The sequence below is a fragment of the Salmo trutta genome, chromosome 34 (assembly GCF_901001165.1).
Source record: "Salmo trutta chromosome 34, fSalTru1.1, whole genome shotgun sequence".
Lineage (NCBI taxonomy): Eukaryota > Metazoa > Chordata > Actinopteri > Salmoniformes > Salmonidae > Salmo > Salmo trutta.
This window is the reverse complement of record NC_042990.1, coordinates 1128744-1261820: the sequence shown is the minus strand read 5'-3', so window position 1 is coordinate 1261820 and position 133077 is coordinate 1128744. Positions and strand designations below refer to the sequence as shown.

The 133077-nt window shown below is 42.5% G+C and overlaps 5 protein-coding genes and 1 pseudogene across 9 annotated transcripts; 2 read left to right on the top strand and 4 right to left on the bottom strand.

Moving 5' to 3' along the window:
- Positions 1 to 2934: 2934 nt before the first annotated feature.
- LOC115173284 (small conductance calcium-activated potassium channel protein 3-like) lies at positions 2935 to 4075 on the bottom strand. Its single transcript, XM_029731241.1, has 2 exons — positions 3556 to 4075; positions 2935 to 3407 (listed from the first exon to the last, which is right to left on the bottom strand). Exons 1-2 carry the CDS (start codon positions 3607 to 3609, stop codon positions 3183 to 3185), a joined length of 279 nt encoding a protein of 92 aa, XP_029587101.1. The 5' UTR covers positions 3610 to 4075; the 3' UTR covers positions 2935 to 3182.
- Positions 4076 to 30880: 26805 nt separating this feature from the next.
- LOC115173282 (neuronal acetylcholine receptor subunit alpha-7) lies at positions 30881 to 55852 on the top strand. 4 transcript variants are annotated; one of them, XM_029731236.1, is made up of 11 exons: positions 36483 to 36570; positions 37417 to 37505; positions 40944 to 41083; positions 41283 to 41327; positions 41476 to 41585; positions 41698 to 41777; positions 46015 to 46182; positions 46326 to 46520; positions 48248 to 48334; positions 49384 to 49493; positions 51864 to 55852. In XM_029731236.1, the coding sequence occupies exons 2-11, from the start codon at positions 37454 to 37456 to the stop codon at positions 52563 to 52565; spliced, it is 1689 nt and encodes a 562-aa protein (XP_029587096.1). In that variant the 5' UTR covers positions 36483 to 36570; positions 37417 to 37453; the 3' UTR covers positions 52566 to 55852. The 4 variants fall into 4 exon arrangements, with proteins under 4 accessions (XP_029587098.1, XP_029587096.1, XP_029587095.1 ...); XM_029731238.1 differs by lacking the exons at positions 36483 to 36570; positions 37417 to 37505 and adding an exon at positions 30881 to 32845; XM_029731235.1 differs by lacking the exon at positions 36483 to 36570 and having other exon boundaries at positions 36947 to 37505.
- Positions 55853 to 57179: 1327 nt separating this feature from the next.
- LOC115173283 (sorting nexin-27) lies at positions 57180 to 103578 on the bottom strand. 2 transcript variants are annotated; one of them, XM_029731240.1, is made up of 13 exons: positions 103181 to 103578; positions 88197 to 88428; positions 81644 to 81836; positions 75611 to 75675; positions 75432 to 75536; positions 72238 to 72316; positions 71746 to 71909; positions 67972 to 68061; positions 67542 to 67691; positions 67265 to 67393; positions 66957 to 67016; positions 61645 to 61693; positions 57180 to 61039 (listed from the first exon to the last, which is right to left on the bottom strand). In XM_029731240.1, the coding sequence occupies exons 1-13, from the start codon at positions 103489 to 103491 to the stop codon at positions 61020 to 61022; spliced, it is 1647 nt and encodes a 548-aa protein (XP_029587100.1). In that variant the 5' UTR covers positions 103492 to 103578; the 3' UTR covers positions 57180 to 61019. The 2 variants fall into 2 exon arrangements, with proteins under 2 accessions (XP_029587100.1, XP_029587099.1); XM_029731239.1 differs by having other exon boundaries at positions 57180 to 60979; positions 103181 to 103573.
- Positions 103579 to 113042: 9464 nt separating this feature from the next.
- LOC115173281 (ictacalcin) lies at positions 113043 to 115320 on the bottom strand. Its single transcript, XM_029731234.1, has 3 exons — positions 115214 to 115320; positions 113876 to 114018; positions 113043 to 113410 (listed from the first exon to the last, which is right to left on the bottom strand). Exons 2-3 carry the CDS (start codon positions 114011 to 114013, stop codon positions 113270 to 113272), a joined length of 279 nt encoding a protein of 92 aa, XP_029587094.1. The 5' UTR covers positions 114014 to 114018; positions 115214 to 115320; the 3' UTR covers positions 113043 to 113269.
- Positions 115321 to 124104: 8784 nt separating this feature from the next.
- LOC115173280 (protein S100-A1) lies at positions 124105 to 126392 on the bottom strand. The gene is made up of 3 exons (XM_029731232.1): positions 126245 to 126392; positions 124800 to 124950; positions 124105 to 124364 (listed from the first exon to the last, which is right to left on the bottom strand). Exons 2-3 carry the CDS (start codon positions 124938 to 124940, stop codon positions 124206 to 124208), a joined length of 300 nt encoding a protein of 99 aa, XP_029587092.1. The 5' UTR covers positions 124941 to 124950; positions 126245 to 126392; the 3' UTR covers positions 124105 to 124205.
- Positions 126393 to 133054: 6662 nt separating this feature from the next.
- LOC115173117 (uncharacterized) overlaps positions 133055 to 133077 on the top strand; it is a 24607-nt pseudogene continuing 24584 nt past the window's right edge.

Here is a 133077-nt window from a genome sequence, read left to right as displayed (position 1 = left end):
CAGTTACAATTTGGTGAGTGCTAAATTTGAAGAAAATATCGAGTATCAATTTGTCATGGGCTACTTAAAGGGCAGCTCCACCACTTTTCAATTTCATTTTCATTATCCAGCACAAGTGTCAATGTGAAAATGGCACATTTCTATGTTTTGTTTTATAGAAATAAATGCTAAGTTCTACCTGATGAAATCAAAAGTTAAGCCATTTTAAAAACTGATTTTCCAACTATGAGATTTGTGGTGAAGTGGGGAGCAAGAAAATACTCTCCCTTGGGCTAGAAACTCATTGCAGGTTTTGAAAATAACTTTTTACTTTTAAGGTGTTTAAGACACATGACGTCTGTGATCTCCAGGTCAGAAAGTCTGAGCTCTAGAAAGATGCCAGAGTTTCTGACTTGGAATTCTGAGTTTGCTGACCGTTCAAAACGATCCCCCCCAGATTTCCCAGTTCTTTTCAACATTTATCTTACCCCATTTTTTTTAAGACAATGTCTTTTTAACCACAGATCATAGAAATTTGCTGTTTTTACATATGTGGACACTGGTTTGGTGCTGGAGTTTGAATACTGGTGGAATTGCCCTTTAAGTTTAAGAATTTGACACCAAAATAAGACTTTAGTCTGACAAAGTGCATATAACCTAATTCACAGTAATGTTAGAAATAATTATAAAATGTTCAGTAAAAAGTTGATATTTGAAGATATGGCAATTTACCTTTCACTTACTGTGAAATTACAACTGAATACATTTTTCATAATTACAATTATGAAGCTCCGTAAAATATTCTATTTACAACCAATTAGTAGACACTGTGCACTTGCTGGCTAACAAAACAAAATACACTTGAATTGTTATTCAGATAATGTGGCAATCAAGAGTAGTGTTTTTTGTTGAAAGATTTCCCAAATGGGTGAAATATGCATTCTACAGTTAAATTCCATCCACTTATTGCTTTATTTAGTTTTATGAAATTGCATAAATGTTCCACCTTTTAACATGTTACACCCATAAAATGGTATGTAGCCCAGGGATGCAAACTATTCACCTTTTGGCGAAATTCGCCGTTTTGAATCTAAAATAGGTGACCTACGTGATTCGTGTAGATCCGATGAGAAAAGTTTGGGCGGGGGGGGCTTTGGATCGCTACTGGCTGTAAGCGAACTAGTGATGCGCTTTTGGAGCAATGCTGTCTGTATCCAAGGCTCAGCCAATCATTCACATTACAGAATGCAGCACGCGACTGAAGAGATTGGCTAGTTACAGCATCAGCGCGCGCCCTGGAAAGACAGCGGGAGAGTGGAAAGGCAGTTTGCGCGTTCCCTGAACTGTAACGGAGAGGTCGGTGAGAAGCCGACCACCCAGACGGGTGAGAAGGTGATGAAGCGTACTTCATGAGCTGTAACCGAAAAACAATTGGAGTTTGGAAAGTTTGAGGTGAGGGAGAAAGTGTGGTGGAACAAGTATTGTTAACATTAAGTATCTTGCTAGCTTCATGGTGTGAAAATAGCTAACGTTAGTAACCAAACCAATTCGCTATAATATTAACTGGTGACATTATACGACTCCTTGCCGTTCCTCAAGTTATAACGTGTTAGTTGCTTACTGGACCCCGACAATCTTTGTGACATGTTAACTAGCTAACTACTAACATAAACTCACCCTATTCCGTACAAATGTGCGCAACCGCGACATTCAAACGAGGCTGCAAAGAAAACAAATGGGACTCTAGCGACTTCAAAATTTGGGGTGTGAATTACGTTTCTATTCATGCGTTGATCGACATGGTAATGGCTCTATAGTATTGGAGAAAAGTTGAAAGAACGGACCCTCCGTTACATCGTGACGTGTCATGCCGTAACGTACAGCATTCGTAAAGCAACTATTTCTGTCTTACAATCTCTCCCCACCAGGTGTAGCACTTCTCTCATCGTTTACAAACAAGAAATGGGACAGTGACGGGATAAGGGGGATAAGTCATTTTTTGCGTCGTCACTGCAAGCGATCACGACTCAAAAAAACTAAACTGTTTACTTCTGAAGATCACTTTAGCACCGCACTAAAAAACAGATTCAAATTCGACACAAACCTTCAAATAGGTATGTAATCGCACATTATATAAACTCTATAGTGTTTATTTACATTTTAGAGGCGATAAGTTGGACAGATCGAGTGGAGAAAAAAAGCAGTTTTCCCCCACGACATCTGTCCTTCTCACTATCACGCATTAGTGTCGCTTTCCCACCGGAAGCCCATTGCCTTCTTGAATCATGCAGAAACGGGCGGCCTTGAGGTCATATCATTTATTTTGTTGGAAAGGGGAGAAAGTGTGCTTTACAATGGTATTGACATTACAGTTGATCTGGAAGTATTATGTTTTTGGGGCACTAAAATAAGGTAAATTGTACGGACAAAGGCGATGTACAAAAGTGAGTGAGTTTACCTTATCTGTGAACTAATGTTTTCCCTTTACAGTATGTGGTTAATTTTCAGAATGAGAGAAGTAGGTGAAAATGAGACATTGCTTGTTAAACAAGTGGAGCTGGAGCTGGGCCTGGCTTAAGCTGGATGCCACTAGGTGAAAGAAACACCACACACTTTCCCTCTTTCTCACTTTTTCAATATAATTGATCAAAAGGGGTATGCCAGGTGTACTCTCTGCCTGAAAGAGATCAGTTATGCCAACAAAGGGTATCATGCTCTGCTGGCACATTGTAGAAGAAATGTCCACAGGCAGAACGTGTACAATGCAGTGTAGCCCAAAGATATTGCTTTTGATATGTTGGATTTGATAGTAGCACGTGTGTGAGGGGGGATTATTACATGTTTTACTCAGTGAATGTTATTTTTGCACACATGTAGCCTTGTGCCTGTTTGTTCACATTAACCACTATTTTACACACAGAGACTGATCATTTAGATCATATTCTTTGTTTAATTAGTTAAAACCTGCATTTTAACAAACTTTTTTTTTTTTACGTTTCAGTGCAAAAAAAAGTGTTACCTTTTTGGGCCTTCACCAGTTTGCATCCCTGATGTAGCCTTATTTCCTGCCTAAAATTAATCTAATTTCATTTTAGCCTGACCTAAATCCCATAATTATCCTGATCCCAACTGTTCCCCATCACTCTCTACCTCTTCCCGTGATGATGCACAACCCATACCTGCCATCTGTCTTGCTATCTTACCTATCCTGCCCTCCCATTCTCCGTGTCTGCCTGCTCTTCCCTCTCCCTTAGCAGGTGGCGGATGGAAGAGTTCTGTGTGGAGAGGGTGCTGGAGAGGAGGGGTATCAGGGTCCTGAAGCCTTCTCTCAGCTCCTCCACATTCTGCTGCAGACCGTTTGTGTGTGTTTCCAGGTCCCCTCGTAATCCACTCACCTCTGACAGCATGTCATACATCAGATTCTGCATCTACATGGGAAAGAGGTGCAGAGTGGTCCAAGAATGAGGGGACAATGAGAACATTTAGGAAGTTGATTGCTACTTTCTCTAGAATATTGGTCGTATTTGGTCGTTGCAACAGTAGAGGGTGAACCTATGAGGTGACTGCCCGTCTGACCTTGCAGAGATCAACAAGCGTGTTGGCCTGGTCAGCCAACTTCCTCCTCTCCATCTTCACATCACGCAGCCTGGGGAGAAGATATTTAACATTCAGAAATAATCACAGGACAGGTACAACAAATTGAAAATATAATTCATGATGAACAGAGAATGACCATTTCTATATTACAGTTGGGGTTTCAGAAGTTCTAGAGTTGTAACACCTGGGCATGTGATGTAATGTGTGACCTTATCGATATCTCAGGGGAATATCTAAGCTGATTGGTGGGTTACTTGGGGAAGTGTGTTCTGATTTGGTGCCTTACTGGTGGATGGCGAGTAGCAGCTTCCTCTGGTGCATGCGTACTCTGCAGTGATCTCTCTTCCTGGCAAGCTTGGTGTGTTTGTAGATCATCCAAGTCTCTCTCAGTACATTTGCTGCAGCAATTTTTATCTGGAAGAGAACAATTGTTTCCTCGTCCAACACTCAGTTTTCTATGGATGCGTCCCAAATGGCTTCATATTCCCTACGTAGTGTATTACTTTAGACCGGTGCACTATTATATAGGGAACAGGGTGCCATTGACTGTATCTCACATCACATGTTAAGTCAAGGTTCCAAAGACCACTATTGAATACATTCACGTGTTAAATCAGGTGAGTTTTACCCCTTTTGTAAAGTGGGAGTCCATCATGAAGTTGTGGACATGTTTCTCTGCCCTAGTCAGCTCCAATTTCCTGGCAACCACGGCAACCACCAGCACTGTGCAACCAGCCCCCTGTGTATATGTGTTTGTGCGCGTGTGAAAGAGAAATAAACAAAGGTTAAAGGCCCAGTGTAGTCAAATATATTTCCATATTAGGAGGTTGGAATAACACTGAAATCATGATACTGCCCTCACTGGAGTAACACATTTTCTCTGGACCTCTGCATGGTCTATGCGGCTGTATGCCTATTGAATCGATGATAGGCTTTCTGTGGTGCTAGGGCATGTATAGCATTGCTTTAGTTCATTGATAAATGTTTATTGGTCGGCCTATTTGGTCATCATTTTCTCATGTTAAGCCTAACATTTCACAAAGCTATATATGGTGTCGCAATGCTGCCATTTTTAGACTGCTGGCTGGTGGCAATAATGTAATTACCCATTCAGTAATTCAAGTTGTAAATTCAATATATTTTTGATGCAACAGTATACTAATCAGTTACCAATTCATTTTTTTTGAATATACACCTACTGTCCTGTATAGGTTACCTGAACCTGCATGACATAAGCCGTCCGTGCGCTTTCTCCGAGCTTGGATATAAAGTTATTGTGCGTAAAACCAGTCTTAATGCCAAATAATAGTCAGTCCACCTTCAAAACACTAGTTTACTAGGGATTGTTTAATTCTGCAGTGTAATAGCTATACCTATATACTGTATTTAGCTTTTATTTATAAACTTTTTTACAAGAATTACACTTCAAATAGCCTAACAATGAGGAAGAAATAGCCCTGCACACAATTTAAACTTATGTCTTGGCATGCCTCATTCAAAACTATCAGTGATAAGGGACTGTTGATATTGCAATCACACAACTCAACGCCGGTTCACCAGTATAAACAAAATCGCAAAATGCTTATTTTGTTCAAGGCCTCAAAAACCGCTCAAGATGATAATCTGTTTGCATCTACCAATTTATTGGCTGTCCAGTATCCAGACGATCTGTCCCCAGAGCTTCCTATACAGTTATTCTCTTTCCGTAACGTGTTGAGGCCGGCAATTAAGGAGAATGAGAGGCTCAATTAAAGATTTTGCAGAACTGCTGTATTTGAAGCAGCACTTGCTTTCTTCCCAGTTTCCCTAATGTTGTTACGGCAATCAAGCTGTTATACCATCCCTGTAACTATCGCTTCTAAACTAGAACTCTTAAAGAACTACCTAAGAAGCATTAGGCTCTCGGTCTGATATGCGCTTTTGAATCAGAGTAAGCTCCCCTAATTGCATTGGCGCTGTCGTATCCTTGACCAAGGAATTTGTTCCCCTTATACTTTTTCAGGCCTGAGGAACTTTTTCAGTCACATTCATGAAGCCCAAGAAACAAACAAGTAGCTTCCTCCTAGTACATATGGAAATTAAAAAGGTTTATGAATAACCCTTTGGAGGGTTACTGTGAAAATTATTTATGAAATAAAAAAGACTAATGACAGAGCTGTTTGAAAAGACCGCCTGATAATTTCAGCCTGCTTTGGTGGGATGGTGTTTTGGCCTGCCTGGTGAATTAGTTAATAGACCAATAAAAAAATAGTTCCAAACTGCTCTGCCAATGACAGCTTGTTATCAGTTTTCCATTCCCCTAAAAAGCTATTTTGGTTTATTTTTGACCATTTTAATTGAAAACAATCACAGTAAGGTACTTAATTGTTACACAGAAATTATTTGATATTGAGATAAAAATGGCTGCATTGAAAAAGAAGACTGTGCTAATGACCACAATTACAGTGCTTTCAGAAAATATTCACACCCCTTGATTTTTTTCACATTTTGTTGTTACAGCCTGAATTTTAAATGAAATAAATTGACATGTTGTATCACTGGCCTACACACAATACCCCATAATGTCAAAGTGGAATTATGTTTTTAGAAATGTTTAAAAAGTAATAAAAAATGAAAAGCTTTAATGTCTCGAGTCAACTTTGTTATGGCAAACCTAAATAAGTTCAGGAGTAAAAATGTGCTCGTAGTGTTTTAATGACTACCTCATCTCTACCCCACACATACAAATATCTGTAAGGTCACTGAGTCGAGCAGTGAATTTCAAACACAGATTCAACCACAAAGACCAGGGAGGTTTTCCAGTGCTTCGCAAAGAAGGGCACCTATTAGTAGATGGGTAAGAAAGACAAAAGCAGACATTAAATATCCCTTTGAGCATGGTGAAATTATTAAATAAACTTTGGATGGTGTATCAATACACCCAGTCACTACAAAAATACTTCCTAACTCAATTGCCGGAGAGGAAGGAAACCGCTTAGGGATTTCACCATGAGGACAATGGTGACTTTAAAACAGTTACAGAGGATGGATCAACAACATTGTACTTACTCCACAATACTAACCTAAATGACAGCATTAAAAGAAGGAAGCCTGTACAGAATAAAAAATATTCCAAAACATGCATCCTGTTTGCAATAAGGCACTAAAGTAAAACAGCAAAATATGTGGCAAAGAAATGAACTTTATGTCTTGAATCCAAAGTGTTATGTTTGGGGCAAATCAAACACATCACTGAGTACCACTCTTCATATTTTCAAGCATGGTGGTGGCTGTATCATGTTATGGGTATGGTTGTCATCGGCAAGGACTAGGGAGTTTTTTTAGGATAAAAAGAAACGGAATAGAGCTAAGCAAAGGCAAAATCCTAGAGGAAAACCTGGTTCAGTCTGCTTTCCAACAGACACTGGGAGACAAATGCACCTTTCAGCAGGACAATAACCTAAAACACATGGCCAAATATACACTGGAGTTGCATACCAATACGACATTGAATGTTCCTGAGCGGCCTAATTACAGGTTTGACTAAAATCGGCTTGACAATCTATGGCAGACTTGAAAATGACATCTAGCAATGATCAACAACCAACTTGGCCAGTGGCGACCTGTCATTCAGGGTACACCTGTTTAGCTATAGGTTTGTTGCCTGTTTTGCATGTTATATTGGCATTAATTTGTGTCACATGTCAGTTTTTCAAACAATGTAAAAACATTTATTGAGTGAATAAAGTTGCATACAAACATGGTCTCTTACTTGCTTTCTTGAGTAAGGCAGTTCCAAAAGGCAGATTTTTCAGCCTAGCTCAGCGCTTTATGTGGTGGAGGGGCAGCCAGCGGAAAATACAGACCATAGGCGTTGGTAATCTTCTTTAGTTGCACCGTGATTGGCTCAATGTTTGGTAACTCATGGGGACACTACGTCACTGCAGAATCTACAGGGATAGCTTGGCAGTTCAAGCCCCCTTGGGTGCTGCCATAGAAGTGTCCATCCAAGAACGCTAAAGGTTGTTGGCCACAGATAAAATGATGCAAAATCACATTATGTCTACCGTAGCTTTGGACTGATCATGTCAATCATCATGAATCATGTCGACAATCTCCTGGCAAATCTTTTTCAATCCTTGTCATATGAAGAGAAATTATAAAACATATCAGTGCTCAACTGCCATTGGACAAACATTACACAACAATCATTATTTTGCTTCCTCTGCCTGTTATTCGGTGGAGAGGGTGTGTGGTCCAAGTCTGGGTTTAAAGATTTAAAACATCTGTCTGAAAGGGTCTCTTTTCCAAGCTTAAAAGGATAAACATTCACACGCAACACCATGGGTCAGAAAAGGTTGAATCCATTGGCCATGCTGTTAATCCAGCATGACTTCTGCCACGTTCAAAACAACTGGAAACTCGGAATTATGAAATCTCAGACTTAGTGAGTTTAAGATAACTGGGACTCAGAAAAAAACTAGCTCTGACTGGGAAAATAAATTTTCAACGGTCATCCAACTCGGAATTCCAATTCTGGATCTCGGGCCTCTTTCTAGTAAGATCACTGACGTCATGATTCAACCTTGTTTTTTTTGCAGAGTTCCCAGTTGTCTTGAAAGCACCATAAATCCAGAGAATGACAGATTTTGATGACAAAATTTGCTCAAGAAGGACCGCCGTGCCACCTTCCTGTTCAAGTGACCACACCACAACAATGGTGAGTCCAAAAATGTCTTGTATGCTGCTGCATAAACAATGTAATATGCCAGAGAGATATGTATACTGTAGCTAAGAAAGTAATACTAAGTGTGTGTTGTGTAGTAAGCTGTTAGTTGTCCATGTGCCTCACACTAATAATTTGGTCCCTTTCCACCTCAGAACTTACTTCGTGATGCACATGTAGCCTATAGCCTGTTTTAGAGAAATGTCATCATCAAATATTGCAAGAGCTTTCTTTGTCTGCTTATATGCCCCCTTTATTTATCCGACGGTTCTGACTTGGTGTACAGGGAGAATACAGTAAGAACGGCCCATGTTCAGAATTCTGTCGCTGTACATTTCATAAGTGCTGAACAAATAGTTGTATTGACTACGCTCGCTCATTAATGTCTTAGTCTAAATTACGGATTGCCTCTTATCTGCTCGTCGTTCCCTTATGCCATAGTTTGTACATCTCAATTGTTATAGGCCTATTGCCTACATAATTTTAGGCAATGTTGGAATTATTTAATTGTTTTGCTTTCTTTGTGTATTATAATTAGCTCCTGCTTTTCTTGACGAGGAGGAGATATTATCGAATGTTGTTGGGTCTGTAACCACGTTTCCCATTCAAATACTTGTTTTCAACAAAAAGTTCAGTAATAGACCCATGTAATTCCATTGCAAGGGTTGTTTTGTGCGTCGGTATATTGTATATAAAAGTGGATCCTCATGATTGTATTTTCCTTATCAACTTACACAACTCCACAAGGAGTCAGTAGTAACCACAGGCATATCATCTATGATCATCTATGATCATCTATGATTTTTTTTAAATGCAGTAAATGAGGCTGATTGAACTGTTTCGCTGCCAGACAAGGCTCCGCTGATAGCCAGGTGTAGCAGTGGTAAGGATTCACTGCATGGTGTTGAAGAAAAGCTCTGCTATTGGGGCAGCTTTATGTAGGCCCTAACAGTTTGTGGGCACCGTTTGTCACCGTTATAGTGCAATGAATGTATTGTTTAGTGTTGTGTAGTGGCTTTTCTGGCATGCATTAAAAAAAATGGGGGGGGAGTGTGCCTCACCAAGATTGACATGCTAAAATCTCAACCGAACATGACAGAGCTTGAAGAATAAAAAAATATATAATTTGCAAATGTACAATCCAAGTGTACAAAGCTCTTAAAGACTTACCCAAAGGTGATTCTATCATGTATTGACTCAGGGGTGTGAATACTTATGTAAATGAGATTTCTGTATTTCATTTTCAATAAATTAGCAAAAATTTCTAAAACTTTCACTTTTTCATTATGGGGTATTGTGTGTAGATGGGTGAGATTTAAACAAATATTTAATACATTTTGAATTCAGTCTGTAACACAACAAATGTGGAATAAGTCAATGGGTATGAATACTTTCTGAAGGCACTGTACCTGCCCATCCCCTTTTCTTCAATTTTCTTTAAAGATGTCATTGAATTATTCCCACGCACCTGCAACAAGTCGACTCAGCTATGCGAGAGCTTTTCCTATTTTGCAGAAACGGCTTACCATGATGCCAGTGAGTAGACAGATGCTGCGGCCACAGTAGGTGTGGGGAACAACATCCCCGTAACCAATGGACAAGAAGGTGACCGAGACCATCCACAGGGCCTCCATGTAGTTACTGCTCAGGTCCTTATAGTTGTGGTGTCTATAGGACAGGGGAGGGATGATGGTTCAGCTTTTCCTCTGTCTTGTCCACTCATCATATTAACATTAACATTTAACTCTAGGAGTATGATATTTGACTGTATTTGTTATATGACTGACAACTTATGATGGGCCCATCTAATGTCAGTCACAGCACAGATTGGTCCAAGTCATTATAGTCACCAAGGCCGGGATTCATTGAAAGGCGCGTTGCAGCATGGCGCACTGTACTACCGACAATGCATCTTTTAAAGGTAATTTCCCAGACGTTTGCAGAGATTGCATTCACAGTAAACGTTGCGGATGTCGACTGAAGTATAAATTACCTTTTAAAAGGTGCATTATCTGTAGTGTAGTGTGCACTGCACCTTTGAATCAGTGTACATTTTGGCACTTTTTTTAGATTTAGTCTATTTTTTACTAAAATATCATTAAGTCAAATTTTTGTCATTTGAATAATTATTAAGTGTAGTTATTGTCAAAATGACAAAAACAGTGGGCAATTTTTCAACTAAATGCCCTTTCATTTTAGTCATTAATAACCTATAGTAAACATAAATCACTGAATTCCATGTGCACAAACATACATAGCCTTGTCCTACTACTTTTTTTCCATTCCTGCATAACAACCTATTCTCCCCAACAGCAGAAATATGAAAAAACATAAGAATAATATTATATTAACCTATATAAGAATTATCTGGCCATGTAAATTCCTAATTCAGCCTACAGCACATTACATACAAAACAAACAGACACACACAAGCAGAGAGAGAATCACTAGAAGGTGCCGCAAAGTAGTATGGGTTTCACCTCCATCACTCGGTCGCGTCATTGCCATTGTTATCAACGTTCCACATGGATGTCCAAAAGTAGAATGGGTGCTAATGACTTTGAACGGGAGCTAATGACTGTTTCGCCCAGTGATGTAGTCGAGTCACTGAACCTCAGGTCCCAAGTCCGAGTCGCCAATGGTCGAGTCACGAGTCCCTATGACTAAAGTCTGTCTCCCAGTGATCGAGTCCTTGTCTAAGTGCTCAAGTCTGAGTCACTGGGTCCACATTAAAGGTGCAATATACAGAAATTGCTCTGCCATTTCCTGGTTGCAAAAATTCGAATAGTTTGCCTAATTTTTGTTTATGTGACAAAACAAGCAGTCGTTATGTGGAAAATCATTGTATCATCTAAACCGCTGTGAAATATATTTTCTAGGGATGCACAATATATCGGTGAACATATCGAAATTGGCCGATATTAGCTAAAAATGCCAACATCGGTATCGGCCCCATGTCTAGTTTAACGTGATGTTAAAAACCGATGTCAAAGCTGCCGTGCATACCTATATAACATACACTACACTTGCAACACAGCATCCCTAACCTAGCCCACAATGTCTGCTGTGTGCATCGAGCAGTCAACAAGTCGAGCAGTCATTTGAAAGAGTAAGAAAGCCAAGAAAATGGAATTCATTGCCCTTGACAATCAACCGTTCTCTGTCCTGGGTGATGTTGGCTTTCACCGACTGGTCGAGCACAGGTACACACTACCAAGTGCGCTATTTTTCAGATGTTGCCCTACCAGAGTTGCACAGTAATAGCGTCACTGCTATTAGCTTCACGGCATACATACTATGGAATGCCGTTTGGGTCTTTGTGTGTCAAAAAAGATACAGTAGCACTGTCAGAGCTGTACAAAAAAGTCTGCAAACAAGCAAACACCAGCAACGTACAATGTGTTTATAATATCACGTTGGTAATAAAGGATCATTTGTTTGACCGCAACTTCTGGGGTAGCTAGCTTTAGCTTGGTACCTAGCTAGCACCAATACAACCAGCCTGAAAACAATGACCAGTAGAAACTGCAGTCATTTTCATTATTCTTAGCAATGATTTAGGAATCTTTGTGAGTAAGTATTAGCTAGGTTGCCACTTGTTGTTCGCCTGTTGAAATTGAACTTCAGTTCATGAAAATAAATAGCTAGCCAGCTACTTAACCCTGTTGCCCAAAGCTAACGTTATAAGCAGCCTGCTAGCTTCATCTGGCTAGTGAGGCTCGACCGGACCGGGTTATGTGTTGTGAAGCTAGCCACAATAAGGATTATGCACAATAGTGGAATTTGCGGTTTGCCTGCAAAATAAAAGTATGACATTGACAGTGATGCAAATGAATATAAATAGTAGAATTATGCCATACTTTTATTTTGAAGGCTAACCTCAAAGTCCACTATTGTGGCTAATCCTTATTGTGGCTAGCTTCACATAGATGGGTCTGACCACCATTAATCAAATAAGAACTGTCTTATAAATTAGGGTTATTTTACATGATGACACCTAGCTATACAGTTAACTAGCTAACTATAGCTACTGAAACAGATCATGTCGTTTTGCTATGTTTTTGGGGAAGAACATTGTTTGCATTCATGAGCTAGCTAGCTTTTTTTTATGACCAGCACTGTAGGTGCGCGAGATAACTTTACAGCATCATAGCATACGTATCGATGAATCGTTGTCACATATGAAATACGAGTGATAGTGTAATCAATGTGTAATAACTACGTAAAAAATGTATGAATGCGTTAAATTATTATGTGACGTGCAGTCATATTCAGGTCCTGATTGGTCAACAAGCTTATTTGACACGTCAAATAGTGTTATTTGACTTGTATTGTTTTTGACACGCAAAGACCCAAATGGCCTTCCATAGAAATCCTGGTTGAGAATGAAACGACTGAAGAAATGAACAACGAAACAGCACAGTAAGTAAGTGAAAGAAATAGGTTTTGATTATGTTTTACTGGTAATGGGGACATACGTAAATGCCAACAAAAAATGTTTGGGGTCAGTGGCGTGTGTGTGTGTGTGTGTGTGTGTGTGTAACCTTTACTTAACTAGGCAAGTCAGTTAAAGAACAAATTATTATTTACAATGACGGCCTACCCCGGCCAAACCCAGGGGACGCTGGGCCAATTGTGCGCCGCCCTATGCCGGTTGTGATAGAGCCTGGATTCGAACCAGGGACTGTAGTGACGCCTCTTGCACTGAGATGCAGTGCCTTAGAATGCTTTATCCATGTCTGTGTGTGTTAACTATTTAAATGTACTAGAATGCTTAAAAGACCGCAACAATTTTAAATATCGGTTATCGGTATAGTTTTTTTTTGCAAGGAAAATATTGGATATTGGTATCGGCCAAATATGTCATATCGGTGCATCACTAATATTTTCCATAACCAAAAATATTGTATTTTCAGCTGTTTGACGCTGGTATACAAAAACAACACTGAAGAACGGGAAGCATAGAAATAGCGCACATAGAACAGATCTTCCGCTTCTTAGACTTGATTTCAATGAGAATGACAGATCTATAACTCAACATTTCTGTGTGCATTTGGTCGGGTCGCCCAAAAGTTTACATATTGCAGCTTTAACTCAAAATACATTTATTTACCAATTCAGAAATTGCTATCCCTTTTCCTTTCTTTCTGTGCCACCAAAATGTTTGCATATAGGCTACTGGTAATGTTCCAAGAGCCAGGTTCAGTTGAAAAACGTTCTTGAACATTGTAGATAGAAATTCCATGAATAGAGCCAACATAGAGTATGTCTTTCTATTGTGCTAATGCACAATAGAAAGAAAAAACCGTAGCGCCAGTATTATGAGTCATGTCTTTTCAGCAGTAGAATCAAACTGTTTTTTCTGAGTAAAAGAGGGAGACTTGGCAACATAATCTGTATATGAAATGCAGTGGGAAAAGTGGGAGGGTTGAGAGAGAGACAGACTACTTTTCTATAGCCTACTAAAGAGAAAGGAAAACATAGCTTGACTGTTATTTTACAATTAAACTCAATGCAGCTATTGCTTTTGACTTCGTAAAGCAGCTTGTGTTTCTTAACCAGGGCAAGGCTTTTAGTCACAGAGATAATTTTGTCTCGTCTCATTTTAGTCAACTGAAATGAAAAATAATTTTGTTTAGTTATTTTTTTTCTAGGTCCATTTATTCAGTCATCAATTGCCACTGAAAAATAATAGCTGTTTGACGAATATTGTAGAGTACTATTTTAGTTGACGAAATTAACACTGCTTTTAATGAATCCTGGCAAAAGTCTGATACCTATTGTCACGTGGCAGAGGGTATTTGTTTCATGTGGTTCGGGGGTTATGTATATTGTAGGGGTGTTTGATTTATTATTTCTGGGTTTTGGTTTATGTTCTATGTTTTGTATTTCTAGGTTCATTCTAGTTCTTTGTATTTCTATGTCTAGGTAATTGGGTGTTGGACTCTCAATTGGAGGCAGGTGTTTTTAGTTGCCTCTGATTGAGAGTCCTATATATAGGTATGTGATTTGTTTGTAGTTTGTGGGTAGTTGTATTTCGCACTGCTGTGAGTATTAGCCTGTGAAACTGTCGGTCTGTCGTTCTTTGTTTTCCTGTGTTCACATTTCATTAATAAAATATAATGATGAACATGCAACCCGCTGCGCCTTGGTCCTCTCTACCCAACGACAGCCGTTACAGAACTGCCCACCAAAAATGGACCAAGCAGCGGAGGAGGGAGCAACGGATGGACTATCGTGAGACATGGGCAGAACTGAGGATAAGCATTTCCAGGGCTATGGAGGCGTTAAGGGAGCCCGAGAGGCAGCCCCAATATTTTTTGGGGGGGGGGCACACGGGTAGTTTGGCTGGGCGAGGATTGAGCCCCAGGCCAAATCCCCGTACCTTTTTTGGGCAACATATGACTGGACAGGTCCCGTGCTTTGGGGTGATGGGTGCTGTGGCGAGGCCGGGTATTTTCAGGCCGGTATGCGCAGTACCAGCGCTCCGCATGTGCCAGGGGAAAGTGGGCATCCAGCCAGTAGGGGTGATGCCAGTCTTGCGCTCGAGACCGCCAGTGTGCCTCTACGGTCCAGTGTTTCCCGCTACACGCACTAACCTTGAGGTGCGTGTCTCCAGGCTGGCACGTCCAGTACCAGCACCACACATCAAGCTTCCAGTGAGTCAGCCCAGTCCAACTCAGCCTGTCCCCGCTCCCCGCACTAGCCCGGAGGTGCGTGTCCCCAGGCTGGTACCTCCTACCAGCCCCACGCATCAGGCTTCCAGTGCGTCAGGCCAGGCCCGAGTGTCCGGCAACAGTGCCTCGTCCAGAGTGTCCGGCAACAGTGCCTCGTCCAGAGTGTCCGGCAACAGTGCCTCGTCCAGAGTGTCCGGCAACAGTGCCTCGTCCAGAGTGTCCGGCAACAGTGCCTCGTCCAGAGTGTCCGGCAACAGTGCCTCGTCCAGAGTGTCCGGCACCAGTGCCTCGTCCAGAGTGTCCGGCAACAGTGCCTCGTCCAGAGTGTCCGGCAACAGTGCCTCGTCCAGAGTGTCCGGCACCGAGTGAGTCTGCCCGCGGTCTGGATCAGAATGGAGTTTAGAATAACTTTGAATTGTGTGAGTCTGCCTACGACCCGGAACTGAGTGAGTCTGCCTACGGTCCGGAGACAAGAGACTCTGCCTACAGCCTGGAGGACAGTAGGCCAGAACCTAAGCAACCTCCAGTATAGGTGGGTTGGGGAGGGGGGGTGTAGCACAGATGCCGTCGTTGACGGCAGCCACCCTCCCTTCCCTCCCTTTAGTTAGGGGTTTATTTTTTAAACATTTTTTTGAGGTGCATCCGGGGTCTGCACCTTTAGGGGGGGGTACTGTCACGTCCTGACCAGTATAGGGGTTATTTGTATTTGTAGGTTGGTCAGGACGTGGCAGAGGGTATTTGTTTCATGTGGTTTGGGGGTTATAAATATTGTAGGGCTGTTTGATTTATTATTTCCGGGTTTTGGTTTATGTTCTATGTTTTGTATTTCTAGGTTCATTCTAGTTCTTTGTATTTCTATGTCTAGGTAATTGGGTGTTGGACTCTCAATTGGAGGCAGGTGTTTTTAGTTGCCTCTGATTGATAGTCCTATATGACCTATATGATAGTCCTGTATGTGTTTTGTTTGTGGGTAGTTGTATTTCGCACTGCTGTGAGTATTAGCCTGTGAATCTGTTGTTCTTTGTTTTCTTGTTTTTCTGTGTTCACATTTATTTAATAAAATATAATGATGAACATGCAACCCGCTGCGCCTTGGTCCTCTCTACCCAACGACAGCCGTTACATCTATTTCCTTCCTTCTCTCTACTCCCTTTCCCTTCTTAGTCACTCACCTCTCACAGACATGTAGGCCCCAGGCAGCAACTAGCCACAGAGAGACGCTGAAGATCATCAACACAGTGCCAGGGTAGATGGTCATCAGGGTTTTGACCACAAAACGGCTGTTGAAGTGGATCTGGAAGTCAAAATAATAATATTAATATCCACAGTGGCAGGGTTAGGGGAAAAGAATTTAAAAAATATATACCCCAAAAAATATATTTTAAATAATATATTTATTTAAAAAAAATATATATGGGGGATTGGAAAAGATGCAGACAATTACATTGATATAAGTCACAATTTATTTGCAATATTAAAGCTGATCCACCCTTACATAAAAAAATACTTACTTAAAAAGACTACCTATGCAAGGGTTTTTCTTTATTTTTACTATTTTCTACATTGTAGAATAATAGTGGAGACAAACTATAAAATAACACATATGGAATTATGTAGTAACCAAAAAAGTGTTAAACAAATCAAAATATATTTTAGATTCTTCAAAGTAGCCACCCTTTGCCTTGATGACATCTTCGCACACTCTTGGCATTCTCTCAACCAGCTTCAACTGGAATGCTTTTCAAACAGTCTTGAAGGAGTTCCCACATATGCTGAGCACTTTTCCTTCACTCTGCAATCCAACTCATCCCAAACCATCTCAACTGGGTTGAGGTTGGGTGATTGTGGAGGCCAGGTCATCTGATGCAGCACTCCATCACTCTCGTTCTTGGTCAAAGGCCTTACACAGCCTGGAGATGTGTTGGGTCATTGTCCAGTTGAAAAACAAATGATAGTCCCACTAAGCACAAACCAGATGGGATGGTGTATAGCAATAGAATGATTGGGTAGCCATGCTGGTTTAGTGTGCCTTGAATTCTAAATAAATCACAGTGTCACTAGCAAAGCAGCCCCACACCATCACACCTCCTCCTCCATGCTTCACGGTGGGAACCACATATGCGGAGATCATCCGTTTCCCTACTCTGCGTCTCACAAAGACATGGCGGTTGGAACCAAAAATCTCAAATTTGGACTCATCAGATCAAAGGACAGATTTCCAGAAAGTGTCTTCTTCTTATTGGTGTCCTTTTAGTAGTGGTTTCTTTGCAGCAATTCGACCATGAAGGCCTGATTTCACAGTCTCCTCTGAACAGTTGATGTTGAGATGTGTCTGTTACTTGAACTCTGTGAAGCATTTGTTTGGGCTGCAATCTGAGGTGCAGTTAACTCTAACGAACTTATCCTCTCCAGCAGAGGTAACTCTGGGTCTTCCTTTCTTGTGGCGGTCCTCATGAGAGTCAGTTTTATCATTGCGCTTGATGTTTTTTTGCGACTGCACTTGAAGAAACTTTCAAAGTTCTTGAAATCAGGCCTTCATGGTTGAATTGCAGCAAAGAAACCACTACTAAAGGACACCAATAAAAAGAAGAGACTTGCTTGGGCCAAGAAACACGAGTAATGGACATTAGACCGGTGGAAATGTCCAAATTTGAGAGTTTTGGTTCCAACCGCTGTGTCTTTGTGAGACACGGTGTGAGTGAACGGATGATCTCCGCATGTGTAGTTCCCACCATGAAGCATGGAGGAGGAGGTGTGATGGTGTGGTGGTGCTTTGCTGGTGGAACTGTCTGGGATTTATTTAGAATTCAAGGCACACTTAACCAGAATGGCTACCACAGCATTCTGCAGCGATATGCCATCCCATCTAGTTTGCGCTTAGTGGGACTATTTAAGGGCTATTTGACCAAGAAGGATAGTGATCAGATGCCCTGGCCTCCACAATCACCTGACCTCAACCCAATTTAAATGGTTTGGGATGAGTTGGACTGCAGAGTGAAGGAAAAGCAGCCAACAAGTGCTCAGCATATGTGGGAACTACTTCAAGACTGTTGGAAAAGCATTCCAGTTGAAGCTGGTTGAGAGAATGCCAAGAGTGTGGAAAGCTGTCATCAAGGCAAAGGATGACTACTTTGAAGAATCTGAAATATAACATATATTTAGATTTGTTTAACACTTTTTTGGTTACTACATGATTCTATATGTGTTATTTCATAGTTTGTATGTCTTCACTATTATTCTACAATGTAGAAAATAGTAAAAATAAAAAAAACCTTTGAATGAGTAGGTGTATCCACACTTTTGACTGGTACTGTATCTACAACACAAAATCTATGTGTACATGTGTGTATAGTGCGTATGTTAACATGTTTGTGTATGCATGTGTCTGTGCCTATGTTTGTTTCTTCACAGTCCCTGCTGTTTCTTATTTGTATCTGTTTTTAAATCTGATTCTATTGCTTGTATCAGTTACCTGATGTGGAATAGAGTTCCATGTAGTCATGGCTCTCTGTAGTACTGTGTGTCTCATATAGTCTGTTCTGGACTTGGAGACTCTGGTGGCATGTCTTGTAGGGTATGCATGGGTGTCTGAGCTGTGTGCTAGACCGCTGCACCACTACTACATCTCAGTGCTTGAGGCGTCACTACAGACACCCTGGTTTGAATCCAGGCTGTATCACAACCGGCCATGACTGGGAGTCCCATAAGGCGGTGCAAAATTGGCTCAGTGTCGTCCGGGTTTGGCCGGTGTAAGCCTTCATTGTAAATAAGAATTTGTTCTTAACTGATTTGCCTAGTTAAATAAAGGTTACATTTAATAAAAAATAAAAAAATTGAAACAGACAGCTCGGTGCTTTCAACATGTCAATAACTCTAATAAATACAAGTAGTAATGAAGTCAATCTCTTCTCCACTTTGAGTCAGGAGAGATTGACATGCATATTATTAATGTTTGCTCTCTGTGTACATTCAAGAGCCAGCCATGCTGCCCTATTTGTGGCACCTGACCACACGGCTGAACAGTAGTCTAGGTGCGACAAAACTAGAGCCTGTAGAATCTGCCTTGTTTATAGTGCTGTTAAACCTCTTGAGACTCTCATCCCGTTAGCGGGATCATTTTCCAGCGAAAAACTACTAGCGACATTAGCATAACGAAATTAATTTTTTTTTTTTTCAAATATCTGACTGTCTCATATCGTTTTATAGATACACCTCTCTTGAATCGACCCTCGTTGTCCGATTTCAAAAAGGTTTTACAGGAAAAGCACAATATTAGATTATGTTAGAGGAGTACATGGTAAAAGTAGCATCATATGAATTTTCCGACCAGGCACATGCATCACATATAACCAAAAAACAGCTAAATGCAGCACTAACCTTTTACAAACTTCATCAGATGACACACCTAGGACATCATGTTACACACAGCATGCAATCTTTTGTTCAATTAAGGTCATATTTCTATATAAAAACAGCATTTTACATCGGCACCTGACGTTGACTAACTATTTTTTCATAAAATGCGTCCCGGGAAACAGTGCTACAATTTTATAAATTACTATTCGAAAATGTTTTTTTTTTTTTATATTGTCAATCTAAGATTTATAGATGAATATCTCTTGAAAACACCCGTCATAACAGATTTTAAATTAACTTTACAGGGTGATCACACTTTGAGATAAAAGGGAATGCGATACTCAGAAAATGAGCTAGAAAGCCTAGCTCGTCGCCATCTTGGAACAATCGCACATCACATCTGATCTTGTATAATATTGCCAATAATCCCTCACCTTTAGTTGTCTTCATCAGAAAGCACTTCCAGGAATCCCAGGTCCACGACAAATGTATTTTCGGTCGAAAAAGTCCATCCTTTATGTTCCATTAGCTTGCTGTTGTTAGCGCGTCCTAAGGCTGTAACCAAATGTTGATCCGTGCGCGGCACTTGGCTAACGAAAAATGACTATTTTCCCTTCGTTAGGTTCGTTCAAACATGTCAAACGTTGTATAACATTAATCTTCAGGGCCTGTTTCAACAAGAGAGCCAATCAGATTCGAGTGGGACGATTTCATTGTGTTTCAAAACGTTTCCAAAGGTGGGGGCAGACACGGTCGCCGACGTCACAATGCTGATGGCCCTCCTACTGTGACCAATTGCCACATCGTCTCCTGCACTGAGTTTCGACAGCAGAAGCTTCAAAACACTTTGTAAAGACTGGGGACATCTAGTGGATGCACTGGAAAGTGCTCAATTATCATTTTTTCACGTTGTGAATTACAGGGAAGGCTGTGAAGTTGAGTCCACAATTCAGAATCCCACTTCCTGGTTCAATCGGTCTCGGGGTTTTGACTGCCATACGAGTTCTGTTATACTCACAGACACCATTCAAACAGTTTCAGAAACTTTAGGGTGTTTTCTATCCATATAAAATAAGTATATGCATGTCCTAGCTTCTGAGTTTGATTAGTAGGCCGTTGAAAATGGGAACGAATTTTTTCCAAAATGCGCTGTGGCGCCCCCAGTGGTAGGATATACGCAAGAGGTTAAGAAGATACAGAAGTGCTTTATTATGAACAGACATCTCCCCATCTTAGCTACTACTGTATCAATATGTTTTGACCATGACAGTTTACAATCCAGGCTTACTCCAAGCAGTTTAGTCACCTCAACTTGCTCAGTTTCCACATTATTTATTAGAATATTTAGTTGAGGTTTAGGGTTTAGTGAAGGATTTGTCCCAAATACAATGCTTTTAGTTTTTAAAATATTTAGGACTAACTCATTCCTTGCCACCCATTATGAAACTAACTGCAGCTCTTTGTTAAGTGTTGCAGTCATTTCAGTCGCTATAGTATAGTGTTGAGTCATCCGCCAGTGGCATGTTGTTAGTAAAGATTTAAAAAAGCAAGGGGCCTAGACAGCTGCCCTGGGGAATTCCTGATTCTATCTGGATTATGTTGGAGAGGCTTCCATTAAAGAACACCCTCTGTGTTCTGTTAGACAGGTGACTCTTTATCCACAATATAGCAGGGGGTGTAAAGCCATAACACATACGTTATTCCAGCAACAGACTATGATCGATCATGTCAAAAGCCTCACTGAAGTCTAACAAAACAGCCCCTACAATCTTTTTTGTCATAAATTTCTCTCAGCCAATCCTCAGTCATTTGTATAAGTGCTGTGCTTGTTGAATGTCCTTCCCTATAAGCGTGCTGAAAGTCTGTTGTCAATTTCTTTACTGTAAAATAGCATTGTATTTGGTCAACACAATTTTTTCCATAACTTTACTCAGGGTTGGTAATAGGCTGATTGGTCGGCTATTTGAGCCAGTAAAGGGGGCTTTACTATTCTTAGGTAGCTGAATGACTTTTGCATCCCTCCAGGCCTGAGGGCACACACTTTCTATTAGGCTTAAAGTGAAGATATGGCAAATAGGAATGGCAATATCATCCACTATTATCCTCAGTAATTTTCTATCCAAGTTGTCAGTGGCTTGTCATTCTTGATAGACAGCAATAATTTTTTCCCAAAATGTAATTGAAGGTGCTCCAAAGCTTTTTACTATAATTCTTTATGTAATTTATCTTTGTTTCATAGTGTAGTTTATTCTTCTTTTTATTCAGTTTAGTCACATGATTTGTCATTTGCAGTACGTTTGACAGTCGGTTGTGCAGCCAGACTTATTGCCATTCCTTTTTGCCTCATCACTCTCAACCATACAATTGTTAAATTCCTCATCAATCCGCAGGGATTTAACAGTTTTTACAGTCATTTTCTTAATGGGTGCATGCTTATTAGTAACTGGGACAAGCAATGTGTCAAGTGCAGCGTCTGTTTGCTCCTCATTACTCACCACGGACCAACAAATATTCTTTACATCAACAAAATAGGAATCACTACAAAACTTATTGTATGACCTCTTATACAGGCCCAGCCTTTGGAACTTTGATTTTCCTAGATATGGCTACTATATTGTGATCACTACAGCCGATCTGGATACTGGATACTGCTTTCAAGCACATTTCTGCAGCATTAGTAAACAGGTGATCAATACATGTTGATGATTTAATTCCTATGCTGTTTGTAACTACCCTGGTAGGTTGACTGATAACCTGAACCAGGTTGCAGGCACTGGTTGCAGTTTTACGCTTTTTCTTGAGTGGGCAGCTTGATGAAAGCCAGTCAATATTTAAATCACCCAGAAAATATACAAGTGTATCAAGCATTTCACACATGTTATCCAGATACTGACTGTTAGCACTTGGTGGTCTATAGCAGCTTCTCACACGAATGGGCTTTACGTGAGGCAGATGAACCTGTAGCCATATTACTTCAACAGTATTTCACATTAGATCCTCTCTAATCTTTACAGGAATGTGGTTATGAATATAAACAGCAACACCTCCGCCACTGGCATTTATGTATTTTCTGTAAATATTATAACCATGTATTGCTACCACTGTATCATCAAAGGTATTGTTTAAATGAGTTTCAGAGATAGTCAGAACATGAATGTCATCTGTTACTACCAAGTTATTAATTTCATGAACTTTGTTTCTTGAGCTACGTATGTTAACGTGGGCTATTTTGAGCACTTTTCTGGGATGCTTGCTTGTTTTCATTACTTTATTGGGTAGCTTAGCAGAAGTAGATATTCTCATGTTATTTATGTTAGTGCAGGGTGAGCTGCACATAGTGGACTTCCTACTAGGGCACACCGCCTCAGTGCTAACAGAATAAATCTGGTTCATAGGCACATGACTGCTGCATACAATAGCTGTATGATCAGCAGAGGCATTCAGGGCAGTTAGAGGGACATAAATTAGGTTAATTACATTGTGTCTATCAATACCCCTGGTGTAATGTACATTTGCTAAAGCATTATGATGACTCAGCGACACAATGGTAGCGATTAACTGAACTGGGCTTGGGTCATTGATAAGTCATTGTCTCAATGCAGCCTTATAATGCTGTGAAAGGATCCAGAAAAACAAAACACGTTTTATAAGGAGAATGGGATCCACCCAAATCAAGGAGCACAGCTTAGTAATGTAATTTACTCGAGCTCAGGGATAGGACATTGTTTTTGCACTGAGAACAGTCACATTTCTTACCATGGAGCTTCCCAAAATCACGGCTGGCAAGAAGGACGGGGAAATCCGCCCTCTCCCACGCTTCACAGGATGGTGCAGGCTTCCGACAGGTCGAGAAGACCTGCTCGATCCAGAGCTGGGATGGAAGGTTGCCAACATCAACTTCAAAATCATAGGGGAAGGAGTAGGAGAAGGCACAGCGGCCATAGACACATGTACCCCCAACAACAAAGGTGCAGGAAGATCAGGTTCCAGGGCGGCGAAACTATTCGTTGTTTGCATCTGCTCCGGGCCTCTCGTTGGGAGTGTAGACTGCTTTGCAGGAGGCTGCTGTCTTTGGCTTCCACGGCTCGTGACATGCGACCATCCTTGATTGCCATGCTCCTCTTGCTGTGCTCCTTCAACTGCTATCAGATGGGGGAGGAGAGGCAGGAGATGGCTGCCCTGGCGAATGTTCTCTGGGCAACACCGGCTAGTCGGATAACGACAAACGACAAGACTGAGATGCATCCAAAATGCACGAACGCTGTCCAGCCACCGGCATAGAAAAGATAAACATTCCACTCTGCTTTTCCCCCAGTTTCTCACGTAGGCTGGCAACCTGCGTGATCAAGGAAGCCACCTCAAGCCTATAATCCTCGGCAAGCAAACAATTGCCGCATTGGAACTCTAAGTGATCCAGTTTGTCCCGAAACAAAGCGTTGTAGATACAGCGCTGGAACCATTAATTTACTTCTCCAGACAGAGGGCTCCACTGGAAAACTCATCTGGGACTAACTTCGTTAGCTTGATGGCTAATGTTAGCAGCTTAGCTAGGTTAGTGTGTCTTTCAAGCAGATTTTAACCTGTCAGTTAAGCAGAATTCTGGGACAAGAAATAGCGATCCTAGCTGTTAAACGCTAACCACGTCACAGAATCCATGGAAAAACAAGTTTGGTATTTATGTTTAACAAAGATTGGTTTTGATTTAGTTAATATAAACTGAATGTTTCCAGCATACAGTGGCTTGGCCACTCAAGGACATTCAGAGACTTGGCCCCAAGCCAGTTCTGTGTTGTCTTGTCTTGGCTGTGTGCTTAGGGTCATTGTCCTGATGGAAGGTGAACCTTCACCCCAGTCTGAGGTCCTGAGTGCTCTGGAGCAGGTTTTCATCAAAGATCTCTCTGTTCTTTGCTTCGTTCATCTTTCCCTCGATCCTGACTAGACTTTTCTGCTGAAAAACATCCCCACAGCATGATGCTGCCACCACCATGCTTCACCGTAGGGATTGTACCAGGTTTCCTCCAGACGTGCCGCTTGGCATTCAGGCCAAAGTGTTCAATCTTGGTTTCATCAGACCGGAGAATCTTGTTTCTCATGGTCTGAGAGTCCTTTAGGAAAACTCCAAGTTGGCAGTCATGTGCCTTTTACTGAGGAGTGGCTTCTGTCTGGCCATTCTACATGAAGGCATGATTGGTGGAGTGCTGCAAAGATGGTTGTCCTTCTGGAAGGTTCTCCCATCTCCACAGAGGAACTCTGGAGCTCTGTAAGAGTTACCATCGGGTTCTTGGTCACCTCCTTGGCCCTTCTTCCCCGATTGCTCAGTTTGGCCGAGCAGCCAGCTCTAGAAAGAGTCTTGGTGGTTCCAAACTTCTTCCATTTAAGACCTTCAATGCTGCAGAAATGTTTTGGTACCCTTCCCCAGATCTGTGCCTCAACACAATCCTGTCTCAGAGCTCTACGTACAAATTCCTCACAAGTCCTCAACTGGCAGCTTTATTAAATAGTACCCGCAAAACACCAGTCTCAACGTCAACAGTGAAGAGGCGATTCCGGGATGCTGGCCTTCTAGGCAGAGTTCCTCTGTCCAGTGTCTGTGTTCTTTTGCCCATCTTAATCTTTTCCTTTTATTGGCCAGTCTGAGATATGGCATTTTCTTTGCAACTCTGCCAAGATGGCCAGCATCCCGGAGTCGCCTCTTCACTGTTGACGTTGAGACGGGTGTTTTGCGGGTACTATTTAATGAAGCTGCCAGTTGAGGACTTGTGAGCGTCTGTTTCTCAAACTTGACACTAATGTACTTGTCCTCTTGCTCAGTTGTGCACCGGGGCCCCCCACTCTTTCTATTCTGGTTAGAGCCTGTTTGCGCTGTTCTGTGAAGGGAGTAGTACACAGCGTTGTACGAGATTTCTCGCATGGAATAGCCTTCATTTCTCAGAACAAGAATAGACTGACGAGTTTCAGAAGAAAATTATTTGTTTCTGGCCATTTTGAGCCTGTAATCAAACCCACAAATGCTGATGCTCCAGATACTCAACTAGTCTAAAGAAGGACAGTTTTATTGCTTCTTTAATCAGTACAACAGTTTTCAGCTGTGCTAACATAATTGCAAAAGGGTTTTCTAATGATCAATTAGCCTTTTAAAATGATAAACTTGGATTAGCTAACACAATGTGCCATTGGAACACAGGAGTGATGGTTGCTGATAATGGGCCTATGTAGATATTCCATAAAAAATTGGCCATTTCCAGCTACAATAGTCACTTACAACATTAACAATGTCTACACTGTATTTCTGATTAATTTGATGTTATTTTAATAGACAAAAAAATGAGCTTTTCTTTCAAAAACAAGGGCATTTCTAAGTGACCCCAAACTTTTGAACGGTAGTGTTGTCACACCCTGATCAGTTTCACCTGTCCTCGTTATTGTCTCCACCCCCTCCAGGTGTTGCTTGTTTTCCCCAGTGTATTTATCCCTGTGTTTCCTGTCTCTCTGTGCCAGTTTGTCTTGTATGTTTCCAAGTCAATCAGTGGTTTTCCCATTCTCCTGCATTTTGCTATTCTCCTTTTTCTAGTCCTCCCAGTTTTGACCCTTGCCTGTTTCTGGACTTTGTACCCGCATGCCTGACCATTCTGCCTGCCTTGACCATGAGTCTGTCTGCCACTCTGTACCTCCTGGACTCTGATTTGGTTTTGACCATTCTCTTGCCTACCTCTTTGGATTAATAAACATTCTAAGACGCCAACCATCTGCCTCCTGTGTCTGTATTTGGGTCTCGCCTTGATAAGTGTATATGCCAATTATCTGATGGTCCGACCGCATTCTATCCCCTATCAACACTTTTTTCACTTTTGGTGCCAACGAGAATGGCATAAGAAAGAAGTCAAGACGACTAGCTTGATTGAGCCTCTTCCATGTATATCTCACTAGGTCAGGATATTTAAGCCTCCATATATCCATTAGTTCCAATATGAAGGTTAATGAGCCATATCTGTTTATGGTCCATTAACATATTTAAAATCATCCATCTACCTTGCAGATCTGTTTGGACAATTTGCACATTCGGATCAAAATTACTGTTAATTAATGTCATGCCCCCTTTTGAGTTTCTTTGCCCATGAGAGAAGTATAGTTTGCCCCCCCAAGTCCATTTTCCACTCACCTTCATCTAAAATTGTTGAATGAGTTTCCTATAAACAATAGATATTATATTCCTTCTCTTTGAGCCAGGTAAATATTGTTCTTTTCTTATCTTATCTGCTAAGCCATTACAATTATAACTGGCTATATTTATTTCCCCATTTACCATAATGAGATACAAGTTTCAAATCCATTCATCATATGTTTGTAAATTTACCATTAAAAAGTACCATAGTGATTGAGTGTCCAAATAGCTGTACCATGATATTTGCATTGCTAATAAGTAACCCTCCAATTGTTCTCCACTACTCCACCCGCCAAAGCCCCTCCCAAGTTGGGTTGTCATCCCAGTGACCGGCAGACCACCCCCGTCCCCTGGATCCCTATGTCCCCCGAAAGGCCAGGACCCATCCTTTGAAAAGAGCACACAGTGCCACCCACAGAACAGAAGCAGATCAACCGTTAAAAGTATTTCCAATGCTCTCACCTCAATTTGCTTTATATATAGCTATTAAAATATATATATATATATATATATATATATATATATATATATATATATTAAAATATATTGCGTATCTTAATTTCCATCATTTACAATTAATATGCGTAATAAGGTCGGCAGTTTGTGCAAAGGATTGTTACCTGTAACCAGGATTGCCCTTGCATCACATTACATTTTTGTCAAGCAATTATTATTTCAGCAAACAATTATTGTGATTCATCCTATATTTCCCCAAACATCCTTACCCCCTTGCAACAGATGTGGGATACACACACGCACGGGCACACACACACACACACACACACACACACACACACACACACACACACACACACACACACACACACTCAACCCCTTTCCCCCACACTCAACCATAAGCTCAGATGCTCAACGGTTGTTACATCCCAGAGCCCAACTCAAGAAAGGACTACTAGTTTTTATTAAACTTCTTTTTTCGTCAGCATGCTCGGCTAGCCAATGCTAAAGCAGCACATTGGATTCCATGAAAATGCAACACCTAGCGTTGGTGTGAGTATCTGCTGGCAGTGTTGTGGAATCCAATGGGCTGCTTTAGCATCGTTTCAGCTTGATGGAGAAGGTACTTACTACTGAACTTCAAGTCAAAACCATTCTGGCTGTTGTACAACCTGAGTATGTACAGGTCCATTAACCTGTCTGGGCAAGGGGGCAGTATTTTCACGGCCGGATGAAAAACGTACCCAATTTAAACAGGTTACTACTCTGGCCCAGAAACTAGAATATGCATATTATTAGTATATTTGGATAGAAAACACTCTGAAGTTTCTAAAACTGTTTGAATGGTGTCTGTGAGTATAACAGAACTCATATGGCAGGCAAAAACCTGAGAAAAAGTCAACCAGGAAGTGGAGGATCTGAGAATTGTAGTTCTTCTTTCTAGTCCCTTTCGAAACTACAATATCTGTGGGGTTACGTTGCACTTCCTAAGGCTTCCATTGGCTGTCAAAAGCATTCAGAAAGTTGTTTCAGCCTTCTCCTGTTACTGGGCAGATAATAGGAGCTCAGTTACTGAGTGGACTGCCTGTGGACAAAGGGATTGGAGATGCGTGGACACGCGAGCGCGCCGTTCCTTCTTTTTCTCCTTGAATGAATACGCTATTGTCCGGTTAGAATATTATTGCAATTTTACGTTAAAAATACCATAAAGATTGATTTTAAACAGCGTTTGACATGCTTCTAAGTACGGTAATGGAACATTTTGACTTTTCTTCTCTGGTACCTCGCTCACACGTTATGCCTTTGGATAGTGCTCTGAACGCACAAACAAAACGGAGGTATTTGGACATAAATATGTATTATTTCGAACAAAAACAACATTTCTTGTGGAAGTAGCAGTCCTGGGAGTGCATTCTGACAAAGATCAGCAAAGGTACGAGAATATTTCTAATACTAATTCTGACTTTAGGTTGCCCCAAACTTGGCGGGTGTCTGTATAGCTCGCTGTGATGGCTGAGCTATGTACTCAGAATATTGAAAAATGTGCTTTCTCCGTAAAGCTATTTTAAAATCTGACAAAGCGGTTGCATCCAGGAGTAGTCTATCTATAATTCTTTAAATAATTGTTATATATTTTGTCAACGTTTATGATGAGTATTTTTGTAAATTGATGTGCACATTCACCGGATGTTTTGGTGGGAATACATTTTCTGAACATCAAGCGCCAATGTAAAATGCTGTTTTTGGATATAAATATGAACTTTATCGAACAAAACATACATGTATTGTGTAACATAATGTCCTAGGAGTGTCATCTGATGAAGATCGTCAAAGGTTAGTGCTTCATTTAGCTGTGTTTTGGGTTTTATTGACACATGTCCTTGCTTGGAAAATGGCTGGGTGATTATTTTTTGTCTATGTACTCTCCTAACATAATCTAATGTTTTGCTTTCGCTGTAAAGCCTTTTTGAAATCGGACAATGTGGTTACATCAAGGAGAAGTGTCTCTTTAAAATGGTGTAAAATAGTTGTATGTTTGAGAAAGTTGAATTATGACATTTTGTTGTTTTTGAATTTGCCGCCCTGACATTTCACTGGCTGTGTCCCACAGGTGGGACGCTAGCGTCCCACGTAGCCCATAGAAGTTAAAGCAAGTAACTAAGATTTGAGGGAGAGGTTGCATCACTTGCATGGTGACAGATGTTGACCTCTGACCTTGTTGAGGGCGCCAATGCTGCGCGAGGCGGTGTCTGTGTATAGTCGGCTGTGCAGCATCAAGGCACGGCCCAGGAGATAGAGTCGCAGGAACATGGGTAGAGCCAGTACGATTTCCAGCTCCGTCTCTGACAGCGTGGGGGACATGGCTTGCCATGACAATGGGAGACCCACTGGGAATGGGTGCACCGCCGCAACAAACAGCTCAAGGGCGATCAGGCTCACCCGCTCCGTTGTCATGGCAATTTGCCAGTCCTCTGATCCGTTATCATGGATGTAGAGCTAACAGTGATGGGAGTATGGGTACACAGCCATGTCAGAGTTAGTGCATAGAGGAAGTACAGTTCACTGAGAGTGAAGTCAAAGTGTAATAAATTATATAATAAGAAGCACAAGACAAGGTTGCCCTCTGTCACCATCTGCTTTCCCCATTAGCAATAGACCTCTACTATACTATAGTCTGGTATATAACAAAAACTATTGTAGAGTAGAATGACTTCAAAGAATCTAAGCTGAGGGATCACATAAGCTAGTTTAAGATAGTGAGAATATGGACAGTGTAGTAAGTAGTCAGAGAGGTGAAGTTACCTGCACCTCACAGATGTGGTAGGCAATGACCAGACCCAGCAGGATGAGAGAGGACAGGCTGATAACAGACTTCATAGCCATAGAGTATATGGAGCTCTGTAGGGGAAACATGTAGTGGACACACTTATCTTAACGTACAGTAAGCTTCATTGTGGAAAATATGCCTTCTTTTAACATACATTTGGGATTCAATTCAAGGCACATTATAGCGCGCTTGACATTTAAAGGTAATTTCCGATTTATACGATCTCCGCGAACACAGGAACATTTCCTTTAAAAGGCGCATTGTCCACAGCGCTCTACAATGTGCCTCTGATTGATTCCTGGTCACAGTAACCTTAAGTCAGCAACAAATACTGAAGGCCTTCAAATAATGTTCTGTAAGTTTGAACTCACTAATCACCCAGGTGTCCCCAGCAGACCTGGGTTTCAAATACTTGAAAAAGCATTTCAAATACTTGATCTGTGCCTGGTTGAACTTGCCTGGCTTATTAAAGCTATAGAAAAGTCCCAAAACTGCAAACCCTGCCAATTTGGCACTCCAGGCAGACTCAGGCAAACACTCAAAGTATATATTTGAAAAAATGTCAAGCATTTGAACCCAGGTCTAGTCCCCAGTGCTGACCTTACTGTAGACGCTCCAGGAGAGCTCTATCTCGGTGATCATGACCACCACTCCAAATATCCCCACAGCGAGTGCACAGTCATTCAGCCTCTGCCTCCTCTCAAACAGCGCCCTTCGGCGGACCAGCCTATGACCGATGCTCTGGGTCTTCTTGTGATGCGCACCACTGGTCTCCTCACCTCCACCATAGGCACCCTTGGCCTCAGACTTCGGGTGATTCTTGTCAGAGCTGGGTGTTTGGTTGGGGGAATGTGGCTGGTAGTCATCTTTGGTTGTAATGATGATCTCAGGTAGACTCTGGCGGTCCTGCATCTCCATTGATGGGGCCTCTAGCCTTCGACCTCCTTCACTGGGTGGCCCACTTTCTGTCTCCCTTAAGTCCATTTGAGACATGCGGAGTGCTTTGTAGGGTGACTGAGTGGATGCCATGTCCTGCTGGTGCCTCTGTGGGCTTGCCTTTTTGGTTTTACTCCCCCAAATCCGATCCTTGTGCCCTGCATTCTGATCATTCCCTGCTGGCTTCTTGCCTCTCTTTTCCTTATGGACCTCCTTCCCCCTAACCTTTTCCTCATTGTCTCTCCTTCGGGGTGAGGAGCGGGGTGAGGGTGACACATATTGGCAGCCGTTGTAATATGAGAGGGTGGGTGATGACTGGGTTCCATCGAGCCACACTGAGTGATCTCCCCCTTTTTGACATGAGTAGTTTCTTCCGCACTGGTTGCCAAAAGCAGGAGGGGGAGGGACCACTTTTGATGGAAGGAGGGGATGTTGCTCCTCCTCATCCCCATGCTGCATTGTCAAGTTCATAGAGGGAGAGGGCTCCATCTAGAGATTGTTACAGGTGTTGAGTTATTATGTTTGAACGATTTTATGGGGTTTGGAAAGAGACAACTGTGCAGCCAGTTTATGGAGTGAAAACAATGAAAATGTATGAGAGGGAAGCATATAAAAACACAAACTCTATTGCAAAAGAGGGGATGTTGATATGCCTGTGGAATGCTGAGAGTTCACAGAAGACATTCATACTATTCACAGTTCACAGTAAACATGAACACAAACCCACTGGGCAAAAACTGGTTGAATCAATGTTGTTTCGATGTAATTTCAACCCCCAAAAACTATGTGATGACATTGAATCAATGTGGAAAACTGATTGGATTTGCAAAAAGTCGTCAAAGGCATTTAGTATTTTTTCCACCCAACTATTAACCTAAATGCAATGACATAGACGTTGAACTGACGTCTGTGCCCAGTGGGAATGTTCCTCTGTGATAATGGTTGACATTATATAGACATTTCCCTATGGGTTTTCCATCCAAGATAATATGATAAGACAATGGAAACCTGTTGGAAAAAAACAATGACATTCTTTCAGAAACATTGATCTAGAAACATTGTAAAATTAGCGTATAAAACCCTCATTTAAGTTATTGCAGCACCTGGTAATCTTACAGTCATAAATATTCTTGCCAAATTTGCCAAATTACTGTTAAAACCGAATTGATTCTGCTCAGTCTTACCTCTCCACGTATTTCAGTTACTTCCAATTAAGTTTTCAATTCCACTGTTGTTGGTTAAGAACTCTCAAATGCCCCTGTTCCTTTTAACTTCCTCAGATTGTCCTTTAGTCCATCTCCTTAAAGTCAACACAAATTAAATGAAGCATCAGTTAAATAGATAATGGTTATTACCTTAGGATAATTAGGTGACAAAACTACTTGTATTCAGATCAAAATATATTCAGTCTCTCTAGTCTCTCAGAAATAACTTTATAACAATCCAGCTCCCTTCCAGCAGACATAAGTAAGGGTTATGAACTATAATTCACATAGCAGCATATAAACCATATGTCCATGGATATCAATTGTATTATGAATCCTTTATTTAATTATTTTCCAGTATTAAGTTGTCCATCATGACGTCTTTGTTTAAGCTGGGTTTATTACTGTAAGATCCACAGTTTCAGTTGTCACTGGTTACATGGCAAAGTTTCATCTGACATAATTTTTCATCAAGTTGGACAGCTCTTTTGCCTCTCTCTCCTTTTGCATGTGTGTGTGTGTGTGTTGAAGAAGGGAAGAATAGTTGACATTTTGTTTTATTGTTTTATTGAGGGATAGGCATTACTATTTTATTGGGTTTTATTTTTATCCAAGGGAGCTCTCCAAGCTGGCAATTTGGATCTTTTCCCATTTAATCTAAGAGAGTGAGTGATGGTCCTGCATATCAATGCAGGGGAGGAGATTATAGAAATATGGCAGATTAATCAAGTTGGTTTGAGAATCAGATATCTGATACTTAGGGGCTTATGAAATATTAAATATGTCACCCTTTAGCCTGACAATGTGGAGAGGGAAATGGTTTTGGAATTAAAGTCATAACAATGACATTCACCAACATTAATCTCTATCTATTAATATTTGACAGATGGGGCTCCAGTTAACAGAGGAAGTCAAGGAGGAGTGGAGAGAGGAGGATAAAGACAGGTATTGTGTAATCAAAATACAACACATACTCAGAGAGAGAGAGAGAGATGTACACAGAGGTCGAATCATCTTACCCGTATTACAGTTACACAGCTGGGTGTAAAATAGATTAATTAGGGTAAGTACTCTGTTCAAGGGTACACTGCCAGGGTATGCAATCTGGGACTGGGAGCTGAACACCAAAACACTACAGTTCACTTCCCATCGCTCCATGCTATGCTGTGACTATAGAACAGGAATCCAACAGCCACACCAAAGCGAAAGACTCAAACTCACTTATTATAGGCATCCTTTAGTGAAGAAGATAAGAAACATTAGAACAGGAACCTCTCAAATTCAGATAGTAGCATACCAGAAGAATGCAATGGGACAGGTGAAAGGCATTCATCGAGAGATAATCCATCGGGAAAAGGCTACTTTGAAGTGAGAAGTCAAGGCCACAGATATATGATAATATACTTGTTGTCGATAATACCCTATTAGGTGGGGGAGTTGTTACCGTAGTATAACGCCCTAATCCAATCAAGAGAGTAATTAAAAACCCAAAGCACAGCGCAATGACTAATGCTGTGGCGCGGGAAGTAGGGGTGCTGAGGGTACTGCAGCATCCCCTGAAAAATCTGAATAGAGAAAAAAGTTATTTAAGTAAATGTCTCACAAAAGCAGTGCACTGGGCCTTTACTAGTCCTGTATTAGCAGACCGATATGTTTTTCTTAGCCCCCCCTAAACCTCTTCCCATGGCTATGCCCTATTCCTTATAGTGCACTACTTTTGACCAGAGCCTCCTCTCCTTTACCCTCACCTCATCACAGGTTGGTCAGAAATAGTTATCTTGAATGTAGCTTTTGTACAAACCACCAGATGTCAGCCACACCCCTGTGGCTGCCATGCATATTTTTATAGCTAAGGTGTTATGGTTTTGATTTTGGCACAATATAATAGTACGTAATAGGACAGACACCATATTTTAATCAGACTTTAGTTAATTTTGTACACATTCAAATGATGGAGGTATGTAGTTTCAACAGGATTCATCTAACATTATCTATTACAGGTAACCATACAGGTAACTTGAGTAAATTAGGGATTTAAAGTACATTGAATGAAGGTGCTTCCACACAGATGTGGTTCCCGAGTTAATTAAGCTATTTCAATTAAAACATCCCCATCATGCTTAGGGTCATGTATAAAATGCAGGTCTCAAAGAAGCATAGGGGGTTTAAAGTAGAGGTTGACCGATTAATCGGAATGGCTGATTAATTAGGGCAAATTTCAAGTTTTCATAACAATCGGAAATCGGTATTTTTGGACGCCGATTTGGCCGATTTCTTTTTTTTTTTCCCACCTTTATTTAACTAGGCAAGTCAGTTAAGAACACATTCTTATTTTCAATGACGGCCTAGGAATGGTGGGTTAACTGCCTTGTTCAGGGGCAGAACGACAGATTTTTACCTTGTCAGCTCGGGGATTCAATCTTGCAACCTTACGGTTAACTAATCCAACGCTCTAACCACCTGCTTTACATTGCACTCCACGAGGAGCCTGCCTGTTACGCGAATGCAGTAAGAAGCCAAGGTAAGTTGCTAGCTAGCATTAAACTTATCTTATAAAAAACAATCAGTCAATCATAATCATTAGTTAACTACACATGGTTGATGATATTACTAGTTTATCTAGCCTGTCCTGCGTTGCATATAATCGCTTAGGTACACGTTGCTCCAACGTGTACCTAACCATAAACATCAATGCCTTTCTTAAAATCAATACACAAGTATATATTTTTAAACCTGCATATTTAGTTAATATTGCCTGCTAACATGAATTTCTTTTAGCTATGGAAAATGTGTCACTTCTCTTGCAACAGAGTCAGGGTATATGCAGCAGTTTGGGCCGCCTGGCTTGTTGCGAACTGTGAAGACTATTTCTTCCTAACAAAGACAGCCGACTTCACCAAACGGGGGATGATTTAACAAAAGCACATTTGCGAAAAAAGCACAATCTTGCACGACTGTACCTAACCATAAACATCAATGCCTTTCTTAAAATCAATACACAGAAGTATATATTTTTAAATCTGCATATTTAGCTAAAAGAAATCCAGGTTAGCAGGCAATATTAACCAGGTGAAATTGTGTCACTTCTCTTGTGTTCATTGCACGCAGAGTCAGGGTATATGCAACAGTTTGGGCCGACTGGCTCGTTGCGAACTAATTTGCCAGAATTTTACATAATTATGACATAACATTGAAGGTTGTGCAATGTAACAGGAATATTTAGACTTAGGGATGCCACCCGTTAGATAAAATACGGAACGGTTCCGTATTTCACTGAAAGGAAAAACGTTTTGTTTTCGAGATGATAGTTTCCGGATTCGACCATATTAATGAACTAAGGCTCGTATTTCTGTGTGTTTATTATATTATAATTAAGTCTATGATTTGATACAGCAGTCTGACTGAGCGGTGGTAGGCAGCAGCAGGCTCGTAAGCATTCATTCAAACAGCACTTTCGTGCGTTTTGCCAGCAGCTCTTCGCTGTGCTTCAAGCATTGCGCTGTTTATGACTTCAAGCCTATCAACTCCCAAGATTAGGCTTGTGTAACCGATGTGAAATGGCTAGTTAGTTAGCGGGTGCGCGCTAATAGCGTTTCAAACGTCACTCGCTCTGAGACTTGGAGTAGTTGTTCCCCTTGCGCTACATGGGTAACGCTGTTTCGAGGATGGCTGTTGTCGATGTGTTCCTGGTTCGAGCCCAGGTAGGAGCGAGGAGAGGGACGGAAGCAATACTGTTACACTGGCAATACTAAAGTGCCTATAAGAACATCCAATAGTCAAAGGTATATGAAATACAAATCATATAGAGAGAAATAGTCCTATAATTCCTATAATAACTACGACCTAAAACTTCTTACCTGGGAATATTGAAGACTCATGTTAAAAGGAACCACCAGCTTTCATATGTTCTCATGTTCTGAGCAAGGAACTTAAACGTTAGCTTTCTTACATGGCACATATTGCACTTTTACCTTCTTCTCCAACACTTTGTTTTTGCATTATTTAAACCAAATTGAACATGTTTCATTATTTATTTGAGGCTAAATTGATTTTATTGATGTATTATATTAAGTTAAAATAAGTGTTCAATCAGTATTGTTGTAATTGTCATGATTACAAAAAATAAAATAAAAAATCGTTCGATTAATCGGTATCGGCTTTTTTTGGGGCTCTCCTCCAATAATCGGCATCGGCGTTGAAAAATCATAATCGGTCGACCTCTAGTTTAAAGGGTGTGTGTGTGCGTCTCAGCCACCAGATCTCAACCCAGTTGAACACTTATGGGAGATTCTGAAGGAGCGCCCTAGACAGCGTTTTCCACCGCCGTCAACAAAACCCGTGGAAGAATGCTGTTGCATCCCTCCAATAGAGTTCTAGACACTTGTAGAATCTATGGCAAGGCGCATTGAAGCTGTTCTGGCAGCTCGTCGTGGCCCAACGGCCTATTAAGAAACTTTATGTTGGTGTTTCCTTTATTTTGGCAGTTACCTGTATATCCTTGTTGTTTCATGCTTGGTGCAGTTTTCTTTACTTCACCGATACCGATGCTTTCTCCCCCCATTCTACAGGCCATTCTTCATTGTGTGCACCCATGAGTGAATCTGTGCCTCTAGGGCACACGGGATGTCTGACAACCCCCCATGAGCCGTGGATAGCAAAGGGCAGCAGAAGTAATAGTGTAATCTATTATACGGTCCCTCTCTTTCTTTCCTTGTCTCAGTTTCTCTCCTCTCCCCTTCCCTGCATCAGCACTTCATGAGAACGAATGAGGAGTGGAGTTTAACTATGCACATTCCTGGGCCCCCATGCAGAGCCCAGCACTTTCTCAATTAGACGAGAGTCCATCTGTCCTGCTGATTCAACCCCCCCCCCCCACTGAGCTACTTCCCCACCACACACATCCCAGCCAAAACCACCTCACCTATCTATCACCTCACTCGCTCGCTTGCACGCTCACTCACACACAGACTAGTTCTCCCCTCCATCAACTCTCTGCTCCAGTAGACTGTGTATATCACTGTGCAGCACAGACAAATCCGGAGATTGGACCCAAGAGGCATATTTTTATGCACGCACACACACTTTGTCAATTAAGATGTTTACACAAATCAATCAGGTGGGACTATTTTTCTTAAAAAGGTCCCCATCCCTTTTTGTCCTCTCATGCTCTCCTCCTTGGCTCCACCTCCCAGGGAAGCAGAGGGACACGATTAGGGAGGGGGATAAGGAGAGAGAGAGAGCAAGAGAGTAGGGGGAGAGCTGACTTGTGTCTGGAATCAATCAGTTGTTTTTTTCTTCCACTCACTCACTGCATTTTTCCAGACGGCATGTGCGATCTTAGGCTCTGGACCTCATTTCCTACCCCCTATCTCTCTGTCCTGCTCTCTCTCCATACCCTTCTTTCTGACTAACTCATTCATTCCTTCTCATGCTTTGTGGATGCGAATCAGGGGAATTACTGCCTCTGAATCCAACCTTTCTGTTTGTGCCGCCTCTCCTCTTATCCCTATATCCAGGACCCTCCAAAGCCGGTCTGTCTCAGCTCCATTAGAAATGTGGTGCTCTGTGGCACTGGTTGTCTGTGGATTCTCTGCTTTGGTCCAGGGTAGGTCTGCCTCTCTATTTACTCTCTCTGACTACATTGCAAGATTAGAGTTACAAAGCCAGAGGGAAAGACTAGGAAAGGATCACTGGAAAGGAGGAGAGGAGGATTGAGAAGTGTCTGTGTATGGGTGTGTGAGTATTTTTGTGTTCTCTCAGTGTTTGTGCTCTTGTTTTATGTTGGTCTGTGTGTACATGCCTACCTGTGTGCCTAGTGAATACAGAAGTCTACAGTTATTCAGAACCTGATGTGATGTGGTCCTCAACGTAAAATACATGTTGTCTGTTGCAGGGACGGACAGAAAAAGAAAGAGAGAGAGTTGGTATATAAAGCGAGAGAGATGGGGAGACATGCTTTATTAGGGAAAACGCTGCAATCATAAATTTCACAACCTCCCTCACTCTTTCACCCTCTATTTTCTCCAAAATCTCTGTGGACAGAGTGCCGTATCAATGGGATTGAACCAGCAGGGAACAGACAATTATCAATGGTGGCACGTCAATTGAACACCATTATAGATCTGGTTCGACCTTGCTTCCTTGTTATGTTGTTATGTATGGACATGTTGCTGCAACAGAGAGAGAGCAGAGTAGCTGTAAGCAGCAGAATAGATAGGTTGCTAAGGGAGAGGAGAGTTATTACTACGTTATATCAGAGGCTGCCTGCCCTGCAACTATGTAAAGAGCTACTGAACTTTCCTCAACGCAAAATCGTGAATCATTTCCTGACCATAACCTTTTGTAGAGATTATTTCCCGGTGAAAAATGGTTAAAGGCCTTGGGACTATTGACACACAGTGGTAAAGGAAAATAAAACAGCTAGAAGTACACAGACCACTGACAGAGTGCTTAATATCTGTTTGTACACCAAATGGATCTGAAATGACACGCAACAACTGAACACATATAGGGCAAAATAGTAGGACTAAAGTTATGGGCTAGGAGGTTAAAAGACAAAAGCAAATACAGCAGACAAGACAATACCCGAGTGGCGCAGCGGTCTAAGGCACTGCATCTCAGTGCTAGTAGGCGTCACTACAGACCCTGGTTCGATTCCAGGCTGTATCACAACTAGCCGTCATTGGGAGTCCCACAGGACGGCGCACAATTGGCCCAGCGTTGTCTGGGTTAGGGTTTGGCTGGGGTAGGCTGTCATTGTAAATACAAATGTGTTCTTAACTGACTTGCCTAGTTAAAAAAAAAAAATATATATATATATATATATATATATATATATATATATATAAAAGATGCTGACAAGAATATGCTAATTCACATCTAAAATATTTAAAATCCACTGACTTTATAGCTGACTCACCAGATTGTCAAACGTTTGCCTGCCGACAGTACTTACTTAGCACCTCTGAACTGTGTCGACAGTCAATCTCTTTTGTGTTCACACAGCATAGACTTTGACGTCGTCAGCCACTCAGCCTCGTTAAAATACTCCAAACCAGAAGGTGCTGCTTAGTTTATGGTCTAGATTTCAATGTTAGCTAGCTAGCTGCACTAATGTTACTATTTTGTAGAAAGCCCTTGTTGATACTAGCCATATGGTCACAGCTAGGTAACTACCTAGCAAGATGACGAAGAAACTATTTAATTCACTCTCCATAATCCCATACTGCCAGTGCTAACCCATAGCCAAATGTTTAACTAGCTAGCTAAGGACACTGCTCTAACTCGGAAGCCAACACAGGCAGCTGTTTCATGGAAACTAACCCATTGGGATTTAATTATAATGTCAATACTAGCTACAGTTGGATATTGGAGAACACATTGGGAGGGATTTTAGACCATTCCTCCATACAGAATATTTCCAGATCCTTGATATCCTTCATTTGCATTTATGGACTGCCACCTTCAATTCAAACCACAGGTTTGTTCGGAGACTGTTGATTTTGTGGCCAATTAATACTTTTTTTTGTGGGTTTTGATGTTTGTTTGGTGTCAGTGTGTTGCTGGCAGAAGCAACCAGGGTTTTGACAAAAATATCCTGGTAATGTGTATGACGCTGTTGACCTTAACAAGGGCCCCAGGACCAGTGGATGCAAAATAGCTGCATAACATTAAAGATCCATCACATTTGACAGTAGTTATAGGGTTAGTTTCTGCATATTAACCTTTCTTTGGACGCAAAACCTACCACTGGTGTGTGTGGCTAAAGAGCTCTATTTTCATGTCATCCAACAAATGTAAATTCCTGGAGTTTGCTAAATGGCATTGGAACTTGGATTGTAACCGGTGCTGTGGTCAGATGACATGAAAATAGAGCTCTTTGGAAAGATTTTGTATGGAGGAATGGTCTAAGATCTCTCTAAGATGTGTTCTCCAATCTAATATTTTTTTTTTGAAAAAGGCTCATTGCCGATATCTTCGCAAGTTGAGGTATTGAAAGGTATTGAAAACAGGGGTGTTAATAACTATGACCCCTATCTTTTTGAGAATTGTTTTTATTACTTGTTAAACAAAATGTCCCAATTTTTTGGAGCATACAATATAGCTCAATATTTGTATTATTTATTTTATACATTATTTTTTGTTCATTTTTTTATCAAGGGTGCCAATAATTTGACCTGACTGTATCTAAATGAGTCTCCACAACACTATTATGAAGCAAATCCTTTGAACATTATGCCTTATTTAATGATTCACCCACGCTTACTTAAATTTGTAGTGCTTCACGGGTTTTACACTTACGAAACTGCTTGATTATTCATTCATTAAGCATTGATAAGGTGTGCCTACAACTTTCGCTGAGGTTCCTCTCATCCTCCACTAATTTCCCCCTGATTCCTCCTCCGCTATTCTTCTTCATCGTTACTTATCCCACATACTTTCCTCTCCTGTTCATTCCCCTTTTGTGTATATCACCTCGCTTCTGAAATCTTCTACTCTCCTTCTCCCTCTTTCCTTCCATCTCTCTCTGCTCCATTCTTCTCTGTCCAATTTCCTTTCTCTTCCCACTGGGCAAAAACTGGTTGCATAAACGTTGTTTTCACATAACTTCAACAAAAACATTTAATGTGATGACGTTGAATCAATTTGGAGAACTGATTGGATTTGCAAAAAGTCATCAACGTAAGGGGATTTCGCATTTTTTTCACCCAACTTTTAACCTAAATTCAATCAATGACATGGTGACATTTTTTGTTGATTTCACGTTGCATTCACATTAGTTGATAACTCAACCAAATGTAAATTAAAACTAGACGTTGAAATTACGTCTGTGCCCAGTGGGCGGTCCTCTTCATGCACCCTTTCTTTTCTATATCGCCTTTTCTGAAATCTTTTCTTAAATCTTCTCTCTCTGCTCCCTTCTTCTCCGTACATTTTCCCCTTTCCATGGCCCCTCTTTTGTCTTCATCACCTCTATTCTGAAATCTTCTACTCTCCTTTTCTCTCTTTCCTTCCATCTCCCTCTCCTCCCTTCCTCTCTCAGTGTCGGTTCAGGGCCCTCACCAGAGGACCTTGTTGAAGAACCTTCTGAAGGACTACAATCGAATGGAGAGGCCGGTGGGCAATGATTCACACTCCCTCACAGTCTTCTTCTCTGTCAGTCTGATGCAGATCATGGATGTGGTAGGGATCAATGTTCATATTACATTTATGTTATTTTATCCGTCTGCTTGTCAGTACGTCGACCTGTCTTTTGGTGTCTTCGTCTATACCTGTGCAAACTCTGCTCTGTTAAAGTAAATATTACACAATTCTTTGAGGCATGTCTCTCAATATAGCTCCTTGGAATAAGAATTGACTCAAAATGATTTACATATTATAGGATGAGAAGAATCAGGTCCTCACCACTAACATCTGGCTTCGGATGGTAAGCACAGCACAGCTTCAAGTGAACAGCTGTCGGACTGAGAGTGAATGTATTGTATCCTTCTCAGTGGACCTTCTTAGTTATATATTCAGTTGAAGTTTAATTAAATTGCCATGTCCAATATATCCAGTCTGAGTCTATCTTCCAGAGCTGGTTTGATCATTATCTTCAGTGGAACCAGACTGAATACCCTGGAGTGAAAAACCTTCGGTTCACAACTGACCAGGTGTGGACGCCAGACATCCTCCTCTACAACAGGTAATACACCTATGGTCCTATTCATATTGTCATACATCACATGCATGTGTTTTATGGTTTTAAAACACTACTGTCCAGAGTTTGATCCACCCTTTCCTTTCTCTTTCCTCAGTGCAGACGATGACTTTGACTCCACCTTCAAGACCAACGTGTTGGTCAACTCCAGTGGCTTCGCAGAGTATCTCCCTCCAGGTGAGTCCCTTTCTATCTTTCCTACTCTGTTGATTTTACATTCAGTATCAGTCAAAAGTTTGGACAAACCTACTCATTCAAGGGATTTTCTTTATTTTTACTATTTTCTACATTGTAGAATAATAGTGAAGACATCAAAGCTATGAAACAACACATATGGAATCATGTAGTAGCCATAAAAGTGTTAAACAAATAAATATATTTTACATTCTTCAAAGTAGCCACCCTTTGTCTTGATGACAGCTTTGAACACTCTTGGGATTCTCTCAACCAGCTTCATGAAGAATGCTTTTCCAACATTCTTGAAGGAGTTCCCACATATGCTGAGCACATGTTGGCTGCTTTTTTTCACTCTGCGGTCCAACTCATCCCAAACCATCTAAAATGGGTTGAGGTCGGGTGATTGTGAAGGCCAGGTCATCTGATGCAGCACCATCACTCTCCTTCTTTGTCAAACAGCCTTGAAGTGTGTTTTGGATCATTGTCCTGTTGAAAAACAAATGATAGTACCACTAAGCGCAAACCAGATGCAGAATTCTGTGGTAGCCATGCTGGTTAAGTGTGCCTGGAATTCTAAATACATCACCAACAGTGTCACCAGCAAAGCAGCCCCACACCATCACACCTCTTCCTCAATACTTCACAATGGGAACCACACATGTGGAGATCATCTGTTCACCTACTCTACGTCTCACAAAGACACGGCAGTTGGAACCAAAAATCTCAAATTTGGACTCATCAGACCAAAGGACGGATTTCCCCTGGTCAAATGTCCATTGCTCGTGTTTCTTGGCCCAAGCAAGTCTCTTCTTATTATTGGTGTCCTTTAGTAGTGGTTTCTTTACAGCAATTCAACCATGAAGGCCTGATTCATGCAGTCTCCTCTGAACAGTTGATGTTGATATGTGTCTGTTACTTGAACTCTGTGAAGCATTTATTTTGGCTGCAATCTGAGGTGCATTTAACTCTAATGAACTGATCCTCTGCAGGAGAGGTAACTCTGGGTCTTCCTTTCCTGTGGCGGTCCTCATGAGAGCCAGTTTCATCATAGCACTTGATGGTTTTTGCGACTGCACTTGAAGAAATTTTCAAAGTTATTGAAATTTTCCTGATTGACTGACCTTCATGTCTTAAAGTAATGATGGACTGTCGTTTCCCTTTGCTTATTTGAGCTGTTCTTTCCATAATATGGACTTGGTCTTTTACCAAATAGGGCTATCTTCTGTATTCAACCCCTAACTAGTCACAACACAACTGATTGTCTCAAACGCACTAAGGAAAGAAATTCCACAAATTAACTTAAGGCACACCTGTTAATTGAAATACATTCCAGGTGACAACCTCATGAAGCTGGTTGAGAGAATGCCAAGAGTGTGCAAAGCTGTCATCAAGGCAAAGGGTGGCTACTTTGAAGAATCTCAAATATAAAATATATTTGTTTAACACTTCTTTGGATACTACATGATTCCATATGTGTTATTTCATAGTTGTGATGTCTTCACTATTATTCTACACTGTAGAAAATAGCAAAAATAAAGTAGGTGTGTCCAAACTTTTGTTACTGCTACTGTAGCAACAAATCCCAATGTGCAGTGTTTCTTCTATATGGGAGATATTTACCCCTTCATATTTTAAGACCAAATTGGTTGAATCCTCTCAGACTTCTCCCCCAACCCCACAATAAAGACTTCTGGGATCCAGTCCCTTGTGCCAGACTAAACCGAAATGGCCTTTTTGAAGTCAAGTCAAGGAATGGGTGCAAAGAAATTCCATAATTCCTTATTCAGTGGATATGTTTATTTATAAGATGTTGAATGTAAACACAGTTAGCTAATTAAATGTTGTCAGAAGGGGTGATATGAGCTGTGTCCCAAATTGCACCCTATTCCCTATATAGTGCGCACATTTTAACCAGGTCCCATAGGGCGCTGGTCGAAGTAGCGCACTACGTAGGGAATAGGGTGCCATTTGGGATGAAATCATGATGATGCTGTGCATGGAGAATTGGGACTGCGACACACACAAGAATGCTATACTATACAGAATATCAAATATCTGATCTGGCCTCTCATCATAAAAGCCTGTGTAATTACTGGGGTCCATTTGGCCTCCATTTGGTCTGGAGATAAAAGACTATGGGCTCTGTATGCCAGGGAGGGTTTGGGAGCTTGACTCCTGGGTAAATAATTAAAAAGCAGCAACCCTCTGGAGCTCTCGTGGTTTTTAAATGTTTAGGAATAGTTTTTATAGCTCAGATGAGATATATGATATAGAACTTTAGGTGGATGGTAATGTTTGGAAATAGTTTTCATATATAGCTCAGATATGATGCATGGTGTATTGGCGGGATGGTGTCTTAGGCTGGTTCCCAAATGGCACCCTATATAGGGAATACGGTGCCGTTTGGGACAAACACTAAGGGAACGAAAGGAAATAGATTTTGAATGCTGGGGTGATCCATCTTGTTTCCTGTGCAGAGGTTGTTTTTCAGGGAATTCTCCAGAGATTTAAGATGTACTGTATTTTTTGAAGTAAAGAATCTTGAGATATTGGTTGCAGTTTTAGAGGACATTTTGGTCAAGGATTGTTGCTTGTCGGATCAGCTTTTAGAGTAACCTAATTATTAGCTTAGAGGATCTGTTACAGAGCTGCAGGAGAGCAGTGAATTGCAAATGGAAGTAAATGTAGCTTTTAGCTAATCAGTTTAGTTTTAGGTTTAATGAATCTAGAGAAAACAATAAGTTATTACAGAGCCCTTACAACAGCACAAAGAGGTGAATTGTATATTGTATTTTGGACTGTTCATTGTTGACAATTTCACGGCTCAGAGACTATAAAGCAATGCCATTATGAGCGTGAAAAAAACAACTATTGAATGAAACTACATTTTAAATCTTGCATTGGGAATTTGATGTTTATGTGAAGTGACTAAGTTTTATAATTAATGCTGGATTTAATTTGGTTTGATTGTCAACTTCTAAACCATTAAAAGTACTTTTCAGACTTCTCTGTTTTTCTAAAGCTTAATTTGCATGTCTTGTGACTCATAATGAATATTTTTGAGTGCTGTTTGGAAGACTACTTTGGCATTTTGGTTGTGTACTACTGGAAAACTCAACAGGCTTGATTTGCTCATTTCAGTTTTTACTTTGCTAGCGATCTCTGTGTGCATCGATTGTGTAGTACTTTGTGTGTCTGTGTGTGTGTGTGGTTCTGTATAATGAAAAGGTTGATCTGATTATAGTCTGGATAAGCTGTCTGCAGAGTAGAGATCAGTGTCACTTTCTATATGGCACTCTCTGGGTGCGTCCCACCAATATATCTCCTTTCTCCTGAAGTGTAGACTCATTCACTACTTCCCACAAATCTAAAAGCATTGGGGCCAGGCTAGAGGGAATTTACACAAGTAATTTCCTTTAAAACCAGTGAAGGGAAGTGAACAAGTGCAATATGGTAAGAGGGAGAGATAATTGGGACGTAGTCATTCACTCTTGTACTGTTGTAATGTTTAACTGTGGTTAAGTACTGATCCCTCCTCCAGAGTGCTTAAAAATAGGTGCCAGAATAAGAAGATACAGTATGTTCAAAGTAACATTTTTAAAAGTGTAAGTGAACAACAAGTAAAATGTCTATAATTTGCTCTCACAATCTCCCACTGTATGGATGTCTACACAGTGTACGAAACATTAGGAACACCTTCCTAATATTGAGTTGCACCCCCTTTTGCCCTCTGAACAGCCTCAATTTGTTGGGGCATGTACTCTTTCAAGGTGTCGAAAGCGTTCCGTAGGGACGCTTCCCACAGTTGTGTCAAGTTGGCTGGATGTCCTGTCCGGGTGGTGGACCATTCTTGATACACACGGGAAACTGTTGAGCGTGAAAAACCCATCAGCGTTACAGTTCTTGACACACTCAAACCGGTACTACCATAACCCGTTCAAAGGCACTTCAATCTTTTGTCTTGCCTATTCACCCTCTGAATGACACGCATACACAATCTGTATCTCAATTGTCTCAAACCTTAAAAATCCTTCTTTAACCTGTTTCCTCCGCTTCATCTACACTGATTGTAGTGGATTTAACAAGTGACATCAATAAGGGATCATAGCTTTCACCTGGATTCACCTGGTCAGTCTATGTCATTGAAAGAGCTTCTTAATGTTTTGTACACTCAGTGTATATCGCCTATATGTCACTCTTTGCATCCCTTTTATCAATCTCTTTCCCTGTATGTCAGGGATTTTCATGAGCACATGTAACGTGGACGTACGTTGGTTCCCCTTCGACATCCAAAAGTGTGAGATGAAGTTTGGCTCATGGACGTACGATGGCTGGCTGATGGACCTACAAATGAACGAGGCCGACATCTCCGGGTACATGTCCAACGGGGAATGGGACCTAGTGGGTGAGTGGGATTGGACTGCCCTCCTAAATTTCTGTTATCAATTGCTCAACTTAATTGTCAACTTAGCTAGAACTTGTATGAAAATTCCCACTTTATTCTGTCCCTTACTTTTTCTCTTTTTTTTCTCACCTCACTCACTCAAGGAGTGCCAGGCACTCGTAGCGAGGTGTTCTATGACTGCTGTAAGGAGCCCTACCCCGATGTGACGTTCGTTGTGACCATCCGCCGGCGCACTCTCTACTACGCTCTAAACTTGCTCATCCCCTGTGTGCTGCTGTCCTCCATGACCCTGCTTATCTTCCTACTGCCTGCCGACTCTGGGGAGAAGATCTCTCTGGGTGAGCAGAGAGGAGAGGGTGGACAATCCAAGAGTGATTTTTTCGAAAGAAACAGACATGAGAGGATGGAGGACAGCAGCATAGAGAGGAGGAGAAGGGGAAAGGCATTGGAGAGTGAAGGGGAATAAGAAGATGGGAGGGGAATAATGGTGATGGTGAAGAAAGGATGACAGGGGAGGGAGAGTAGATTGATTCTAGTAAAGGGTGAAAACTAAAGAGGAGGAAAACAAAGAAGACCTAGAAGAGTTTTGGGGATGTGTAAAACATTTAACCTGATTTGAGGATGCATTACAGTGCATTGTATTACTGGAAAAGATGCATAATCCCTCACACACCACAGCCAATTAACCTATTGATGTAATTAAGCCCAGGAATTGATTAGGGAGAGAGAGCCTTCCAGGAATTCAGCTTGACACCATGCTTGATGAACAGGTTTTAAGGAATTTGGTGCCAAGATACAGCCTGGCTGATACCCGGTTATGTTGTACAGCACAAGCTATGTACCCAATACCCACCGTGGTGTGGAGAGGCAGTTTTCTTTTAAACTCTCATCGAGTCTCATGTTAAGGGTAGAAATGCTCCCAGTTTTGCCTTGGCGCTGATTGATTATCACCCCCAAAAATATTCCCCCAGGGAAGTTGAGACCTCTTTCTGTTTAGATTTGAAAACGAACAGTTGTAAAGCAAGGGGGCAGCACTCACAGGCTATTTGTATGTGTGGGTGTTTCAGCCAGACAGACGTAGAGGGGAACCAACCAGTGTAAAAGCACAGCCCCCTTCATTATTATTGAGGGACTATCTGCGGCCCAAATGACACCTTATTCCCTTTATAGTCTACTACTTTTGACAAGGGCTCTGGTCAAAAGTAGTGTACTACATGGGGAATAGGGTGCCAACATCAAAGGAGCCTCTCCAGATGCTGAAGTCAGGAGGACTTGGAGTTTAGTATCAACCAGGCTTGCCAAGATAAGCATATGCCCTTAAATGAGAGCCACTGTCCATCTCTTCTGTGACATTCTTTAAAGTTAAATTCTACATTTCCTCTCGACCCTTGAAGTGACACTTGTTTAATCTATTGAGCGAACAGGGCCAGCTCACTTGAAAGATGTTTGTTTTATCGGCTTGCTTCTGCACGGTACCAGTTATGCCAAGAAAGCACTTTGAAAATGTGGGGGGGAAAAATAGAAAGTGGGACAGAGGTAATGGGAGGAGATGAAGATTAGATCTTGTGAATGAAGAGTGAGATGGGGAAGAGAGAGGGAGCAGAGACAGCCAGGGTAGATGGATTGCTAATATAGGGTAAGCATATGTGTGGGTTAGAAGTAAGGCTCTACTAAGGGCAATTGAAGAAGAGGAATGGTCCAAAAGTAATTCACTTTGAGTATATTACTCTGTCACACTTTGCATCAGATCAAACCAAATCTAATCATATGACGTTGAAATCAATTACGTTGGCTTGACTGGCAAAGAACATAAAATATTTGCCAAACGAGATGCCTATAAGAAGGTTTATCTTTACAAATGTGGATTTCTGGAGGCTCGCCCGGGATCAAACCTGATTAAGCCACAGATGTTAATAAATGTGGGATAAGTGTGAGGAGTGGTGTGTGTTATGGTTGTACCGAGGAGCACACACCTTTTATTACCCCTAGTCAGTTAAAATGGAGATCGTGCTCAGCAGCCACTCACGGTTTTATACATTTTCAATATCTTCCTTTGTCTGTTCAGGTATCACTGTGCTGCTCTCGCTCACGGTCTTCATGTTGCTGGTCGCAGAGATCATGCCAGCCACTTCAGATTCCATCCCTCTCATAGGTGTGTTCTCATACACTTTTTTGTTTTGGCTCTGTACTCCAGCACTTTGGATTTGAAATGATACAATGACTGAGGTTAAAGTGCAGACTGTCAGCTTTAATTTGAGTGTGTTTTCATCTATTTCGAAATTACAGCACTTTTTGTGCATAGTCCGCCCATTTTAAGTGGATCAATACACTTATATATGTATTAAATAAGAAAATAATTAAGTATTTGGTCCCATATTGATAGCACGCAATGTCTACATCAAGCTTGTGAGTCCACAAATTTGTTGGATGCATTTGTGGTTTGTTTCAGATTATTTTGTGCCTAATAGAAATTCATTCTAAATAATGTATTGTGTCATTTTGGAGTCACTTTTATTGTCAATAACAATAGAATATGTTTCTAAATACTTCTACATTAATGTGAATGCTACCATGATTACAGATAATCGTGAATTAATCATGATGAGTGAGAATGTTACAGGCATAAATATCTTATCCCCAAGACATGCTAACCTCTGACCCTTACAATAACATGGGAGGTTAGCATTTTATGGGGGTATGATATTTGTGCGTCTGTAACTTTCTCACATCATTATTCCCGATTCATTCAGGATTATCCGTAATCATGGTAGCATCCACATTAATGTAGAAGTAAATCCAAAGTGCTGGAGTATATAGCCAAAACAACATGTAGCTGTCATAATACTTTTGGAGCTCACTGTATGTGTGTTAGAGTGTAGTGTGTGTGTTTGAAATAAGTGTCCCAAATGTTGGTTAGGCACTGGTGATCTAACCATCTGTTTGTCCTTAATTGTAATTGACTAAATAAATCGTAAAGATTCAATGCTGGAAATGATGTACGGTGAGCTCACTGCACGGTGAGCTCACTGCAGCCAGACAGATGAGTTGCCCCCCTTTGGCTACTAAAACACAAATCCAGCCCATTAAAGCCCAAGAAAAATGTCATGATCAGCAAGAAAACCACTGTTAGCATTATTGTTATTACAAATGGCTTCCTCTCTCTACTCTAATTGTTTTCTCTCTTTCCTGCCCCCCTTTCAGGACAGTACTTTGCCAGTACTATGATCATTGTTGGGATGTCAGTCATAGCTACAACGGTGGTGCTGCAGTATCATCACCACGACCCAAACGGAGGCCAGATGCCCAAATGGGTAAGGCCAGACCTCATGCTGTCCAAAGACAGTTACATTTGACATTTTAGTCATTAAGCAGACGCTCTTATCCAGAACGACTTACGGAGCAATTAGGGTTAAGTTCCTTACTCAAGGGCACAAACAGATTTTTCACTTAGGAGGCTCGGGATTCAAACCAGCGACCTTTCGGTTACTGGCCCAATGCTCTTAACCGCTAGCCTACCTGCCGCCAGTCATTACTAACTATGAGCATTTCCCATAGGAAAACACGGCAGTCTTAGCGCCATGCGCTCACCCACCAAGCCTTCCATGGCTGGTCTCCTGGTATACCACATTGAAACAGTTTTTACCTCATTATGGCTAATGCTAACAAGATAACTCTTGGTTTGCCATACTCCTTTAGTATAGCCATTTCCCCGTTGTTGCAACTGGCCAAACACTTGTGGGTCGTTATTGAATTGTAGTGGCATTTGGGCATGGAATTTTTAGTTAATTTAAAATGTATTTGGGTCTATCTTCCACTTCTAAATCAACTAATATGGTAGCTTAATTACTTTAAATCCTTTGTACCATTATGATAACATTGCACCACAAGTAGGAGTAGTGACGGTAATACCAATGACAAAGTAGGTAATTGAGAATTTTCTTAAATCGAGGCAAAATATGCTCAAATCTAAGGTCATTAACCCTTTAAAAATGATTTACTAAAGTGATATGATTAATCATTTTGGCAGGGCGGGGCTTTACCTAGCAAAGACTTATAGATGACCTGGAGCCAGTGGGTTTGGCGACGAATATGTAGTGAGGGCCAGCCAACGAGAGCATACAGGTCGTAGTGGTGGGTAGTATATGGGGCTTTGGTGACAAAACGGATGGCACTGAGTCTGGAAGGAGAGTTTACAGTCTAACCAGACACCTAGGTATTTGTAGTTGTCCACATATTCTAAGTCAGAACCGTCCAGAGTAGTGATGCTAGTCGGGCGGGAGGGTGTGGGCAACAATCGGTTGAAGAGCATGCATTTAGTTTTACTAGCATTGAAAAGTGATGAGTGATGAGGGGTGCGTTTGACAGTGATGAGGGGTGGTCGTTTGACCACGGAGCCATCATGCATGCAGGCAATGAGGCAGTGATCGCTGAGATCCTGGTTGAAGACAGCAGAGGTGTATTTAGAGGGAAAGTTGGTCAGGATGATAGGATGACAGAGGGTGCCCATGGTTACGGATTCTGGGTTGTACCTGGTAGGTTCCTTAATAATTTGTGTGAGATTGAGGGCATCAAGCTTAGATTGTAGGACGGCTGGGGTGTTAAGCATATCCCAGTTTAGGTCACCTAACAGCACGAACTCTGAAGATAGATGGGGGGCAATCAATTCACATATGGTATCCAGGGCACAGCTGGGGGCTGAAGGGGGTCTATAACAAGCGGCAACGGTGAGAGACTTGAATTGTTTGGGCACAGACCTGGATAGTATGACAGAACTCTGCAGTAGATTGCAACTCCGCCCCCTTTGGCAGTTCTATCTTGTCGGAAGATGTTATAGTTAGGGATGGAAATTTCAGGATTTTTGGTGGCCTTCCTAAGCCATGATTCAGACACGGCTAGGACATCATGGTTGGCGGATAAATGGACAGTTAATTGGATAATCACAGCTGAGTGAAATAGCACAGAATTGCAAACATTGTTAATCTCCAATCAACATTAAATAACCCTAAACTGAGGAACTGTCTCTCTCGCCGTCTCTCTAATAGGAGTACAATCTCCATAACTTCACCTACTCAGTGTATAAATTCCTGCGGCATAACCCTCTAATTCAATTAGGTACACCCATTTAGTAATGGGTCGGACCCCCCCCCCCCCCTAGGGTTTTCACAGAGCCATAGGCAGAATTTAAGAAAATACCGCAGCAATGGCTAGTTCTCGAGGCGGGTTTTAATGTACCACGTTTTTTACCCCATAGCCCTTTCAGATATAAAAAGAAAAGACGGTATGTAAAACTGGTTTTGGTCTAGATATAAAAAGGGATAAAAGATATGTAAGGAGGAGACAGATGCCGGTGTCTAACTTTAATTCTGTGGTTAGAATTTAAATAAACCTTTATGTCCCCCAAAAGGTCATTGTAAAATTCCTGCCTTAGGCAATTTTCTCATTCTTGTGCTCATGAAAGTAGCGTTGAATACTAAAGGTCAAGTTGAATATACCAGCATCCGCACACACCACCCACTGTGTCAAGCTTTAACTGGCTGAAAGGTTTTCCCCCAAGTGTATTCCCAAGTGCACTACCCTTTGTACGTGTAGGTGTATTCCTCACTAGATGCGTTTTCCTTCCTTGCTATATATCTATATTATAACATCCTTCTCTGATTGATTCTCCCTTTTCTTCCTTTCAGGTTAATGTGGTCCTACTGCAGTGGGTAGCATGGTTCCTACGTATGAAGCGCCCAGGGGAGAGTGATGACCCAGAGCGACCACCCTGCGCCCCCCACCTACGGCGCTGCTCTTCAAGCTCCCAGAGCGGTAGCATCCCTAACCCTCCAGACCCCACGCTCAACCCACTGCACCCCCAGAACCTGGCCCCTCTCCAGGCTGGCCCCCTGCACACGGGTCAACCCCACCTTCACGTCCAGTCCAGTGCCAACAACAACGGAAACCTGCTCTACATCGGCTTCCAGAACCTGGACGACCCCCCACTGCTCCCAGACCACATCCAGAGTTACAGCATCTCGGCCGGGCCTCCTCGAGTAGCAGGCAGCCCCCCTCCACCACCCCCCACCCCGAACGAGGACACTGTGGGCTGTCCTAGCACCATTTCCAGTGGCGGGGGCTTTGGAATAGGGGTTGGAGGACAGTACTCGGCAGGGGGTATGGGTGATCCCCAGCTCCAGGCTATTCTGGAGGAGGTGCGTTACATGGCGGACCGCTTCCGTGAACAGGATGAGACAGAGAGCGTGGCCGACCAGTGGAAGTTTGCGGCAGCTGTCATCGACCGGCTCTGCCTGGTGGCCTTCAGTATGTTCAACATCATCTGCACCATTGCCATCCTCATGTCCGCTCCCAACTTTGTCGAGGCTGCCTCCAAGGACTTCTTCTGAGGAAGAAGAGGATGGGGCAGAGGAGGAGAGAAAGAATGAGGGAGAAGAGATGTAGGGGAGAAAGAGCAGGATGTGGAATGATTTGGGGCTTATTCCAAGAGGGCTATTGTCAGGGACCCTCCTGTCAAGATGAGGGGGGTTCTTTGGAGATGCCTATAGAACATCTCAAGATGTTCTCTTGAAGTCTATCAATGACCTCTGATGAAATGGAACAGGATGGGGTGCGATGAGTTTATGGGTGAAGAATCCAAAAAGGCATGGTTCAACGACTTTACAGGGTGAAGTAAATTGTACTGAATTATGAGGCTTTTTCAAAGACCTTTAAGAAGTGAAGGTGAACAGGAAGGGCAATAAGAAAAGTGGAGCATGGGATAATTCAACCTGAGATTGGGAAGATTGCAGTACTTACAGAAAGAGAGAGAGGGAAATAGACAGATGGATAGGGCTGTTTTATTTGATGTCAAATCCCAGAAAAGAAAAAAGGCAAAGAAAGACTGCATCATTTACTGAAACAGGGGACCAGGAGGGAGGGGGAGAGACTGACTTTTACAAGGAAAGACAAGGAATGAGTGTGTGAACAGACAGAGGTTTTCCCTGATGACAGTGAAGGCGGGAGGGTCAAACAAACTGAACTTGGCCTTGTCTCTGAGATAGACAGAAGAACAAAGCGGATTAGAGGAATGAAAATAATCTCAAATCTTTCATTCTGTCATTTGTTTCATGGGCATCAAATTGAAAGGCCTTCAATAACATGCAGCCGATTTCCGATCAGTTGAGGCACTAAATGAATTCCCATTTAACAGCCCCATTTCCTTCCCCAGGCCTTACTGGGTTGCCAGTGTATACCAATCTACACTTTTTGTCCTACGGTGTAGCGCTACTTGTGATTGGGTAACTGCATTAGTGTGTAATCAGTGTAATTGCCAGTAATTGTGTTACAGTGGAGGGTCGATCCAATAATGACCCATCAAACAGTCACCTAATAGAATTTGGCAGGTCCTAATAGAGAAGGCTGATCTCATTGGGCTCCAAAGTGAAATCTTAATATACAGTATGTGAGGTCAGCAACTTTAAGAGGAATGTGAAGGAAAGTGATCTTCAAACCTCAAGATGAACACACAAATGACTTGATTGGAATGACACTCATTTTTGTATTGCACAATATGGTTGACAATTGATGGGAGTTTTATTTTTCGATATTTTCATATTTTCCAAATTCAACATATACTTACTAAAATATATTTCCTATCGTTATTTTAAAGACCAGAGACAGCTCCTGGAAGATCTCACATCTCTCGCTCGCTCTATAAACTGACGCATCTCCTCCCTTAAGTGGAAACCTCAAGCTGGGAGTAGGACTGACTCTCTGGCACACACATGTATCGAAACATTTCCCATCCCGAAATAAAGTATTATTTTTTTACCATCCTTGCCTTCCTCAACGGACACTGGTGCTGATATACGCAAGAGAAAAATGACAGAGGGGCAGAGAAAGTGCTGACACGCAGCGCGCGCCGGACAGGGTTTTAATTGATTACTCCTTCAGGAAGAGAGGAGGGAGGAAGGAAGGAGGGGGTAGACAGGCCATGCTCGGTAATTCAATGGATTTATAAGAGAGGACCAGGGAAATAGCCGCTCGACAAAGCATAACTCAGTCACACAATAATGCAAAATATGTAGTATATTAATAGTACATTTTGGTAAATGCACATTTTCAATGTCAAATGGGTTAGCATCTATTGACTGGGATGCTCATTATGTGTCTCTGACATTGTGTAAGTTTCAGGCATATGTGGTTCTCTCTCCAGTCCATACAGTATCTGTTTTTTCTGTCAGTATAATCAACACTCTTGTTCTCTTTCACTCGCTCTCTTCATCTCTTTCCCCCTCCCATACATCTCTATTTTTCTTTCTTTATCTCTCCCTCTGTGTGTGTAGTCAGTGTTTGAGTTTTAGCATGTTACTCAGTGTCAGACGGATGGAGAGGCTATATTTATAGAGGCTGTTCTCCTACTGCAGGTTGTCTGACTGGGTAATTCTCTCTTTCTATCCTCTTTCCGAGGCACTGGGGTCGGCAAATGTGCAGCGTTGGCACTCTGAGCGCTCAGATTTACTGGGTTCACTCAGATGGAAAAAGAAGAGAGTAGATGAGGGGAGAATGTGTGTGTGTGTGTCCGTGCTGTTTGTGTGTAGAGGAATGTGTGCTTGCATGTGTAAGCTTCGAATCAGTTGTTTTTTCTGTCTCAGTTAATGAGCAGTTGGAGCCAGAGATTTTTCTCAAGACGGCCAATAGAAGTGTACACGCCTGGAAAGATTGTTTTGAGTATGTGTGAATGGGCGCTGCAATTTCACATTAAAAAGGCACATTATTGCAGTGCATGGGCGGAATGAAAACCTACAGCTTGAATAGAGACCTAAAACACATGCCTGTGGCAGGCACACTTAGATAAACACCAGTCACACACAACTGTTAATACGGCACACACTACACAAACACATCCATTACACACACACATCCATTACACACACACACACACACACACACCCACACACACAGGGCTTGTAGGTCAACAACCTTATAAATTGCACCCTCTCAGCACCCCCCACTGTTTGCTCAGTTTCCCTAAGACGGTTCTGTATAATACGACCATATTCCCAATGTTGTGCGGCTGATCAATGCCTTTTCATTACCGGCCGGACGGAAGCGCTGACGTGAGGTAGTGAGCGGCAGACCTGCTCAGGACCGTGATTAATGCTTGTACCAGCCCAGTCCCACCTGGGGATGCATCGTTAGCCTTGATTAAATATGCGTCCCAATTTTCAGCCTACACCGTCTTTGGGCCCATATGGCTCTGGTCAAAAGTGGTGACCCATATAAGGAAAAGGGTGCCATTTGGAATACAACCTAAGCCTGCCAAGCCACATTCACTCACTGAGCTGACTGTCATTCAGCTGTCCCAGACCTCTGCGGTCACAAGGTTAAGTGGCCAGCTGGTCGCGGGCGATTAGTTAGCCAACGAAGAGACTGTAGTCTGGCCGTAAGTCAAAATTGTGCAGTTTCCGAGGTGGACTGAAACATGGGTCAGTTGATTTTTATACTGTGTCTTTGTTGATGAAGTCCGGAACATTATTCTTTAGGTAGAAATGGACTTGCAGATGGAGAGAATCTCACCTGGAACAGCTAGGTTGGTCAGGGTTCAAAGTGTACGTGGGTTGAATTCAATTGCAGCTCAGACTTCCATGATCAATGGGAAATAAATAAAACAGATCAAGAGAATAAATAAAAATTGTTCATGAACTAATTAATGTTGAACTCCAACTGAAGACAAAAGTACCTGCTTTATCACCGATAACCTAAAATGTACTGTCAGGTAAAAACATAATTCCCTATATAGTGTTCTACTTTTGACCAGGGCCCATTGGCCTAAAAAGTAGTGCAAAATGGTTGCGTTTAGACAGGCAGCCCAATTCTGATATTTTGCCCAATTATTGGCAAAAGACCAGAATTGGCCTGCCTGTGAGAATGCAGCTTTTGTAGTGAATAGAGTGCCATTTGGGACTCTGTCGGGGACTTCATTGGTGCACATTACCACTGGGGTGCCAGGTTTGACATACAGCTGCAGCCTCTCGATTAGAGCCACACTGATGACTGTTGTAATCTCCTAAATAATGTCCCGAGCCCTAAATAAATCTACCCGAACAAACCAAATTCCTCTACCATAATGAGAAATTCAAATAAGCCATTTGTTAAGGCTAAAGGGGAGCGATCAAGGATAAATTCCAGATCATTTATGTAACCTTTTATTTTGCTCAGGTAAGAGTCCATTTCACCTTTACTTGTGCTAGCAAGCTGCCTTAAGTCAGTGCCATCACAGACCGACTGACAGCGCAATAAAGACCTTTGCATGGAGTGCCCATTGGACCTTTATTATTTGTCAGTGCTCTTTAACTACAAGTCTTTTTGCCTCTTCAGTCCAGGGTGCATTGCATGGTGCCGTTGCGAATGTCAGGCTCATCGATCTGCAGGTTGAACATGGTGAGATTGTAGACTCCTAAATTGATAATTCAGTTTTAGGGAGATATTACAGTTAACTTGTTCCTTCACATGGTGATATTGACTTTGGTATTATTGTGTGTAGCTAGATTTGCTAGGTATCTAGCTAGCCCATAAAGAGAGCATTGCATTGTGGGTTTTGTAGTGGACTTGAGCTGCAACCGATTTTCACATTGCTACCAACCTTATAAACAACAAATTTAAACATTTGTTCACAAATATTGTTCTCACATAAAGTTATAGGAATTGGTTATTTTGGGTGGATTTTTCCTTTAATATTCAGTGGACATGTTTAACCATACTTGTGGGGACCACAAGTACCCACAAGAATAGTAAACTAACAAAAATTAGACCAATTGGGAAAAGGCTATTTCTAGGGGGTTTAGGGTTAGAATTTCGGTTAAGTTTAGGAAAAATAGGATTTTGAATGTGAATCAATTGTATGTTCCCACAAGGTTAGTAAAACAAGACAGTGTGTGTGTGACCACAATCAATTAGTCTTTGCCCTAGGGATGAACAGGAATAAAAGTATAGTAAACAAAACATTTGGAACACTTTTCTTCAATATATAATTTTATTTAAAATAACGTTACAATTTATTACTCTACATTACATTTTCAAACCAGTTTTTCCTTTTTACATTGGTTAGTAAACCTTCATATATTGTAAGATATAAAAAAACTTCCCATTTGAGTTTCAGTATCAGTTGTTAATTCATGTCTTTATTTTGAGTAAATGCAACACTGCTTTACTTCCAGAACTTGACTTAATGTATATTTAAGTTAGCGCTTGCTTCGCCAAATACCCTACACAAAATAACTGACCAACAGTGGTGCTAGCACACAACACTATGATTTCCCACAACTTTAATAATTTGCTGAAATAAATTATACGTTTTCAATCGAGAGAAAGTGCATTTTTATCCAAATGACAATTTTGCAATAATTTACAAGTTATGCTGAAGAAGAAACAAGTCTAGGTTTTAATGTGCCTATACTTGCCATCGAACAAAAGCTCTGCTCACCTGAAGCGTAAGGTACAGAAATAAAATGTTTTAACTACACAAAGGCCTACCATGTTATTCTTTTAGAACGTCTAGCTCATATGGGAAGAAGTGTGTGATGTCCTTCATCGCTGGGGTGCGTTCAGCAGGGCAGAACATTTTAGAACGTTCAGATAGAAATACAGCATGTAGAACAAACACCCCTCTCTGACATGCAGAATAAGGAGTCATACCAGCTCAATTCATGACATTTCTATCTGCAAAGGTCGACAATGTTTGGCTACTGAAAGCAGCCCTGGAGTGGCGTTGTTCCGTTCAGAAGGGGGGTGTAACTGGACTACAACAGTGTCAAGCTGCTATCAGAGGAGGACACTGACCTTTTAATAATACCACAACAAAAAAGGTACAGGGGTGACTGACCTTTGAAATCCATTCGATAGGGGAGACATGATACTTCTCTTAAAACGGACATTATAGAGATAAAGCAAAGTATGCGCAGGTGACTTGCGCTATTGTCGCTCGGAGCAAATTAGCCAAAGACTTCTCCTTAGTATCGCTGGCATCTTGCCGGCTCCTGTTCCCTGTTACCATGACGATGGACCACTGATGACAAGGACACCCCACTCTACATACAAGTGTGCACCTGTGTATTTGTATGCGTGTCTGTGCCTCTGTATTCCCAGGGTATAAAAGCTAAGAGAGCACCTGCTACAGCCTAGGGACGTACACCGAAGTCTTGTCAAATGCTTTATCTCAAGGACACATACCATTATGATGACAAACATTAAAGAACGTTAACATGAATATGTTATACGTGTGAGTGAGTCAGTTACGTGGTCTGGGGCGATGTTAGACTAGGCATGCTCAGACAGCGTAGTGCTGCCAAGGCAACCACATCTAGTCTGATGGCAGACCAACCTGGAGTGGAGGAACGGAACACTGGCACCCTGAAAGGAGGCGCGCTCATGCGCACACGCTAGTTGTCGCTCTCCCCTCTCTCAAAGCCACACACACGTTCTGGTAGAGCATCTGCTATCTTTATGTCATCCATCTCTAAATTGGCTATTACTCTGGCTGTCTAAACAAATAGGCAGCACCTCAATTGCACATCTTCAGCACTTCTTTCAGAATGCAGCAGTGGCATTTATAACGGACATGCTAGTGTATCGTTTTGTCATTGCCAATTCTCCTTTCGGGAGGCAAGAGTGCAGAACCATGCAATTAAGAATGGTACACCTGTCAAACTTCAGTAATAGCCTTCATTTCAACATAGTTGAGGCATGGAAGGGATGTGGGCTAACCTTATACAGCCTGAAAAGGCTGCAAGGCATAGCTCGCTAGGGGAGGGGAAATACCACCCATCCATCTCTATCTGCACAGCTGTCACCCAGCAAAACCCTCTCTGGGTTGCATCCCAAATGGCATCCTATTACCTATGTAGCCCTATGGGCCCCGGTCAAGAGAAGTGCACTACCTCGGGAATAGGGTGCCATTTGGGATGCTGCCTTGAGTCTTTATCTGCTGCCTCAAAACCTAAACCCCCATGGCCACGCCCCAATCAGGCCTACCGCCTTAACAATACTGAGGAAAGACTGGAGACGCATGCTCACACCAGCCTAATACTATAACCATTTGGTTAGGCAAGGTGCAATGAGGGGCAACAGAGAGACAACCTGCATCATAACTGGACCTGCTCGGTCTGCTGTGGCCACGGTCCCACTTGTTAATGCACGCACTTCTACGCAGGTCACACACACCATTTGTCCTCCTGACACAGTTAAACAAACTGCAGAGCAGTACTCAGTGGTGAGTTACAGAGCCCAGGGAAGCAATGTCTACGGAAGGTCCTGAAAGACCTTTCCCTCGCTTGGTCCGCTCAACACTGACTCAGTAGTACCGAGTGGTACTTTAGTAGTACTCTACTGCCCTCTGCTGGTTGCGCTAAGCACTGCACCCGAATACACACACACAACACACAACTTCCATCCCTTTCTCCCAGTCTGTATACGTCGATCAATACTCAGAGTGGGGGAAATATTCACTTTGTTTCTAGTTTCTCTGAACGTTTAGTTCAAGGTTAAGCCTTGACTTCATTGAGTAGATGCAAACACCACTGATGAAAAACCTAATTTTATCTCTGAACTTGGAGATTCTAATGAATTACCAGAACAATTTTAAGGGGATAAATGTTCACACTTTCAGTGGTGGTGAGCTGCCAACAGACATTCTAAACAAGAGTGTGTTAGATAGGTTAGAAAATGTGAAAAATAGAGCAAGGATGAGAAGCCAAGGAGGAAGCTCCATTGTCAACTTTCTACACGGTTAGAATAAGAAAGTAATTTCTTGAGCTCTTACATTAATCAATCACTAAAGTAGGTTTTCCTAAAACATGAGTGTACAGTTTTTATGAACATAACCCCTTGCATCAGTTACTTTTGTCTCCTATTCTTCTGAAAAGCATGAGCTGGCGCACACCCAAAAAAGTTTGAGGTGCTGACTAATGCCGAGTAAACTGTAGACTATAAAAATAGAGTTGCACACACACACTCTCAGTAATTGGTTGGGTAAACCACCCAATGAATTACTGGGAGCTTATATACAGATTGTGTGACTATTTTTGTAGCCTACAGCCTCTTAGGCTTTTGACAGATAACCTTTTGTTTCTTACCACCCTTGTCCAAAAAAACATAATCTGATAATGTCCTGCATCAGTGGAAACAATGCTATATCCCGTTTAGAATTGCCAGTGACAATGGTGTCCCGCCCACCCTCGATCATGTTTCCCAGCATATCATCTTGCAGACCAGAGGCACGTTGAAAGCATTGGCCCGGACCAAACGTGTTGCAGATCTCTGGCCTTCACAATCACTTCGCAGATGCCGGCTGGCTTCCTCGCTGGCGTGTCATCTGTTGATCGCGTCAAGATGTTCCCTTCGTCCAATGGTGTAGCAGGCTGCTGTGAACATTGACCAATCGCACAGTACTGTTCGGTTTCCTCAACCAGTGGGGTGGAAGAACTCAGCTAGTGTCCCGCCCCATGTCAGGGGTGATGCACGGAGGAAAAAATATATGCTGTTCTATGAACATCTAGTAATGACATGTTTTTTTTTTCCTTCATTGCTCGTCGTCTATCTGCGAATTCCTGGGTTTGTGTGATACATTAAAAAACAAAAAATAAATAAATTGGTTTCCGGTTTCTGGAGTGAATCGCCTCAGTTCTTTTTTTGTTTCTTTTGCAGATGGCATTCTCGGTTGTGATGGCGTGAGTGGACCGATTCTGGTGGAGTATTTAGGATGTGGCGATCTCGCCCCCTAGATGGCGCCATCCCTTCTGTGTCTCCAGAGCAGGGAGATATTCTAGAATAGAGAGAAGGTTCAAGAAACCAAACTCAACTGCTCACTTCCTGACCAGTAAAGCTGCAGATAGAAATGTAACAATCAGAGCAGACAGTGTCCAATGTTCACTCTACACTTCTGCCTTTGCTGTTCATTTGCCTTTGATGTGCTTTACCTTTCCTGTTCATTTGCTGTCCACTTTCCTTTGCCATTAATATTACTTTGCTGTTCACTCATCTCCCCTGTTAATTTGCCTTTACTGGTCACTTTGCATCTGGCTTTAATATTCCTTTGCTGTTAATTTGCCTTTGCTGTATCAGACTCTCCCACAGGGTAAATACCTATCAGTCTGTGTCTATTCATCTTTGTGAAGTGACCTTGATGTGGATCACATGGCTGCTGTTCTTTTATGCCCATAAGCATACACCTGTATTTGTGTTCCTGTACACCTCACCTCAGAAGATGATTAACTTTGTTCTGTTCTCACTCCTTCTTACCTACTGGGAGTGTTGGACTTGGGTGCTTTAAGCTTTTATGTCACTGAGTATAGTGGACTGTTAAAACTCGTAAAATCTTTATCTCTCTCACATCCACCATGTACTTACTGGAAACAGTAGCATTGTGAAGGGTTCATGTGGTTTATGTTGGACACCAAGGCTGACAGGATCTTCCCAGACCACACTTACCATTGTTACTGCAGTTCTGGTTGTCTTTGTCAGAGGCCTCTTTTTCAACCTAAAATGTGGATAGGGAAAGGAGAAAAGTGTGAGACAAGAACCATCGGCAGAGAGAGGTGAAAATTGACATTTAGACTGCCTAATGTTGTCAAATCCATTGTCTAAAACTCTTGGGCCAGTAACTGAAAGGTCGCTGGTTTGAATACCTGAACCAACGAGGTGAAAAATCTGTGCCCTAAAGCACTTAACCCCAATTTTCTCCAGGGGTGCCGTACTACTATGGCTGACCCTGTAACACATTTCACTGCACCTATCCAGTGTATGTGACAATAAAACATGTATTTTTATATAACATTGTAAGACAATGGCTGTGTCCCAAATGGCTTCCTGTTCGGGGATTTTGCATAATTTAGTGGGTTTAATTGGTCCATGGGTATCCGTTAGTTGTTATGTATCGTATTTATCACACGCACAGCATACAGAGCCTAATTCGAGAAGCGGGAAATAGCCTATCACCTGTCAGACAACGTGAGAGCGCCTAAAAAAAACAGTACTGGAGTGAAACGTGCTTTTATAAGCCCAACAATTTTAAATGCAATCGCGTGTTAAAAACTTTGATGGCCACGATTAAAAAGGACTACCATTTTTATTTCTAAATCTCAACTCATAATTCGAGTGCTCCTTCCATTCGCCATTTGAGTGCATAGGCTATAGTCAACGATAGGCACCACTTTGAAATGTGAGCTTGAGGCAGTATAATAATTTAAACCCTGAAAGTTTTACTTTCTTAAAGAGGTACAGTGGGGGGGAAAAGTATTTGATCCCCTGCTGATTTTGTACGTTTGCCCACTGACAAAGAAAGGATCAGTCTATAATTTTAATGGTAGGTTTATTTGAACAGTGAGAGACAGAATAACAACAAAAATATGCAGATAAACGCATGTCAGAAATGTTATAAATTGATTTGCATTTTAATGAGGGAAATAAGTATTTGACCCCCTCTCAATCAGAAAGATTTCTGGCTCCCAGGTGTCTTTTATACAGGTAACGAGCTGATTAGGAGCACACTCTTAAAGGGAGTGATCCTAACCGCAGCTTGTTACCTGTATACAAGACACCTGTCCACAGAAGCAATCAATCAATCAGATTCCAAACTCTCCACCATGGCCAAGACCAAAGAGCTCTCCAAGGATGTCAGGGACAAGATTGCAGACCTACACAAGGCTGGAATGGGCTACAAGACCATCGCCAAGCAGCTTGGTGAGAAGGTGACAACATTTGGTGTGATTATTCGCAAATGGAAGAAACACAAAAGAACTGTCAATATCCCTCGGCCTGGGGCTCCATGCAAGATCTCACCTTGTGGAGTTGCAATAATCATGAGAACGGTGAGGAATCAGCCCAGAACTACACGGGAGGATCTTGTCAATGATCTCAAGGCAGCTGGGACCATAGTCACCAAGAAAACAATTGGTAACACACTACGCCGTGAAGGACTGAAATCCTGCAGCGCCCGCAAGGTCCCCCTGCTCAAGATACATATACATGCCCATCTGAAGTTTGCTAATGAACATCTGAATGACTCAGAGGACAACTGGTGAAAGTGTTGTGGTCAGATGAGACCAAAATGGAGCTCTTTGACATCAACTCAACTTGCCGTGTTTGGAGGAGGAGGAATGCTGCCTATGACCCCAAGAACACCATCTCCACCGTCAAACATGGCGGTGGAAACATTATGCTTTGGGGGTGTTTTTCTGCTAAGGGGACAGGACAACTTCACCACATCAAAGGGACAATGGACGGGGCCATGTACCGTCAAATCTTGGGTGAGAACCTCCTTCCCTCAGCCAGGGCATTGAAAATGGGTCGTGGATGGGTATTCCAGCATGACAATGACACAAAACACACGGCCAAGGCAACAAAGGAGTGGCTCAAGAAGAAGCACATTAAGGTCCTGGAGTGACCTAGCGAAGTCTCCAGACCTTAATTAATCCCATAGAAAATCTGTGGATGGAGCTGAAGGTTCGAGTTGCCAAACATCAACCTCGAAACCTTAATGACTTGGAGAAGATCTGCAAAGAGGAGTGGGACAAAATCCCTCCTGAGATGTGTGCAAACCTGGTGGCCAACTACAAGAAACGTCTGACCTCTGTGATTGCCAACAAGGGTTTTGCCACCAAGTACTAAGTCATGTTTTGCAGAGGGGTCAAATACTTATTTCCCTCATTAAAATCCAAATCATTTTATAACATTTTTGACATGCGTTTTTCTGGATTTTTTTGTTGTTATTCTGTCTCTCACTGTTCAAATAAACCTACCATTAAAATTATAGACTGATCATTTCTTTGTAAGTGGGCAAACGTACAAAATCAGCAGGGGATCAAATACTCCCCCCCCACTGTATGTCTTACCTTGCTTCAAAGTAGCCTAGCAAAAACATGGAGGCAATTATTTTATAAAGACTTCCTAATGCCAATAACCATAATTTGTTTACTGTTCTATTGGTTTTCATATCAACTTTCTCTCGTTGTCCTGGCACCAAAGGCACAATCCTAGTCATATTAGCAACCGATCCTAGTTGTTGCATATTTAGATTCCCCCTTTTTCTGAGTTAAACAGATTTTTATCTGTCACATTTTTTAAATTGACTTATTTACACATATGGAACCGCTCGCATTTGGTGCGCTGATTAAAACTGAGCTGTCCCACAAATCGCATTTTGGCAAATGACGTTTCATTAGCTGCTTCATTACAGGAGTTGCATGTTCAACAATGTTACCTCTAAGCTGCGTGCGGTTCCACCTCGGACTGCCACGCAGAAGAAATATGAGCCAGCGCGAGAAGCACGAGATTGAACTTCACTCAACTTTCTACAGTTTTCCCCTTTAGTTAACACTCAACGTTTCGCTCTTCTGTGGCAATTGTGATCGAATCAACGCAATATTAGCCAGTTTCAATGTAACGTACCGAAACAAAACGAACTACGCAAGATTTAGTATGCAAAACTAACTGCAAGAGATTTTCTTGTAGGCAGAGCACATTGGAGTAGGATTCTATTGCATTGACAGGCACGACTCAGGGCCCATACTCTACACAGACCGGTGCGCCATAACCAATCAGAGCTGCAGTAGGCCTCTATATGCAAATAGCCATTGCCATATATGGATCTGTGCCATTCACATTGAACTGGACTGTGTTTAGGCTACAGTATGAGTGATTGCGAGTAGATGCCTTGTTTCGAGATCAAAGTGAAAGCTGCATGTAGCCACGTCTGCACATTTGTTCATATTCTTTGCTAGTTAGTGAGTTATAAGCTCAGTTATAGTTCATTTCTAGTCAACAATGGTGGAGTAGTTGCTTCCAACAAGAGCACAAAATGTGTGCATTTCTAGCCATCTTAGAAAGGCAAGTCAAGTAAAGACCTTTTTTATGTCTTAAAAGGGAAACAGCCAACAGGCAGAGGGTAGCATAATTTGATTTTCTGTAATAATGGTATGGGAATAACAATAAATTGTATTTTGTAAATTGGTTTCTTGCATCAAACAACATTTTCAGTCACCTTGTCTGAAGGACAAGTGGATAAACAAGTTAATGTGAAGCCCTGCATGGTGTTTTTCTCCAAAAGTCCCATGGAATGTAGGCACTGAACACCACATATTAGCTGTTCTTTCATTCAGCCTACAGTTAGCAGCCATTTCCATGTTAAAATGTAATGGGATGCATTTCCGCCATTGTTTTTTATGGTACGCCACTCTGGTAGGCCGACATCATGATCAAATAGCTACATTAGCATAGTTGGCCACTGTTAAAACTAACTTAAACAATATACGCAAGCCGGAAGTGGCACAGAATTTTCACACCGTTCAAGTTTTCGCTCAGCGGACGTGAAATTTCCTGTGTGAGTTAACATTTATGTTCAATAATAGGCTATAGCCTTTTGACTGTAAGACTTGCTATTGTTGCATGTTTCCATTAAGCTCGTAATGAAAAATGGCCATTCCTTGTATGCATGCATAGAATTTTCCAACTGTGCTCATTGCCACACCCCCTGCCATGCCCTCTGCCTAAACCCCTTTTTGATTCCGTAAAAAAACCTGTTATTCCCTATATTAGTGCACTACTTTTGACCAGGGGCCTCACTTATAAACCGTGCATACATACAAAATAAACCCCAAAATGTGCATGCGCCAGTTCACACAAAAGTTGGAATTTTAACTTTACGTATGTGCTCACCTCCCTGCAAACTTTAGACCATGCGTACGCACATCTACTAGTGGTTGAAATATTGTATTGCAAGCTAGCAAGTCAGTATTTTGTGCAAATGGAGGATATGATGAAAAGGTTATCCATAAAAAAACTAGAATATTAACAAGAATGCAACCATTTGCCATTTGTGAGAAGAGCAAAAATCTGTGTTTTATATTTAGAATCTACAGAAGATCTCGATATATTTTGATTTGTTTAAGATGTGATTCCATATGTGCTATTTCATGTCTTCACTATTCTACAATGCAGGAAATAGTATAAATGAAGACCCTGGAATGAGTAGGCGTGTTCAAACCTTTGACTGGAATCTTTTCCTATTTTATAATCCATCTTTTCTGGCCGTAACGGGTTCATATTCCCGAAATTACCATGCACATCTCATTTAATTGTAGATAGATAGAGTAAATAGATATATATATAGCCTATATCAAGTTTTGCGTGGTTTATAATACCAGTATACATTCGAATTTAACAGCTGATCTTTCACATTGAAGTAGGCCTATGTATCAAGTTTTTAAATTGTTCCAGATAGAGCATAAATTACTGCTAAAGATTAGAACTTTCTGCCAACACAGTCAATAGACCAGTATCTTATGTAAAATATTTGACAGTACTGGTAGGCAGTATTGCTGTTCGATAGGAGCGCGACATCATTGCCCAATTAATCTCAGAGCCTAGACCAAGGCAGGACATATCAACCCGATAATAATCTATTGATAAACTAAATATTGAACCACAATTAGTTTTTTGTTGTTGCATACAGCAAATAAAGGGCGTTATTGTCACCATAAAAGGTGAATGTAGGCGTTTTCCAGGCGGAGTTTTAATGCTTGTTCACAGTTTTACGACAACGCTGATTTAAAACGGGAACCATGCGCATGTATGGCATGCAGCAAGTTTCTAAATGTAAATTGTGAAATTCACGCAACAGTTATGAGGCCCTATAGCCCTACGGGCCCTTGTCAAATGTAGTGCACTATAAAGAGAATAGGGTGCCATTTGGGATACATACAATTAGTTGTGTATTGGAGGAGAAGGAAGGGTGTGACTCTTACCTGTTTCCTCCACTTGAGCTCACAGAAGACCCTCTCGAAGCACTCGTGCATATAGTTGAACTGGGGAGAGACGACACTCACTTCGTTAGAAGAAACTGCTCCAAATCAATTTTTTCCTCAACAATGTCTATGTCCCAAAAATTGCACCCTATTCCCAGAGCCCTTGTCAAAAGTAGTATGCCATTTGGGACAGACTCCACTCTCAATTTCTATATCCTGTTGTATTCCATTAATGGCTGGCTATCTTGACCCAGCGTTTTATGTGGGCTGTCCAAGTGTGTTTTGTCTGTTGTGTATTGTAGACTCACGTATGGTGTGAAGATCTTGACCCAGCGAGGTTTCTTCTCCCCCCTGGCGTACTCAAAGCAGAACGCCATGCCTTCCTCGTCAGTGTCCCAGCGCTGCATCTCCGCCCACTCAAACGATATCACCTGGTTCTGATGAAGCAGAAGAGAGAATGGTAAGTACCCACACAGTATGAGCCAGTGTGTACACACTCAAATGTTTTTCCTTTTGTTGCGTGTGTGATAGAAGCGCCGCACACACACCATAAAGTCAGTGTACTCGTACTCCAATCTCACTCACCTCAAGCGTGCCGTCCTCTGTGCAGGCGTGCAGCTTGAAGTGGTGCATGCTGATGGCCGTGATGACGTGGCCCTTCCTCCGGGAGTCACAGGAGCAGTGGGGGAACATGACCTCGTTGTATCCCTCACAGGAGCGCAGCAGACTCAGATACTGACAGACACAAGACAACAGACCGCCATCAACCACACAGGTAGACACCAAACAGGAACGTACACATACAATATACACATTAATACATCTAAACATTATGTCAGCAATGGACAGATAACAGCGACACTATACACACTCACACTGTATGTTATGAGATGCTTTTATCGAAAGTGACTTAGTCATCCGTGCATACAAGCGCCATGCTCTACCAACTAAGCTACAGAGGACCACTTGCAATGGGAAGAGAATAGAAACAAGAGACTAGAAAAAAGGGACTAACCATGGCCATCTTGCGCTGTTCTGCCAGTTTTGTCAGCTGGTAAGACTTGTCTTCTGTTTTGATGAATCCCTTCTTCACGTCATCCAATGCCTTAGCAGACAGAGAAAGGGACTTTTGTTAGAGACCACGTTTCATCTAAACTAGCAACGAGCAGTGGCACGCAGGTGTAATCTCATTCAAACTGACCACGGATCAGTATTGACACAGTAGGCTACCACTGACTCAGGACCAGTAAGAGTCACCCAGAAATGTTTCCGCTACAGACAGAATCTCAAAGCTCTTGAAAAGCAAAACAAACAAAATAAAACGTATAGCTAGCTATATGACAGAGTAGGTCTGGAACAATGTTACCTCCATTTTTTTGGGCACTGAGCAAATTTCAGGTCTGCTGAGTGCAAACCTGAACTATGTGAAAATTCCGTGCAACTTCTGGCACGCGTTCACTGTGAACACAGAGGATGTACCCGCTTTAAGTTACAGTTAAGTTGGCTACTGTGGCTATTTAATCAATGTAGATCTACCAGTGGCCTACCATCAAAAACAATGGAGAAAAATGCATCCCATAACATTATAACATGGAAATAGCTGTTCTATCATTCTGCCTACAGTAGCACCAAATGTGTGGTGTTCAATGTAGGCCTACATTACATGAGACTTTCGAAAAAAATGACCATGCACATCTCATTTAATTGGACCTAGTAAATATATATATTTTAGTTTTGCAATATCATAGACAGCGTGGTTTATAATACCGGTATAAATTCGAATTTAACAGCTGAGCTTTTACATTGAATTAGGCCTATGTGTCAAATGTTTTATTGTCATGTGCACAAGTAACCTACAGTGAAATGACTTTGCTTGCCCTATCCCAACAATGCAGTAATGAATATCAGTAGTACTATAAAAAAATGCATACAAATGTCAAGTAGAACAAAAACACAAGAAATAGAACTGTAACTAATACATATAAACTCAGCAAAAAAAGAAATGTCCTCACTATCAACTGCATTTATTTTCAGCAAACTTAACATGTGTAAATATTTGTATGAACATAATAAGATTCAACAACTGAGACATAAACTGAACAAGTTCCACAGACATGTGACTAACAGAAATGGAATAATGTGTCCCTGAGCAAAGGTGGGGTCAAAATCAAAAGTAACAGTCAGTATCTGGTGTGGCCACCAGCTGCATTAAGTACGGCAGCATCTCCTCCTCATGGACTGCACCAGATTTGCCAGCTCTTGCTGTGAGATGTTACCCTACTCTTGCACCTGCAAGTTCCCGGACATTTCTGGTGGGAATGGCCCTGGCCCTCACCCTCCGATCCAACAGGTCCCAGACGTGCTCAATGGGATTGAGGTTCCGGGCTCTTCGCTGGCCATGGCAGAACACTGACATTCCTGTCTTGCAGGAAATCATGCACACAACGTGCTGTATGGCTGGTGGCATTGTCATGCTGGAGGGTCATGTCAGGATGAGCCTGCAGGAAGGGTACCACATGAGGGAGGAGGATGTCTTCCCTGTAACACAGTGTTGAGATTGCTTGCAATGACAACAAGCTCAGTCCGATGATGCTGTGACACATCGCCCCAGACCATGACGGACCCTCCACCTCCAAATCGCTCCCGCTCCAGAGTACAGGCCTTGGTGTATCGCTCATTCCTTCGACGATAAACACAAATCCGGCCATCACCCCTGCTGAGACAAAACTGCGACTCGTCAGTGAAGAGCACTTTTTGCCAGTCCTGTCTGGTCCAGCGACGGTGGGTTTGTGCCCATAGGCGACGTTGTAGCCGGTGATGTCTGGTGAGGACCTGCCTTACAACGGGCCTACAAGCCCTCAGTCTAGCCTCTCTCAGCCTATTGCGGACAGTCTGAGCACTGATGGAGGGATTGCGCATTCCTGGTGTAACTCAGGCAGTTGTTGTTGCCATCCTGTACCTGTTCCGCAGGTGTGATGTTCGGATGTACCGATCCTGTGCAGGTGTTGTTACACATGGTCTGCCACTGCGAGGACGATCAGCTGTTCGTCCTGTCTCCCTGCAGCGCTGTCTTAGGTGTCTCACAGTACGGACATTGCAATTTATTGCCCTGGCCACATCTGCAGTCCTCATGCCTCCTTGCAGCATGCCTAAGACACATTCACGCAGATGAGCAGGGACCCTGGGCATCTTTCTTTTGGTGTTTTTCAGAGTCAGTAGAAAGGCCTCTTTAGTGTCCTACGTTTTCATAACTGTGTCCTTAATTGCCTACCGTCTGTAAGCTGTTAGTGTCTTAACGATCGTTCCACAGGTGCATGTTCATTAATTGTTTATGGTTCATTGAACAAGCAGTGTTTAAACCCTTTACAATGAAGATCTGTGAAGTTATATGGATTTTTACTAATTATCTTTGAAAAACAGGGTCCTAAAAAAGGGACGTTTCATTTTTTGCTGAGTTATATATATATATATATATATATATATATTCACCTTTATTTAACTAGGCAAGTCACTTAAGAACAAAGTTGGAAGTTTACATAGACCTTAGCCAAGTACATTTAAACTCAGTGTTTAACAATTCCTGACATTTAATCCTAGTGAAAAGTCCCTGTCTTTGGTCAGTTAGGATCACCACTTTATTTTAAAGAATGTGAAATGTCAGAAGAATAGTAGAGAGAATGATTTATTTCAGCTTTTATTTATTTCATCACATTCCCAGTGGGTCAAAAGTTTACATACACTCAATTAGTATTTGGTAGCATTGCCTTTAAAAACTGTTGAACTTGGGTCAAACATTTCAGGTAGCCTTCCACAAGCTTCCCACAATAAGTTGAATTTTGGCCCATTCCTCCTGACAGAGCTGGTGTAACCGAGTCAGGTTTGTAGGCCTCCTTGCTCGCACACGCCTTTTCAGTTCTGCCCACAAATTTTCTATAGGATTGAGGTTAGAGCTTTGTGATGGCCACTCCAATACATTGACTTTATTGTCCTTAAGCCATTTTCATTGTTGGAAAAATGACTTGTGTCATGCACAAAGTAAATGTCCTAACAGACTTGGAAAAACTCTAGTTTGTTAACAAGAAATTTGTGGAGTGGTTGAAAAATGAGTTTTAATGACTCCAACCTAAGTGTATGTAAACTTCCAACTTCAACTGTACAATGACGGCCTTCTCCAGCCAATCCCGGACAATGCTGGGCCAATTTTGCACCACCCTATGGGACTCCCAATCACAACCGGATGTGATACAGCCTGGATTCGAACCAGGGACTGTAGTGATGCTTCTTGCACTGAAATGCAGCGACTTAGACCGCTGCGCCACTCAAACAGGCCTACTGCAGCTCTGATTGGTTATGGCGCACCGGTCTGTGTAGAGTACGGGCCTGAGTCGTGCCTGTCAATGCAATAGAATTTTACCCTAATGAGCTCTGCCGACAAGAAAATCTCTTGCAGTTAGTTTTGCATACTAAGGCTTGCATACTTCGTTTTGTTTCGGTATGTTACATTGAGAGTGGCTAATATTGCATTGATTTGAGCACAATTCCCACAGTAGAGCAAAATGTTGATAGTGTTAACTAAAGGAGAAAACTCTAGAAAGTTGAGTGAAGTTCAATCTCATGCTTCTCTGAACGGGCTCATATTTCTTCTGCACGGCAGTCCGAAGGGGAGCTGCGCGAAAGCTTAGAGGGAACATTGGTCTGGACTACAAAAATTGTCAGCCAGATTTGAAAGTTTAAAGTATTTTAAGCCTCCAACAGATAGTTGGAACGACAGTCAAGAGAGAGCTCTTACCTGGTGGAAGCAGTAGTGAACGGCCAGAGGTTTGTCCCTGAGCAGCTCCTCCTCCTGAGAGGTGAAGAGCCACTTGCGGAGGGCCAGACAGGTACCCGGCACGGCCGATGTGTAGTTCTGCACGTACAACTTGTGGGGGAACTCGTTGGGGGCCAGTTTTCTCACTAGGGAAAGGGGGAAAGGAGGTTAAGGGCACGTCTCAATAGACTAGAGGTTTCACCTTCCTGTCATCAGCACAGATCTGGAGAAACACAGGCTGTGAGGAGACGGCATGGCGGAAACACGTTTTGGTGACTACTTTCATTTCAATTTCTCTGTGTTTGAAGATCAATGCAGTTGAAGGGATAGAGACATGGAGAGGAAGCCACTTTAGACTACTGAGATGCAACTGTACTGATCAGAAGAGTAAAGGTGAAAGGGTGAAGGTGGTCGGTACATGGACTAGCTATGGACTCCAGAGGAATTAATGAATAAACAGATGAATGGTCTTACCAAAGGAGTGGTTGATGACTTCAAAGAGGGCAAAGTAGCTGGCCATGATGCTGTCCATACCAACCTTCATCACTAAAGCCTGGGGGGTGGAGAGAGGGAAAGTACAGTGGCGGCCCATCAGTTATTGATAGTCAAGCACCATTCAGTCACATAAGAGCTATGCATGCATTGATATTGATCTAGTGTTATACACTCTGGTCCTATGAGTGCAAACTTTGTCCCAGCATTAACCCATCAGATGATTCAACTAACCAGGGTCTTGATGATTTCATTAATATTTCCATTGTTCGTCTGTCCTTATGTTTAGTGTACTTTTATGTACACTTATTTTAATGTGAGATTTTATTATTTTTATCCTGCAGATTTTCTTGTGCATGTAAAGTGACTTTGGGTGTCTTGAAAAGCGCTTAAAATAAAATGTATTATTAATATAGAAGTTGATTGGTTGAATCAGGGGTGTATTTAGTGGTGTACTGACTGTTAGAAATAGAATGAAGAGCTGACGAGTCCCCATCATATCTGACACAGCAATCATATCAACATTTCTATCTGAAAGTTCTGTAATGTTACGGTCTCTCGAACACGGCCCACGTGTCTCAGAGTAGGATCGCTGATCACGGATCAGTTATGACTTTCATATCATAATAAGACCGGTAGGACGTGACCCTAGATCAGCACACCTACTTTGAGATGCTTTGTGAACACAGGCCACGCAGGTCCCAGGTATCGCAGCGCTGGGTTGTAAAAGAAAGCCAGTACACACTGTTGCCCTCTAGGCAGGACTTTCCATTTTTGTTCTCCAATGTCATTGGTAGCACTGGTGCTCCCGACTTAAAAAGAAAAGCTAGGAGCACAACAAAATGTACAAGCACCAGAAAATATATATTTTTCATTGACGTCAAAGCCTATATGAATTCTAAATACTTTTGAAGCACGCTGTACACTAGAAACTAATACGTAACATGTGAAGACATTTGATTATTATAAAAAGCTCAAATGTTGATACAAAAACCTGTCATTGAAATTACAAAGTCATTGGTGCAATACTAGTTTCTACATTGTGTAAAAGCACTATTTAACTACCGAGTTGCATCACTTTGAAAATTATACACTCTTTAAAAGGGTGTATATATAAACGGTTTGTAAAGTACTGCAACATATTACTATAGCAGAGGCCATAGAAATAGCCAAGAAAATGATAAATATTTCGTATGAAACCCATAGCCCATTGCCTAATACCAGATTTAAGATGGACCTGCTTATTCATTAATATAGGTATCTGCTACAAAAATAAAAAATGTATTTGAGCATCCACATGTGATAGGCCTGTATGATCAATGGCTTGTGCTTCACATTTCCATGCACAGTGGGGGCTAAATTGGTGGCTAAAACCTTACCTACTTTGTTGGATAATAATCCCAGTTGAAAAAAGCAATCATAAACTCATTTAATGGAACATGACAGCCAGCCAAAGGTAGGCTACCTCATTTTAAACTACTTATTACTAGTTATTGATTAATTTAAATGACTGTAGCATTTCTGTTGTCAACACTGCCGACCACAATAGTCTAGCCCAGTAGTTGAAGTTTGGCTGTGGCACTGAAAATGCGGAGATGAGGGCTCACACGTCTATTACAAGCGGCACCAGCCCATCAATCAAGAGAATGGCGTATAACATCGCAGTTTCTGTAATCGTCATAATTGCATCTACAGTGCCTTCAGAAAGTATTCGTACCCCTCAACTTATTCCACATTGTTAGCCTGAATTCAATTGGATTAAATAAATGTTTTTCCCCTCACCCATCTACACAAAAGACCCCATAATGACAAAGTGAAACGTTTTGAAATGTATGAAACATTTTCAGAAAGAAATCTACATTTATATAAGCGTCACACCTCTTTGTTTTGACATGACACATTTTGCTCAGGTGCATCCAATTTCATTTGATCATACTTGAGATGTCACTACAACTTCATTGGAGTCCACCTGTGGCCAATTCAGTTAGACATGATTTAGAAAGAAACACCCGTCTAGATAAGGTCCCACAGTTGACAGTGCATGTCAGAAGAGAAACTATGAAGTCCAAATAACTGTATAAAACTTTTTCTAAAAAGTCTTGAAAGTTTCCAGAAGCGCAGTGGTCTCCATCATTGGGATATTGAAAAAAATATGGAGCTACCCAGACTGCCAGTCTGACCAAACTGAGCAACCAGGCAAGAAGGACCTTGGTCAGGGAGGTGACCAAGAACCCAATGACCACTGACAGAACTACAGAGTTCATTGGCTGAGATGGGAGAATATGCCAGAAGGACAACAGTCTCTACAACACTTCACCAATCTGGGCTTTATGGGAGTGGCCAGACGGAAGCCACTCCTGAGAAAAAGGCAAATAACAGCACGCCTGTAGTTTGCAAAAAGGCACGTGAAAAACTCTTCGGCCTGGAGAAAACCAGGCACAGCTCATCACCCGTCTAACACCATCCCTACTGTGACGAATGGTGGTGGCAGCATCATGCTATGGGAATGCTATTCTACAGCAGGGACTGGGAGACTGGTAAGGATAGAGGAACAACGAATGGAGCCAAATACTGGAAAATCCTTGATGAGAACCTGCTTCAGACTGCACTCCAGACTTGAATCCCATTGAAAATCTGTGTAAGACTGCTGTTCACCGCTGCTCCCCATCTAACGTAATAGAGCTCGAGAAAATCTGTACAGAGCTGATAGACATACTCAAGAAAACTCAAAGCTGGAATCGCCACCAACGATGCATCTACAAAGTACTGACTCGGGTGTGAATTACGTAAATGAGATATTGCTGTATTTCATTTGCCCCCAAAAAATCTAATGTTTTCACCTTGTCATTATAGGGTATTGTGTGTAGATGTGAAATCAATGTAATACATTTTGAATTCAAGCTGTAACAAAATGTGTCAAAATAAGTCAAGGGGTATGAACACTTTCTGAAGGCACTGTAGCTATTCATTACAGTAGCTAGCTAGCTAAACTAGCGAGTGCTTTGTTAACTTTATTAGCACCATGTTTTGAGAGGTGGAAAATGCACACACCATAGCCCAGTCCTATCTGGGGCTGCCAAATCCTCTCCCTCTCTGCATTATTCGTGCTTTGTGCTGTCACACTTTAGAGCCCTGCCTCTAGGACTAGAAGTGAGGAACACAGCACTGCTCTATACCTGGTAGACTTGGTCGGTCGTGCTGTTCTTGCGCACCCTGACCGAGATGGTGGTCTTGTCTGGCAGGGCTATCCGCAGCTCCACGTCTGACACGCCATTGTAATTCTGACAAACAGAGAAAGGAAGGGTGAGCATCAGTGTGTCACACACAGCTATGGAAACGGCCTGCACAAACGTACCTCATCTGATTCAGACAGGAATTCCTGCATGATGTCACTCTCCCCAATCACCCGCACAGAACAAACTACAGAAGGAGAAGAGAGCAAAAGGTAATGTTAACATATTGCATTCACATGCACACTTTGAACATACACATACACATTCATACAGTTGAAGTAGGAAGTTTACATACACCTTAGCCAAATACATTTAAACTCAGTTTTTCACAATTCCTGACATTTAATCCTAGTAAAAAATCCCTGTCTTAGGTCAGTTAGGATCACCATTTTATTTTAAGAATGTGAAATGTCAGAATAATAGTAGAGAGAATGATTTATTTCAGCTTTTCTTTCTTTCATCATATTCCCAGTGGGTCAGAAGTTTACATACACTCAATTAGTATTTTGTAGCATTGCCTTTAAATTGTTTAACTTGAGTCAAACGTTTTGGGTAGACTTCCCACAATAAGTTGGGTGATTTTTGGCCCATTCCCCGCATAGGATTGAGGTCAGGGCTTTGTGATGGCCACTCCAATACCTTGACTTTGTTGTCCTTAAGCCATTTTGCCACAACTTTGGAAGTATGCTTGGTGTCATTGTCCATTTGGAATACCCATTTGCGACCAAGCTTTAACTTCTTGGCTGATGTCTTGAGATGTTGCTTCAATATATCCACATAATTGTCCTTCCTCATGATGCCATCTATTTTGTGAAGCGCACCAGTCCCTCCTGCAGCAAAGCACCCCCACAACATGATACTGCCACCCCCATGATTTATGGTTGGGATGTTGTTCCTCGGCTTGCAAGCCTCCCCCTTTTTCCTCCAAACATAACAATGGTCATTATGGCCAAACAGTTCTAATTTTGTTTCATCAGACCAGAGGACATTTCTCCAAAAAGTACGATTTTTGTCCCCATGTGCAGTTGCAAACCGTAGTCTGGCTTTTTTATGGCGGTTTTGGAGCAGTGGCTTCTTCATGAGCGGCCTTTCAGGTTATGTCGGTATAGGACTCGTTTTACTGTGGATATACATACTTTTGTACCCGTTTCCTCCAGCATCTTCACAAGGTCCTTTGCTGTTGTTCTGGGATTGATTCGCACTTTTCGCACCTAAGTACGTTCATCTCTAGGAGACAGAATGCGTCTCCTTCCTGAGCGGTATGACGGCTGCGTGGTTCCATGGTGTTTATACTTGCGTACTATTGTTTGTACAGATGAACTAGGTACCATCAGGCTTTTGGAAATTGCTCCCAAGGATGAACCATACTTGTGGAGGTCTACAATTTATTTTCTGAGGTCTTGGCTGATTTCTTCTGATTTCCCCATGATGTCAAGCAAAGAGGCACTGAGTTTGAAGGTAGGCCTTGAAATACATCCACAGGTACACCTCCAATTTACTCAAATGATGTCAATTAGCCTATCAGAAGCTTCTAAAGCCATGACATCATTTTCTGGAATTTCCAAGCTGTTTAAAGGCACAGTCAACTTAGTGAATGTAAAATGTTGACCCACTGGAATTGTGATACAGTGAATTATAAGTTAAATAATCTGTCTGTAAACAATTGTTGGAAAAATGACTTAGTAGATGTCCTAACCGACTTGCCAAAATTTTAGTTTGTTATCAAGAAATTTGTGGAGTGGTTGAAAAACAAGTTAATGACTCCAACCTAAGTGTATGTATGTACACTCCCGACTTCAACTGTACACGTTACAGGTCGACCGATTAATCGGAACGGCCGATTAATTAGGGCCGATTTCAAGTTTTCATAACAATCGGAAAATCGGTATTTTTGGATGCCGATTTGGCCGATTATTATTTTTTTAGACCTTTATTTAACTAGGCAAGTCAGTTAAGAACACATTCTTATTTTCAATGACGGCCTAGGAACAGTGGGTTAATTGCCTTGTTCAGGGGCAGAACGACAGATTTTTACCTTGTCAGCTTGGGGATTCAATCTTGCAACCTTACGGTTAACTAGTCCAACGCTCTAACCACCTGCTTTACATTGCACTCCACGAGGAGCCTGCCTGTTACGCGAATGCAGTAAGAAGCCAAGGTGAGTTGCTAGCTAGCATTAAACTTATCTTATAAAAAACAATCAATCAATCATAATCACTAGTTAACTACACATGGTTGATGATATTACTAGTTTATCTAGCCTGTCCTGCGTTGCATATAATCGCTTAGGTACATGTTGCTCCAACCATAAACATCAATGCCTTTCTTAAAATCAATACACAAGTATATATTTTTAAACCTGCATATTTAGTTAATATTGCCTGCTAACATTAATTTATTTTAACTAGGGAAAATGTGTCACTCTTGCAAACAGAGTCAGGGTATATGCAGCAGTTTAGGCCGCCTGGCTCGTTGCGAACTGTACTGTACTGTACCTAACCATAAACATCAATGCCTTTCTTAAAATCAATACACAGAAGTATATATTTTTAAACCTGCATATTTAGCTAAAAGAAATCCAGGTTAGCAGGCAATATTAACCAGGTGAAATTGTGTAATTTTGCTTTCATTGCACGCAGTCAGGGTATATGCAACAGTTTGGGCCGCCTGGCTCGTTGCGAACTAATTTGCCAGAATTTTACATAATTATGACATAACATTGAAGGTTTAGACTTAGGGATGCCACCCGTTAGATAAAATACGGAACGGTTCTGTATTTTACTGACAGGAAAAACGTGTTGTTTTCGAGATAATAGTTTCCGGATTTGCCCATATTAATGACCTAAGGCTCGTATTTCTGTGTTTATTATAATTAAGTCTATGATTTGATAGAGCAGTCTGACTGAGCGGTGGTAGGCAGCAGCAGGCTCGTAAGCATTCATTCAAAACAGCACTTTCGTGCGTTTTGCCAGCAGCTCTTCGCAACGCATTGCGCTGTTTATGACTTCAAGCCTGTCAACTCCCAAGATTAGGCTGGTGTAACCGATGTGAAATGGCTAGCTAGTTAGCCGGGTGCGCGCTAATAGCGTTTCAAACGCCACTCGCTCTGAGACTTGGAGTAGTTGTTCCCCTTCCTCTACATGGGTAACGCTGCTTCGAGGGTGGCTGTTGTGTTCCTGGTTCGAGCCCAGGTAGGAGCGAGGAGAGGGACGGAAGCTATACTGTTACACTGGCAATACTAAAGTGCCTATAAGAACATCCAATAGTCAAAGGTATATGAAATACAAATCGTATAGAGAGAAATAGTCCTATAATTCCTATAATAACTACAACCTAAAACTTCTTACCTGGGAATGTTGAAGACTCATGTTAAAAGGAACCACCAGATTTCATATGTTCTCATGTTCTGAGCAAGGAACTTAAACGTTAGCTTTTTTACATGGCACATATTGCACTTTTACTTTCTTCTCCAACACTTTGTTTTTGTATTATTTAAACCAAATTGAACATGTTTCATTATTTATTTGAGGCTAAATTGATTTTATTGATGTATTATATTAAGTTAAAATAAGTGTTCATTCAGTATTGTTGTAATTGTCATTATTACAAATAAAATAAAAAAATAATTTGTAAAAATTAAAAAACGGCCGATTAATCGGTATCTGCTTTTTGTGGTCATCCAATAATCGGTACCGGTGTTCAAAAATCATAATCGGTCGACCTCTAGTACACGTACATACACATTCAAGGGCATTCAACAAGTATTGCAATGATTAGCGATACGTCTGCAGGAGATAGAGAGCTATGTCAAAGTTCAACACACTGCATTACAACATACTTGGTTTCTCACTTCTCGAAACACTCGGCAGGTAGCCTAGTGATTAGAGCGTTGGGCCAGTAACCGAAAGATTGCTGGATCGAATCCCCGAGCTGACAAGGTAAAAATCTGTCGTTCTGCCCCTGAGCAAGGCAGTTAACCTACTGTTTCCCGGGCGCCGAAGACATGGATGTCAATTACGGCAGCCCCCCGCACCTCTCTGATTCAGAAGACACATTTCTGTTGAATGCATTCAGTCGTACAACTGACTAGGTATCCCTACTTGAACTCACACAGGCATTCCAAAAATAAAACATGTGCTAAATGTTTTCTAATCTCTCCTCAACTGACTTTTCATCTCCAGCACTGACAGATGGAAGGGGTGTAATAACACATAATTAAATAGAAAATAATAATAATAGCCACCGAATATACAAAATATTAAGAACACCTGCTCTTTCCATGACAGACTGACCAGGTGAAAGCTATGATCCCTTGTTGATGTCACTTGTTAAATCCATTTCAAATCAGTGCAGATGAAGGGGAGGATACAGGTTAACTATGGGCTAGGTGGGACGCTAGCCAGTGAAATATCAGGGCGAAAAATTCAAAAACAACAAAATGTTATAATTCAACTTTCTCAAACATACAACTATTTTACACCATTTTAAAAATACACTTCTCCTTGATGTAACCACATTGTCCGATTTCAAAAAGGCTTTACAGCGAAATCAAAACATTAGATAATGTTAGGAGAGTACATAGACAAAAATAATCACACAGCCATTTTCCAAGCAAGGACATGTGTCAATAAAACCCAAAACACAGCTAAATGAAGCACTAACCTTTGACGATCTTCATCAGATGACCCTCCTAGGACATTATGTTACACAATACATGTATGTTTTGTTCGATAAAGTTCATATTTATATCCAAAAACAGCATTTTACATTGGCCTCCGACCGCAAGGCACTACAGAGGGTAGTGTGTACGGCCCAGTACATCACTGGGGCCAAGCTTCCTGCCATCCAGGACCTCTATGCCAGGCGGTGTCAGAGGAAGGCCCAAAAAATTGACAGGGACTCCAGCCACCCTATTCATAGACCGTTCCTCTCTGCTACCGCACGGCAAGCGGTACCGGAGCACCAAGTCTAGGTCAAAAAGGCTTCTTAACAGCTTATGGCTTAACAAGCCATAACTCTTGAAAAAATAATCAAATTGCTACCCGGACTACTTGCATTGTCCCCACCCCAGATTGTCATGCTGCTGCTACTCAGTTTATTATTCATGCATTGTCACTTTACCTTTTTCTACATGTACACTACCGTTCAAAAGTTTGGGGTCACTTACCATATGTCCTTGTTTTTGAAAGAAAAGCAAATTTTTGGTCCATTAAAATATCAAACTAATCAGAAATACAGTGTACACATTGTTAACGTTATAAATGACTATTGTAGCCGGAAACGGCTGATTTTTTATGGAATATCTACATAGGCGTACAGAGGCCCATTATCAGCAACCATCAGCTCCTGTGTTCCAATGGCACATTGTGTTAGCTAATCAAAGTTTATCATTTTAAAAGGCTAATTGATCATTAGAAAACTCTTTTGCAATTATGTTAGCACTGCTGAAAACTGTTGTACTGATTAAAGAAGCAATAAAACTGGCCTTCTTTAGACTAGTTGAGTACCTGGGGCTTCAGCATTTGTGGGTTCAATTACAGGCTCAAAATGGCCAGAAACAAAGAACTTTCTTCTGAAACTCGTCAGTCTATTCTAGTTCTGAGAAATGAAGGCTATTCCATGCGAGAAATTGCCAAGAAACTGAAGATCTCGTACAACACTGTGTACTACTCCCTTCACAGAACAGTGCAAACAGGCTCTAACCAGAATAGAAAGAGGTGTGGGAGGCCCCGATGCACAACTGAGCAAGAGGACAAGTACATGAGAGTGTCTAGATTGAGAAACAGACGCCTCACAAGTCCTCAACTGGCAGCTGCATTAAATAGTACCCGCAAAACACCAGTCTCAACGTCAACAGTGGCGAGGCGACTCCGGGATGCTGGCCTTCTGTTCTGAGGGCAAAATTGGGGGGTGCAACTCAATATTAGGAAGGTGTTCTTAATGTTTGGTATACTCAGTATATATGTGAAATATACGTCTGCGTAATATGATGCCTGTGGTGCTGGATCTATAGGCACTATCCGCATGTCAGCGTTACAACATTATTGAATGGAATTAAGTTGCCATCCTGAACCTTTTCCTTATTTACCTCTCCTCAATTCTCTACAATACCTCCTTCACTACCATTGCTCCCTTATTCTCCTCGAACACCTCACCTCTCTCCAGATACTCCTCCAGGCCCCTGCGGCGTGCGTCCAGCTGCTGCTCAGACAGGGAGAAGGGCCACTTCCCGGGGATCTTGGGGAAGGTGTAGCTGGCAAACTCCCTCTTCAGGTTCTGGTTCAGGATAGCAAACTCTCGGTAACGCTTGGAGCACAGCTGCCTGCCCGACATGTACACGTTGTACACCTGTAGGGGACAGACCGAGGTGAGCGGGAAGGCATCATATGACAGAACACTGGGGAAAAGATGTACCGTATTCCCTTGTAAAAGATTTGGCATGTACACAGGACTCTTAAGTGCGACCATTTTGGTTACATATGCGCCTACATTTTTTGCCGTGCGACATGAGCTGTGTTCGAATACTCATACTAACCGCACTAATCATACTATTTGTGTCGTAAATTGAGTATATATATTATGCTTATTTGTCATAGTATGGATATAGTTAGTATGCCAAAAGATGTCGTACTACATTCGTCAAAATACGAAGTATACAAGCAGTGGGCATTATTTCCATGCTTTTAGGGCCAATAATGCAATTCTTCAAAAAGTGGGCGTGGCTTCACATCGTTTTCAGATTTTAATAAAATCCAACGAGAGCGGATACAAATGCAATGCTTTAACTAATTATGACAATGTTAAGAAAATGTTGAGCAATGTAATAAAGTAATTACTTTTCAAATAAGTTACCTTACACGTTATGTTGGCTGACAATTTGTTAGCTACGCTGTCCTTACAAACCACATAGCATATCATTACAGCAGTATGTACCGGTTTGTAAGCTAGCTACCCAACGTTAGTTGCCTACTAATACATTGAACTTGCCAGTATATTAACTATATGCTATCTAACTGCCCAACGTTTATTGACTTGATTATTCCCGCCATTCTTAGATTAGCTCTATAGTTGTGCGTTCTCAATGGTCATTTGGGTGCTTTCTTAAATTTGCTCTGGCTATCTACACCGATTTCAGAGCACTCTTGTCTGAGTGTAGCAGAGCGGAGAATAACTGCTGAATTTACAAACGCTCAACACCCCTTGAAAATGGTGTAATGAAATTGTTTCCAGCAGCACAGTTGCAGTCACCAACACTCTGGATAACATGAAAACAGCCTAACCAGCTCTGTTAGGGTGAGTAAAATGGTCAGAGTGAGGTGTTCTCTCATTTGTGTCTGGAAGTAGCTAGCTAGCTAGCTAATGTTAGCCAGTTTGCTTGATGACGCAATCACAATTGCACTGCTCACTGCCCTCACCCACCTGGACAAAAATAATGAATATGTGAGGATGCTATTCATCAACGACGGCTCGGCCTTCAACGGGCCGCCCCCCTGGTGGTGAAGGTAGGCAACATTACCTCCACACTGATTCTCAACACGGGGTCCCACAAGGGTGCGTCCTCAGTCCCCTCCTGTACACCCACGACTGCGTGGCCTCACAGTTCCAACGCTATCATCAAGTTCATCTGACGACGCTTAAGTAGTAGGCCTGATTACAAACAACGATGAGACGGCCTATAGGGAGGAGGTAGGCACTGACGGCGGTGGCAGGTAAACAACCTCTCCCTCAACAAAACAAAGGAGCCGATTGTGGACTTCAGGAGGAACCAGGCTGGGCACGCCCCCATCCTCATCAACGGGGCCGACATGGAGGCGGTCCAAAATTTTAAGCTCCTTGGCGTGCACATCTCCGAGAAGCTGAAATGGTCAAACCACATGGACACCGTGATGAAGAAAGCACGTCAGCGACTCTTCAACCTCAGGATGCTGAAAGAATTCGGCCTGTCCTACAGGGCCCTCAGAGTTCTACAGGAGCACTATAGAGACCATACTGTCAGGCTGCATCACTGTCCTGCCCATCAGGACACTTACAACACCAGATGTCGAAGGTCGGCCAAGAAGATAAATCAGGGACCCCAGCCACCCGAGCCATGGCCTGTTCGCCCATCTTCCTTCACTCAGACGTGGGCAGTACAGGAGCATGTGGGCTGCTACAAGCAAAAACTAAAGCAGGAAGTACCAGTGACTCGCTCAATATGGAAGTGGTCTGATGATTCGGATGCTACACTACAGGACTGTTTTGCAAGCACAGACTGGAATATGTCCTGGGATTCATCCAATGGCATTGAGGAGTACAACACCTCAGTCATCAGCTTCATCAATAAGTGCATCGATGACGTCGTCCCCACAGTGACCGTACTTACATAATCTAACCAGAAGCCACAGATTACAGGCAACATCTGCATCAAACTGAAGGCTAGAGCTGCCCCTTTCAAGGAGTGGGAGACTAATCTGGACGCTTACAAGAAATCGCGCTATGCCCTCAGATAAAAACCACCAAACAAGCAAAGCGTGAATACTGAATTAAGATTGAATCGTCCGATGTGGCAGGGCTTGAAAACTACACTGCTCAAAAAAATAAAGGGAACACTTAAACAACACAATGTAACTCCAAGTCAATCACACTTCTGTGAAATCAAACTGTCCACTTAGGAAGCAACACTGATTGACAATACATTTCACATGCTGTTGCGCAAATGGAATAGACAACAGGTGGAAATTATAGGCAATTAGCAAGACACCCCCAATAAAGGAGTGGTTCTGCAGGTGGGGACCACAGACCACTTCTCAGTTCCTATGCTTCCTGGCTGATGTTTTGGTCACTTTTGAATGCTGGCGGTGCTTTCACTCTAGTGGTAGCATGAGACGGAGTCTATAACCCACACAAGTGGCTCAGGTAGTGCAGCTCATCCAGGATGGCACATCAATGCGAGCTGTGGCAAGAAGGTTTGCTGTGTCTGTCAGCGTAGTGTCCAGAGCATGGAGGCGCTACCAGGAGACAGGCCAGTACACCAGGAGACGTGGAGGAGGCCGTAGGAGGGCAACAACCCAGCAGCAGGACCGCTACCTCCGCCTTTGTGCAAGGAGGAGCAGGAGAAGCACTGCCAGAGCCCTGCAAAATGACCTCCGGCAGGCCACAAATGTGCATGTGTCTGCTCAAAGGGTCAGAAACAGACTCCATGAGGGTGGTATGAGGGCCCGACGTCCACAGGTGGGGGTTGTGCTTACAGCCCAACACCGTGCAGGACGTTTGGCATTTGCCAGAGAACACCAAGATTGGCAAATTCGCCACTGACTGCCATTAGGTACCGAGATGAGATCCTCAGACCCCTTGTGAGACCATATGCTGGTGCGGTTGGCCCTGGGTTCCTCCTAATGCAAGACAATGCTAGACCTCATGTGGCTGGAGTGTGTCAGCAGTTCCTGCAAGAGGAAGGCATGGATGCTATGGACTGGCCCGCCCGTTCCCAAGACCTGAATCCAATTGAGCACATCTGGGACATCGTGTCTCGCTCTATCCACCAACGCCACGTTGCACCACAGACTGTCCAGGAGTCCGCCACCTCATCAGGAGCATGCCCAGGCATTGTAGGGAGGTCATACAGGCACGTGGAGGCCACACACACTACTGAGCCTCATTTTGACTTGTTTTAAGGACATTACATCAAAGTTGGATCAGCCTGTAGTGTGGTTTTCCACTTTAATTTTGAGTGTGACTCCAAATCCAGACCTCCATGGGTTGATAAATTGGATTTCCATTGATTATTTTTGTGTGATTTTGTTGTCAGCACATTCAACTATGTAAAGAAAAAAGTATTTAATAAGATTATTTCTTTCATTCAGATCTAGGATGTGTTGTTTAAGTGTTCCCTTTATTTTTTTGAGCAGTATATTACGGACTACAAAAGGGAAACCCACACGCGAGCTGCCCAGTGACGCGAGCCTACCAGATGAGCTAAATGCCTTTTATGCTCGCATCGAGGCAAGCAACACTGAAGCATGCACGTGAGCACCAGATGTTCTGGAGCACTGTGATAACGCTCTCGGTAGCCGATGTGAACAAAACCTTTAAACAGGTCAACATTAACAAAGCTGCTGGGCTAGATGGATTACCAGGACGTGTAATCAAAGCATGCACGGACCAACTGTCGTGTCTTCACTGACATTTTCAACCTCTCCTTGACCGAGTCTGTAATACCTACATGTTTCAAGCAGACCACCATAGGAAGCGAAGGTAACCTGCCTAAATTATTACCTTCCCGTGGCACCCACGTCAGTAGCCATGGAGTGCTTTGAAAGGCTGGTCATAGCTCACATCAACAGCATCCTCCCAGACCCCCTAGACGCAGTCCAACTCACATACCGTCCCAACAGATCCACAGATGATGCAATCTCCATTGCACTCAGCACTGCCCTTTCCCACCTGGACAAAAGGAACACCTATGTGAGAATGATGTTTATTGACTACAGCTCAGCGTTCAACACAATAGTGCCCACAAAGCTCATCACTAAGCTAAGGACTCTGGGGCTAAACACCTCCCTCTGCAACTGGATCCTGGACTTCCTGACAGGCCACCCCCAGGTAGTAAGAGTAGAAAATAACACATCTGTCAAGCTGATCCATAACACTGGGGCCGCTCAGGGTTGTGTACTTAGTCCCCTCCTGTACTCCCTGTTCACCCACAACTGCGTGGCCAAACACGACTCCAACACCATCATTAAGTTTGCTGACGACACAACAGTGGTAGGCCTGATCACCGACAATGATGAGACGGCCAATAGGGAGAAGGTCAGAGAACTGGCAGTGTGGTGCCAGGATAACAACCTCTCCCTCAATGTGAGCAAGACAAAGGAGCTGACTGTGGACTACAGGAAAAGGCAGGCCGAACAGGCCCCCATTAACATCGACGGGGCTGTACTGGAGCGGTCGAGTTTCAAGTTCCTTGGTGTCCACATCACCAACGAACTATCATGGTCCAAATATACCAAGACAGTCATGAAGAGGGCATGACAAAACCCGAGATCCTCAAAAGGTTCGACAGCTGCACCATCGAGAGCATCTTGACTGGTTGCATCACCGCCTGGTATGGCAACTGCTCAGCATCTGACCATAAGGCGCTACAGAGGGAAGTGCATACAGCCCAGTACATCACTGGGACCAAGCTTCCTGCCATCCAGGACCTATATAAAATAGGCGGTGTCAGAGGAAAGCCCATAAAATTGCCAGAGACTCCAGCCATTATAGACTGTTTTCTCTGCAACCGCACGGCAAGCAGTACCGGAGCGCCAAGTCTAGAACCAAAAGCCTCCTCAACAGCTTCTACTCCCAAGCCATAAGACTGCTGAACAATTAATAAAATCGCCACCGGACTAGTTACATTGACCCCCCCCCCTCTCCCTTTTGTACACTGCTGCTACTTGCTGTTTATTATCTATGCAGTCACTTCACCCCCACCCTACATGTACAAATTACCTCAACTAACCTGTACCCCCGCACACTGACTCGGTACCGGTACCCCCTGTATATAGCCTCGTTATTGTTATGTTATTGTGTTACTTTTTATTATTATTTTTTACTTTAGTCTATTTGGTAAATATTTTATTAAATCTTCTTGAACTGAGCTGTTGGTCAAGGGTAAGCAAGCATTTCACGGTAAGGTCTACACTTGTATTCGGCGCATGTGAAAAATAAGGTTTGATTTGATCTCTACCAGAAGGTTATCATTAGCATAATCGCTAACTGCTACACAAAGTGTAGATCTACACGCACCGCATACTCAAACAGGGGCATGCCTCTGCAGTTTCAGAAATTTGCGCGAAAATACAAATCACGGATGGATTTTGTTCATGTCTTAACATGAACTTGGTTCAATACATTTTAGTCGACTCCATACTAAATTCAATACATTCAGTTTTAATGTCTGGAGTCCGTGATTATACCGCGTTCTCCGAAACACAGATTTTATAGTTCCCCATTTTAGCTTTGTAATTCTGTTAACTGTATGTCTCAACTCCCAGTATTAAAGGAATAACATCCTCTTAAAACATGAGTAAATGGTGAACATTGAGAAAGACACACCTGTTTTCAGTAGCGCGAGTGGTGGCACAAGTTGCTCTTGATGTCCTTCATTTAGCAAATCCCCACGCAACTCAAGTTTTGATTTAGTTGTCTAGTGTGTTAGCTAGCCAATGTGTTTACAGATTCATTATGAACGTGCCATGAGAAAAAGGTTTGTGAAAAAAGCAAGTGTACAATTTATGTAATGCATCGCTTTTACATAATGTTGAAACCTAATATTCTACAAATGACTAATTTCAATGATTAGGTATTTGTATCAACATTTTAAAACAAAATATGTATTTATAGGGTTACATATTTGTTTGTAGGGCACAACATGTGTTTCAGAAGTAGGCAGAAGCATATTTCCTAGTATTCCTATATATTATATTGTGCTCCTACATTTTTAAGTTAGGAGCAGCAGTGCCACCAATTAATGTATTTAATTTAGAGCCCTGCACGTACACATTCTTTAATTGGGAAGGGATAAATATAGGTGGAATTGTACATGTGTTAACTGACAGTGGCCTACACATTTTGGCTTGGCCGAAATCTGCACCGGAAAAGACACTGACTAAACTCTTCTAAAAGCCCTCATCTGTAGTAAACAAGGCCGTCCAGAAACCTCACTGTAATCAATTTTTTACTCACCACAAACCTCTCGGCATGCTGCTCCACGTGCTTGAAGGTGGGGATGGAGATGGGTACGGCCTGCTTGTCGCTGTAGTCGTAGCTGAGCTGGGCCGCGCTCTCGTCCCCAGCCTCCAGGCAGTCTGCCTCCTGGGGAGGCACAGACAGCACGGACAGCACCAGCTCCCTCTCTCCGGCCCGGATCAGATCCACCACCTGCTTGTGGGTGGCCCCCTCCACACTCACTCCATTACTGTGGGACGCATAGAGCGAGAGATGGCGGAATGGAATCAGTTGTGCTCATGTTATGCCTATTCATGGTGGTAGTTTTTGGTGAAGTTTGAGGCGGCTTATGGTAGAGAAATTAACATTATATTCTCTGGCAACATCTCTGGTGGACATTCCTGCATTCAGCATGCCAATTGTGTGCTCCCTCAAACCTTGAGACATCTGTGGCATTGTGTTGTGACAAAACTGCATATTTTAGAGTGGTCTTTTATTGTACCCAGCACAAGGTGCACCTGTGTAATGATCATGCTGTTTAATCAGCTTCTTGATATGCCACACCTGTCAGGTGGATGGATTATCTTGGCAAATGAAAAATGCTCACTAACAGGGATGTAAACAAACATGTGCACAACAAAGAAAAAAGCTTTGTGTGTAAATGTAAATTCTGGGCTATTTAATTTCATCTCATGAAACATGGGACCAACACTTTACATGTTGCATTTATATTTTGGTTCAGTGTACATTGTGAAATGACGTGCAATTGTATGATTTGTTTTGTTTGAATGGAAACCCGATTTAAAAAGCAAAATTGTCAATTTTTCACATCCCTACCATATACCGCCCAAGCCTAACTAACAGTACTGAGGCCAGATGGCAGCAGCATCAGGTGTATTGGCTAATCTGCTTATCAGAACCAAGAGGGTGGAGGGAGGGAGGGCAGGGGAGCACCTGCTTGCCATACACACTGTTTCCATCATTACTTATTCATTTCAGTAATACCAAATAAAAGAGTGAGAGAGACAGAGGCTGAGAGGTAGGGGGAGATGGAAGAGAAAAGAGTTTAATATGAAAGAGAAAGCAAAAAGCAACAAGACTAGAGGGGAAATTGGATCTTTCCTCAAGCTTATTCAGGGGTACTCAAAAGAATGGGAGACTAAAAGGGCTAGAGGGTGTAGGCCAGGGATGGGCAACTGATGGGGGTGGGTGCCACAAAATCTGAACTCATGAGGGGCTGATGCACAAACTAATTTTGAATTGATCTGAGGGCCACCAGTTGCCCATCCCTGGTGTAGGATAACCCCTCTCCGCAACACAGCTTTGATGTAGCCTTGATCCTTCTATCAAATCTGAAATACAATTCAGTGAAGCACCAAATTCATCTCATGAATACCCTAAATAGAACCGAGAAGGTAGGGAACTGAATAGGGATGAAGTCAAAATAAACAGGAAAAGTACCAAGAAAGAGTTGCCCAACTTCTTGATACTAGGCTACTTCATAAGACATTTTTCACTCATTGACAAGGGTGGATCTAAATGAATTGAAATCGCGAATTAAAACGTTGCCTACATTTTAGGTTTTGCACAATCAATAGTGGCGATTGACATCAGCCTAAAGCCATCTGGTAAAACAGAGAATGTGCATGCGCAAATAAAACCAACTTTGGTCAACCTATTGGCCTGATCCACTGACATGTGAGCTATAGGTGGTGTCAGCACCGGGGGAATAACTTGATGACTACACACAGTTTATTTCCAATCGTTGGGAAAGCAGTAGAAGCTGGTTAATGTGTCACATGAACACTACCGATCATATGACACAGGCAGAGTGGCAAGTTGCACTAGTTGATGATAAAAATATAGCCTAGCGTTAGGAAGGCAATCCCAACGGCACCTCATTTTCTATATATTGACCAGGGCCCGTAGTGCACTACGTAGGGAATAGGGTGCCATTTGGGACGCAACCAATCTGTTGACTCAAGTTGGGTCTACCATGTTCCTCATTCTTTCTCTCGCTTTTTCATTGAGAGAGAAAAGTTTGGTATCAATTCCATTTTCCACTCATGTTCTTCAAGAGTAAGGGAAACTAATATTTCATATAAAAGCAGAAAAATATGTGCCCTGAAGAGACTGCACTACTTCTGCAATGACATAAATGGAGTAATGTGGTACAGAAAGACCATATCCTTTGCAGCCTTTACTTTTTTAAAGGATGGTATGAAAAGTTTATTCTCTCCTCTGAGGTTGATTAAAATAGTCTATTTATGACTTAAGGTGTTGGCCTTGCCAAAAAAACATTGCTGTTGTATAGTGTCTCAAGGGTCCAGCCTTGCCCGTTTCAATTCCACCCAGATACACCGACTTGCACACAAATACACTCAGAAATATGGCAGGTGAAAACACACGGACTTACAATACAAACAACCCATAGGCCGGACACACACACACACACACACACACACACACACACACACACACACACACACACACACACACACACACACACACACACACACACACACACACACACACACACACACACACACACACACACACACTTCAAAGCATGATTTACTGGCTACATAAATAGACTGGGGTAATTAGAATGGTTATGGTAGACCGTCAGACAGTTAAAAAAAAAACAATTGAGTTGAACTGTCTACAGATGGTTGAGTAACATGTTGAACAACTGTTCTCACTGTCATTATCCCGAGGACACTGGAGTGAGAGAGCGCCCTGACTTTATAATCTCACACCATCCTTTTATTATACTGATGTTATCAAGAAACCAATGACAAATGACACTCAGCTCATGATCATAGGATTAAGATCACCTACCAACTGCGCAAACGTAGCTCTCTACCTCTGCCAAATTAGCTAGCTCAAGATGTAACGCTACGGATAGCTAGCAAAGACATTGTTAGGGTGGAGCGAACACTACTCACAAATTTGTGCGAATGACTGCCAGTCTGGATTTCTTTAATAAAAATGCTTGCTAGCTAATTAGCAAGGCTACTTGCTAGCTGAGGTTAGCTAACTAGTTACAGACGACATATCGGCCAACTGCTGTAGTGTGGTTAACTAGCTAGTTAGCCAATTTGCTAGCTAAGCGTTAGTTGTGGGGAGTCGATTCCAAAATAATGGATTCCTCGCCCGGTGACTCCCCCCATTTCTGGTGTGAAGCTTTGATTAATCTAGGAATCGACTCCTAAGATTTAGTATTTTTGCAAGAAAAAAAACAGTTGCTGTAAACTACTTCCAGGAACAAACTCACGCAAGTTCACTCAAGTAGGGGCTATCAATGAGCAGGCCGAGCTATTCTACACGCAACAAACCGAAGACCAAACACACACTAGCATTTTTCAAAGCAAAGATAAAAGAGCAGGGGGGCCGGCGAGGGAGAGTGCGCATAGCCTATATCTTGACAATCTTTATCTCACAATGTATGGTAATGCCTTGTAAATTCACTAAAAGTTGATATGTATGTATGTATGTATGTATGAGTGACACACACACAGTTGGTCAGAAGTTGGGCGTATATATATATTTGGTAGCATTGCCTTTAAATTGTTTAACTTCTGTCAAACGTTTCGGGTAGCCTTCTACAAGCTTCCCACAATAAGTTGGGTGAATTTTGGCCCATTCCTCCTGACAGAGCTGGTGTAACTGAGTCAGGTTTGTAGGCCTCTTTGCTCGCAATGCTTCTTCAGTTCTGCCCACAAATTTTCTATAGGATTGAGGTCAGGGCTTTGTGATGGCCACTCCAATACCTTGACTTTGTTGTCCTTAAGCCAATTTGCCACAACTTTGGAAGTATGCTTGGGGTCATTGTCCATTTGGAAGACCCATTTGCGACCAAGCTTTAACTTCCTGACTGATGTCTTGAGATGTTGCTTCAATATATCCTCATACTATTCGTTCCTCATGATGCCATCTATTTTGTGAAGTGCACTAGTCCCTCCTGCAGCAAAGCACCCCCACAACATGATGCTGCCCCCCCGTACTTCACAGTTGGGATGGTGTTCTTCAGCTTGCAAGCCTCCCCCTTTTTCCTCCAAACATAACGATGGTCATTATGGCCAAACAGTTCTATTTTTGTTTCATCAGACCAGAGGACATTTCTCCGGAAAGTACCATCTTTGTCCCCATGTGCATTTGCAAACCGTGGTCTGGCTTTTTTATGGCGGTTTTGGAGCAGTGGCTTCTTCCTTCCTGAGTGGCCTTTCAGGTTATGTCGATATAGGACTCGTTTTTACTGTGGATATAGATACTTTTGTACTGCTTTCCTCCAGCATCTTCACAAGGTCCTTTGCTGTTGTTCTGGGATTGATTTGCACTTTTCGCACCTAAGTATGTTCATCTCTAGGAGACAGAACACGTCTCCTTCCTGAGTGGAATGATGGCTGCTTGGTCCCGTGGTGTTTATACTTGAGTACTACCTTCAGGCGTTTGGAAATTGCTCCCAAGGATGCACCAGACTTGTGGTCTAAATTTTCTTTTCTGATGTGTTGGCTGATTTCTTTTGATTTTCCCATGATGTCAAGCAAAGAGGCACTGAGTTTGAAGGTAGGCCTTGAAATACATCCACAGGTACACCTCCAATTGACTCAAATTATGTCAATTAGCCTATCAGAAGCTTCTAAAGCCATGACATAATTTTCTGGAATTTTCCAAGATGTTTAAAGGCACAGTCAACTTAGTGCATGTAAACTTCTGACCCACTGAAATTGTGATACAGTGAATTATAAGTGAAATAATCTGTCTGTAAACAACTGTTGGAAAAATTACTTGTGTCATGCACAAAGTAGATGTCCTAACCGACTTGCCAAAACTATAGTTTGTTAACAAGAAATTTGTGAAGTGATTTAAAAACGAGTTTCAATCACTCCAACCTGTGTACGTAAACTTCCAACTTCAACTGTATGTACGCACACACACACACACACACACACACACACACACACACACACACACACACACACACACACACACACACACACACACACACACACCTATTTATTCCAGGGTTTCTTTATTTTTACTATTTTCTACATTGCAGAATAATAGTGAAGACATCAAAACTATGAAATAACACATATGGAATCATGTAGTAACCAAAAAATGTGTTAAATATAAAATATATTTTCATTTGTTTGAGATCGCCACCCTTTGCCTTGATGACAGCTTTGCACACTCTTGGCATTCTCTCAAACAGCTTCATGAGGTAGTCACCTGGAATGCATTTCAATTAACAGGTATGCCTTGTTAAAAGTACATTTGTGGAATTTCTTTCCTTCTTAATGCATTTGAGTCAGTTGTGTTGTGACAAGGTAGGGCTGGTATACATAAGATTGTCTTTTACCAAATAGGGCTAAGTCCATATTATGGCAAGAACCACTCAAATAAGCAAAGAGAAATGACAGTCCATCATTACTTTAAGACATGGTCAGTCAATGTGGAAAATGTCAAGAACTTTGCTGCACTACTAAAGGACACCAATAATAATAAGAGACTTGCTTGGGCCAAGAAACACAAGCAATGACTGGTGGAAATCTGTCCTTTGGTCTGATTTTTGGTTCCAACCGCCGTATCTTTGTGAGACGCAGAGTAGGTGAACGGATGATCTCCACGTGTGGTTCCCACCGTGTTGCACGGAGGTGGTAAAATGGTGCTTTGCTCCTGACACTGTGATTTATTTAGAATTCAAGGCACACTTAACCAGCATGGCTACCACAGCATTCAGAAGCGATACGCCATCCCATCATTTGCTTTTCAACAGGTCAATGACCCAATAAACCTCCAAGCCGTGTAAGGGCTATTTGACCAAGAAAGAGAGTGATGGAGTGCTGCATCAGATGACCTAGCCTCCACAATAACCCGACCTCAACCCAATAGAGATGGTTTGTGATGAGTTGGACCGCAGAGGGAAGGAAAAGCTGTCAACAAGTGCTCAACATATATGGGAACTCCTTCAAGACTGTTGGAAAAGCATTCCAGGTGAAGCAGGTTGAGAGAATGCCAAGAGTGTGCAAAGTTGTCATCAAGGCAAAGGGTGGCTACTTTGAAGAATGTCAAATATATTTTGATTTGTTTAACACTTTTTTGCTTACTACATGATTCCATATGTGTTATTTCATAGTTTGTCTTCATTATTATTCTACAACGTAGAAAATAGTTTTTAAAAAAAGAAAAGAAAAACCCTTGAATGAGTATGTGTGTCCAAACTTTTGACTGGTACTGTATGCATGTGTGTGCCATATTTGGCTATTAATTAATATGGCTAAGCTATTCTTCATAGTGCCAGTGAATTGAAGTTGAATGTCACCAAATGCATCAGTTTAATTAGGTCTAAAATGTGCAATAAAAAGTATTGTGGCTATAGCTTATTTAAAGAAACCCTGGCTGGCTGTTGATATCCTAGGGCAGGGCTCTCCAACCCTGTTCCTGGATGGCTACCTTCCTGTAGGGTTTCCCTCCAACCCCAGTTGTAACTAATCTGATTCTTATCATCCAGCTAATTATTGAATTAGATGGGCTAGATTAGGGTTGGAGTGAAAACCTACAGGATGGTAGCTCTCCACGAACAGGGTTTGAGAGCACCGTCCTATGCAATAGATTGCAAAGCTGGACATCCCCACTAAACTTTTTAGTTCACTTTCTCATTCATAAACGCATCTCAAGTGAAAATACAGTTCAGAAGCTCAAATCAGCAAGATTGGGGGGGATTTTTATAAGGAAGGATGTCTACCATGGATCGCTAAAATAATGATTATGATCACACTTCAATTGAAATATTATGGATGGGGACACCTACACATGGCAGCCAAGCACGAGTTGGTGTAGCCTATTAACTTCTAGAATGACTGAAATATCTTCATGTCTAGAAAGAAAACTCCACGATTCCATCATGGGTCAATTCAATTTGAAAAAATTAAGAATTACAGGGGGGCAGTTTGAAAAAATGAAGTGTGTATTGTCCCCTTAAACAATGTGCATGCTTGGATAATAATTACATAACCAATGTCTCTAGTAATACCGGTCCGAATAGGGCTATAAAGTGGCAAAGAATAGGCTTAGAGTAGAGTGCGCCACATGTGTGTGTGCTCATCCATTTCTGCATGGTCGGAGTTGACTCCAAAAATCCTGTTGTGCACCACGAGCTAACGTTAGCTAGCTAGATTTGATTTTAATGCTGAAGGGTATTGACACACCCGTGCATCAATCTAAGTAATATTGGTGCTAACCGTGTGTTATTGGATGCTAGCATGCTAGTTAGCTACGGCGTCATAAGACACGGTGCACTGGGTGGGTTTCACGGAAGAATACTGTACCAAGTTATCTAGCTGAATAAACTAAGTTTGAGCCTATTCCCTGAAACATTGAACCACTGTACTTTACATCAATTATAATTTCTAAGTGGAAGTTGGAATAGTTATATTTGAGTGTTTCAGCGAATGGTTAGTGAGGTTAGTGAGTTGTTTAGTTAATTTCCATTCCAATCTCCAATCTCCTATAGCCTGTCAACTATGTGTCTGTCTATCCCTGTTCTCTCCTCTCTGCACAGGCCACACAAACGCTTCACACCACTTTAACCTGGTGGTCCCAGCGCGCACGACCCACGTGGTCTGCGGCCAACAAGGCAGAGTTCATCTCAGCCTATGCTACCCTCCAGTCCCTCGACTTCTTGGCGTTGACGGAAACATGGATTACCACAGAAAACACTGCTACTCCTACTGCTCTCTCCTCGTCTGACCACGTGTTCACGCATACCCCGTGAGCATCTGGTCAGCGGGGTGGCAGGACTAGTATCCTCATCTCTCCCAAGTGGACATTCTCTCTTTCTCCCCTGACCCATCTGTCTATCTCCTCCTTTGAATTCCATGCTGTCACAATCACTAGCCCATTCAAGCTTAACATCCTTATCATTTATCGCCCACCAGGTTCCCTTGGAGAGTTCATCAATGAGCTTGACGCCTTGATACGTTCCTTTCCTGAGGATGGCTCACCCCTCACAATTCTGGGTGACTTTAACCTCCCTACGTCTACCTTTGACTAATTTCTCTCTGCCTCCTCCTTTCCACTCCTCTCCTCTTTTGGCCTCATCTCACCGTCCCCCCCTACTCACAAGGCAGGCAATACGCTTGACCTCATCTTTACTAGATGCTGTTCTTCTACCAATCTCACTGCAACTCCCCTCCAAGTCTCCTTGTATCCTTTTCCCTCTCGCTCTCCTCCAACACTACTCACTCTGCCCCTACTCAGATGGTATTGCGCCGTCGCAACCTTCGCTCTCTCTCTCCCGCTACTCTCTCCTCTTCCATTCTATCATCTCTTCCCTCTGCTCAATCCCTCTCCAACCAATCTCCTGATTCTGCCTCCTCAACCCTCCTCTCCTCCCTTTCTGCATCCTTTGACTCTTTTTGTCCCCTATCCTCCCGGCCGGCTCGGTCCTCCCCTCCTGCACCGTGGCTTGACGACTCATTGCGAGCTCACAGAACAGGGCTCCGGGCAGCCGAGCGGAAATGGAGGAAAACTAGCCTCCCTGCGGACCTGGCATCTTTTCACTCCCTCCTCTCCACATTTTCTTCCTCTGTTTCTGCTGCTAAAGCCACTTTCTACCACTCTAAATTCCAAGCATCTGCCGCTAACCCTAGGAAGCTCTTTGCCACCTTCTCCTCCCTCCTAAATCCTCCTCCCCCCCTCTCTGCGGACGACTTTGTCAACCATTTTGAAAAGAAGGTTGACGACATCCGATCCTCGTTTGTTAAGTCAAACGACACCGCTGGTCCTGCTCACATTGCCCTACCCTATGCTTTGACCTCTTTCTCCCCTCTCTCCAGATGAAATCTTGACGACTTGTGACGGCCGGCCGCCCAACAACCTGCCCGCTTGACCCTATCCCCTCCTCTCCAGACCATTTCCGGAGACCTTCTCCCTTACCTCACCTCGCTCATCAACTCATCCTTGACCGCTGGCTACGTCCCTCCCGTCTTCAAGAGAGTGAGAGTTGAACCCCTTCTCAAAAAACCTATACTCGATCCCTCCGATGTCAACAACTACAGACCAGTATCCCTTCTTTCTTTCCTCTCCAAAACTCTTGAGCGTGCCGTCCTTGGCCAGCTCTCTTGCTATCTCTCTCAGAATGACCTTCTTGATCCAAATCAGTCAGGTTTCAAGACTGGTCATTCAACGGAGACTGCTCTTCTCTGTGTCATGGAGGCTCTCCGCACTGCTAAAGGTAACTCTCTCTCCTCTGCTCTCATCCTTCTAGACCTATCTGCTGCCTTTGATACTGTGAACCATCAGATCCTCCTCTCCACCCTCTCCGAGTTGGGCATCTCCGGCGCGGCTCACTCTTGGATTGCGTCCTACCTGAAAGGTCGCTCCTACCAGGTGACATGGCGAGAATCCGTCTCCGCACCACGTGCTCTCACCACTGGTGTCCCCCAGGGCTCAGTTCTAGGCCCTCTCCTATTCTCGCTATACACCAAGTCACTTGGCTCTGTCATATCCTCACATGGTCTCTCCTATCATTGCTACGCAGACGACACACAATTAATCTTCTCCTTTCCCCCTTCTGATAAACAGGTTGCGAATCGCATCTCTGCATGTCTGGCAGACATATCAGTGTGGATGACGGATCACCACCTCAAGCTGAACCTCGGCAAGACGGAGCTGCTCTTCCTCCCGGGGAAGGACTGCCCGTTTCATGATCTCGCCATCACGTTTGACAACTCCATTGTGTCCTCCTCCCAGAGTGCTAAGAGCCTTGGCGTGACCCTGGACAACACCCTGTCATTCTCCGCTAACATCAAGGCGGTGACCCAATCCTGTAGGTTCATGCTCTTCAACATTCGCAGAGTACGACCCTGCCTCACACAGGAAGCGGTGCAGGTCACTCCACTGGCTTCCAGTTGAAGCTCGCATCTGCTACAAGACCATGGTGCTTGCCTACGTAGCTGTGAGGGGAACGGCACCTCTGTACCTTCAGGCTCTGATCAGTCCTTACACCCAAAGAAGGGCACTGCGTTCATCCACCTCTGGCCTGCTGGCTCCCCTACCTCTGCAGAACCACAGTTCCCGCTCAGCCCAGTCAAAACTGTTCGCTGCTCTGGCACCCCAATGGTGGAACAAGCTCCCTCACGACGCCAGGACAGCGGAGTCAATCACCAACTTCCGGAGACACCTGAAACCCCACCTCTTTAAGGAATACCTGGGATAGGATTAAGTAATCCTTCTAACCCACCCCCTACCCTCCCCCCCAAAAAAAGATATAGATGTACTATTGTAAAGTGGTTGTTCCACTGGATATCATAAGGTGAATGCACCAATTTGTAAGTCGCTCTGGATAAGAGCGTCTGCTAAATGATGTAAATGTAAATGTAAATATATACACTACTGTTCAAAAGTTTGGGGTCACTTAGAAAGGTCCTTGTTTTCCATGAAAATACACATGAAAGGAGTTGCAAAATGAATAGGAAATATAGTCAAGATGTTGACAAGGTTATAAAGAATGATTTTTAATTGAAATAATAATTGTGTCCTTAACTTTGCTTTCATCAAAGAATCCTCCATTTGCAACAATTACAGCCTTACAGACCTTTGGCATTCTAGTTGTCAATTTGTTCAGGTAATTTGAAGAGATTTCACCCCATGCTTTCTGAAGCACCTCCCACAAGTTGAATTGGCTTGATGGGCACTTCTTACAGGTCAAGCTGCTCCCACAACAGCTCAATAGGGTTGAGATCCGGTGACTGTGCTGGCCACTCCATTATAGACAGAATACCAGCTGATTGCTTCTTCCCTAAATAGTTATTGCATAGTTTGGAGTTGTGCTTTGGGTCATTGTCCTGTTGTAGAAGGAAATTGGCTCCAATTAAGCGCCGTCCACAGGGTATGGCATGGCGTTGCAAAACGGAGAGATAGTCTTCCTTCTTCAAAATGTATTTTACCCTGTTCAAATCTCCCACTTTACCACCACCAAAGCACCCCCAGACCATCACATTGCCTCCACCGTGCTTGACATATTGCGTCAAGCACTCCTCCGGCATCTTTTCATTTTTTCTTCATCTCACAAAGGTTCTTTGTGTTACGAACACATCAAACTTAGGAAAAAAGTGTTATGGACACACAAATCTATCTTCCTCTGTCCAGTGTCTGTGTTCTTTTTCCCATCTTAATATTTTCTTTTTATTAGCCAGTCTGAGATTTGGCTTTTTCTTTGCAACTCTGCCTAGAAGGCCAGCATCCCGGAGTCGCCTCTTCACTGTTGACGTTGAGACTGGTGTTTTGCGGGTACTATTTAATGAAGCTGCCAGTTGAGGACTTGAGGCGTATGTTTCTCAAACTAGACACTTTAATGTACTTGTCCTCTTGCTCAGTTGTGCACCGGGGCCTCCCACACCTCTTTCTATTCTGGTTAGGAGCCAGTTTGCGCTGTTCTATGTTGGGAGTAGTACATAGCGTTGTACGAGATCTTCAGTTTTTTGGCAATTTCTCACATGGAATAGCCTTCATTTCTCAGAACAGGAATAGACTGACGAGTTTCAGAAGAAAGTCCTTTGTTTCTGGCCATTTTGAGCCTGTAATTGAACCCACAAATGCTGATGCTCCAGATACTCAACTAGTCTAAAGGCCCGTTTTATTGCTTCTTTAAATCAGCACAACAGTTTTCAGCTGTGCTAACATAATTGAAAAAAGGTTCTAATGATCAATTAGCATTTTAAAATAATAAAACTTTGATTAGCTAACACCACGTGCCATTGGAACACAGGAGTGATGGTTGCTGATAAATGGGCCTCTGTACACCTATGTAGATATTCCATTTAAAAAATCAGCCGTTTCCAACTACAATAGTCATTTACAACACTAACAATGTCTACACTGTATTTCTTATCAATTTGATGTTATTTTAAAATGGACACAAAATGTGCTTTCTTTGAAAAATAAGGATACTTCTAAGTGACCCCAAATTTTGAGTAGTAGAATATATATTTTTTAAATAGCCATCAAAATCTGTCCGTTTAAGCTAGAGTTTTTTTGGCATGGGCTGCATCTCAATCCGTATCCGGCAATGTGGGCCTTCCGCATCTGCAGTGGAAGATGGCTGAGCTACAACTATGTTTGTCAGACCATGAGATATACCAGATATCGGTCTTCTCACAAAAAGGTCTAGTGTCCAAGCCCCACGGGACTCATCTGAAGTCAGCAACGTGTATCTCACAATGTATTGTAATGCCTCATAAATGCACTAAAAGTTTATATATTACACACACACAGATCTTTATTTTTACTATCTTCTACATTGTCGAATAATATTGAAGACATCAAAACTATGAAATAACACATATGGGATCATGTAGTTACCAAAAAAAGTGTTAAATCAAAATATATTTTATATTTGACATTCTTCAAAGTAACCACCCTTTGCCTTGATGACAGCTTTGCACACTCTTGGCATTCTCTCAACCAGTTTCATGTGGTATGCATTTCAATATACAGGTGTGCCTGTTAAAAGTGAATTTGTGTAATTTCTTTCCTTCTTAATGCATTTGAGCCAATCAGTTGGTGTTGTGACAAGGTAGGGGTGGAATACAGAAGATAGCCCTATTTGGTAAAAGACCAAGTCCTTATTATGGCAAGAACAGCTCAAATAAGCAAAGAAAAACGACAGTCCATCATTACTACGACATGAAGGTCAGTCAATCTGGAAAATTAAGAACTTTATTCTTAAAGTTTCTTCAAGTACAGTTGCAAAAACCATCAAGCGCTATGATGAAACTGGCTCTCATGAGGACCGCTATAGGAAAATAAGACCCAGAGTTACCTCTCCTGCAGAGGATAAGTTCATTAGAGTTAAATGCACCTCAGCTTGCAGCCAAAATAAATGCTTCACAGAGTTAAAGTAACAGACACATCTCAACAACTGTTCAGAGGGAACTGCGTGAATCAGGCCTTCATGGTCGAATTGCTGCAAAGAAACCACTACTAAAGGACACCAATAATAAGAAGAGACTTGCTTGTGCCAAGAAACATGAGCAACGGAAATCTGTCCTTTGGTCTGAAGAGTCGAAATGTGCGATTTTTGGTTACAACCGTTGTGTCTTTGTGAGACGCAGAGTAGGTGAACGGATGATCTCTGCATGTGTGGTGTGATGGTGCTTTGCTGGACCGCAGAGTGAAGTAAAAGCAGCCAACAAGTGCTCAGCATATGTGGGAACTCCTTCAAGACTGTTGGAAAAGCATTCCTCATGAAGCTGGTTGAGAAAATGCCAAGCTGTCAAGGGAAAGGGTGGCTACTTTGAAGAATCTCAAATATAAAATATATTTAGATTTGTTTAGAACTTTGTTACTACATGATTCCTTGTGTGTTATTTCATAGTTTGTCATCCCTATTATTCTACAATGTAGAAAATAGTAAAAAGAAAAACCCTTGAATGAGTCGGTGCGTCCAAACTTTTGACTGGTACTGTACATATTTACAGCAAGTAACAATGATAATTGTCCATTGAGAAATGTCCTCCCCAGATACATACACTACATGGCTAAAAGTATGTGGACACATGCTCATCGAACATCTCATTCCAAAATCATGGGCATTACTATGGAGCTGCTATAACAGCCTCCACTCTTCAGGGAAGACTTCCACTAGTTGTTGGAACATTGCTGGGGGGACTTGCTTCCATTCAGCCACAAGAGCATTAGTGAGGTCGGGCACTGATGTTGGGCGATTAGGCATGCCTTGCAGTCAGCGTTCCAATTCATCCCAAAGGTGTTCGATGGGGTTGAGGTCAGGGCTCAATGCAGGCCAGTCAAGTTCTTCCACACCAATTTCAACAAACCATTTCTGTATGGGCCTCGCTTTGTGCTTGAGGGCATTGTCATTCTGAAACAGGAAAGGACCTTCCCCAAACTGCTGCCAAAGTTGGAAGCACAGAATCATCTACAATTGTGGTAAGTAACCCTTTTCCTCAAGTGCCTCAGGACTGTTCCAACTAGGCACCACACCTGACCAACCGAGCTAATTGATCATTTCAGTGACTGACTAAATTCCACACACCTGGTCCAGGTTGGTTAAATCAAAAACCATTAACTAGCTGTGGCACTCCAGGACCAGGGATGCCTACCCCTATTCTATAATGTTATTGTATGCTGTAGCGTTAAGATCTCCCTTCACTGGAACTGAGGGGCCTAGCCCGAACCATAAAAAACAGCCCCAGACGTAATCCTCCTCCACCAAACTGTACAGTTGGCACTATGCAATGGGGCAGGTAGCATTCTCCTGGCACCCGACAAACCCAGATTCGTCCGTCGGACTGCGATGGTGAAGCGTGATTCATCACTCCAGAGAACCAGTTTCCACTGCTCCAGAGTCCAGTGGCGGTGACCTTTACGCCCCTCCAGCCGACATTTGGCATTATACATGGTGATCTTAGGCTTGTGTGTGGCTGCTCGGCCATGGAAGCCCATTTCATGAAGCTACCGAGGAACGGTTCTTGTGCTGAAGTTGCGTCCAGAGGCAGTTTGGATCGGTGGTCCCGTTCTGCAAGCTTGTGTGGCCTACTACGTTGTTGTTAGACATTTCCACTTCACAATAACAGCTGACATGGTAAGTTCTAGAAGGTCAGACATTTGAAAAACTGACTTGTTGGAAAGGTGGCATCCTATGACGGTGCCACTAGTTACTGCCAATGTATGTGTATGGAGATTGCATGGCTGTGCGCTCGATTTTATACACCTGTCTGCACCTGGTGTGGCTGAAATAGCCGAAACCACTCATTTGAAAGAGTGTCCACATACTTGCGTATATATAGTATATATTAACTCTGGACAACATGCTAGCTAGTTTTAAAAATCAGAGGTAGAGTCGACAATTAACCTAGCTAGCTAGGTTAGACGTAGCTAGATAGCTAGCTTGCTAACGTTAACTAGCCAGTCTTGTTGGACATGCCAGCTAGGTAGCTAACGACCGCTATTATGGGTAAAGAAAGCCGACTTACACCTCAAGAATCCTATCACCCTTTGATATGCCAGCTCGGTCCGCCGCCCCTCCAGGCAAAACAGCACTGACATGCTGAAGAGGGGCGTACAATTCCCCATTAATGCTTCGCAGTTGTCCTCCTTCGCTAACTTGTCCACGAACGTTGAATCCATATCCTGATTCCGACTTTACAATTCTAACCATCCGTGGACCTGACGTCACCTGGGTAGCATTTTGGCCTCCGGTACCGACTACCGAACCTGCAGCGGGTCCATTACTGGAAGCCGAAAGGAGAGCCGACCGAATTTCATCGACTTCAACATCCGCCATCTTCTACTCAAAGCCGTACCCCCTCCAGACTGTGTCTAGCGGATTCAAAACAACAGAGAGTTCGATTCATCTCGCCTGTGTACGCGTGTTTTGCACCGGCTGAAAGATTACTTTCGATTTGGAATCGGGGACGGGCCACCTCCTAGGCGTGAACCAAGTGCTCCCCACTGTCATATGGCAAAGTTGGCTCAGAACCAAAGTGACGTAGAAGCATTATGTTTTCCCCTGGTTTTAATGCCCCTGGTTTTCCTATGCAAACGTGATTACAATTCAACCCGGCCAGCGTAAAATAACTCCCTCAGAAATACACTGACTAGCTCCTTGTTATTAACCCGCCCCTCGATCGCATCACGAGACCCCATACGGAGATAGAGTACAACTCACAAATGTGTACCATAAACAAAGCAATGCACCAGTATAATTTACTATCGACACACAACCTCTTGAATTGCATTTTTTATTTTTTTTAATGAATGCAAAATTATTTGTAAATATGGATAAAGGTGTAAGTAAATGCTCTCACATTACTACTAAATTCAATTTCAAGCCAGTTAGTGAACATCCTCTAGATGTGCTTTATTTTGATAGTCATAGTCCAGACAGAGACCAATTCTGATGAAAAATGTTCACTAAATTGGCATTTTGACCAATCAGCTCAGCTCTGAAAAAGATCTGATGTGAAAAGACTTGATGTGATTGGTCAAAAGACCAATTAGTATAAAAAATATCAGAATTGGGCTGCCTGTCTAAACCCAGCTATAGTGCAGCATCCTCTTCTAAATTAGAAGATTAGATGGTATTTACCCTCTGATGTACTCCCATCTGCGCACAACAGTGACCCTCCCCTCCCCAGTCTGAGTGTAGACTGCTACTGCCCGATCCCACACCTGGGGAGTAGAAGTACTACTGAGGCATGGCTGGAAAAGAGAAACACAAGACAATGGTTACTCTACTGTTACCCCTTAGAGAACAGGGCCATAGCACCTCCTATAAACTACATTTAGCTTGCAGTGTTTGGGAGTAGTGAACTACATGCAAAATATGCATATACTATTTACTTATCTCCAACATAATAAATGGGCACTTTCTCACACCACACAAAAAGAGAGGAAGGAAAAGGGCCACCCGTGAGGTCACCAAGGATGAACTAGTGCTCTTCTTCGGTATTATGGCGGTATGCAAACAAATTGTTACAGGTGCATGTGCCACCTAATGTATTGAATGTGTATCAGCCTACTATTCTTTAGTAGGAATTCATTACACTCTGAAAAAACAACAACAACTACACATACATACCCCAACCAGAAGCCATGGATTACATGCAACATCCACACTGAGCTAAAGGGTAGAGCTGCCGCTTTCAAGGAGCGGGACTCTAACCTGGAAGCTTATAAGAAATCCCGCTATGACCTCCGACAAACCATCAAACAGGCAAAGCGTCAATACAGGACTAAGATTGAATCGCACTACACCGGCTCCGATGCTCGTCGGATGTGGCAGGGCTTGCAAACTATTACAGACTACAAAGGGAAGCACAGCTGAGAGCTGTCCAGTGACACCAGCCTACCAGACGAGCTAAATAACTTCTATGCTCGCTTCGAGGCAAATAACACTGAAACGTGCATGAGAGCACAGCTGTTCCAGACGACTGTGTGATCACGCTCTCCGCAGCGTGATCACACAGGTCAACATTAACAAGGCCGCAGGGCCAGATGGATTACCAGGACGTGTACTCCGAGCATGTGCTGACCAACTGGCAAGTTTCTTCACTGACATTTTCAACCTCTCTCTGTCTGAGTCTGTAATACCAACATGTTTCAAGCAGACTACCATAGTCCTTGTGCCCAACAACACTAAGGTAACCTGCCTAAATGACTAACGACCCGTAGCCCTCATGTCTGTAGCCATGAAGTGCTTTGAAAGGCTGGTCATGGCTCACATCAACACCATTATTACAGAAACCCTATACCCACTCCAATTTGCATACCGCCCCAACAGATCTACAGATTATGTAATCTACACTGCTCAAAAAATAAAGGGAACACTTAAACAACACAATGTAACTCCAAGTCAATCACACTTCTGTGAAATCAAACTGTCCACTTACGAAGCAACACTGATTGACAATAAATTTCACATGCTGTTGTGCAAATGGAATAGACAACAGGTGGAAATTATAGGCAATTAGCAAGACACCCCCAATAAAGGAGTGGTTCTGCAGGTGGTGACCACAGACCACTTCTCAGTTCCTATGCTTCCTGGCTGATGTTTTGGTCACTTTTGAATGCTGGCGGTGCTTTCACTCTAGTGGTAGCATGAGATGGAGTCTACAACCCACACAAGTGGCTCAGGTAGTGCAGCTCATCCAGGATGGCACATCAATGCGAGCTGTGGCAAGAAGGTTTGCTGTGTCTGTAGTGTCCAGAGCATGGAGGCGCTACCAGGAGACAGGCCAGTACATCAGGAGACGTGGAGGAGGCCGTAGGAGGGCAACAACCCAGCAGCAGGACCGCTACCTCCGCCTTTGTGCAAGGAGGAGCAGGAGGAGCACTGCCAGAGCCCTGCAAAATGACCTCCAGCAGGCCACAAATGTGCATGTGTCTGCTCAAACGTGCAGAAACAGACTCCATGAGGGTGGTATGAGGGCCCGACGTCCACAGGTGGGGGTTGTGCTTACAGCACAACACCGTGCAGGACGTTTGGCATTTGCCAGAGAACACCAAGATTGGCAAATTCGCCACTGGCACCCTGTGCTCTTCACAGATGAAAGCAGGTTCACACTGAGCACATGTGACAGACGTGACAAAGTCTGGAGACGCCGTGGAGAACGTTCTGCTGCCTGCAACATCCTCCAGCATGACCGGTTTGGCGGTGGGTCAGTCATGGTGTGGGGTGGCATTTCTTTGGGGGGCCGCACAGCCCTCCATGTGCTCGCCAGAGGTAGCCTGACTGCCATTAGGTACCGAGATGAGATCCTCAGACCCCTTGTGAGACCATATGCTGGTGCGGTTGGCCCTGGGTTCCTCCTAATGCAAGACAATGCTAGACCTCATGTGGCTGGAGTGTGTCAGCAGTTCCTGCAAGAGGAAGGCATTGATGCTATGGACTGGCCCGCCCGTTCCCCAGACCTGAATCCAATTGAGCACATCTGGGACATCATGTCTCGCTCCATCCACCAACGCCACGTTGCACCACAGACTGTCCAGGAGTTGGCAGATGCTTTAGTCCAGGTCTGGGAGGAGATCCCTCAGGAGACCATCCGCCACCTCATCAGGAGCATGCCCAGGCGTTGTAGGGAGGTCATACAGGCACGTGGAGGCCACACACACTACTGAGCCTCATTTTGACTTGTTTTAAGGACATTACATCAAAGTTGGATCAGCCTGTAGTGTGGTTTTCCACTTTAATTTTGAGTGTGACTCCAAATCCAGACCTCCATGGGTTGATCAATTAGATTTCCATTGATTATTTTTGTGTGATTTTGTTGTCAGCACATTCAACTATGTAAAGAAAAAAGTATTTCATAAGATTATTTCATTCATTCAGATCTAGGATGTGTTATTTTAGTGTTCCCTTTATTTTTTTGAGCAGTGTATATTGCACTCCACACTGCCCTTTCACACCTGGACAAAAGGAGCACCTATGTGAGAATGCTATTCATTGACTACAGCTCAGCGTTCAACACCATGGTGCCCTCAAAGCTCATCACTAAGCTAAGGACTCTGGGACTAAACACCTCCCTCTGCGACTGGATCCTGGACTTCCTGATGGGCCGCCCCCAGATGGTAAGGGTAAGTAACAACACATACACCACGCTGATCCTCACTCAACACAGGGGCCCCTCAGGTGTGCGTGCTCCGTCCCCTCCTGTACTCCCTGTTCATTCATGACCGCACGGCCAAGCACAACTCCCACACCATCATAAAGTTTGCCGATGATACAACAGCGGTAGGCCTGATCACCGACAATGATGAGACAGCCTATAGGGAGGAGGTCAGAGACCTGACCATGTGGTGTAAGGACAACAACCTCTCACTCAATGTATTGTGGACTACTGGAAAAGGAGGACCGAGCACGCCCCCATTCTCATCAACGGGGCTGTAGTGGAGCAGGTTGAGCGCTACAAGTTCCTTGGTGTCCACATCACCAACAAACTAACATGGTCCAAGCACACCAAGACAGTCGTGAAGAGGGCATGACAAAACCTATTCCCATCAGGAGACTAAAAAGATTTGGCATGGGTCCTCAGATCCTCAAGAAGTTCTACAGCTGCACAATCGAGAGCATCCTGACTGGTTGCATCACAGCCTGGTAATGCAACTGCTCAGCCTCCGACCTCAAGGCACTACAGAGGGTAGTGCGTACGGCCCAGTACATCACTGGGGCCAAGATTCCTGCCATCCAGGACCTCTATACCAGGCGGTGTCAGAGGAAGGCCCTAAAAATTGTCAAAGACTACAGCCACCCTAGTCATAGACTGTTCTCTCTGCTACCGCTTCTACCTCCATGCCATAAGACTCCTGAACAGCTAATCACATGGCTACCCAGACTACTTGCATTGCCCCCCCCCCCACACACACACATTTCACGCTGCTGCTATTCTCTGTTTATTGTCTTTACATAGTCACTTTAACTTTACCTGCATGTACATATTACCTCAATTACTTCGACTAACCGGTGCCCCTTCACATTGACTCTGTACCGGTACCCCCTGTATATAGCCTCGCTATTGTTATTTGACTGCTGCTCTTTAATTATTTGTTACTTTTATTTCTTATTTTTTACTTATCTATTTTTTACTTAACATGTATTTTTCTTAAAACTGAATTGTTGGTTAAGGGCTTGTATGTAAGAATTTCACTGTAAGGTCACCTGTTGTATTCGGGCGCATGTGACAAATAACATTTTATTTTATTTTATTTTATTTGATATAGACAGGTGTGTGCCTTTCCAAATCATGTCCAATCTGTTTTTGCTTTGTCATTATGGGTTATTGTATGTAGATTGATGAGAAAAAAACATTTATGTAATCCATTTTAGAATAAGGTTGTAACGTAACAAAATGTAGAAAAAGTGAAGGGGTCTGAATACTTTCCAAATGCACTGTATATGTCAATTCCTAGGGTGCAAGGCCACCTGTCTAGGTCGGAATATAAAGTTGCAATTTCTTTCAAAGTTACTCAAGTCAAGTGATTAGTCTCAAAATGTGTTGTTTTGACTGAGAATTCTGAACTAAAACATTAAAAGTAAAAGTAGGCTATAGCTTGACGAATATATGCTTACCTCCAAAAGACCTATCCAGTCATGAGTGAAGATGCCGTTGGGCAGATAAAAGCGCGTGACCGTTTAGGCTACCTGAAACACACTCGGTAAAGTGAATCTGTCACACTGATATCAAAGCAAACTCTAATTTCGAATTTACACTCTAGATTGCCCTTTAAGCCAATCCAAATAGAGTATTCAACAATACCGGGGGTTCCATAAAACATCACAGTCATTTTAGACCACTTTGCATCACAAATTACAGTTAACCGGTAATGAACCTGCATTTTAGGGTGTGTTCGTAAGTTCAATCTGGAGTGCCCTCTGGGCGTTTGTAAATTCAGAGCATTGTCAGATTGTCCATTCGTAAATTCAGAGTTTCTGGCCTTCTAACGGCAGTCAAGCATCAAGCTAACTGGCTAACGTTGGCTAGCTTGCTAGCTATTTCCAGACACAAATGAGAGAACACCTCACTCTGACCATTTTACCCCCCTAGCAGAGCTGGTTAGGCTGTTTTCATGTTATCTAGAGCGTTGGTGACGGTACTGTGCTGCTGGCAACAATTTAATTCAGCTTTTTTGCCAATGTTTACTGACACCGTCCATATTCAACGGGTGTTGAGCATTCGTAAATTCATAAATTATTCTGCGTTCTGGCACATCGGAGTAGATCGCCAGAGTGGATTTACGAACGCACCCTTAATGTTAAATGTCTTTAGGCTGCTATTATAAATACAGTATCAGTCAAAAGTTTGGACACACCTACTCATTCAAGGGTTTTTCTTTATTTTTACTATTTTCTACATTGTAGAATAATAGTGAAGACATCAACACTATGAAATAACACATATGGAATCATGTAGTAACCAAAAAAGTGTTAAACAAATCAAAACATATTTGAGATTCTTCAAAGTAGCCACCCTTTGCCTTGATGACAGCTTTGCACACTCTTGGTTGAGGTTTTGCTATATGTTGGGAATGTCACATATGGGTCTGGATTCGATGAGGTTAAGACCTGGGCTCCCAAGTGGCGCAGTGGTCTAAGGCACTGCATCTCAGTGCTCAAGGTGTCACTACAGACCCTGGTTCAATTCCAGGCTGTATCACAATTGGATGTGATTGGGAGTCCCATAGGGTGGTGCACAACTGTCCCAGTGTTGTCTGGGCTGGGGTAGGCTGACTTGCATAGTTAAAAAATAAAAGGTTCAGATTATCCACAAAGGTACAGGAGTTAGACAGGGTGCCCTCTGATGCACCATGATGTGAGCCACAATACAATTGGACCAAGCTGTGTGCCCTGGGGGAGGCCACAAGAGAGTGCTTGGGATAGAGTCCTATGGTATCTTGTCACCTGGTTTTGGAAAAGGAAGTAAAAGGTCTCTGGTCGGACAGATAATTGCAAAAGGTTTCATTGCAATGGTGTGATCCACAAGATCAAAGGCCTTATCAGGACCCAAGTGCTTCTGGTGTCAGCTGGTCTGCCATGCTTACAAGGCTTGTATTGTTGAGCTACCCTTGAAGCAGCTGCTGTTGGTTGAAGATGTTCTTTTGGATATCCTGTGTTACCCATTCAGCAACAAAACCTTCACAAGCCTGATGAATCTGCCACTGATGAGGCCAGGACCTGGGGCTTTTCTGAACAGAGAGTTGTCTCATGTGTATTTCCCATGGTTCACCAGTAAGGAGTGGCATAGCTGGTAAGAATGCATGTTGTAGTAATGATGTGGTGACAGATTAAAACTTGTAATTTATACACTCTTAGAAAAAAAAGGTGCTATCTAGTACCTAAAAGGGTTCTGTCCCATGGGAGAACCCTTTAAAAAAAGTGTTGGTTCCAGATAGAGGGCGATACGTAAAGCTTAATAAAGAGCAGTGATACTAGCAAGAGCAGTGTGTGGGTTCCTTATTTTTTCTCATCTTGTTCAACTGTTACCATGTACCTGCAACAAAGATAGCTCAGATGTGAGTGCCTTTTGAATTTTGGTTCCAGGTAGAACCTTTTTGAGTTCCACAGAGGGTTCTACATAGAACCCAAAAGGGTTCTAGCTGGAACCAAAAGAGTGTAGCATGGGCAATAGCATAATGGTTTTCTGGGTCGAGCGCGTCAACTTTGATGGAAATTGTCTTTTTACTGCTGGTCAGAGATTCAATTTGATGGTACCATGTTGCTGGGTTCTCCCTCTTGTTTTTCTGGATTTCGGTGTGGTAGAATGTTGATCTTGCTGCCTTGATCTCTCTCTGGGTTTTGTTCCTCAGAGCGTGCCATGAAGGCCAGTCTTTTTCACTGAAGGCTTTCTGTCTGCTTTTTATCAGCTCTTTGATTCTAGGTGAAATCCACTCCTTATCCTGTGCATGCATCCATCCACCTGTTTTGGGAAGTAAGCTGCAATGGCTTGATTTAGGGTGTTGTAGAAGTTGTCTGTTTTCTGCTGTGTGCTCTCCACATGTGTTACTTCCGGCCATTTAAGAAGGGAAAGCAGTGGAGGATGCTGAGTGGAGGACGGCTCATAATAATGTCTGGAACAGAGTAAATGGAATGGCATCAAACACATGGAAACCATGTGTTTGTTTGATGTATTTGATACCATTTCACGTATTACGCTCCAGCTACTACCACGAGCCCGTCCTCCCCAATTAAGGTGCCACCAACCTCCTATGAGGGAAAACCACTAGCCACATCCTCTGATGCTTAACTCTTTCATTGGTTGAATTACTTTCTTGATGATTGTGTTAGTGACAGAACTACAATATTATGATCACTGAGACCCAAAGGTGACATTGTTGTAGGGGGTACTATAAAAGTCCGCAAAGTTGGTAATGACAAAGTATATGATGGAATTCTGTCTAGTTGGAATGTTAACAAATTGTTGTAATCCATTTTCTGAGAATAGTCCAGACACACCTTAACATGGTCAACATCTCCCATAATAAGGATCCCAGCACCAACATACTTTGCTCTGATATCATCAAGGCTAGGAGTGGAACCCGGTGTGGTTGTCTGCTGCAAAAGCCTATCAGTAAAAAGGACCGACGAGTTGTGCGTTCCGAGATGCCGTTCTGCCCACCTGTTTGCCATTCTCCTCTGACCTCTCTCATCAACAAGCTGTTTTCGTCCACAGGACTGCTGCTGACTGGATGTGTTTTTGTTTGTAGCACCATTCTCGGTAAACCATAGAATCTGTCCTGCGTGCCGAGGAGGCCGGACTTTTCTGAGAAACTGGAACCGGCGCGATCATACCATCATACCACTTAGGTCACTCATTTTGCCCATTCTAACATTCAATCAAACAATAACTGAATGCCTGCTTGCTTATCTGCCTGCTTTATATAGCAAGCCACAGCCACACTGTATCTCCCCCCTGTTGGAGTGAACCATTTTGACCAACTTTTATTGCTTTGAAAGTCATGCCACTGCAGTAGGCCTATGTTGATGAGGTTCCAAGTATTTTTTATTTTACCAGGCAAGTCAGTTAAGGACAAATTCTTATTTACAATAACAGCCTAGGAACAAATCCAGACGGAAAGTATTTACACAAGAAGCAACCTAATATTACACAGTCATTTAGTAAGTTCGCCATTCTGCTTGTTCAAGGGCATAACAACATCAGCTCGGGGATTTGATCTAACTGCCTTGTTCAGGGGCAGAACGACAGATTTTGAAGTTGTCAGCTCGGGGATTTGAACTAGCAACCTCGCGGTTACTGACCCAATGCTCTAACCACTAGGCTACCTGCCGCCATATACTAAACCTGTCCTCCATTGTCTTTTCGTGTCGGACTGAACAGAGTCATTTACCTGTGATATCCATTAAATAATAGTACGGCCTCTTGTGCCTTATTGCTTATTACAACATCCATTTTCCAATACGAGTTGGATTAAGTTGCCCATGAGAAACATGCCTACCTAGACCCCACTCTTCTCAGTGAAGACAGAGAAGGAGAGGTTTGAGGACACATGCCCTGATTCTTGAGGGGTCTAACAAGTTACACATGTGCTATACCAAACCCTTCGGTGGTGATTAAACAGATCCACTGATCTCTTGTTTAGCTTAATAGTTATACCATTCACCAGAGGCAGATGTCTCATATCATATGTACCCAATAGCATGTTGGCCTAAGCCACTGCATATGCGTAGAATGAACCCAACTATTTCCCTTTGTGTGAAACGGATGCACATTTTCATACAAGAAAGACTTTAAACGTAATCTTAGTAAGAAAAACCTCAGTAAGAAACATGTGATATGAAGAAGTGACAGCAGCACAAAAAAAATGACACCACATCAGACCAGGTAGAACATACTCATCGAATTCCTTTATCGATGGACTTTGCATTACAAGGACAACTTCCCAGATTCAACCTGACTATTATATATTACTGTAATATTACTACTCTAGACTGCTTCACTGTGTTTGCATGTCATTGTCCTCCAAATGTATCTCCCTCTGTTTAATCTCTGTTCATTTGAGTGGTCTCCTCCTGCAGTTTTGTATTATGGCCACTAGGTGGTGTTTGTGCTCTACTTGTTTACGAAGAACTCATTGCACATCACTGTGAGGCAGGACACGAGGGTGACATACTCCTTGAAGTCAACAGTGTTGTCTTTGTTAGAGTCCAGGTCCTTGAAGATTCTGTCAACTGCTGACTTGTCACTGGCTTTCTGAAAACAGACAGAATGCAGAAGAAAGTAGGGGGAGCTTAACAAGAAAACTGTCATGATTGCTCTATCTGTTTATTTTGATCATGGAGACACTTTGCTGTATTTCTGGCCAAAGGTGATATACATCTTAGTTAATCGAAATATTTTGGGATGCCATTGCTGGAGTTAGCAAGCATTGTTTATTTGAGCTGTATTCAGAAATGGACCCAATCTTTCCGGCATTCCTATTTTTCCCGACCCAACGGATCTCGGAAGAGAGAGCACTGACCCAGCCTCTAGAGCAGGGGGTGTCAAACTCACTTCCTGGAGGGCCCTCACCTGGATCTCTCAGTCTTAATTTAAGGAAATAACAAAAATCTACAAACACATGGCCCTCCAGGAATTCAGTTTGACACCTCTGCTGTAGTGCAACAACAAAAAATCTCTTCCCAGATCATTAGGAATTGTATGCTCAGTCTCACTCACCCCCAGCATCTCCCCTAGTTCAGCCTGGAGCAGCTCTTTCAGCTCGGCCTTGCTGAGGGTCAACTTGTCCCCCTCCTTCCCAGAGTACTTGTGGAAGGAGGTGATGAGGAGAGACATGGCCTGCTGGATCCCAGACATGGTGACTATAGTTGAAGGGGAAAACAGAGAGGGACACAGAACCTAGTGAAGCACTAAATAAAAAAGATTTCTGGACATTATTGTTCTTGCTCACTATAGGTAAGAATATTATTTGTCCGTTCTTTCACTCTCAAAGTATGAAAACTCAATTCGGTGGTGCATTAAACCATTTCAATGAATTCACTGAAAGCATATGGTTGTTGCATTGCATGATACTGTAGCTTCGTCATCATAGCTTTTGTCTCTTGTGTATTTTCCAATTAAAGGAATCAAAATAAAACCTGGTTTCCTCTGAGCCCATGGTAGCACCCTATTCCCTACATAGTTCACTACTTTTAACCAGAGCCCTACATAGTGAACAGGGTGCCATTTGGGAGGCAACCATGGTCTCTACCACAGGTTCTATGGTGAAAAACACAAGCACTGTTATGGAAACGCCATGCTCTCCTGGTAATTAACATGGCTCCAGTGGAGGAAACATGTAAAGGTCTGGGCAAATCCCGTCGGTGGATTACTCTTCTACTGAATAACACCCCACCATATTTTTCCATATGCTGTGTGTTTTCCCCAAGTGTCACTTCTTTAATCTTCTTGTCTTCCTCTCTCTCTCTGTGTGTGTGTGTGTGTGTGTGTGTGTGTGTGTGTGTGTGTGTGTGTGTGTGTGTGTGTGTGTGTGTGTGTGTGTGTGTGTGTGTGTGTGTGTGTGTGTGTGTGTGTGTGTGGCTGAGGGAGAAAAGGGTAGAGTCAAGGGAATGTTAGCCAGATGAGACCGAGAGAGAAGGAAATAATGAAAGAAGGGAAAGTAAGGAAAAGGGAATGAGAATAGGAGAACCACAAACTGCTGCGATATTACAACTACTGACTAGTACACACAGCGATAAGTTAAACCCAACCTGTCCTCTGCAATGCAAAACACATTGGTACAGAATGACTGGTTTGCAAGCCTCAGTTACAGAATCAATTCATCACAATAAAATCAACCACATTAGGAACCAAAGAAGGACATTTTGTTTAAAATTGCAAAACTCTGAAACAGAAGTCAAGTGAGCGAAGGGTTAAATCCAAAAATCAAGAGAAAAATGTAAGTGCACAAAACAAAACATACTAAACAGGGATAACATTTAAAACCACTACAGTAACATTGAAGTTTAAACATTAGGGAGCACAATTAAGAAAACCAAGATTGAAGTTACTACTCACCGAGATGTAGAAAGAACTGTAGGGAATGAGAAAGCAAAGGAAAAAGTGAGTGTATGGAGAGAGAGTGAGAGAGTGGTGGAGGTCGGGATGTAAGGGGTGTTTTATGCATCACCACACCCTCCATCCCTCCCTCTTTTGTTCCTTACATTCTCTTCCCCCTCGCTCTTTCTCTGGTACATGAACTATTTTACTCTTCAACTATTCTCTTCATTCATTTATCATATCCAACCATTCATTACCCTTGACTTTAGATGCAATACATTTAGAATTCACTGCCCTTCTCACAATACAGGCGAAACAATGCATTTAGATTAAGCTTACTTTGAGCTTATGACCAGTATTCTTTAGTTGTATTGTACGTTTACAGAGAATGGATTTGTTTAAGAAATAATTTGATTGCAAAGTATTAAAGCCCATAATGGCTTCCAAATAGGCCTACTGTTTTAACTTGTTTATAATGAATTAGATGATGCTAACATTGAATCTGCCTACTCATATGTCTTAATGCACTGCATTACGTACAATACGTTATTGATACTGTGCACTGGTGGTTTGGTAAGCATACAGTGTAATGTCCTGCAGACTTGTATTACATTGTACTTATGGATAAGATAAACACACTCATAAATATACTGTTGTTTACATGTAATATGAGTGCCATCCAAAAAGTAAAGGTAGCACATTGCAAAGTAAGACTTTATGAGAAAACATTTCACTTATTTAAGTGTAGTATGGCAGCCGATCTTGAATTTAATTTCACCACGGGTCTCCGTCCCAAATGGCACCCTATTCCCTACATAGGATATGTGTTTGACAGAGGGAAATGAACATAGCTTCACACCCCTGCTTGTTTGTGTGAGTCATGCAGTATCATTTATATAATAACATGTCCCAAAAGCCTGCGGTTTCCTTGGTCACCATGAACTTCAGTCACAAGGTAGATTCTTAGATGCACTTATAGGAATTGCTTCACAACTTGGCCAACATCTTTTACAAAGCTTTTAACTGGGAGGCATGGGCTGTATTGACTGGAGGAGAATAGTCTCTGTATCAATAATGTAATTGATTGTGATTTGTATCAAATGTAAGGGCATAAACATAAACCCTGTAAAGCATAGACTTGTTTAGTGCCATTTTCATCACGTGTGTGTGTGTGTGTGTGTGTGTGTGTGTGTGTGTGTGTGTGTGTGTGTGTGTGTGTGTGTGTGTGTGTGCCTTATTACAATTATGTGATGAGGTAAACTGTAATAAACCTAATACTACTGTATTTACAGAGCAGAAAATAGTATTTACTCGCCAACACATACTACGTCATTTCTGTACTGTAGCACTTTTTGCAACCTTTCGTTTATCTCTGCTGTTAATTATACAAAGATATGCCACACATACACACACAGTCAGTCCTAGGCAGTGTCCCTGTCCCGTGCTCTTTCTTTGTTGCTTTGAGCAATTTATCATCAACTTCATCTTGTGATACCCTTCTTAAGCTTGCAAGAAGAATAGACACCCTGACTCAAACACTATAAAAGATTATAACAGATTATTGAGTTCAGCATTTCGAGTCAGACGTCTTCGTCAGGCTCTTTTACTGTAAATCTTGACTTGGAGACAGAGAAAGATGGTGCATGCTTTGCGTACCACTCCCATAACTCCCTGCCTTTATACCTAAAAATCTGTATCTAGATTACTGTGTGAGGGGCTGGTTCCCCTTAAAATGAGTTCTGAATGTGTATGTCTGTGACTCAGTCAGGAAGCTTAATGTGCATGTATAGTAGTTCCAGTCAAGCTCTGCAAATGGAGTTCCTCCTGACCCACTGGATAAACCTGGGAGTGTTATGGTATTGAGTGGGTCCACTCTTCCTCCACAGCGAATTAATTCCACATTTCTGAGGTTGGGATTGTGACTCACTGACATGGCCATGAGCAGATGAGTCAGACAGGAGCCTGACTGAACATAATGATAAACATCTCGGGACCAGGGTCTTCTCCGCCATAGCAACCAATGCAGTCTTGGTGCTCGTGTGTGTGTGAGTGTGTGTGGTCTATGGTTTAATAAGGATCGGACCCTTTTTTTCCACTTTCGCCTAAAATGACATACGCTAATCTAACTCAGGACCTGAAGCAAGGATATGCATATTCTTGATAACATTTGAAAGGAAACACTTTGAAGTTTATGTAATTGTGAAGTTAATGTAGGAGAATATAACACATTAGATCTGGTAAAAGATAATACAAAGAAAAAAATCGTTTTTTTCCCCATATTTTTTTCAGCATCTTTCAAATGCAAGAGAAAGGCCAAAATGTAATATTCCAGGTTAGGCACAATTTAGACTTTGACCACTAGATGGCAGCAGTGTATGTGCAACGTTTTAGACTGATTCAATGAACCATTGCATTTCTGTTCAAAATGTTGTGTCAAGACTGCCCAAATGTGCCTAATTGGTTTATTAATACATTTTCAAGTTCATAACTGTTGTCACGTTGGTATAAAGGGTCAGGAGACAGGCGCAGGAATGCGTAATAGGGTTTTTATTGACCCAAATTACAGCGTGCCATGTAAAGGCACGGAGACGAAGACCAAACAAACACGTATACAAAACACAGGGTTGAAACCCAAACAAAAAGAGCGAGGAGTACCTCGAAGTTGCGTCATCATCGTACGGGCCAGTTGCAGCTGCTGAAGTTGCAGCGGCACCGGACAGACCAGTCGCAGCTTTGTCGGACAGGCCCTTCCCGCAGTCTCCCTTAATGGTTGATTACTGTCAAGTTGGTATAAATGGTCGGGAGACAGGCGCAGGAATGCGTACTAGAGGTTTTTATGGATCCAAATTACAGCGTGCCATGGCACGGGAACGAAGACCAAACAAACACGTATACAAAACACAGGGTTGAAACCCAAACAAAAAGAGCGAGGAGTACCTCGAATAAATAACACGGGATGAGACCCGAAAACACAAGCGCACAATGATACACCACGGATGATACACCACGCGATGAGACCCGTAATCATCTGCGCAATACAAGCGGCATGAAAGCCAGAACAACAAAGCACAGGTACTCACATGACCAATGGACATTGGAACAATAATCGACAGCCCAATGGAAACCAAAGGGCACATTTAAACAATTACAATCAGTGGGAATGGGGACCAGTGTCACCACTCCTACCGAAGGTGGCTCCCCCTCCTGCTCGGGTGGCGCTCGGCGGTCGTCGTCACCGGCTTACTAGCTGCCACTGATTCCCTTTTTTCCCCCTTTTCATTTATTGTTTGCACCTGTTTTGTGTTGGGCTGATTAGCTGGGCTATTTTAGCCAGTAGGCCCGCCTGCTCTGTGTGTGGGATTGTTGATCTGTGTTTTGCTTGTGTACACGCTCATGTGTTTAGGTGCTAGTGTGTGGTTTGCGCCGACTATTTTCTGTCCCCTGTGTTTGGGGCACTTTGGTTTTGTGTGCGCTCTGGATCGCTGTGGGGTGGCTTGTGTTTCGCCGTTGTGTTCATTAAAAACACTACCCTGTATTCTCTGCTTCCTGCGCCTGACTCCTCGCCCACTACGCCCAAGCCTTACAACCAGGTGTGCGCAATGACACAGTTCCAGAGGGATCCGTGACAACTGTGCACTCTCCTCAAACAATAGCATGCTATTATTTCACTGTGATAGCTACTGTAAATTGGACAGTGCAGTTAGATTAACAAGAATTTAAGTTTTCTGCCCATATCAGACATGTCTATGTCCTGGGAAATGTTCTTGTTACTTACAACCTCATGCTAATCACATTAGCTTATGTTAGCTCAACCACCCCGCGGGGGGACACCGTTCCTGTAGAGGTATCAAGTATACATGCATTATGTGTACTTACTTGTGTTTCTGCGTTTGTCTGTATGTGTATATGTCTGAGTTTTGTGTTTGGCCTGGTCCTTGCTCTCCTTATCCATTTGTTAGAAGTGCTACATTGTTGTTGAGCTGAACAACCACATTCCTCTCTTTCTGTCTGCTCTTTGGAATTCGTCCTTAATTCAACCTTAATTCAATATGTCTTCAAGTTAGCATTAGCCTTCAATACAATAGGATCACATGTAAGGATCAGAATTTCAACTATGTTAAGTATCTATACGATAACCATTGAATATCCCCTTGGCCTTAGGATGTTGCAATATGCAGGTGTATGCTATATCTCAACATGGTGACACAAATATATTATCATTGTCTGTGAAGATGATTGTGTTCTCATATGATGTGTTGGTAATATATATATGCATGTGGATGTGTGCCTGATGTTTATTTAACTATTGCTCTTATATGTGAACACTGGATAATAAAGGCCTGGGTTTTGTGTGTGTGTGTGTGTGTGTGTGTGTGTGTGTGTGTGCATGCTCCCCTGTGGAACTCCTCTCAGTTTTTTTCTTCCTTTTCTACTGACCCTTGACTCCGGTTTCACATACACAAACAACTATACCCACCTCTGCTTACATTAACCTCCACTGTGTGTGCTTTAACAATATCTTTTCTCTCCTTCAAAGATAATAATGTTTAAATTGAGAGTGTTGTGGAGTGTGCTGATAACAGTATGGCTTCCTACACTGTCCCTGTCCCCATACTGGGCTCGAACTAGTGGTCAGAACTAGTGGTCCTCTGCTCGCAAACACATGTGACCGTCCTCCTTGACAACATACCAACCAATTGAGGTGTGAAAAAAGGATCCAATTCCATAGCTCCATTGGCGACATTTCCACCTAGCTGTGAAGGGACCTTATGGCACGTTCTTATCTCTGTTACATAAACTCAGCAAAAAAAGAAACAGCCCTTTTTCAGGACCCTGTCTTTCAAAGATAATTCGTAAAAATCCAAATAACTTCACAGATCTTCATTGTAAAGGGTTTAAACACTGTTTCCCATGCTTGTTCAATGAACCATAAACAATTAATGAACATGCACCTGTGAAACGGTCGTTAAGACACTAACAGCTTACAGACGGTAGGCAATCAAGGTCACAGTTATGAAAACGTAGGACACTAAAGAGGCCTTTCTACTGACTCTGAAAACCAAAAGAAAGATGCCCAGGGTCCCTGCTCATCTGCGTGAACGTGCCTTTAAGCATGCAGCAAGGAGGCATGAGGACTGCAGATGTGGCCAGGGCAATAAATTGCAATGTCCGTACTGTGAGACGCCTAAGACAGCACTACAGGGAGACAGGATGGACAGCTGATCTTCCTCGCAGTGGCAGACCACGTGTAACAACACCTGCACAGGATTGGTACATCCGAACATCACACCTGCGGGACAGGTACAGGATGGCAACAACAACTGCCCGAGTTACACCAGGAACGCACAATCCCTCCATCAGTGCTCAGACTGTCCGCAATAGGCTGAGAGAGGCTGGACTGAGGGATTGTAGGCCTGTTGTAAGGCAGGTCCTCACCAGACATCACCGGCTACAACGTTGCCTATGGGCACAAACCCACCGTCGCTGGACCAAACATGACTGATAAACAGTGCTCTTCACTGACGAGTCGCGGTTTTGTCTCAGCAGGGGTGATGGTCGGATTCGCGTTTATCATCCAAGGAATGAGCGTTACACCGATGCCTGTACTCTGGAGTGGGATCGATGTGGAGGTGGAGGGTCCGTCATGGTCTGGGGCGGTGTGTCACAGCATCATCGGACTGAGCTTGTTGTCATTGCAGGCAATCTCAATGCTTTGCGTTACAGGGAAGACATCCTCCTCCCTCATGTGGCACCCTTCCTGCAGGCTCATCCTGACATGACCCTACAGCATGACAATGCCACCAGCCATACTGTTCGTTCTGTGCGTGATTTCCTGCAAGACAGAAATGTCAGTGTTCTGCCATGGCCAGCATAGAGCCCGGATCTTAATCCTATTGAGCACGTCTGGGACCTGTTGGATCGGAGGGTGAGGGCTAGGGCCATTCCCCCCAGAAACTTGCAGGTGCCTTCGTGGAAGAGTTGGGTAACATCTCACAGCAAGAACTGGCAAATCTGGTGCAGTCCATGAGGAGGAGATGCACTGCAGTACTTAATACAGCTGGTGGCCACACCAGATACTGACTGTTACTTTTGATTTTGACCCCCGCTTTGTTCAGGGACACATTATTCCATTTCTGTTAGTCACATGTCTGTGGAACTTGTTCATGTCTCAGTTGTTGAATCTTGTTATGTTCATACAAATATTTACACATGTCAAGTTTGCTGAAAATAAACGCAGTTGACAGTGAGAGAACGTTTCTTTTTTTTTGCTGTGTTTATGTGAGGGTTAACACAATAAGTAGATCTGGGTTGTATTCATTAGGACAATAGAGTATCAAAAGGTTTTGCAACAGAAAACAGAAACTAGGGTTAGTCATTGGACACCGGTTTTGGTAGTGCCTCCATGTTCCTTCCGTTTGGTGCCTAATGGATACGACCATGAGATGCCATAGCATAGCTTGATTTGTTGTCCATTTTTTGTCAAGCTTAGAGTTCAACAGTAGAATTATTGTACTCTCCTGAGATCTAGTGGTCAAAGATGGAACTGTGGACTAATCACAGTGATCCCAGAATGCAAAGGACAAGAGGACCTGTCCAGAGCAAGCCAGACCTTGTTCTTGTTTTTAAATAATTAGATGGACATACTTTGAGACAGGCATTGTAAATGGAACTACATTTGTTATTTTTAGGGCTTTTATCTAAATATTTGGAATTGAAATTCTCTGACCATTCTTCTTCTGAGAATGACTCTCAAACCAATGATCAATGACTTCCACCCCAGAGAGCAGAACTGGTTGGAAATATGTCTTTTTTTCAACCAGTTTTGCTCACTGGGTATGTATTTAATGTTGTCCCTGCGGGAGGGCAGCTCCCGCTCAGCCCATTCAAAGCTCTTCTCTGTCCTGGTGCCCCATCTTCCGAAAACATCTGAAACTCTACCCCTTCAAAGAGTATCTTAAATAATCCTACAGCACCCCTCCCTCTCGCAAAAAAAAAGAACACTTGCATTTCGTGAACTAACACTCGCACTTGACTTTTTTCCTGCTAGCACTTGCTACTTTATGGAGGAAAAATGTACTTACTACGACCTAGATATATGCTTTTCCCAACTAGCTATCTTAAAGGTCCAATGCAGCTGTTTTTTATTTTCAATCTCAATATCAATTAAAATGGTCAAAAAGGAACAAAAATACCTTCTAGAAATAGAGCAATTTCTCAAGCAAGAATTTTCACAATTTCACTGTAATGGTCCTGTGTGTAGCTGGTGTAGAGAGTCAGGCTCAGGACAGCAGATATGATTAATCAATGTACTTTACTCAAAATACACATATACAAAGCAATATAGCGAGCCCACAATAACGGACCGATTTACAACAAACAATTACTCACAAACAAACATGGGGGAACAGAGGGTTAAATAATGAACAAGTAATTGGGGAATTGAAACCAGGTGTGTAAGACAAAGACAAAACAAATGGAAAATGATAAGTGGATCGGCGATGGCTAGAAGGCCGGTGACGTCGACTGCCGAACGCCGCCCGAACAAGGAGAGGGACCGACTTTGGCGGAAGTCGTGACATTCACAGTATTATTCCAACCTCATAATGTGGAAATATAAATTAACCACAAGGAAATCACATTTTTGACTGCAGTGGGCCTTTAAGATGAATACACTAAATATAATGTAAAAATGAAGAATATGTAAATGTCTGTGGATTTTTGTTGTCTCATTTAACACAGTGCACTATAGAGCAGTACAGTATTCTGTAAAATGCACATAGCACAAAGTGAGTAGAAATTATGTTATGAGATGATAGAGGGAAGTTTCCAAAACCTTTCTATGTGTCATTACCTAACAACTCCCCTGTTGATCTCGTAGCCAATAACATTGGTTGGCCGCAGAGTAGGCCCTGCCCAAGTACACTCAGAGAGAGATAGAGATAGAGAGAGAAATAACAGCTTACCCAGCCGCAGCTTTTGTTACCCAACATGCACCAGACCATGACACACAATGAGAAAGGCCTTGTGGGGAAAATAATGATATGACAATACAGTATGTGTCCTATTTATTCAACCACCCTATAGTTATTTTTGATGGCCTCTGTTATATACAATCAAATTAAGACAAAATCAAGAATTTTTCAACTGTACTGTGTTTCGCAGTCAAAATGTTACACCATTTTGAATCATAAAGATAAGATGTAGATAGATGTCTGACCAAAGATCATGAGGACCGAGGGTGTGTACTGTACTGTAGAACATTCTGAGCATTCCTCTCGGTGGTGCTAAGTGAATCTGTATCAGCCTCACAGGATAGTTACCTCTGCCCTCTATGACAAATCCAGGTATGCTTTATGTATTTTGTATAAGACTGAAATCACAGGTAAAGCTGTGAAATGACATGGTATATGCTTGTTGACATTCTTCTGAGGGCAGCTGTCTCAGAATAGGAATCATCCCAACAGATGTCAACATGCATTTTTTTCTTTCTTACTTTTTCTCCTTTAATAAAGGACTAATTTAGGCCTGGGATATCAGGTAGGTGCATTTATTAATGATCAGGTATGACAGTAATCCAGCAGGCTGCAGATCTCGTAGGGTAAGACTTGAATGGGGTCTTCAAGACTGTCATGCATTTGTCTTGTGAGCATGTAGACAAAGTTATCAACACACGTATACGATACTTTTACTCTGATAGAACTCCAATAGATTGGTTATAACACATATAAAACCATATAAAAACATTTTAAAGTCTCTCTCTCCTCGTCTCTCTCACACACACATGCACGCACGCATACACACACACATGCTAAACAAGTAGCGTGAAGTACTTTACACAAAGGACTTCACGCTGCTTGCTTAGCACACACACACACACACAAACACACACACAAAATAATGACAACACCTTCTTGGTCTTTGTGTTTAATGGACAGTGTGACAATTACAAAAGTGAAAATTAGAACCCTTCTCAACTCTGCGCCCCTTCCTCCTCTCCTCGTTTCATCCCTCACTTCCCCATCTTCTTCTTGTGCATCTGGTAGCACTGTTCACACGCGATGGACAGACCCACGACTAGAGAAACAAACTCCTCAAAGTTCACCTCTCCGTCACCATTAGAGTCCAGATCCTTCATTATCTTGTCTACTGTGGTTGGGTCCTTCTGAGACTGAAAGGAAGACAGGGACATTTTAATAATACTAAATATTAATACTGTAATTTCACTGATATTAATATGGGACAACAGTGAAAGTTGCTACTCTTTATTGGGCAGGTAAAGTACATGACAAGTAGGGACAAGTTGTTTTGCTGACCACTTAAATCAGGGAAAACTCGAGTTTTTCCTGGTTACCTCACGTAATCAGGAAAAACTCCTGTTCCTAATCATAAAGTGTGCATGTTTGCTGTATCAAACTAACGCGGAGTGCTACTACAGCTAGTAGTAGATAGTAATACAGATAAGATACTGTGCATCCCAAATGGCACCCTATTGCCTATATAGTGCACTACTTTTGAGCAGGGCCCATAGGGTAGTGCACTCTATAGGGAATAGGGTACCATTTGGGACGCAGACCTTAGTGGAGAAAGTATTAGAGATGGCCACCTTGAGGAAGCCAGAGAGCTCGTTCTCCATCAGGTCCTTGAGCTCACGGCGGCTCAGAGTGTTGCCACTGCCCTCCTTAGCAGCATACTTGTGGAACACGGTGATCATGGACTCCATGGCACGTTCCAGTTCTGACGGCATGGCTGCAGGTCTGAGTGAGGTCAGAGAGAGAGAGAGACAGAGAGAGAGAGAGAGAGAAAGAGAGAGAGAGAGTGAGAGAGAGCGAGAGAGAGAGAGAGAGATTACATTTGAATGACAGCAAATTCAGAGTAAGAGATAGATGTCGGCTAAAGGAACTATATTTCATGAGTGAATTTCGTAATCTCTGTGTGTGTGTGTGTGTGTGTGTGTATGTATTTGAGCATTAGAACGTGTTGAAGAAAATCAGTACCCTGTGCCATATGCCCAGCCTATTCCGATGAGAAATGCTCTGATGAGTAATCTAGCAAACTTCCACTAACAAAAGTTGATTACAAATACATTCCCATACATCCTGTACCAGTCAGATACACAAAGAAAACACAGATACTTTGACCTAACTTGACCTGGACGGCGGTACGGACGGCGGTACGTCCACGCTGCGTACAGCCCGATCCATCTCATACCGAAGATGATCTCATACTACATCATTTTTTACTACCTCTTTTTATAAGCCATTTCTCTGAGATAAGAGAGAAAATGACTGACTGTGTGGAAAATGTCGTCCAAAACTGGGTAGAAGGAAAGACAAACTGGACAAGAGAAAGAGAGGCTGCACCAACACTGAGGAAACACGTGTGTGTGTGTGTACATGTCGACAGTCAGCTCTAAATCCATTCATTCAAAGTGAGCCACACCCTGGTGTAGTCTCTCTGGACTCCACTGAGTTAATATTAGACAATACTACATGATGGTTATTATCATTAGGGCTAAAAGGAAATGGCTCGAATGAGTCAGAGCAGCAGATGGGGACTTGACTGGAAATTGAATGAAAGGAAACATTTATTTCAGTCAATTTCCTTAATGTTAAATAATATAAAAAAACGAATTATATTTTAGGCAAAACAATTATAACACACACAATTATAATGCTAGAATTGTTAAGCAAACATGACAGGTTATATTCCTATATGTTGACCATGCTCTATTGCTCTTTTGACAAGTGTAATTATTTTAGTTATAAAAATGATGAAGTTTTAAAATCCTTAATCAATGCAGAACACATAAAAATGTAAGTCTGGACTGTAAAAAAGTTACTTATGTTCACTTTTATATTTACAGATGAAAAGTATGGACACCCACTCCATAGAAAACTGCACTTCAAAGTCAACCGCACAAGACGAGGAATGCAAATATTTTAAGTCTGCATACTAGTTTCTGAGTTGAAGGAGGAGATCAGATAGGATTAACAAAACGATTTAGCTTGAATCGACTTTTTACATTCGCGTTAGAGGCTGAATTCTTACCGTTCACGAGTGTTGAGTTGGCGATTGAGAAGAGGTTGAATTGTGCAGAGTTGAGAAATATCACGCCTGAGAATTTATAGACAGGCGACGCCCTGTATGCGCTGCCTTCAGTGAAGGAAGTAATGATACCGTGGATATTGAGCAAGACAGTAAGACCATGATAGTAGGTTACCATGGTAAACCTATCAAACATAGTCAAGCTAATATTTTGCTCTGTGTAATAAAAACGATTAAAATGACTAACTCAACGTATATTTTTTTCTCTAAATGATTAATAGCCCTACATTTTATTAATCTCCCACTTATACACAGAATAAACGAGGTGGGCTAAACAATGAACATTTAGAGTGAGGTACAGAAAAATAGACATAGCCTACTGTAAATGATCAATTAGTATTGATTGTAATGACAAACAACTTGTTTGAGCAAGCACTATCATTACAGTTGATCGGAGTGTTAATAATTAGCCAAGCAGTTATAGACAGAATTTATGATGGTGACCGTCCCTGCTACTACATGTAGTGAGACTTTTACCTGTGTGATTTGTATCACTCTGGGAGTGGTTATAATGACGTGAGAGGCCAGACCTATAGGTGTGTCCCAATTGGCACCCTACTCTCTATATTGTGCATTCATTTTCACATGGTTAAAAGTAGTGCACTATATGGAATAGCACATAGCATTTAGGTGTTTTTTTAATAGGACGAGCGCCAACCTCCTGCTCCAATAAGAAAGCTATAGTAAATCCAGTTATGTTCTCAGCAATATAATAATTATTATTATGTTTTCTGTACATTTCGATACATTCCGATTGAGAAAGCAGTGGTGTATATCTGTCTACACCACATATCAAAACTGCATCGTTAAATAGCCAGAAAACAAAAATATGTCTCTGCAACCGCCATGTAAAGTGGTCCTATAAATAATGGAGGGGTGCTGCAGTTTTATTGTGCAACATTGAAACTTTTGGATGGGCATGTTTTTATGCCCTCTAGTGGAATAGCCTTGTGATGGTCTAGTCCTCTACTAATCAAATGAAATTGTACTCCTCACTTGCATCGTAAACAACAGGTGTAGACTAAAAGTGAAATTCTTAATATAAGCGAAAGATTTAAAAGAACGTTTTACATGTAGTTGTTTGGGACTGTAGCAATGAGGGGAAGTTGATGCAATGGCAGAGTTCTCTTCGTCTCTCCCATTCTATTCCTTCATGTTTTCTCTGGTCTGCTTCTCTGCCCTAACCCTTTGTGTGTGTGTGTGTGTGCTTGCGTTTGTGTGTGTGTGTGTGTGTGGTGTGGGCATACGTTGTGAAGAGGTATGACATAATTTGCTGAGAAAAAAGACATGGGCATCCAGGGAGGGTCACCTAGCGACAACACCCAGCTTTATAAAAAAAATACAATATTTTCGGCCTACACCCTTTTCCCTCTCAATCGTCTATACTCTTTCCAGGGGTGGAAAAAGTACCCAATTGTCATACTTGAGTAAAAGTAAAAAATATCTTAATAGAAAATGACACAAGTAAAAGTGAAAGTCACCCAGTAAAATACTACTTGAGTAAAAGTCTAAAAGTATTTGGTTTTAAATGTAAGTATCAAAAGTAAATGTAATTGCTAAAATGTACTTAAGTATCAAAAGGAAAAATACAAGTATAAATAATATCTAATTCCTTACATTAAGCAAAGCAGACAACCACATTTTCTAGTTATTTTTTTAATTTACTGATAGCCAGGGGCACACTCCAACTCTCAGACATAATTTAAAAACGAAGCATGTGTTTAGCGAGTTCACCAGATCAGAAGCAGTAGGGATGACCAGAGATGTTCTCTTGATAAGTGTGTGAATTAAACCATTTTCCTGTCCTGCTAAGCATTCAAAATGTAACAAGTATTTTTCGGTGTCAGGAAAAATGTATGGAGTAAAAAGTACATTATTTTCTTTAGGAATGCAGTGAAGTAAAAGTAAAAGTTGTTAAAATAATGTATAGTACAGATACCACAAAAATCTACTTAAGTAGTACTTCCAAGTATTTTTACTTCAGTTCTTTACACCACTGCTCTTTCCCATTCTTTATTTCCCAACGCATAACTCACATGTGACATTCAATGGCTCGTTGAGCCTCATTGTGCTCCACTACCCATGGCTTATCCTTAGAAAGAGATAGTTTGTGCTGCCTGTCATGCTTGAGGGTTCTCTATTTGTATAACTCCTATGATAGTAAACTGAACTGCACAACCAAACAAGTTCTTTAATATCTTGAACTTGAATATCTACAGGGTCAGTGAGAGAAACAGCCAAACCAAACTGCCCACACCTAAGATGAATATTTGATATACAAATACCTGAAGAAGACACTATGTTTCCGAAACGTTGGTCGTTAGGTTTACCCAATTGTTGGAAGCATACACAGAATATGCGACTTTCTTTCTTTTTACACTACGAGAACCTTCTGCAAATGTCATCATTTTCCTATTATTTTGAGCCTTGCAAAAATGTTTAACTTGCTGTGTAATGGCATATTTGCAGGGTTATCATGTCACTCTAGTCTCTTCGTCTCTTCAGATGACTTATATCAAAATCATCAAATCAAATGATATTTGTCACATGTGCCGAATACAACTGCTATAGACTTTACCGTGAAATGCTTGCTTACGAACCCTTCCCAACAATGCAGAGTTTAGAAATAGAAATAGTAACACGAGGAATAAAATAAAATACACAAGAATGGAGCTATATACAGGGAGTACCAGTACCAGATCAATGTGGAGCTATATACAGGAAGTGTCACGTTCTGACCTAGGAGAGCTGTGTTTTCTCTGTTTAGCTAGGCCATGGTGTGATAGGTGGGTGGGCATTCTATGTTTTGTGTTCTATGTTTTGGCCGGGTATGGTTTCCAATCAGAGGCAGGTGTCTATCGTTGTCTCTGATTGGAAGCCATACTTAGGCAGCCTGTTTTTCCTTTGTTTTTTTGTGGGTAGTTGTTTTCCGTTTAGTTGTAAGTACCTGACGGAACTGTCGGCTGTCATTTTTGTTTAATTTGTAAAGTGTTCATTTCTTCATTAAACTCAAGATGAACATATTCCACGCTGCACCCTGGTCTACTCATTCTGACGCTTGTGACAGGGAGTAGCAGTACCAGATCAATGTACAAGGTATTTCAGGTAGATATGTACAAGAAGGCAGGGTAAAGTGACTAGACATCAGGATGGATAACAATAACAGTCAAATTAAGAACAGAGAAGCAACAGCAAATTATGAGTGTGTGTGTGTGTGTGTTGTGTCAGTCTGCGTATGTTATGTATGTGTGTGCGTATGTAGTGCATGTGAATGTGTGTGGGTTTTGTGTGGGCAGGTTTGTATATATAGTTTAGTGAGTGTGTGTGTAGGGTCAGTGCAAGATAGAGTCAGTGCAGATACTGTAGTTTGGGTACCCTTACTTGACTATTTAGCAGTCTGGCTATTTAGCAGTCTTATGGCTTGGGGGTAGAAGCTCTCTGTGAGCCTGTTGGTCCGAGAGCCGATGCTCCAGTACCGTTTGCCAGAAGGTAGCAGAGTGAACAGTCTTTGGCTTGGGTGGCTGGAGAATTTGACATTTGTTTGGGCCTTCCTCTAACACCGCCTGATATAGAGGTCCTGGATGGCAGGGATCTCGGCCTCTGTGATGTACTGGGCTGTCCGCACCACCCTCTGTTGTGAATTTTAGTCAAGGGCGGTGCATTTGCCATAGCAAGCGGTGATGCAGCCAGTCAAAATGCTCTCAATGGTGCAGCTGTAGAACTTTTTGAAGATCTGAGGGCCCATGCCAATCTTTTCAGCCTCCTGAGAGAGAAGAGGCGCTGCCGTGCGTTGACCATATTAGGTCCTTAGTGATGTGGAGGCCAAGGAACTGAAAGCTTTCTACCCGCTCCACAACAGCCCCATTGATGTGGATGGGGGCGCGCTCTCCCCTCTTTCTCCTATAGTCTACGATCAGCTCCTTGGTCTTACTTTAAAAAAATATATATATATTTAACTAGGAAAGTCAGTTAAGAACAAATAATTATTTACAGTGACGTCCTAGGAACAGTGGTTTAACTGCCTTGATCAGGGGCAGAACAACAGATTTTTACCTTGTCAGCTCGGGGATTTGTTCGAGCAACCTTTCGGTTACTGGCCCAACGCTCTAACCACTAGGCTACCTGCCACCCTGACACTGAGGGAGAGGTTGTTGTCCTGCTAAGTCTCTGACCTTCTCCCTGTAGGCTGACTAATCGCCCCGTGTTGAGGATCAGCGTGGCGGAGGTGTTGTTGCCTATCCTCACCACCTGGGGCAGGCCCGTCAGGAAGTCCAGGATCCAGTTGCAGAGGGAGGGGTTCAGTCCCAGGGTCCCTAGCTTGGTGATGAGCTTGGAGGGGACCATGTTGTTGAACGCTGTTCTGTAGTCTATGAACAGCATTCTCACGTAGTTATTTCCCCCCCTTTTCCAGGTGGGAGAGGGAAGTGTGAAGTGAAACTAATGATTTATCTTTAAGATCCACAGATCCATTATCTGTGGATCTGTTGGGGCAGTATACAAATTGGAGTGGGTATAGGGTGTCTGGGAAGATGGTGTTGATAGGTGTCATGACCAGCCTTTCAAAGCACTTCATAATTACAGATGTGAGTGCTACAGGGCGATAGTCATTTAGGCAGGTTACCTTGTTGGGAACAGAGAGAATAGTGGTCAGCTTGAAACATGTTGGGACTACAGACTGGGACAAGGATAGATTTAAAATGTCTGTGAAGACACTTGCCAGCTGGTCTGCGCATGCTTTGAGAACCGGGCCCGGGTATTCCGTCCGGCGGCCCTGTGATTGTTAACCTGTTTAACCGTTTTGCTCACACTGGCCACAGAGAGTCAAATCACATAGTCATCTGGAAAAACAGGGCCTTTCACAGAAGGCACAGTGTTACATTCCTCGAAGCGATCATAAAAGGCTTTAAGCTCTTTTGGGACTTCTATAAATCGCTGGGCAACTCATGGCTGGGTTTCCCTTGTAATCCGTTATCGTCTGCACTTCCTGCCACATAGGATGAGCTATCGTCTGCACGTCCTGCCACATAGGATGAGCTATCGTCTGCACGTCCTGCCACATAGGATGAGCTATCGTCTGCACTTCCTGCCACATAGGATGAGCTATCGTCTGCACTTCCTGCCACATAGGATGAGCTATCGTCTGCACGCCCTGCCACATAGGATGAGCTATCGTCTGCACTTCCTGCCACATAGGATGAGCGTTGGAGCTGGTGTAATAGGATTCCACCTTCCTCATATATACAGTACCAGTCAAACGTTTGGACACACCTACTCATTCAAGGGTTTTTCTTTATCATTTATTATTTTCTACAGTGTAGAATAATAGTGAAGACATCAAAACTATGAAATAACACAAATGCAAATAAAAAATATATTGGACCCTGGGATCCGGAGAAGGACTGGGAAGCAGGCAGTAAGAAAAAGATCTCATACAAATCAGTGAGAACTGCCAGACCTATGATGGAAGAACAAAGTTTGGAATGAGTAAAATAATACTGTGTTCTCGAAGAACAATGGAAAGGCTTAAGGTGTAAAGTCCACGAACACCGAAAACAACTGAGGGAACTATATGATGGCAATTCTGAGGAAAACCGGAGACAACATGACGAACTAAGAGAACAACTCATGGAAGAGGAAAGAATGGAAGGTGATATAGAAGAGAAAATGGGAAGAATGAAACTGGAAGAGAAAAAATGTAGAGGATAATGGCGCAAGAAGTTTGGATGATGACCCAAAGGGCGTGTTCCCTCTAGTGTACAAAAAAGGCCCGGGGGGGGGGGGGGGGGGCAAATGTATGCTGAATACAAGCCCTGGAGTTTTGGAGATATTGCAATTGCGGCTAAATCCCTACCAAGAATGTCGAAAGGAGCCAAAGTCTGGATAAGAGAATTTGAAACAAGGCACGGCCACCACACCCTATGCCTTGGAGATATGAAGGCAATTTTATCCCGGGCACTCACCCATGGACAGTTCACTGATGTAATGATCTGTTGTGGGTTAATGGCTCAACCCGCTGAGCTGGAGTTAAGCCAGTGCAGACAACACCTATGGGACTGCTTGAGAGATATGTAGAATATCTGACTATAAATTTGGACCTGACTCAGATTTCGGAGATTGGATAGATAACCTGAAACAGAAATGGCTTGAGGAATTGGGAGAGCACCATGACCATTCTGAAGCCACCGAGGAACATGTTTTATGACAGAGCCTGCCGCAACCTCCCAGAAAATGTACAGATGCAACTGAGGGGTGTCGTGGGCTGGGATAGAAAGGCGGGTGGGGAATGCAAGGATTATATGAGACACCACTGCCAGAACTGGCTTCGTGATAAACAAGCAGAGGAATCAAGAAAACAGGGGCTTGATGGTGCAGTAAAAAAAGGCCCAATTGGCTCAGTTGGAGAAGTGTAATAAAGGAGGTGAGGCTGACATGGTGATGATGAACACTCCTGTCCCTACAGCGCCCCCAAGTGGACCTGCGTCACAACCACAGCCCATAGTGCCTTTTGTACAATTTCCCCCTCAGACCTATGGGAACCCACAACCATGGGGCCCACCATCACCCAGAATGCCACCTATGCAATGCTGGGGTGTGGACAATTTGGACACATGAGGAGCCAATGTCCACAAAATCCTCAATATCAAGGATGGGCTACAACACCTGGAGTGAACCGAAGAGGGAGAGGAAATTTCAGAGGAGGACACAGAGGAGGATACCAACAACAAAGTGGATATCAGCAGCAACCCCAAACCTATGGAGCACTTCCCCAGCAGGCA

Coding starts and splice junctions, on each gene's coding strand:
- LOC115173284 (XM_029731241.1), bottom strand. CDS start 3,609: ATGGAGAGGAGGAAGTTGGCTGACCAGGCCAACACGCTTGTTGATCTC. Junction 3,408..3,555: donor CGCTTGTTGATCTCTGCAAG/GTCAGACGGGCA, acceptor TTTCCCATGTAG/ATGCAGAATCTGATGTATGA.
- LOC115173282 (XM_029731235.1), top strand. CDS start 37,340: ATGCGAATCAGGGGAATTACTGCCTCTGAATCCAACCTTTCTGTTTGT. Junction 41,328..41,475: donor CTAACATCTGGCTTCGGATG/GTAAGCACAGCA, acceptor TCTATCTTCCAG/AGCTGGTTTGATCATTATCT. Junction 49,494..51,863: donor GAGGCCAGATGCCCAAATGG/GTAAGGCCAGAC, acceptor TCTTCCTTTCAG/GTTAATGTGGTCCTACTGCA.
- LOC115173283 (XM_029731239.1), bottom strand. CDS start 103,491: ATGGCGGATGTTGAAGTCGATGAAATTCGGTCGGCTCTCCTTTCGGCT. Junction 88,429..103,180: donor GGTGATAGGATTCTTGAGGT/GTAAGTCGGCTT, acceptor TGCGTCCCACAG/TAATGGAGTGAGTGTGGAGG. Junction 72,317..75,431: donor CGACCGACCAAGTCTACCAG/GTATAGAGCAGT, acceptor TCCACCCCCCAG/GCTTTAGTGATGAAGGTTGG.
- LOC115173281 (XM_029731234.1), bottom strand. CDS start 114,013: ATGTCTGGGATCCAGCAGGCCATGTCTCTCCTCATCACCTCCTTCCAC. Junction 113,411..113,875: donor AACTAGGGGAGATGCTGGGG/GTGAGTGAGACT, acceptor GTCTGTTTTCAG/AAAGCCAGTGACAAGTCAGC.
- LOC115173280 (XM_029731232.1), bottom strand. CDS start 124,940: ATGCCGTCAGAACTGGAACGTGCCATGGAGTCCATGATCACCGTGTTC. Junction 124,365..124,799: donor AGCTCTCTGGCTTCCTCAAG/GTGGCCATCTCT, acceptor TCTTCCTTTCAG/TCTCAGAAGGACCCAACCAC.